This window comes from Diadema antillarum, unplaced genomic scaffold (assembly GCF_040938485.1).
Source record: "Diadema antillarum isolate AM-2024a unplaced genomic scaffold, OU_Dant_1.0 scf00000210, whole genome shotgun sequence".
NCBI classification, from domain to species: Eukaryota; Metazoa; Echinodermata; class Echinoidea; order Diadematoida; family Diadematidae; genus Diadema; species Diadema antillarum.
This window is the reverse complement of record NW_027271099.1, coordinates 890,999-1,035,177: the sequence shown is the minus strand read 5'-3', so window position 1 is coordinate 1,035,177 and position 144,179 is coordinate 890,999. Positions and strand designations below refer to the sequence as shown.

The following is a 144,179-nucleotide window of genomic DNA, read 5'->3' as shown; positions in this document are numbered from 1 at the left end:
CTGACCTCTTGATGTATGTGGAATGGAAAAGAGATAAATCCCGCAATGTCGTCAAACTGAGTGAGGTGAAATGTATCGGACTTCCTCTACCAGGGAATACAATAGAAATGAAATGTGGTAAAAGGAGGAAGGACATCTGGAAGGCGACAATTATAGACACTGAGGAAATTTATGATGATGACTGCAGTGATGATGAAGCCCCAAGTACCAGCTCCTACATCGAAAAAGAAGAGGAGTCTCCTCGTGCTAATTCAACCCAACAAGGTTTGTAATGATTTGTGCGAGATTGTATTGGGGCATCCCATATCAACCGATGTATTTCTTTAAAATGATAGGATAACGAAAACAAAGGATTCAATATTAATGGAACTAATCTCAGTCACCTTCGGTGTGTTGATGTGATTGTCATAATTTGAAATACAACTAGCTGAGACTGAGATGTTGTCACAGCTTGATAAGGAGAGTAAAGTGTGTATTACAATTAATATGTTCAAAACAAAAGTCATCGGCCAGTGTTAAGTAAAAATAAGATTTGAAATGGTAGAACAAGAAATTTAATAAGAATCCAAAAAAGTTGATTGTTAAAACCAGAATTGTATAGTTCGAACAATAACATGTGTAAGGACCGAGTGCAATAATTTCCTGAACAATTAGAACACGTATGGTCTGTGTACCTTGGTTAACGTTGTGCTACTCTGCCAATATTTATTTACACACTTCTCTTCTGATATACTCTTTCAGAAATGAACCACACAGCCCAGCCCAGACAACTTTTCGAAGGCCCACTTAAGGAACTTTCTACTACCGATGCCAAGAATGAATCAGTGCTTCATCGTGGTGACAAAGACGACAGCAGTGACGACAACGATGACTTGCCCCTAGCAGTATTGATCAAGCCAGGTATATACAGAAAAAAAACCCAGCTACGGTAAAGTGGTAGAGAGTAACGTGCTTGTAATTTCCCTCTTTAAAAAAAAAAAAAAAAAATCATTGACGGATATTCAATTCCATTTTTACAACTCTACATTATCAGGGACAAGTTCATTATACTATTTTGACTGCATATTCTGAAGTTCTTCCAGAGCATAATTATGATAAAGGACTAGAGCTTGGTCAAACCTATCGAACTGCTTGTGTTATGATTTGCTGGAAGAAAACATTCTAAAAATTGTCATTGTTTTCGAGTGATTTGTTGCATACTCTTTCAGGAAAGAACCACATAACCCAGCCCAGACAACATGGTAGTGACAAAGACGTCAGTGGTGACAGTGGTGTTCACCCTGGACCTGAAACTGACCTCTTGATGTATGTGGAATGGAAAAGAGATAAATCCCGCAATGTCGTCAAACTGAGTGAGGTGAAATGTATCGGACTTCCTCTACCAGGGAATACAATAGAAATGAAATGTGGTAAAAGGAGGAAGGACATCTGGAAGGCGACAATTATAGACACTGAGGAAATTTATGATGATGACTGCAGTGATGATGAAGCCCCAAGTACCAGCTCCTACATTGAAAAAGAAGAGGAGTCTCCTCGTGCTAATTCAACCCAACAAGGTTTGTAATGATTTGTGCGAGATTGTATTGGGGCATCCCATATCAACCAATGTATTTCTTTAAAATGATAGGATAACGAAAACAAAGGATTCAATATTAATGGAACTAATCTCAGTCACCTTCGGTGTGTTGATGTGATTGTAATAATTTGAAATACAACTAGCTGAGACTGAGATGTTGTCACAGCTTGATAAGGAGAGTAAAGTGAGTATTACAATTAATATGTTCAAAACAAAAGTCATCGGCCAGTGTTAAGTAAAGATAAGATTTGAAATGGTAGAACAAGAAATTTAATAAGAATCCAAAAAAGTTGATTGTTAAAACCAGAATTGTATAGTTCAAACAATAACATGTGTAAGGACCGAGTGCAATAATTTCCTGAACAATTAGAACACGTATGGTCTGTGTACCTTGGTTAACGTTGTGCTACTCTGCCAATATTTATTTACACACTTCTCTTCTGATATACTCTTTCAGAAATGAACCACACAGCCCAGCCCAGACAACTTTTCGAAGGCCCACTTAAGGAACTTTCTACTACCGATGCCAAGAATGAATCAGTGCTTCATCGTGGTGACAAAGACGACAGCAGTGACGACAACGATGACTTGCCCCTAGCAGTATTGATCAAGCCAGGTATATACAGAAAAAAAACCCAGCTACGGTAAAGTGGTAGAGAGTAACGTGCTTGTAATTTCCCTCTTTAAAAAAAAAAAAAAAATCATTGACAGATATTCAATTCCATTAACATCAGGGACAAGTTCATTATACTATTTTGACTGCATATTCTGAAGTTCTTCCAGAGCATAATTATGATAAAGGACTAGAGCTTGGTCAAACCTATCGAACTGCTTGTATTATGATTTGCTGGAAGAAAACATTCTAAAAATTGCCATTGTTTTCGAGTGATTTGTTGCATACTCTTTCAGGAAAGAACCACATAACCCAGCCCAGACAACATGGTAGTGACAAAGACGACAGTGGTGACGACGACGACGACTTGCCCCTAGCAGAATTGATTAAGCCAGGTATGGAAAGGAAAATTTGAAATAAAAATTAAAACACATTGCACTATACCAATTTGTAATTGCCTAGCTTAAATCTTCCATGGATGTTGATCACAACAAAGTGCAGGTCTGGATTTGAGTCATTCTGGTCAATGAAATATGATAAAAATGAACATAACCAACTACCGTAATGCTGACGAGCTGCCCTTGGCAGAATTGACTGAACAAAGTGTGTTTATATAAATATAAATTAGCACACACATAAATTTAAATGAACGTGAGAATTTATCTGCATTATTTAAAATACTTTTAGGGACAGGTTCATTATAGTATTCTACTGCGTATTCTAAAGTCTTCCTGAGCATAATTATGATAAAAGACTAGAGCTTGGTCAAACCTATCGAACTGCTTGTATTATGATTTGCTGGAAGAAAACATTCTAAAAATTGCCATTGTTTTCGAGTGATTTGTTGCATACTCTTTCAGGAAAGAACCACATAACCCAGCCCAGACAACATGGTAGTGACAAAGACGACAGTGGTGACGACGACGACGACTTGCCCCTAGCAGAATTGATTAAGCCAGGTATGGAAAGGAAAATTTGAAATAAAAATTAAAACACATTGCACTATACCAATTTGTAATTGCCTAGCTTAAATCTTCCATGGATGTTGATCACAACAAAGTGCAGGTCTGGATTTGAGTCATTCTGGTCAATGAAATATGATAAAAATGAACATAACCAACTACCGTAATGCTGACGAGCTGTCCTTGGCAGAATTGACTGAACAAAGTGTGTTTATATAGATATAAATTAGCACACACATAAATTTAAATGAGCGTGAGAATTTATCTGCATTATTTAAAATACTTTTAGGGACAGGTTCATTATAGTATTCTACTGCGTATTCTAAAGTCTTCCTGTGACATAATTATAATAGATAACAAATGACTAGCACTTGGTCAAACCTATCCAATTGCTTGTATTATAATATACTTAAGAGGAAACATGAACTAAATGCTAGAGTTTTCTGTAACATTTTTTTTAAAGGAATGGATGACATTAACCAGGCCACTGAGCCCATGCAACTTTCTGAAGACTCAATTGAGAAATCAGTGGGAACAGCCAATGACAAGGATGGTGGAGATAAGTCACCTCTACCAGAATTGACCCCAAAAGGTACTCAATTAAGATTAAGAAATGTTAACCAACATATAACTTGCGAATAGCCTGAATGAGAGATTAAGAGTGGATATACGATGTTCAGAAATTATTATTGACAGAAGCACAACCGTTTCACAAGCATATGCCAGAGTTCCGGGAATTAGATAAATGTAAATGGCTTGAATTCAACTTGTCATGCTGCTTGAATAGAAATTATATATCTATTTCATTTACAAATAGGCCTGTATGACAGTATATGTCTTGACAAGAAAATATAATTGACACAAGTTCGGGTAATTCATCTACAATTTTGTTAGATTCCATTTATGATGATCCATTCGATGTCAAATCTGCAAACCCTAGTGATATAAATGTGATTATTGTATGGAGTCTGGAAACTGAATTAAGGAGCAAGATAGCCAAGCAGACACGATAAAGAATTCATGTATACGTTCTTACAGTTGGAATAAATATCACATGGTTATGATATCACCAACAAAATATTGTTCACATTTTGAAAGACAATGAAAGGAAATAAGTGGCACATGTAATTTTTCGATGGCTACCCCTTTTGTCTGGGGAAAGGGGCTTTCACAATTGGTTGTGCGATCGCTATTGCCATTATTTCTTGATAGTATACTTTGTACAGGATCGCAAGCAATCGCAAGCGATCACATGACCGATTGCGAAAGCCCCTTAATTAGCAGCAGTGCGTATGATAACAAATTGCTAGCACTGTGAAACCTATCCAATTGCTTTTATCATAATTTGTTGAAAAGGAAACATGAACTAAATGCTAGAGTTTTCTGTAACATTTTTTTAAAGGAATGGACCACATTTACCAGGCCACTGAGCCCATGCAATTTTCTGGAGACTCTATTGAGGAAGCGGTGGGAACAGATACTAATGACGAGGATGGTGGAGATGAGTCATCTCTACCAGAATTGACCCCAAAAGGTACTCAATTAAGATTAAGAATTGTCAACCAACATATACTTTGCGAATAGCCTGAATGAAAGATCAATAGTGGATATATATGATAAGAAATTATTATTGGCAGAACGCACAGCCGTTTTATGGGCATGTGCCAGAGTTTATGGGAATTAGAGAAATGTAAATGGCTTGAATTTAACTGGTCAGGTTGCTTGAATAGAAATTATATATTATTGCATTTACAAATGGGACTGTATGACAGTATGTGTCTTAAAAGAAAACAAAATCGACACAAATTCGGGTAATTCATCTACAATTTTGTTAAATTCCATTTATGACCATCCATTCGATGTCAAGTCTGCAAACCCTAGTGAAATAAAATTATTATTGTATGCAGTCCGGAAACTGAATTAAGGAGCAGGATAGCAAAGCAGACACGATACAGAATTCATGTATACGTTCTTACAGTTAAATAAATATCACATGGTTATAATATCAACAACAAAATCTTATTAAAATTTTGGAAGTGAATTAATATGAATAAGTGGCATATGTCATTTTCCAGTGCTACCCCATTTTTCTTGGTAACGACGGTGGGGTATTATTTGTGTGAAATATAATTTTATGTATTACTTAAGCCATGAGTTGGTAACAGTTAGTTAAAACAATGTTGGCTGTCACATTCTACGTAATTACCTAATTCATGGTCATAAGGGAATATTGATTTGAAAGTGTAAGATAAAACAACATACAAGTCCTCTCTAACATATCGGGCGAAGAGGTTATAATTTCATTAGTGTGAAAACATGAAAATGAATCTGTTGTCGAAGACTTGAAGTAAGCCATCTCCAAAATGGAAATGAGCCACGCCCCCTTAAAACACAAGTGAGCAATAAGGCAACTGACATTTGATAATGTGTTTGGAATCATTCAAAGTAATTAGTTGTTTTACTAAAAAGAGGCATTTGATCAATTGAATGGAAATATAAATGAAAAGTTAAAGTGATTGGAATTCGGCAACGAGTGTTAACTTGTTTTCCATTTTAGGTACTTTCTTGGATATAAGTCAAGCATTTCCTGAGTCGTTGTATGAACTGCAACAGGGCCTACCTATGTTCTGTTGTAATAGAGGATGTACTCGTGAAGTTTACCAGGAATGTATGACATGTTGGAAGCTGATCTGCTATGAACATTTTGTCGCAAAGGATCCTTGCAGTTGTCACGATGGCAAAGCTTGGGAGGTAAGAGTTAGCACGTTAAGTCTAAGCTTTAATTTAAAAATATCAAAAAGAAACTAAATACTAACAGTTCACCAATAATTCCGCGTGAGGTTTCACATACTTGACATAGTAGACAGACCTTGACATACTATTGTTATTTTCATGAACTTCTCATAAAAAATATTGTCATGGTGACTTACAGTAAGCTTGGAGCTCGTTATTCAATATACACATGCATACATGAACTTGAATGTGATAAACATTGCCAGTCAATATTTATTCTAATTCTTCAGAGACTGTACCACAACATATGATTATTTCTAATGTTTCTATGTTGTAATCAAAATCAAACAAAAACTTAAGTCAATGGAAATGAACTAATATTTCTAATATTGATTTCTTCTTGCGAACAAACTAATGCAGATAGCATAAGAACTAAACAAGAAATCTTCAACACTTCGTTCACATGTAAACGGAAATAGTGTCGGAATTGAAACCAGATATGTTTTGATGCATTGTGTGTGACTCGTACTAATTATAGATAATTAAAATTGCGTTTAGTTCTTTATGAGAATTACATTTCTGTTTGATTCTGATATATATATATATATTATATATATATAATTATATATATGTAGGATGTTACAGACTTCGAGCGAGAGCGAAGCGACCGTGAGCAGCAAGATCCAGAGGTCTCACTTAACCATGCAGACTTCGAGCGAGAGCGAAGAGACCGTGAGCAGCAAGATCCGGAGGTCTCACTTAACCATGCAGACTTCGAGCGAGAGCGAAGCGACCGTGAGCAGCCAGACCCGGAGGTCTCACTTAACCTTGATGATGCTGAACAGCAGAAGGTAATACGGATTTTTTTCTTCTCTTTCAAATATAAATCAGTGTGACAACAAGCAATCACACAATTAAAGACATATCGTCCTTTTTGCAGATCAGCAGAAAACCATCCAAACATCTGTAAACCCTAGAGCATGGTGGGCAGGTTGTATATTCAAAATGTGAAATAGTTAAATCATGTAAAATTCAAATAATGCACGTAAACAGTGCATGAGAGATAGTCTTGCTCAGACACTTGGAAGTTTTGTTTCTTGAAATAACAGTTATCTGTGTGTAATTTAAATTACAAAACACATTATGAACATAATGTACATTATAGAAGACATTATTCAATATTTTGTAAAAAGTAATTAAAAAGGACTGTGTCAGAGACTAATATATTTTTTCGAGGTTCGAAAAAAATAAATTCAAATTATAACGGTAGTTTGTACTTCACAAATGAAGACCCTACAGGTCTAAAAACTACACAAAGGTTTTTGTAACAGTGTCTTCTTCATTATATACCTTATTGTTTTACACCAATTGTATACACAAATTCAATGCAAAAGAGACATAATGTCTTTAAGGCTCTCCTTATCAATAAGTCCTCTAAATCACAAACTTATTAAAACAATCATATCAATTGTGCTTGTGTACTAGCATTTTGCTTATTTCTCCTGATGGCATAACGGCAATTGACTAAGCTCCGAAATTTAGCCAGGCAGAACGATAGCAGCCTCTTCCCGTGTTTTGAATAAAAGCGATATTTTTTATTCTTAATTCATAGATTTGTGAATTTATAACATAGTTCCCTGAAGACAGCATGGGCTTTCAGTTAAAACTATTAACATGTCATCACAGGCACCTTCAAAGCTTTTGAAAGGCTAATGAAAACTTTGCTAAAAATTTAACCCCCTTTTTGTATTCTCTGTTTCTTTTTGTTTTACTGAGTCCAGTTAGATATTCAGATAATGCTCTTACGTTGGCTTCTTGTCTCCATATATCACTCGAAGGATGAAATATATGAGACGGAGCAAGATCAAGGTGACCGTGACTCCCTCGAGCATCAAGAGGGTCAGCATACCCAACATGAAGATAACATGCACGAGGTTCAAGACAGTCAGTCTGAGGTGATTATATGATATGAAAGGTGTCATGAATTATGATAATATGAGCAGTATTTCAACAACAAAAATCTCTGTCAAATCATTATCTACACTTAGTAACTGCTTATTTCGGAAAGTGTGATTGGCTCTTCATACACGGGTTATGTACTGTAGTTCAATTACAGACTTGCAATAGCTTACAATCAAGTCCATTGCAAACGCGCCAGAAATTTAGTTTCTAAATTCTAAATTCCAAAATTCGCTACAACTTGGGGCACACAAGGATCAGACTGGTTCCACTGTATGGAATAATCTCCTTTTAGTTAGATAAACTTTGCTCTTCATCAGAGTCCTTTAAAAGTAGTTTAAAACTCACTTCTTTAATGCTACCTTTTGATTACCCATGCCTTGTATTAATAATTTACTTTCTATCTTACTCTTCTATTTTCGCGTGGAGCATTCTACAGAGTGGATTTGCCGCATTACAAATCTCATCAATCATTATTATCATTATTACTTACTGTTGCAGAATTTTAGGGAAACTAATATGAGAACTGCCTCGTGCCGTTTTTTCGACCTCTAATTTACGTCTGTAAACTCGCTGTAAAACGCATACGTTTTTAGACGCTAAACGGTTCAGTGTAGGACAGTACCTTTGTATTCACGAAACATGGCCCATATCTAATATTGACTTTTCACTTGCATATTGACATGTTTCTGTGGATTATTTTTGAACCTTCAGTATATTCCCACTTTTTTACAATAAACTTATGAAACAAATTTCCTTTTTACATTCTGTGTGCTACTTGTAGCAAGGAGAAAGAAAGAGTTAATCATGTGTTATTTTCTATTTCAGAAACGTGGGAGGAAGAGAAAACGGAATCCAGAAGAATGGAAGAAAAGACAGCAGTCAAGAAAACGTAATCGGGGAGAGGAATATGTTGTACGTAATAAAACAATCCCTGCCAGAAAGATAGGAAAGAAGTGTAACACAAAATGTCCCCATAAGTGCTTCTCTAAGTTCTCTGATGAAGACAGGAAAACATTGTTCGAGGATTACTGGAAAACGGGCTCCTACACCCGTCAGCGAGATTTTATTCATCACCATATTTCTCGGTCCAAAGCAATACCTAGAAAAAAGAGAAAAAGTCAGAAGCGAGTGCGTCACATGTACAAATACCATCTCCCGCTCACATCACAAAGGGAACGAGTGTGCAAACATTTCTTTCTCAGTACTTTGGGAATTGGTTCCAAGCTTATTGAGTATACATTGAAGAAGTATGAAGGCCCGTTTGCACGAGAAGACAGGAGGGGAAAGTTACCGTCAGTGAACAAAACTTCAGAAGAAGATGTTAAAAAAGTATGTGAACACATTGATTCATTTCCTGTTGTTGAATCACATTACTGTCGTGCGTCTTCAAAAAGGAAATATCTGGACCCTTCTTTAAGCGTTTCCAAGATGTACGCAATGTACGAATCGTCTGTATCGAAACCAGTTTCCTTCGCAGTGTATAGAAACATTTTCAATTCCCAATATAATTTGGGATTTCATCATCCGAAGAAAGATGAATGTAACACATGTGCTTCATTCAATAATTCAACTCCGGAAGAAAGGGAAGTTAAAGAGCAGAACTACAAGAAACACATTGCTGAAAAGGAAAGTGCAAGAGAAGAGAAACAAAGAGACAAGGAACGAGCAAAGATCGATCCAATCTTTAGCTCCTTTACTTTTGATCTTCAACAGGTCTTGACTACACCCTATGGCCAGACATCTTCGTTCTATTACAAGCGGAAAATGTCTACGTATAATTTCACTGTATACAACCAGGCTACTGCATGTGGAAATTGCTTTGTCTGGCATGAGACTACAGCGAAGCGGGGAGCATGTGAGATTGGCTCATGCCTCTTAAAGTTCATGCAGTCACTTGATCCTGATACCACACACATAAGTTTCTTTTCTGACTGCTGTGGAGGCCAAAATCGGAACAGAATTATAGCTTGCACTTTGCTATATGCAGTTCTGCACACTAATGTTGCCATCATTGACCATAAATTCTTGATCAGCGGACATACTCAAATGGAATGTGACGCGATGCATTCCTGCATCGAAAGGAACAAAAGGGGAGTGACAATCCATCACCCCGACCAGTGGATACCAGTTATTCAAACAGCAAGGAACAGGAATCGGTATGAAGTTACCCACATGACGAAAGAGGACTTCCTTGATCTGCGTCAGTTGACAACACCCTGTGTGAAGTACATGAAGAAAGACAGGGCTGGCAATCCCGTCAACTGGTTGAAAATTCGTCAGATCCGCGTACAGAGGACAGACCCCTCTGTCATCAAAATAAAGTATGATTTCAACGAAGACTTCGTAGAAGTTCGCGTCTCGGGCTCAAGTCGAAGAAATGACATGCGTTTGCCTCTGTTGTACAAGCAACATCTCGCCCTCTCAAGGGAAAAGAAGCAAGATTTGCTTAGTTTGTGCAAGGACAACATTATCCCATCGATGTATCACAGCTACTATGAAAACCTCACGACAGAGGTACAACAGTCTCAGAGTGATGAATCCGAGGAGGAGGAAAATGATGGACACATGCATCAAACATCCGAACAGTGAATCATATTGTAGGCCTACTGTTGTGGCTTGAACACAGACGACAGTACAAATACATATACAGCTGTAGTACTCTTGTGCATCGTTTGAATTCTACACATCTTGCGACTTTGACATTTCACAGACATGATCCAAATACTAGTATCATTAGTTGTATAGAGTGTTTGGTGTATTTAGGGAAGTCTGCAAAAGGACTTTCTAACTTTAAGGCGGAGATACACATACAGTATATAACATGAGCCAACCTGATGTCTGCATTAGAGCCTATTAGCATATGGAATGGAACTTTAGATTTCATACTGCCTTACTTTGGTAAAAGGAATCAAGAGACATACCATCCAAATTTGAGTAATTGACGTTTTTATATTACACCTAATGTGCTCTTCTTCCAAGTCAAATTTAATGCACAAACACTCACCTTGCTCAGAGATATAATAGGTTATACATTGTGATATTCCATTGATGCCCTTGCAAATTTGAGACACATTTTGGTCATTACAAGGAGTATCACTTTTGTCGCTTACTTCGTTTTGCCCAACTAGGGCACCACATTGAAGGGAGAATGCAATGACTTGGACTTGGACATTACTTAGATTGAACACGTAGGCCTGTACTTAGAAAATACAGTAAGTATGTACACATTTTTGGATGAATTAAAATGTATTCTAGGAATTCTGTTTTTCCATTGGTAATTCGAAATATTCAAAATTAAGTGCAAATAAGGACACTAACAATAATTACAGAAATACCTGGTATAATGTGTGCTTGTGTGACAATTGTATCATAATAAATTACAAAACGAATTGAATCGAATCTGCAAATCCTCAAACCTTGGGAAATTTGAATACATGTCTTCTTGTATTTCAAAATATTCCGATGAACTTGATGAGATTTGGGGTTTTTCGCCCAAAGTGAAGAAAATTTATGCTTAATTTACACCATTATCTTTATTTTTTGAAATGTAAGTATTGGAAGAATGTGACATGCCCTGCAAAATTACAAATGTGTTGTTTGAAAATTGATTTCTAAGTTGCAATTTGAAATGCCACGATTTCACTTTCTTAGACTACTTTCACAACATAACTAATAATTGTGATTAGCATTTTGATATTCTGCGATGCAATGACAGCAAGGAGAGCATGAATTCATATTAATGTAAATAAAGGCAAGAACAGTAAAAAAATGTCAACAAGTTTTGAAAAAGTATCATAGTTAGAGACGCGAGTATATACCTGGCAGAATGTCATCACAAGTCCTGCATAGATGCAACACTGTGTATTATTCGAAATGTATTAATCTAATCGTCGATTTCACTTTCGTAACTATATCTGCACAGCATGAACAAGAAAGTGAATAATATTTTGATATTTAGCATTGTTTCATATTTATGCCTCCGCCAACGAAGTGGCCGCAGGCGTTATGTTTTCGGGTCGTCCATCCGTGCGTATGTCCGTCCCATTTTGTTTTTTTCAATATCTCAAGAACCGTGATGGTTTGACATCAAACTTAGTATGAGGGTATATGGGGGGGGGGGGGGAATAATACTTTGGTTCGATTTTGGGGTCATTGGGTTAAAGGTCAAAGGTCACAGAGGTCATTTTGTGGAAAAATGAGGTAACTTTGAGAAAATAAATAAAATGAATTTAATTGTATTAACTGCCTTAAAGATGGTTCGTTCCTTGAATAGCTATGCAACATCGTAAGTTGATTAAAATGTAATTTTAGACAATCTGAAGCTTTCACGTTTGGAATCTTGATGTATACACGCAAAACATTATGCCGTTAAATTTCAAACGACCTTTTTTCATACCTCGAAACAAATATTAGTCTGTATTACAGTCCCTATTTGTAATTATGTAATGATGTGTGAAGTCCTTATTTTTACCATATTATTACAATATTTTCCAAAATATCTTCTACAATAATGAATAATATGTTCAACATTTGTTTTTTTTTCAAATTATACACAGAAACCTATTATTTCAACAAATAAACATGTCAATTGTCTGAGCAAGAACTATCAATCATGTATTGTTTATGTGTATTATTTGAATTTCGCGTGACTTATCGACTTCAAATTTTGAATATATAGCTTAAAAGTGTCATGTCAGGTAGACCGATGCCGCAATTTAAATGTTAATTGGCTGTATATATATATATATATATATAATAAACTCATTTGAACATACATGGTGTTTGATTTGATTTCATTGTTGGTATTTCATTGGTCAGCTACATTAGACCATTAAAGCACAAAGATAGCTTTGATAAATCTGAAAACCTTTGAAAAATACTTCTCAAAAAAAATTGTAGTATTAATTTTGATCATGATCATTGTGCCAAGTCATTGAGCAGTAGTAATTGCTCTAAATTTCTTCATTAATTTCTAAATAATTTATGTGAGTTATTTAAGAATGGTCTCGAGGGCATTCGAATGAATACATGCACATTATCAGCTATAGTTTACAAGGTGTAACTATGAATAAATCGTTAGTCTAATATTTGTTCAAAGCGTGAAAATTATTTAGAAACACTTGCGAGAATGTCTTAAGATATAAAGAGCAAGTTCTATTTTATTTTCTGTTTTTCATTCCCAAAAGTATCTCTGTGCTTAGTACCAGACCACATTTAAAATTTTCTCGTACAATATACATGTATTATCTATGCGTAACTCTTGATTATTTTTTCTTTAAAAATTATGAATTATGTACCAAATGAAATAACCAATGCTGCAAAATATTGTCCCCTTTTGTCACGGGCAAAATATGTTGAAATAGCTTGCAGGAATTATCTAAAGGCAAAATAAGCTGCAAATCCTTAAATTGGCAACATAATTCTATACACTGTTGTAGGTGCAAATTGGCAACTTTTTCGATTGGAAAGGATTGCCACATGTTTTTATGCCATATTGTATACACAAAGCATACATTTTCATAGAATTGACTTAGAAATGAAGAAATTTATGTTGCTAATTTTAATACTAAAAAGCGATTGATGTCCTCTTAGGAATGTGGTCTGGTATGCATGGGGTTAATGCATTTCTCACAAATACAATATATTGAATCCTATAATTTAGAATTTTCCAGTAATAAAATGGGGATAAGGCCCCACTACAGTATATAAAAGACACGACTGATAAAGCCTAGCAGTTACGTTAAAATCACTATTGGGTACAGACAAACTTAATGCACACATGTTATGGAGTGACAGTACCCTTTCAACACCGTCAGTTCGTGCGATGTTAAATGGCAAGAAGGGGTTATCGACGCGCGCTTTAGCGTTAACCCCTTTTTGCCATTCAAAAGCACGCGAAGATATGGCTGTATTAAGGTTACTAATGGAAAAATTGTAATTACTCAAAGATTTAATGAGGATTATCGCTGAAAGTACGCTTGTAAAGTAATTAATCGTTAATCTACACTATATATAAGAAATGAAGGAATCAACCTTGATTAAACCCAATTTTGAAGCCAAAAAACCTTTAAAGTCGATTATCTCGAAAACTTTTTTCGCGCAGCCCCGCGTAGCTCGGATGCGTTAACCCCTTTTTCCATTGAGGCGACGCTTTGATCCTGTATACCGTTTTGTTTTTATGTTTAATATAAATAGAGCAAAATAATTTCAACTACAGTTTAGTTGGCTGATTTCTTTTTCTCAAAATGAAAGTTGTATCTTGTATCATGATGTTTGATTTTAATCGAAAGTTCTTAATTTCTGTCTTTTCTTTCAGATGACTGATGCCATGCAGTAGCGAAGAGCTGGACTGTTTCAGAGAAGAAGAAAAAAGTACAGCATCGTGCTGATCATCAAGGAATGTGAATACAATGGCTTAGGAAAGAAGACAATCTACAGATAGGATAGAAGGGAGAAATTGGGATGAAGGGCGACAACATAAGGACGGTATATCTACAGTGAAATGTGATTGTAAAGTGGAAACATGAAAGGAGATACTAAGATTGAAGGTGAAAACAATGCATTCCATTCTGTGATGTCGTAATTACAATTTTGCTACACTTTAATAACACTACAGAGAGACATTTATATCAAGGAAAGCTTCATGTGGATATGGAATGTTAGATTTTTTTAAGTGTTCATTGGTATGTATTTCATGATAATAAATCTTGAAGGTTTTGTGTGGTAATCATAACCTTGTGATAAATCTTGATAGATTTCTAAGTGCACATTGGCAATATTTAGATGATGCTGTAATCAGATTAAGTTCTATTCTCCTTTATTCTTTTATTTATTATTTTGTTGTCTTCAACCCACTTTGAATGTGTCACGTATGATTCTTATAAACATGGGAACATGAACTCCATGTAACTGATAGGACTTATAACAAATTGACATAATTATTCAACCATCACTAGACAGTTCTGTTATAAGATGTTCTTTATCTAACTAAAATTGTAAATTATGATACGTGTATGTTCCCATGCAAACTCACAACAAAATACAGAAATTTGATTTCTTTTAATAATAATTCATTATGTCTCTAAATTTACAATTAAAGAAAGTGATTGCAATAAGGATGTCAAACATTGTATATTAAAATAATAGATTATTCATTTGTCTCCATCCGTAGTAACGCACGCAACTGCAGTGTGCATTTTGTAGGCTGCTGTGAAAAAAAAAAAAAAAAATCACAGGCAGCCCAAGCAGGATTCGAACCCACGACCTCTGGATTACTAGACCAGCGTCATAACCACTAGACCACCGGAGTGCCCTGGCGCTACCTTTACACATGAATAATTAAGTATAGAAGGGCTTGGGCGTGCTTCGAAGTTTACTGCTCTTACTAGTATTAAATATGTACATGTCATTTGCAACTCAACTAAAGATGATTAAACACACTGAAATTCTTACTTTAAATGATATTCATAATCTGTTTTTTTTTTCTTTAATAGCTTGGGATGTACACTTTATACACTGTATCGGTCTACATTTCGCCTACAATATGGAATTCTTTACTTCGAGACGTTTGTTTTTAACAAACAAAAAATTAAGAGTCCTTTAAAGGTGCTGTAAAACAGTGGTGTTTGTTTGTTTGTTTGTTTTTTGGTGGGGGGGGGGAGGGGAGTCAACTTAGCCTTGGCCCCTCTCCGCCGTCTTTTTTTTTTCCTTTAGCTGCATTTTTTTTAGTCATATGAAAATTCGTCTGCATCCACCCCGTAGTTTTGCTGATGACCTTTCTTTTTAATTATTTTAGCCACACACAATTTTGGCTGAATTTCCCCACCCCTCTTGTGAATTTGCTAGTACATGTACTAAAACACATTCTCAGAATGTGTTTATAGTACTGGTGGATTAAGGATTCACAGGGAGGGGGGGGGGGGGGTCGGCCAAAATTTCTCTTTTCTCATATGTAACAAGCCTACGGGGCGAAAGGCTGATATTATGGGCTTTCTACACACATTTTTAGATGCTAATTATTGGTTAACGTGAGCATGATCATTTATGTTGTGATTAATTTGTTTCCTTATATATGTATGACTTCTATTAGAGACTTAATTGGCTTGGCACTCCTTACATCGACCTATTTTAGACACCCATTTCCTTCTCTCTCTCGTGCTTTTTCTCTACTGTCCTGTGAATAGTGTAACTACATGTACATGCAGTACCTCTTCTCTTTTGTATGATATACATCAAGTTTTTATCTGAGCATATGGGTGTTGCAGCACTCTCAAGCTTCATGCATATGCAGCAACATCTTTGGGTGTTCATATACATAGTTATGCTTGATATATTAATTTGAGAATGTTATTCTTTCTCTTGTATATGTTCCGTCCGCACTCTATAGATGTAAATGTACGATGTAAGATTTGGTGTGCATGTTCGAACTGTGTTCCTCTTTTTGTGAACACACAAGAACTGATATAATAATGAACTTGAATTACACATATTCTTGAATCTTGATTCCATCTCCATTTGCCATTAGATATGTATTGATTTATGGAGCTCTTCCACAATTGTTATCCTTCCCATTGTCATTACTCATCTCTGAATAATTCAAATTTGATATTTTATTGAGGACCTATGTTTCTTCGATTACATAATGTACCTCTTCAATATATTGCTGCAAAAGGCATAATAAAACATGACCATTATTATATATTTGAAATGAAGCTTGAAATTGTGATACTGTTGATATTTATGTATTTTTAGGAGTTTATCAGTTTCGAAGAGTGCATGCAGGATGAGTTTTATGTTTTTATATGATCAGGTGCAGCTATCATAGAATCTGTTGAGCAGGAAAGAGAAAGATGGAAAATGAGGAATTATGAGTGAATTCGCATGCGAGCCAAATGACAATAATGACACTGATAAAAATTGTGACAAAGTAAATGTCACAAATATGTGGAATAATAAGAAATAAAGAAATTAATATATTATTTCAGAGAAAGAAATAACAGAGTGCATGCATGAGTATGAAAGATGAGTAAATACAAGTAATTATTACTGACTGGCACGTCTTTTTCCCAAGATTTAGCGGTATCCTTCATCTTAGAACAAACATTCATAATCATTATGAAAGAAGTGAACTGAATTTGAATTAAAAATAAGTTAATAAAGTAAAAAAAACAGTAAAAAGTAAAAAATATGAAACACAGTATACCGAGTACGTGTATTACCAAATGATAGATGTCCAAATGCAAAAGTGTTAAATAATAATATATCCACAAAAAGGGGGGGGGGGCAAAGAAATCTTTGGAACGATCAACCACAGCTATAATAACAATACATGCGTGTACTAAATGAAGATGAAAACAATGACAACACTCTTTTTAGACCAATTAAGAGAAACTGGCTTGTATTATCATCTTAATTATCACTAAATGTATTGTAATCATCACAACAATCATTACATGACAATTAATTTCAATTAATAAGGTTATTGTTAATAAGCAGGTATAACCCTAATAGTATTTGTATGTAAACACATACGAAAATGAAATAGCGACGGTTCGTAAATACACGCGTATTGCACGTTACCTATTGTACAGGCCCTACAGCGCCGGTCTCACGAACCGGCGCACAGTGGGCCAGAATGAGCTCAAAGTGCGCCAAAATTATATCCCATGGTTTCTTTTTACCCAAATTTGGTGTCAAGGGGTAATTTGGGGCGTAGAATTGATTGAACATAATTTCAAACTCATATGACGTCACTGTGATGCTGATTTTTCATTGGCTACCAAAAATCGGTCTGTAAATGACGAATAAAGCAGTGCAAATCTTAGGCTGTTTTATTTTCTTTAAAGGTTGATTTGAAAAGGGGTTCATTTATCTTTTCACATTCACTGACACTGCTTATCTACTATTATTGCATACAAGATGCTTACATAATTGGCCACAGAAAGTGTATAAATATTCGGCGATCGAATTCATGCTGCGCTGGAAGTTCCATATTATACACACGTACTGCAAAATAATACTGTTGTCCGTGTAAATTAGAATAAGTTTATGATGTACGCTGTACTTTTGGGGAAATTTCTTCACTCTATTCTAGCAGGACATAAATGTGTGATATCAAATCAATCTCTCTACTTTATAACCTTAGGCCTATGCCATATCAATTTATACAAGCGCAACACTCGAAAAACCATTTTGTCTAATTTTACTGGAAAGATAACAAATTGTGAAGTCAGTAATCAGGAGAATGAAAGGTTATGACTTAACAACGATAAGAATGAGTCTTCCGTGTATGAAGGTTTACTTGAAAAAGCTATAATAAAAGATTTTTTTAATGAAAAATCTATCGGAATCACTATCATGTGAAATTATAAATTTCACATGATTTTAACATGTTTTAATATACTAATGATGCACAGGATAGAGTGTGTTAGTGAAGGTGCGGCGCGCTCGAGAGTATTGACAATGGTGCGACATGCACGAGGCGCAGCCGAGTGCATGTTTGCAACCGTTGTCAATACTCGAGAGTGAGCCGCACCTTCACTAACGCCACGAAATAATCCTGTGCATCATTAGTTTTATAAAATGGGTCGAAAACTAACAGCATTATTCACGTACCTTTGTGGGTCAATACCAGTCAGCTACATGTAGCACTCGCTCAAAAGTCAAGATGTCCGAAGATGTTCGTCCCAAACATTTACGCACGTCGCACTCGGAAATCCCGCACACTAAGTACTGTACGTACGTACGCCACGTACTGTTATGCACAAGAAAGGCCGCCGGCTGTTGTGGCAGCCCGCGGCCCGAACTAGAAGTTGTTTACAGGATTGACAGCGCGTATAGTAGCGCGTGACGCACTTGTAACAACTGATTGAGTGCGCACTGCTAGTGTAAAACATTGTGACGTACGTCAGGCCAGGGAGGTGGAAGAGAGACTCTTCTTAGTGCTTACCTGAAGAAAATAATGCACGCACACGTGACTCATTTCAGCGCTTCCAATTGGCTACATTCTTGAACCCATTTTATAACATGTTTTAACATGTTTTAACATGTTTATCACGCACTTGTAATCAAGACACGTGTGGACGGTCGATCGTAAAAATGATACAATCTCTCTACGCGCTCCCCGCGAAGAGGGGGATCGTCTGAACGCCGGGTGTGTCTATCCCCCGGTGAACGGGGGACAAATCACGGCTAGGCACCGTATGCGCGTAGAAAATGGCATTTTGAGCATGCGCACTTAGGAGAAAAACAGCTGCATGAGCTGCGCGCTCTGTCCCCCACGTCTGAACGCAGGGTCAGCCGACCCCCCTGCTCTCCCCCACCCTGGGCAACATGTTTATCACGCACTTGTAACAAACAGCGTGTTTCTACAGAACCCCAAATTCCGGGTCTATCGGATTGTATCCGATAGAGGGGGCTGTAGAAACACACCAGTAACGGTTTCTTTCCGATGCAGATTCCGATACCGATTCCGCTTAACTTAACCGTCTAATGAGGTAGTTCTTTCCGGGGCAGTTTCCAGTGTCAGCGCTGTAGAAACACGCCAGGTTCAATAATCCGATACTGACCCGGAAGACAATCACCAGTTTGACATACACGTGTACGGTAATGTGGCCATGACTTTTATGTTTTGCATGCATGCTGCAGCTATTTATCTAAACGTTAGTTGGGTGTCTCCAACACGGCCGAGTATCAGGTTCTAACGTTACTAGTCACAATTTGCCTCAGATTTGACAAACTTGTAAAGAAAATACTCTGAATTTTAGCATAAAGAAAAGACACACGAACAGGGGTAGGGGTGTTATTTTTACACAGTTGCGCTGTGATTTTAAAACCAAGGCAACTAACACTAGTAACAGTTAACGTTAGATTTGAGCTAGATCTACTAGAACTCAGTCTAGAACCTATCGCTAGTTCTACGACTTAGTAGGGTTGGGGGTACCACGTATCGACACCCTAAGGATCTGTAGCTTGTTTATTCTAAAAATATAATACAAATCCGCCTAATTCTTACCTCAAATATGCCATAAATACTGCAGTTTTGAATGTCGTGACCGTCTCGTTGATTATGAATCTCCGTTTTAAAATAGCGCAATTTTAGTGCGTGCGTTCCGTTTTCTTCGCGCAGCTAAAAAGGGAACCTTGCGATCGACACCCCCTCTCCTCCATAGGTATACACGTGAATTTCACAGCATAGGTATACACGTGAATTTCACAGGCCATAGGTAATACACGTGAATTTCACAGCCATGCGTCGTTACTGATCGGATGTGTAATTTTTAGCTTGGTTTGTTTGAGTTTGATTTTCGTTTCTTCGTTTTTATTGTTTTTATAGCTAATGACACTTAATCCCGCGCGTACTTTTTTGTTCTATACGCAAACAGCCATGATACGCAGGGTGTCGATGGGAAGGTGCCCTGTCGATAGGTGGTGCCCCAACCATACGAGTAGTGGCACTGATGTCCGAGTACGACTAACTTGTTACATTCTATTATTGACAATACTATCTACTACTACTAGCGCTAACAATGTCAATACGTGTGAGATGCACATTGGGGTCTAAATAGATATTCTAGGCCTAATTAGTAATACTTTTTAGTTCGGAAAAGACAAACTCTAATCAAGTCTAGCACTAGCAAAGTAGTGTTAGGGTTTGTTTTACGAACTTTTTGTCATTATTCTAGAGGTTCGTTACTAGGGTCTTTTATAGTTTCTTAATCCGACAAAGAATCAACTAGAATGGATCTTGGTAGGGCCTATAAAAATACGACGTTTCGTTAGTCCGAAAATGAAAGGAAATTAAAACATTGATTTATCGAAACATTTTAAGCACATTTTGTCAATCCAATAACGGAAAAAGTGAGTCCACTTGGGGTGTAACGTTAGATGTCTAGTTAACGTTAGATTTAGAGACAGGGTGCCTAACTAACAAACTTTAAAATCAACGCTATCTAACGACAACCGTTAACTGTTTTGTGAGGCATCCTAGCAACAGATAGGCCTACTTCTATTCTAAAATCTAACGTTGACTTGGAATATAACTAACGTTAACGTTACAGTTCTAGTGTAGTAAAAATGTTCCATAGACCCGAGTTTCTACCTGAATTAAATCCTACCTGCCCAAAGAAAGAGGTCTAAACGTACACAGTTAACAGTTAACGTTAGCCCTACTAAAAGGGGCCCTGAAATTCAAATGCATGTTGATTTGTGTTGATTTAAAATGCCCTCAAATTCTCAACATCACTTGGTGAAACGAATATTCTAACGTTATAAACATTCCATTTATTTTTAACGACTTTTTCTTTTTATTCTTCAGATTAGACTCTAGAGTTCTACTTGGCAACGCCCACAAAAAAAAAAAAAATCAAACTTACATGCTAGTTCTAACGGGCTAACAGCTAGATCTACTTTAAGACATTTCTAATCAATATTATTCTAGAGATGACCTCATCTGTCAGTCATTGGTAAAGACTAAAGTACTGAAATATTTAACAAAATACATTTGATTTGGAATAACAGTTACACCTTCCCTCGCCATGTTTTTTGTAATAGACCTAGGGCCTAGTCCCAATGATATTATATGATAGAAACATGCAACTTCTAATCTAACGTTAAGTTATGCTGAGTCGAAAGGAAGGTGCATTCCAAATGTCTTCTGTTAAACATTTCTCATTTTCTGTACTTCAGCAATGATTGACAGATGATGTCATCTCAAGAATATTTATATCAGAATAATACTTAGACTGGATCTAACTGTTAACGTTAACGTTAAAGCTATTGATTAACATGTTATTGTTAGTTTTGAAGGATTTTTTTTTGTGGGCGTTCCCAAGTAATCTCAAGAAAAATAGAAGAAAAAAATGTTAAAAAGTAGTAAGCTAATACTAGAGCCTATGGAATGTTTCTTAGAACCACCCTTGTAACAATAGAGATAGAAACCCTAGACACTCTATTTGTTTCACGGCAAAAGTGATGTTTTCAAATAAAATTGGATTTCAGGGCCCCTTTAACGTTAGTAATAGTAAAAGTACGTAGGCCTTACGTTAGAATCTAACGTTAGGCCTAATGACAAGTAATGTTATGTGGAAATCACTAACTAGTAGGCCTAGCATGAATAGAAAGACTCTAGTCTAACAAGTAGAAGTAACATCAACGTTAGAGCTAGCGTTAGATAGTATCCAGTCGCAGTAGGCCTATTTTAGTATTAACGACTCTAAGTTAGGCCCTATGGCCTATTCATGGGATCATCTAACAATTGTTACACAATGTTTATTCTTAACATTAGTTAGATATGTCTAACGTTACGCCTAAAACGTGTAACGTTAGGCCCTAATCTAAAATGATTTTTTATCTTAACTTGTTAACGTTAAATCATGTTAGACTAGAAATATGCCTAACGTAGGGCCTAGCCCAACAGTTGAGTAGAGGTTCTAGAAAACTACTTCTACTCTAGAACTAGTTAGAATCTAGATAGAACTTACAGAACTCAGACGCGACAGAAGCTGTGTCTCTGTGAACTGATGTTGTCTCGTCACATGTGATAATCCAGTTACAAAAATCCAATCTTAAGATCCGTGAAAAATTGACGAACCAAAGAATTGGTAGAAAACTAGTTTCTAATCCATATAAACGCTGGAGCTAACGTTAGAGTAGGAGCCCTAACGTTAAGTTAGATGAAAACAAATTCGTCCAGCAGCCGGTTGTAACTTGTATGTTGGGGTTTGTACCCACACTAGGCCGGCGCCGGGCCGGCGCCGGGCCGGCAGCTCAGGCCCTGTGCTCAGTTTCGTTCAATCGGTGATCGCATCCGCATCATCAGTAGATCCTTGACCCGGGCTAGGGCCCACAATGCACCAGCCAACTTTCCAGACATCCGGTCACACCTGCATTCAGGTGGAGAATCGGATTCAATCCGATTATGCGCTTTCTGTAGAAACAACCCGGTTCTGCGTTAGCGCACTGTTTGATTACGCGCTTGCAAATGCTAGGTCTATCGGATTCTCTAGTGAGGTTCACACCTAAGTCCCTTTACCTTAAGGTTTTCTAAACCTCGAGGTTTTGTAAACCACGAGGCACTAAACTACAAGTTAGCGTAGATGTAGACGCATGTAGTTTAGAAAACCACGACAAAACCTTAAGGCGAAGACACCACGACAACACCACAAGATTTCTTAGGGTGTTGTCGTGGTTTAAGCGCGTAGTTTAAGCGCGCTGTGGCAGCGCGCTTAAACTATGACAGATGTGAACGGAGTTTTGTTAACCACGACGCTCAGTTTTTTCCACAATAGTGCGCAACCCTATGGGCAAACTAGGCGCCCTTTATTTTCTATCGTAGTTATGTTTACCTCGAGGTTTTGCTAACTGCATGTAGGTGTGAACGGCATCGAAGTTTTGTCGTGGTTAGGGGAACGCATTTTTGCGCTCGTAGTTAGTATAACTACAAGTTTTTGGATAGGTGTAGACATGGCTATTAATGTAGAAACACGCTGTACGGTTGTAACAAACACTTGTAACAAAGGTTCGCGCACTGAGCAAGCATTCGCGCACTCAGTACGAGACGCTCATTGGCTAAAGCAGTTTTCATTCTGCGCGCGTGCTAATGTAGGGAGAGGGGTGGGGAGTGGGAAGGGGGGGGGGGTCGGCTGAGACACCCACTATGGCTGCGCCCAGTGCCAAAAATACACATAGCGCGTCACAGAATCGGTCAACAGGGAGCTTTAGATTTTGACGCGCGGACGTTTGAGCCGACGCTTGCGCTGGACGTTCTCCTCTCCCTGCGTCGTGTGGAAAAGTAGCTTTAGATTACGCTGGGACGCAACGTATAAAAAATAAAATCGCGCCCCCATATGATCAGTGCATGTAGAAGCTCTCTACGTCGCAAACTGAGCGGACGTGAAAATAGCCCAGTACGCGTAGTAAACAACTCAGGCGACGCAAGCTAAAAATAGATTGACTTTACGCGCGCTACTGCGCAAGCTCAGAACATGTTTTTTTTTTTTTCCTTTGAACGTCCGCGCGTCTAAAATCTAAAGCTCCCTATATAATAGGCTCGGCTGTAACGCAAGTATTTATGTGTGGAATATTTTGTCAATATGTTCGAGACCGTCAACTTTTCGCGATGTTTCATGCTTCTCCTTCTGTTATGTAGTGTAGCAGCGCGCGAAATTCCACTGTCACCTGACAAGTCCCTTGTGGTCAATCCTGACAACTTTCCCCGGGGCACTGGCCGTGGGGCTAGCTCTCAAGCCATCGCTGGTGAATCAATCTTCAGGGCGTTTTGGAACGTGCCCGATGTCTGCGGGGAGGAAGTTTGGGATCGAATACAACAGTAACGGGCAGCGACAAATTGGAGATGTAGTGAACATCCGTCCCCTTTACCTTGGTGCGATAAACCAAGAGAGGGCGCAAATTTTCTGATGGCGATAATCGAGAGACTGCGCGCGCAACTCGGGTATCGCAGTTCTCGGCGTATCGCAATCCTCGGGTGTCACGCCCTCATACGTCTTGTCGCGTACACTGAATCACCCCTACGAGTAAAAAGAGCCCAGAAGCTAGACTAGGTCACACTCAGATCGGGCTTTATCCATTTATCGATCCCGATACCCTGAAGTTTATAAATGGCGGTCTACCACAGGTAAGTGCAATGAGACATCAAGAAAATATTTTAAAGCAGGTCTGTCTTTGTATAAAGATGGCCGGGGGTGAAGAAAGAGTACATTTTCACAAACACAACACTGAGAATTTAATCATGATCGGATATTAAAGAATTAGGGAAGTTATGTGAAATGTGAAGTGTCGCAAATTTCAGTTGCCAAACAGTTCCTCAACAGTTGATGTAAATGATTAATTTGATGAAAATATGTGAGTTCATTACAATTTCTAAAGTGACATCTTCCATACGCAGAGCGCGTTTTGAAAAAGCACTCATCTGAGTGCATAGACAGGTATAGGGCTAATGCACGCAAAGTCTAGTTCATGAGCCCAAAGCTGCGCAGTAATATCTCGGGAAGTAAAAGTAACTCATCAAAATGGAAATGTAGGTCGTACACAAGGAGTAGATGCAGAAATTTTACATTTCTGTACACATTTTACATAGGTACCTTTTGAGTTGAAAATTAGCTGTTTTTCACCTTAGGATTCAGTACTCCGCATAAGGACACACATTTTCGCGCGTTATATGAACGGCGCGGTGCGCGCGAACAGGCAGGGAGAGGTCCCATCAGAATGACCTACTTCGAGACGTAAAAGAACCACTATTCCTGTCGCACAACCAAAAAGTAACTCCTTAAAATGAATAATCATATTCTAATGAATATTCATGTGAAATATCTAGCCAATTGGAAAAACTTTCCCATAGGTACCTCTGCAATATTCATATTCCTTAGCTGCTGACGGAATCTGCCTCTGATACACTGTATTTAACGCGTGCCGCACTTTAGGATACCGCATTCTGATTGGCTAATAGGTTTTCGGGCAATCGGTCACCGCGTGATCATTTCATTAATATTCATCACTACTCACGCCACTGGATCGCTGTGATTGGCTTCATGTAAATGAACCTCAGATTCAAAAATAATGATCTCGCTGCATCGCGATCGGATACAGTGTACTTTGTGACCTCCACACTCTGTACTGTTCATGGCCGCCTTACTACATCGACACTCTTTCCTGTCCACTCATTTACACCACACACTGCACTGGCGTGCTCTGCATCTCCTGCCTTCTATAATCCCTTCCATACACTTTTTTTTGGACGTACTACTACTACTACTACTACTACGACTCCTCCTCCTTCTCCTCCTCCTCCTCCTCCTACTACTACTACTACTACTACTACTCGTACTACTACTCGTACTAGTAGAGTATGACAAAATCAAAATACGGTATATATGCCCATTGAATATTAAAGACAGCTCGCACAGCTAGAAAAGTATTACATCAGTAATATTAAAAAAAAATATCAATTTGATCATTACAGAATTGACACTTAATCATTCGGATTAGATTTTTGTGTACGGCTATGAATAAACTTCGAACTATTAATCACTTTTCAATGTCGTTGTGTGGCTGAATTGCATAATGTACTTGTATGTCACTGCGCTCTGCACTGTCGTAATTACTTTTTGATTCCGTTGAGTTCGATCCCCCGCCACCCCCCCCCCCACTCTCTCTCTCTCTCTCTCTCTCTTACACACACACACACACACACGCACACACACACACACACACACACACACACACACAGGCACACCTCTACCCAGCAAAATCAACACAAGCACATGCTGTATACACATGTCATACACTGACAAAACCTTTTGGACATAAACACAAAACAGTGTATATATGAAGGTAGACCAACAGCCATTTGCTTTTATTCAATCTTTTTTTTTTTTTTAGTCATCTGCAAAATTACAATACGTGCAAATTCTCTAACAAGATACAGAACTGGTACAAATGCTCTAACAAGAGACAGAATTGGTACAAATCATCTATTGTCTTTATCAATTAAATATTTAGTCCTACAAGGTAGTAGATATCTGCAAAACTATGTGACGGTTTAGAAGAGAATCCAGCGCGTGTGAAATTGAATAACAAGTCATTGTGTCAACAATGTACGGATTAATTTCATGGCAGGATTGTACCTTTGCGCGTAAAACTTGTAACAAAAAAACAGGGGTATATTTTTGCTTATACGAATATAGTGTAATGTATGTACATAATACACTGAAGTTTGGAAAAGCGCTGAACTAGGGGAGCTGTGTGTATAATTGCATTGGCTTGAATGGTTTAGCTAATGAGACGTACAGGATGTTTCACCATAAGGCTCATCAGTGACTAACCATTTGTTTGTTTTGTTTTGCTTCTTTCATTTATGAGGGAAGAAGACGGCACGAAGGGTTGTATCGTCTTCTCTTTTGAATGCAAAAATACTGGTCAGTGCTGATGAGCTTTCGGGTGAAGCAGGCTGCATGACTCATAAGCTAAACTATTCCAGCCAATACAATTATATTTTTGATGACTTTATCTTTAGGATATTTCGATTATGAGAGAGTCAATTTATACATTTCACGGAGGTTTGGAAAGATTTAAAATGAATTACATTATAATTCACCACATTCCCTAAAAAAAAAAAATAACCTTATATAAATTTCATAATCTGCAACGATAACAAGGAACATCATGAAAATTTCAGTTGCTAATATAGTACAATGTATTACCTGTTTGTATCATCATTGTATCAGAGTGCATGTATTCAGAACTACCATTTAGGAATCCATATCCAAAACTCATTTCTATTTCAGAACAACTGGGCCATGTGTTCATTGCTTCTAAGTCGTTTAACTGATATACATGGATATGATTATGAACACTTTTTTAAGTGTGCACGACACAGCACTTTAGCATGTACTGTGAAGGAATACAATAGGTCATAACAATGATACTGCACTATCATTTGCAAAAATTCAGAACACCTTATAAAAAGTAGAATTTGACCCACAGCTGTACTCTATAAACGTGAGATATGTTTGAAAAAAATCAAATATAAACATTTTAAAAATTATTTCAAAATAAAGTTGAAGAAATACTAGTAGTTTGCATAGTTGCAAGCCGTTGTCATTATCATGATTATTGCGTAAAGACTTACGGCTCAATGAAGTGCACATAATGTTCAAGACATACCAGTAATTGAGACCTGCGATCATAGAAGCTAATGCATATTACATCAACGATTCTTTTACGGGCTTTTTAGATGGCATTGTATTCTTTAAATCATATACAATTGGTAGCATTTTGATTGATCATTGATCCACGGACGGACGGACAACCCGAAAACTTCTCGGACCTCTTCTGGCGGAAGCATAAAAAGTTTGCCATGTATACATCCATCATAGTAACATTATTAAACATGAAACGGTGACATTTGAAAATGGAACTTTATACCCTTATATTCTCAGGAAAGATACACAATTATGCAATGTTCTTCAAAGGGTAATTTTTAAGTTTCAAAAAGTTGACTTCCATCAGAACAGTACTGCTCTACTTTGGCAATTGGAAGCAAATGACATTTCATCCAATCTGAGTTAGTGATATTTTCATACTCTATCTAGTGCGCTCTTAGTAGTCAATTCTTGTGCATGGACACTCATCCTACCAAGTGATGTGCTGGGCAAGACATCATGACATTACATTGGCGTCAATAAAGAATGACAGAAACATTTATCTTTTTTTTTTTACAATAACTGTCAGTTTTGTCAATTGCTTCCTTTACCCAAAGTAGGGCAGAGTACCCCAAAGTTTAAACACCTGCGTTTTTCTCCTTTTTTTTTTTTTTTGGACATGCATACTATCTTGAACATCAACAACATCTCTGTACTATTATACAAAACGATGAACATAAAGATCCATATTAATTTTTCATTGCTTCTGTATGGTCTGGGTGACTGGATGTGCATGAACCATTTATGATTCATTGTGACATAATTCTACATTTGACAAGTAGCACTATTATGGCCAGCATATTTGCCACACTTTCCACACTTGTAGGATTTTCGTGGAAGTTTTATGCCTTTGTGTGCACGGTAGAGGCGTCTATTGCTCCTTCGCATGATCTGGACTAGTGACTCAACTCCTCTTCGATGATTAGTACCTCTAAAGTACTCCGTTGTTGTCATGTCATTTAATTTTTCTAGTCCCTGAGCATTGAATATGTGGATAGAACCTAGCCTTTCTATGATATCAGCGGCATGTACTACAAAGAGATGCATGTAGGGGGTTGCTATCTTCGAAGTGCAAGCATCTACCAGGTTGTCATACCACTCAACCAAGTCATTTCTCAACTTTGTCAATTTGGCAGGCCTGTCAGGAGACATGGCCTCAGCCTTCTTGAATGATCGAACATCGTCATACAGAACCCTAAACCTGCGCCATGCATTTACCACTACATGTCCGTGTGCATGAGAGTCAACAAGCTTTTCTATGTCATCCAAGACTTTCTCAACTTTTTGTTTTTCTGGTCCTCTCAGATCCCGGCATTTGACCATTTTGGCATCTTTGTCATAAGCCAGAGGAGCACCACGCACACCTGCTTTCTTCAAGATGTCTTCCATCTTAGCGCATCTTTTCATTTTTTCAGGAGCATAACACCTACTCACTGATCCAATTTCTTGCAAGTCAAGCTCGTTGATCATCTGAATAATCTTCTTCAGTAACCTGTCTGTGATTCTAAGATACATGTGCAACGTATCAAAAACTACGTTCTCCGTTCCGATCGACTTGAATATAGGATCTCGTACACAGGAATATCCCTTTTCACCGATTCTCCTGGGCTGTTTTGGAGCTGTAACATGCAAATGTTGACTATCAATCAGGCAGTAGATACACGGATATTTGGAATTGGCCGCTCCCATTCCACAGATGGTTAGAAGAAACTTGTAATCTCCTGATAAATGATATCGAATAGTGTACTCCAACTCGTCAATGACAACACTTGTGAAGGAAGCTACATCCTGCACTATATCCACCAAGTGTTCTTTCAACTGACTGTATTTCTCTTCATCGCAAAGTATCGCTATGGGATGATGTACACTTGCGGAAGTTGCATTGGCTTCATCGTTTAGAATTGTACATGTGACATTCACGTAATGCCAATGGCCTACCACTGTGCCATCTCCAGTTATCTTCACATCTACGTTCTGCTTACCTTTTCCAAGTATGCCCTTGTCTACAAGACATTCAATTTCTTTTTTCAAAAGTACCTTTATATCTCTTTGAACTCCTGGGTTAGACGACTTGGTTTTGGACAAAGGGATATCCATTTCGCATTCAGTGATTGTCATGTGGCTTTTTACTTTTTTGAGATTCGGGATATTGCTGATACACGCAAGTGCATTCCAAGACTCATCTGAGATGCCATGAGCATCCTTTACTAGCACGGCGAGATTTACCCTTTGTAAAATGTCCTCTTCATTACATCCTGTCATGCTACACAACTCTTCTGTATCTTCAATCAGAGAAATATCCTTCAGTTCTCCACTGTTTGTGTCTGTTACAGTGATATGTATGACACGAACTCCCCACGAATCAAGAAATTGCAACCTGGCCCGACACTCTTCTTTGAGATGCATTGAGAGTCTCCTGGCATGTCTCCTTGAGTAATGTTCTTTTCTCATCCATGCTGATCGCTTGCCTGATTGTCTATTTCTCAGTAACATAGAGAGATGCAGAGCACGTTTCTTGTACTTTTTCCTGATCAATTCAAGGCGTTCATTCTTTTTCAAAGCTTTTTCAAGCTTCTGTTTTATGTCTGTCAACTTCTCATTTTTTCTTTTCAGTTTCTTTATGGTATCAAGCAGACTTTTTTGCGGACATTCTGACTGCAAAATTTTAAGCTGCCATGTCTTTGTCTTTTTAAGCCACTTACTGAACAGAGCTCGCTGCTTCCCTCCACGTCGTGACTGCTTTATTCGAGAAAAAAAGTCCTTTAGGTCTGATTAGATACGATTTTATTGCATTCAGTAGACGAGGAGTTGAAGAAATATTCATAGAATAATGTTGACATATAGAAGAAAACACAATGTTTGAAACCTGTTGTGGACCCTTATGCATATGTAACTTTGTAACTTCAGTAACAAAAGCCAAATCTACATTTAAAAAAAAGTATGCCATAGTTCATGAATGAATCAAACTGCATAAAAAATATGGAAATGACGTGTGAGTGTAAAATGTCTAAATAACTTTGAAACTAAGAAACTGTAAAACTCTTAAACAACCCTGAAACAAAACGTTGTTGTGTCTTGACTTCATTTCTGTTGTTTCCACTCTTCTCGAGTTCCATACGACCTTATGAACCTCAACATCAGATAGTGCCCTCTCTCCAGGTGATGTTCTTGCAGGGTACCACTACGTTCCACAAATTCGGTAATTGGTCTCATTTTCCTGAGCTTTAGGTAAAGGCCCTTTTCTTTGACGTATGCGAAATCCCCTGCCATATTGGTTATTCTTACGTTCCAGTCGGGTCCGAGGATGGCATTCAGCTCATTCATTAGGTTACGGTCTTGAGTATTTTTACAAAGTGCAAATACTTCCTCGAACACCAGTGGATCTACAGGGACACGTGCCACGCACTCCGGATTCTGGTTTATGCTGATTGTAAGTTTTTCCTTTATGGCAAGCCTGAGCGCAGTCTTGACATCACTTGCTGTTCCGCAGCTGCCTGAAAAATCTTCTTTGGTGATGAGATCCGCCTGAAATTAAAAGTCAAGTTCATACAATCTCTCTGTAAATCAAAGATGATAATACTAAGCACCCATCATTTATTAGAGAAGTGGTAAGTATACACACGAAGGATAAGTAGGTAGAAAGGAATCATGTACAATGTATAACTGAATTATAACAATGGCTTTATCCCTTCGGCAGTTTAATGTTAAACATGGGTTACATGATTACGAATATACGTTTTCCTGTTCAATTTCGTATTAGTGCATGGAAGAGTGTAGAGAGTCATTCAATTTCGATATAGGGCAACAAAAAAAATTCATAATGGGCATTCAGTTTCACATTAGAGCAATCTACAGAGTAAAAACATTATTTAGATTCCATATACCATAGGGCATTCAAGTAAGCACGAAAAGACACGTGACTGAAGATTCCTGATAGATTATTTGAATTATGTTACACAATTAAGAACAAGCATCTCTACCAATTATACATGTTGATTCCTGGTGACGTGCAATACCGCATACATCTCATTTTATTGCGTTACTTGTTCATCTTCACATTGTATACAATGTATGACAAATTTTCTAACATTTTTGTCAATCATATCATTTCCTCAAATCTAAGCTTCACCCTAAAAACAAAAATATAAATATAAACAACCCTCCAGATCACACTCTATAAGGTGACATCATTTGTCAAACGCAAGTCAGCTAAACTAAATTCTACAATTGACAGTGGAATTTAACTTCCCAAGAGCTTTTGGAGCATAGGACTTTTTTAGGGACTTTGTACAACACATTCACAGTGCCTTCATTTTCCAAGAGATGGACAGCATTTCTGACATAGGAATTCTCTTCTATGCTGGTATTGTATATAATTATGAAGAAGTGATCAGCTCTGGGAAGACAACATTGCAGTATCTATTGTACGTTCCTGTTAGTTGAACTGATTTGTGTTTGGCAAATGATGTCCTCTCCAGACTGTGCTCTGGAGTATTTTTTATCTTTATTTGAGCTTAGGTTTGAGAAAATGACAAAAATGTTTGAAAATCTATTCAAGTACATGTGAAGATGAATAAGTAGCACAATAAAATGAGATGTATGCAGCATCCATGCACATCAGCAGGAGTCAACAGGCATTTGGCTTTCCATTGACCATAGTTTAAATTTTGGAAAATACATCTTACCTTTTCCAGCCACTGATCCCACTGATCCCCCCATCCGGTATAGTGAACTAAAACCCTGTGAGTGTGATCATCTTCCTCCAGAATCTTTCATGTAAAAATAAACAGAGCATCAATAATTAATTGTAAGAACTAGAGTTTCTATGATAAGTTATCAAATGAAATGATGAAAACGATTTTCTAGAATGAGATGAACAATCTAGACAATATACTTAATAAGCTATCACCTTGTGCTATAAGTATAGTATAATACTCACGGAAATAAGAAAAAAGCTACCCACGCACTACTGTCTCTAAACTGTTCGATATTATTTTTTTACTGGGACTTTTATTAAATACTGCTGTGCTTCAGTGCTTTAATATGGTTGACAGTTATTAAACACTAACGTCAGATTTACAGTCGATGAAAATGAAAATGAAATGATGAAAAAAAAAATTCATCCAATTTTTTCCATTTTTTCCCCCGGGTCGGGGGGAGGGGGGGGGGGGGAGACAGGAAGTAATCATGGTGTTACGATTACGTGGTCGAGGACGTGATGCGTTTCATGAAACGGTAAACTTTTTGTCAGTGATATACACTGACAACTGTTGAAAGCTACTGAAATCCTTGCGTCTGATTGGCTGATAGCAAATTTGTCGGTGAAAACCTCCGACGAACTTGTTGATGAAACGCCCCCCAGATGGGCGCTCATATCACCCGCCTTCCTGACAACATTACATGGTCCATGTTGGGGGACCTAATTTACACCCTAAGCCTGAGGCCTGCTCCCGAGACTGTAACTTGGCTAGAACAATTGAGGGACGTTATTTAACTGCCGCTGAATACGCAAGAAAAAGGCTCATTCGTGTTAATTACCGCTCACTGACCCTGGTGGACCGGGTTACGGTTGGTGCTGTTACTACTACTACTAGTACTAGTTACTATAGCTAGTACACTACAGACTAGAGTGTATACCTTACAGTAGATCTACACTGTTAGTGTTACTGACTGTTTTTACTAGTGACTGTTTGATGAATGCATAAATAGTTTTGACTTTTACTAGTTTAATCCCCTCTATAAATTACACTAGTTTGATTCGTTATATTCTACATCGGCGCTAACAGTTACATGAGACAATACTTAAACATGCTTCAAAATATTAGAATGATGTTTAGTAGAGTTTAACGTTAGGCCTACCTCGACATCAAATGCTGACTTTTTGTTCCACTGGCACTGCAGTTGTTTTCTCCTGGGTCTCCGCGGTAGGCCTAATTCTGGAAGTTCTTGAAGTTTTTTGAAATGTCCGATGCAATATGAAGCACATCTTCTCCTTGGTCTTTGGGTTGGGTGTTCATTCATTGGTTCCAGAATGAAGTAGTCTCGTACTTGTAGAATAGAGGTCTAGGGCCCTACTCGATGAAGTCCAAATATGAAATAAGTTCTAACACTTTCTTGTGTTGCATGCATACGTATACAACTACATCTAGTCACATTAGCTATATTACTAGTATAGCTAGCTAGCTAGCTATCCCCTCAGTGCATGCATAATACAGCTAGCTGCGCGCATCGCATGCTGGTATTTCGCGGAGCGCGACCACGCTAGCCAGCCGTCCAGCGCTAGCTCGTGATTGGCTAATATCTTTGACCTGTGTTTGTATGCAAATGAGGTCAACGCGTGATAAATTAATGAATATTCATTATACACTACCAGCAACGGGTTTCAATTGGTTGTATGTTAATGAAAATATGACATCATACCTCATTAAGAGTTTGTCCGCCGACGTGTGTAGACTTTTTGTAATGTAATATCGTCACAACTTGCATGCCCAGATATATAATGATGATGATGATAATGTTTATGATAATAATAATAATAGTAATAATAATAATAATGATGATAATAATAATAATTATTATTATTTTGTGTGTATGTATATATATATATATATATTTAAATATAAATATATATATATATATATTTAAATATAAGTATATATATATATATATATATTTAAATATATATATATATATATAATAACTAAAATAATAATAATAATTATTATTATTATTATTATTATTATATGTGTATATAAATATATTTAAATATATAAATATTTTACATCAATGAATGAGAGTACATGTATATACTCATGTACAAATTATATTAACGGCCCAAAGACCCTGAAAAGGATTTGCGTTGTGTGCCACATTTTAATCACCCAAGGAGTCCAGGAGGGTCCCAAATTACTGCGTATATTTCTTCGGATCTAGCTATATTAAAATACTACCAATTCACACGCGGAAGCTGCCGCGATACCGAAGTGATGATGTCTCCGTCAGGTTGGAGACAGGTGCGAGCCTAAACATTTCAGGTCACCTGATGAGGTTATTTTTAGAACCAGTTTCCTTGGCGATGAATGGCTATGACATCACACTTAAGTACTCTCTAAGCGTATTGGAAGCCACAAAAATGCAAATCGACGAAGTCTTTTGGTGAATAATACGGGCCTCGTGCTTTTAACAAATCCAAGACCAGGCTACTGCAGGAATAATGGAAACGATATAATAGTGGACCACGGAGCTGTATACGTATAGTAATACATGAGTGAGCACGCTACGATGTCTACTAAAGAAGGATGAAGAGAAACACACATGCAAAGTTGTATTTTAAAACAGAAGATATTGTATTGTAAAACGACATTGCTAACTTATGTTGGTAATCAATATTGGCAGGCGATTGCGATCTGATCATGACTGCTTGCCATTGTATTTTCTATGCCTATAGGCTACCACTGGCGTAGCCAGGGGGGGGGGGCGATGGGGGCGGTCGCCCCCCCCCCCCCCCTAAGATTTGGACCGGGGATTTGGGAGGCGGAAAAAAAGTGCGTGTATACTGTATGCATGCACATGAAGCGGGTCTCCTTTGCAACCTTTCATCAAATAAGATATTTTTTTGAATAGTTCACCCAAAGTGTGCACCAGTGGCCCGTTGCATAAAACTTACCATTGAATTTCAATGGTAACTACCGTCAAAATTAGGCGTCACAGCCAATCAGCATCAAGGATTATAAAATTTACCGCTAATTTGAAGACTTACCGCTAGAAAGGAGCGGTAAGTTCAGCGGTAAAGGTTTTATGCAACAGGGCCCAGATCGTTGAATTTCAGTTCAAAATATGCAAAATTTCTCGTGCTTGGGAGGGGGTATCCCCCTCCCAAACCCTCCCCCTCTGTGCCTCTTTCCCTAGCTAAGTACACTTTTTAGATTTACAAAAAATTCTGAATAATTCTGAGTCCACAAGACTTATATTCCAAAAACTGAAGGTTCCCTCATAAGGGGAATTTCCCCTTTTAATCGACCCTTTCCTCCCTCAGTCCCCCCCCCCCATCAGTTTTTTTTTTTTTTTTAGTGATTTTCCAAATGTTGATTCCATCAAATATGCGTATACGAGATATCTCAATTTCAACCTTAAAAAGATAAAAGCTCCATCGGAAGGGAAGGGTGGAGATAACACTCGCCCACGCCTTCTCCCTGCTCCCCCCCCCCCCCCCCCGCCATGCAAAGAAGTAGACTGTGGCTATACCCAGATCGCTTTATTTCAATTCTAAAAACGCAAAAGCTCCGCGAGCGGGAGGGGGAATCCCCCTTCCCCTAAGCTCTAGACTTTATACATACGCACAGATGGTGCACATTCGGAATAAGAGCTAAATTCACACTTTTAACACTTCGATGAAAAAGCATTGCACCAAAAATGTGCACCAGATCGCTGAATTTCAGGTCTGAAAACGCAAAATCACCTTCGTGTGGGAGGGGATATGCCCCTATCTACACCCTCGTGCTATTTCTGTTTTATTGCTGAACAGACAGTGTTCATGATATTCAGTGCAAGAATTAATACAAGAAGACTAGTGTATTTAAATGATACCATTTTATAGGCAAATTGTTCAATAATAATCTACACTAAAATATCCTGCTACCTTAAACAAGTGGGACTGTTTCACGTCGATAAAACGCGCAAAAACATGCATCAAATTGCACCATTTGCAACATCAAAATGCAAAAAGTTCTTACCGTGGGAGGGGGACACCCCCTCCCACACCCTCCCCAATGCCTCCCCCCTCGCTTGTTCCGCTCGCTCGGGTTCAGTCGCGTTCATGATATTCAGTGAACAGAATTAATACAAGAAGTGTGTTTAAATTATACAATTTTATAGGCAAATTGTTCAATAATAATCTACACTAAAATATACTGCTACCTTACACAAGTGGGACTGTTTCACGTCGATAAAACGCGCAAAAACATGCATCAAATTGCACCATTTGCAACATCAAAATGCAAAAAGTTCTTACTGTGGGAGGGGGACACCCCCTCCCACACCCTCCCCTCCCCCTCGCTTGTTCCGCTCGCTCGGGTTCAGTCGCGTTCATGATATTCAGTGAACAGAATTAATACAAGAAGTGTGTTTAAATTATACCATTTTATAGGCAAATTGTTCAATAATAATCTACACTAAAATATACTGCTACCTTAAACAAGTGGGACTGTTTCACGTCGATAAAACGCGCAAAAACATGCATCAAATTGCACCATTTGCAACATCAAAATGCAAAAAGTTCTTACCGTGGGAGGGGGACACCCCCTCCCACCCCCTCCCCTCGCCCCTCGCTCGCTTGCTCCGCTCGGGTTCAGTCGCGTCCATGATATTCAGTGAACAGAATTAATAAAAGAAGTGTATTTAAAATTATACCATTTTATAGGCAAATTGTTCAATAACAATTTAATCTACACTAAAATATACTGCTACCTTAAACAAGTGGGACTGTTTCACGTCGATAAAACGCGCAAAAACATGCATCAAATTGCACCATTTGCAACATCAAAATGCAGAAAGTTCTTACCGTGGGAGGGGGACACCCCCCTCCCACACCCTCCCCTCGCCCCTCGCTCGCTCCGCTCTCTCGGGTTCAGTCGCGTTCATGATATTCAGTGAACAGAATTAATACAAGAAGTGTATTTAAATTATACCATTTTATAGGCAAATTGTTCAATAATAATCTACACTAAAATATACTGCTACCTTAAACAAGTGGGACTGTTTCACGTCGATAAAACGCGCAAAAACATGCATCAAATTGCACCATTTGCAACATCAAAATGCAAAAAGTTCTTACTGTGGGAGGGGGACACCCCCTCCCACACCCTCCCCTACCCCCTCGCTCGCTCCACTCGCTCGGGTTCAGTCGCGTTCATGATATTCAGTGAACAGAATTAATACAAGAAGTGTATCTAAATTACACCATTTTATAAGCAAATTGTTCAATAATAATCTACATCAAAATAAACTGCTACCACAAACAAGTGGGACTGTTCGACGTCGATAAAACGCGCAAAAACATGCATCAAATTGCACCATTTACAACATCCAAATGCAAAAAGTTCTTACCGTGGGAGGGGGGACACCCCCTCCCACACCCTCCCCCCCTCGCTCGCTCCGCTCGCTCGGGCTCGGTCGCTTCGCTCCCTCGCAGACTAACCGCCCCCCCTAAGATGAAATCCTGGCTACGCCGTTGTAGGCTACCTATCGTATACCTGGGGGAGGGGGGGGGGGTAAATCCAGAGATCAGAAAATAGGCAAAGATCGGCTGTCGTGCGGACACTGTTTAAAAGTGATGCAATCAAACTGAAACGAGCACAACAACACCAACAACAAAGACACTCAGTCCTGACTCAAGCGAAAGTACATTTCCTGCAATGGGTCAGTGCCAAATGGTAGTCATGTGATATACTTGTATACATCGGAGACAAAAATGATGATGTCACATTCTTTTGTTTAGATAATGTGAGCTGACGTCAGGTGCGAGCATAATGAGCAATGTAACAGTAAAGTGATTCCAGAATTAGTGAATACGATATCCTGGCCAGGTTATACATAGGCTGTTTAGAACCAGTTTCCATTGCTATTACATCAGAATTTGTTACTCTTTTACCCCATAGTCTAAATTCTTGTATCCACCTCCCTGGTCCTATCGACAGTGCGACGCGCTCAACATTGTCAAGCGATGGTTGCGCACCCCCCCCCCCCCCACCCCACCCAGAATTTGCCTGATCATACATAGTCCATGGGCCAGGCCAGATATTGGTACCATCTGAGGAGGCAAAACCTCTTTGGTGTCATTTTGTTTGTCGGGCATGATATGCTATTCAAGCTATGATAGCATTTCCAAATGAGTAGCTTAGTCAAAATAAATGAATTTTTAACCAATTTGGTCTCGTTGTTATATCCCTATACTTCTGAATCGAGACTAACCGCTATACATAAGAAGGCAGTCAAGGCGGTCAAGGCGGTCGGACGTGCCTCTTCTGATGTCTCTTATTTTCTTATTTTCTGATTCTCTCCAAGCTTTGAAAATTCTTATTTGGACATTTTATTTAATTTATCTGATATATTACCTCAACCTGCCGCGGCATATGGGAGACGAAACCCTGAACTTTTCTCACAACTGTGTTATTTGGACATTTCGGGTAAGCAAACATTTTGGGCTTCTCTTCGCACAACTAACACCCATTTCGTTTTCCCCGCCAAATTGGCACCTACCAATGATGGCGGCCAGTGCTTCGCATACCCAACTAGATGGGGACTCTGCCCATTTTACTGATCAGGAGGGGGACTTTCAGACCGTTGGATCAGCTAGAAGACGGCCGAAAAAAAAACGCAAAACGCACGAAGGTAGTAGCCAGACTGTGGAAAACCTTTCTTTTAAGGGAGATTCGTCATCCGGATCTGAGAATGAATTCCAAGATGTCAGTACATTTTGTACCCCCGCCACTGATTCGAGAACCCCACATCTGAAAGTGTTTATTAACCCTATCAGCAAAGAAAAATCCCTGAGAAATGTCAGCCCACTTACAATCGCAAAGTCTGTCCAAACTTGTTGTGGATCACCCCCAGAATTTATCAAAACTACAAGGACCGGAATCCTAGTGAAATGTGCCAATGTCAAACAAGAAAAACGACTCCAAGAAATCCAAATGATAGGGAATATTCCTGTAGCAATTAATAAGCAGCAAAACTTACAGAGAGGTGTGATATCAGGAGTACCAACGGAAATGTCAGAAAAAGAAATAGAGAAGGAATTGAAAAGTCAAGGAGTAACAAGTGCTAAAAGAATTGTGAGGAAAGTAAAAAAGAACTCAGACACTTACACGGGAGATGACAAGGAAACACCAACACGCAGTGTAATTCTTTCCTTTGATGCAACTAAATCCCTCCCAGAGGAAATCTCGTTATGTTTATGTTTAAGGAAACGACATCAACACAGACAAAATGAAAACCCAAACCAGGGAGGTGGAAGAAAGATCTTTCTTCCACCTCCCTGCCCAAACCATTGTACAGGCACAAATTCACAGAAATCCAGAACCCAACCCATCAGCTGCCGAACACAACCCCGCCAAGTCTCGGCAACTCCCACAAATACTTATGTCCAAACAGCGAATTCCACCAAAAACCTCGCACAACGAAACAACAATGGAAGAAAAGGCTTCACCCCAACCCTGCTGAAAGAGAACTTCCTAACAACAGCCACCAACGAGCAATTGATTCTTTTCCTCGTCAAGATCCTGGTTATCTTCGTTAAAGACCGGTCAGAGGCAGAAATACTCTCTTTCATTACCACCGCCGCTGACCAGTTCTCACTGCTATCACACCAGGTACAAGCAAGTTAATGAACCTTATCGTACCCACTCTCTTCATACTACAATGGAATGCGCAGGGCATGCACATGCACTAGTCTAGTCTGGGCTCCGTCCACAGAACTCTTACGGCTCCGTCCCCTTTTCCTTGGTGTGATAAACCAAGAGAGGGCGCAAATTTTCTGATAGCGATAATCGAGAGACTGCGCGCCCAACGAACACCCTTTCTCGGGTATCGCAGTTCTCGGCGTACCGCAATCCTCGGGTGTCACGCCCTCATACGGCTTGCGATCGCGTACACTGAATCACCCCTACGAGTAAAAAGAGTCCAGAAGCTAGACTAGCACTAGTCTAGCTTCTGGACTCTTTTTACTCGTAGCCGTGATTGTACGTGACAAGCCGTATGAGGGCGTGACACCCGAGGATTGCGATACCCGAGACCTTTCGTTGGGCGCGCAGTCTCTCGATTATCGCAATAAGAAAATTTGCGCCCTCTCTTGGTCGCACCAAGGAAAAGGGGACGGAGCCCAGACTAGGCATGCACGGGCATGGGGATGAACTGGTAAAGTACTTAGATTCTAAAAGAGAAGAAGTTATTCATGTGATATGTATACAGGAAACGTGGTATACAGAAAATCAAATAACACATATCCCTAATTATACTTGTCTTTCAAAAATCAGGGACGCCCGTCTTGGAGGTGGATGCGCTATCTAATACGTACATAATTCTCTTAATTATGATTACCCGAGTTTGAAAATAGATTGTGAAATGCAGTTGATAAATATTTATTTAGATGATTGTATCATCTCGGTTATTAACTATTATAACGTGCAAATCTATCTTGAGTTTGACCCCAGTGACCCTTCCAGTGTTAAACTCACTCTGAATGCACTGTCCAGATGTGTGGGTAAAGTGCAGGAATGGGTGACTCTGAACAAGCTGAAACTCAATGAAGAGAAAACAGAGTTTCTTGTTCTCGCCTCCCAACGCCATCTTAAGCTTGTACAGGACATCAAACTTGCTCTTGGTACAATTCTCATCTCTCCATCTGATCATGACAAAGTGCGCAATCTTGGAGTTATCTTTTCCTCTGATGCAAAGATGAGCATGCAGGTTTCACAGATCTGTAAGTTAGCTAACTATTACATCAGAAATCTGTTGAGGATCAGAAAATTTATTGATGCTTCTACTTGTCACGCAGCAGTCCGTGCATTGGTCTTATCGCGACTTGACTTCTGTAATACTCTTTTTGGCGGAATAAGTCAGGCTGATGCGGATCGCTTACAGAGAGTTCAGAATGCTGCCTCTAGACTAGTGTACCATGTTCGTTCACGTTCTCATGCCACTCCTCTTATACGTCAACTCTACTGGCTGCCAATCAAAGCAAGAATATCCTTCAAGCCTCTCCTGCTGGTCTACAAAGTAGTCACCAAAAGAGCTCCAGAGTACATTGAGGAGTGTCTGGTACGACACTCTCACTCTAGGCGCACTCGTCTTTCATCATCCGTTATCTTTACACAACCACACACGAAAAAACTAACCGGAGATGTAGCTTTCTCTTCTTGTGCTCCTAGGTTGTGGAATAAGCTCCCTCCTCTTCTCAAATCTTCACCACACTCGATCATTTCAAACAAAACTTAAAGACTTATTTATTTTGATGTCCTCTATGTGCACTGGACTTATACTGTCACTGCCTGGTATTTTGTATATATTTTATCTCCTATGGCGACCAGGGGGGCGTTTCATCAACGAGTTCGTCGGAGTTTTCACCGACGAATTTGCTATCAGCCAATCAGACGCAAGGATTTATACTGACAACTGTCAAAAGCTAATGAAATCCTTGGTCTGATTGGCTGATAGCAAATTTGTCGGTGAAAACTCCGACGAACTCGTTGATGAAACGCCCCCCAGGAATGACATGTCATAGCGCTTTGCATCCAGTGGAAAAGGCGCTCTATAAATGTCTACTATTATTATAATCCATGTAATAAATTGAGAGAAGAAAATTTGAACGAATTGTTGAATTGTGTAAAAGATGTATCACATTTATTAATACTTGGAGACTTTAATTCCCATAATAAGTTATGGGGAAGTGTAAGAACAGATGGTAACGGTCGCATAATTGAAAACGTTCTTATGCAAAATGACTTGGTCATTCTTAACGATGGATCTGGGACTAGAATCGACCCGCATACCGGCAAGATATCTTGCCTTGATCTATCCATCACTTCACCGTTCCTAGCAAATAAATGTGAATGGCGAGTTTTATCTGATAGATTCGGAAGTGACCATTTTCCCATTAGAATAGATCTGTATCTCAGCAATAAACAATTTACATGTGATTCAAGTTATCATCCCACAAGGAAATGGTCCTTTAAGAGAATGAACTGGAATGAATTTGAGTGTATTAGTGACAAACATTTTCGAAAATTTAATTTCGAAACATATAACAGATTAGATGTAATGGAAATTTATGAATTATTTATGAAGTCCCTTACAGTTGTACTCGACGAGTGTGCGCCACAGTGTAAGAAATGTAAAAGGAATCCTGTCCCTTGGTGGACAAAAGATTGTTCGATAAAGATTAAAGAAAGAAACAGAGCAAAAAATAAGTTAAGAAAGTGTCTCTGTGAAGAAAATGTGAAACTTTACAGGCAAAAGAAAGCAGAAGCCCAAAGAACAATAAGACAAGCAAAACAAAAATACTGGCAGGCCTACTGTGCAAAATTAGATAGATTTACCCCAACCTCGCAAATTTGGCGTTTTGTAAAAAGACTAAACGGTTTATCAGTGAAAACACCTAATAAGCTTCCTGTTTTGATCATAAATGACAGATTCATAATCAAAGTTAAAGAAAAGGCAGATGAATTTTCAAAAAGTTTTATTTCCATGGGGAGAAATAATACTCATAATAGAACGGATAGAGAAATTGATGAAGAAATTAACAGCCTCCCTTTTAGGGAAACAGGTCATATGATGCTTTCAATCAATGAAAATTTCCAAATGAAGGAATTAGAGAAGGCCCTGCAGATGAAATCTTCTACAACACCTGGGGAAGATCAGATAGGATACCAGGTATACAAGAACCTTCCAAAATAGGCAAAGACATGATGCTTTCTATAATAAACAAAATATGGGTGACCGGTAAAATTCCAGCACCGTGTAAGCACTCAGTGCTGATTCCAATTTTGAAACAAAACAAAGACCCGACAAAAACACTTTCATACCGCCCTATTGCTTTAACATCGTGTTTTATGAAAACAACGGAAAGTATGGTAAAAAAGCGACTCCAGTTTTATTTAGAAAAGTATACTTTTTTTGCCTCCAATACAGAATGGATTCAGAAAGGGACGCTGTGTAGTAGATAACATTGTTCACCTGGAAAATGATATACAGAAGAATTTAGAAACAGGAATAAAGACAATAGCAGTATTCATAGATTTAGAGAAGGCTTTTGATTCCCTATGGGTCAAAGGACTTTTATTTAAACTGAGTAAACTTGGACTGAGGGGTAACATACTTCTTTACCTACGTAATTTATTGTTACATCGTACATTTCAGGTACGTGTAGGAGATCAGTTATCTCCCGCGAAGGAAATCAGTCATGGTCTTCCACAGGGTAGTCCACTCAGTCCAGTGTTGTTTAACGTAATGCTTCGTGATATCCCCACTTCACCCACTGTGCATAGTCGGTTATATGCAGACGACTGTGTAATTTGGAAACCTGGAAGTGATTTGAGAGAATCTAGCAAATATGTCCAAGAATATTTGAATACGCTGAATGATTGGTTTTCATCATGGGGTTTAAACATATCATATGAGAAAACTGTTCCAATGTTGTTTTCTCGCTCAAATAGAGAAGAGCACCTTGAGATAACGCTTGATGGAAACAAACTCATCCCTCAGAAAGAACAGAAATACTTAGGTGCCATATTTGATAGTAGACTAACTTGGAAACCGTATATAGATGATATAGCCCAGAGATGCAAGAAAAAAAAAATCAGCATCTTAAAATGTATAGCTTACTCTCATATTTGCACCCAGGTTCAAGAAATGTTACAGGTGTATAGAGCCATTATACGTTCCCTCATGGATCATGCTTGTGAGGCATACGACTCCGCACCAACAAACGTAAAGAATGTTTTGAATTCCATTCAGTATTAGTCTCTCTTAGTCTGTGCTAGGGCAAAAAAGGGAACCTCTCTCAGAACCTTACAGGTAGAGTTAGGGGAAATGCCTTTAGATTTACGTCGTGAAATGTTTAGTGTAAGATTAAAAAAACGTGTTGTTATTATCCCGAATCACCCAGAACAGTTGGAAGATTGCTGGCAATTCAATGTTCATAAAGGTAAAAACACACGAGAACTTTTCGCACAGAGAGTATTGAATTTGTCGGAAAATTTGAATTACAATGTAGAACAATTATTTATGACAACTCCAATGCCGTTGTGGCACTATGAAACGGCGGTAGTATCCACGGAGTTAACTGATTATATTTCATAGAGTGATAATATTTTGTATCAAAGACAGCGAAGTTTAGAACTGATTAATCAAAAATGGGCGAATTATCTTCATATATACAGGGACGGTTCCAAGTCTCCAGACAAAGGGAAAGTAGCTGCAGCTTTTTATGTCCCACATTATAATCACGTAGAATTTAAGAGACTCCAAGACAATACTTCTTCATACAGAGCTGAATTAATAGCTATTGTGCTCACTCTACACTGGCTAAACAAACTGCCATGTTTGCATACAGGAGCAGTGATATTCTCCGATTCTCTTAGTGCTATGCAAGCAATAAAAAATGATCGGGAAGAAGAGATCATCTACGAAATATTGATGTTGTATACAAATCTACACCATGAAGGAACTCGGGTATATTTTGAGTGGATCCCAGGTCACTGCGAGATCCATCCAAAATATGTGAGGTGGTAGATAGAGCGGCTAAACAAGCCTTAACACACAATCAAGTAGAAGTTCAAAACCAAATAAACAAGAGTGAGTCAAATAGTATTATTCGATTGTATTGTATGGAAAAATGGCAATAAAGATGGGAAGAAACAATCTCCCCCTAAAAACATACAAAATTATGTATCAGTGACATTCAATGTGTATTAAACCAAAAAAAAAAAAGTGAGACAATTTTGCACTGTTTAAGAGTGGATAACATTGGCTTAAATTATAATCTTTTTTTATTGCAGAAGCATGATACCGGGCTATGTGAAAGATGTGAAGTATTAGAAACCACGAAACATTTTCTAATCGAATGCCCTAGATTTATAATAGAAAGAACAATGTTGTAGCTGAAACAAATTGTAAGGAAGTAAAGAACATTTTGAGACTTCTAAATTCATCAGAATATTCAAACCAAAAAGCATTGGTGGCCTTCGTAAGAAGGATACAGAGATTCCCCTTTTTATAATTATTATGCAATAAATCGTTGAAGATAACATTATGTACGCATGTATTTTGTATGCAAGTGCACGTATGTGTATATGTAAAACAAAAATGTACGTAAGAAGTATATTATGATCATCTGCACCTCACCAGAAGCCCAGAATGTCTGCTTTGATTTTATGTTTTAATGGTTTCAAAATTATTATATTTTGTTTTTTGGTTTTCAGTAATTCAATCGGAAAAGGAGACATTCATATTAACAGACATCATCCCAGTCTTGGCCGGTATTTGAGGGGCCTAGGCTTGCACGCGCGCATGCGCAAGCTGAGAAGCCTGTTCACGACGAACCGGGCTGGCCAGAAAATACACGAAAACGGCCAATGATGGGTGGGTGACAGTCTGTTTATAAAATCTCTACAATTGCAGCAATAATGCAGCGGACAATTTTTGAATTTGTGTTGAATAATAATAATCACAAAGATATTTGTATACATTTTTAACAGGCATTAGGCGTAAATATTCATTAATGAATGATACACGCCAAAAAATCAAAATACCAACAACAACAACAGAACACCTGTGAACGTACAGAAGGCAGTGCTCTTCTTTGTATAGCGGTTGGTCTCGATTCAGAAGTATGGGGATATAACAACGAAACCGAATTGGTTTAAAATTCATTTATTATGACTAAGCTACTCATTTGGAAATGCTATCATAGCTGGATAAGCATATCTATGCCCGACAAACAAAATGACCCCAAAAAGGTATTGCCACCTCAGGTGGTACCAATATCTGGCCTGGCCCATGGACTAATAGGTATCAATCGAGAGTATAAGAGTTGTTGGGAGGGGATGAATGGAGTGGAAGTGAATAAAATGATGAGTGTTTGGCGTCAACGAAAGTAACAAACAGAAAGGCACATTTTATACCTCGAATTAAGGGAAGGTCACGTAATTTCTGTCCACCTTTTCTATAGGTCTAAGCCTTCTATACTGACTAAAAAGAGGGTCCATGCGTTCATGCATGGAGGCCAAGCACCTTTTATACCTGTAGCGTTTCTCTGATGATAGTCTCTTTTCGAGACACGCAATGTTTATGCTAAAGGATTGAGGAAGAATAAACTGCGGAGTATGCAAGTGCACGTATGTGTATATATGTATGTAAAACAAAAATGTATGTAAGAAGTATATATTATGATCATCTGCACCTCACCAGAAGCCCATAATGTCTGCTTTGATTTTATGTTATAATGTTTTCAAAATTATTATATTTTGTTTTTTGGTTTTCAGTAATTCAATCGGAAAAGGAGACATTCATATTAACAGACATCATCCCAGTCTTGGCCGGTATTGGAGGGGCCTAGGCTTGCACGCGCGCATGCGCAAGCTGAGAAGCCTGTTCACGACGAACCGGGCTGGCCAGAAAATACACGAAAACGGCCAATGATGGGTGGGTGACAGTCTGTTTATAAAATCTCCACAATTGCAGCAATAATGCAGCGGACAATTTTTGAATTTGTGTTGAATAATAATAATCACAAAGATATTTGTATACATTTTTAACAGGCATTAGGCGTAAATATTCATTAATGAATGATACACGCCAAAAAATCAAAATAACAACAACAACAACAGAACACCTGTGAACGTACAGAAGGCACTTGCTCTTCTTTGTATAGCGGTTGGTCTCGATTCAGAAGTATGGGGATATAACAACGAAACCGAATTGGTTTAAAATTCATTTATTATGACTAAGCTACTCATTTGGAAATGCTATCATAGCTGGATAAGCATATCTATGCCCGACAAACAAAATGACCCCAAAAAGGTATTGCCACCTCAGGTGGTACCAATATCTGGCCTGGCCCATGGACTAATAGGTATCAATCGAGAGTATAAGAGTTGTTGGGAGGGGATGAATGGAGTGGAAGTGAATAAAATGATGAGTGTTTGGCGTCAACGAAAGTAACAAACAAAAAGGCACATTTTATACCTCGAATTAAGGGAAGGTCACGTAATTTCTGTCCACCTTTTCTATAGGTCTAAGCCTTCTATACTGACTAAAAAGAGGGTCCATGCGTTCATGCATGGAGGCCAAGCACCTTTTATACCTGTAGCGTTTCTCTGATGATAGTCTCTTTTCGAGACACGCAATGTTTATGCTAAAGGATTGAGGAAGAATAAACTGCAGAGTATGCAAGTGCACGTATATGTATATATGTATGTAAAACAAAAATGTACGTAAGAAGTATATGGGTCAGAATTTTGAACGATGTACAATTGAGCCAAAACAAGGCAAAATTTAAAAAGTAGGAAATTCTCCAAATCATTCATCTTACCTGAAAGAGTATAACTCAAGCTTTAATATGAACCCAATTATACTAGGATTTTCCCAGAGGAACAAGTTTTTATTCACCGCTGAAGTTTACTATGTCCAGAGCAGCGAACGTCCGTGAAGAAAAGTACTGCACATACATTTGAATACCATTTAACATAGTTTCCAAAGATCTGATTCAGTTCAAAATCCTAACGAAATATCTTAAGGGACATGTGTACGTGATTGCAGAATATTAAGCTTGTACTCTTAACCTGTACGTAATGGTAGACAACTGATGATTTAACTAAATTCGTCATTTCTGTGGAAATATTGCTCTTCCGCTAAACATTTTCTTAACTTTACGCGCATTTTACAGAAACTCAATATTTTCACCTCTTATTTCACTATCCCATACTTTAATCCTCACTCCCAAATAATAATATACCTTTTTAAGATGTATCTCATCTGGGCAGTCTCTATAACCCAACAAACATAGCATAGTTTTCATCACGGAGGTTCGCATGTAGCCCACGGACGTTCGGAACAAACAAGATATTGAACAAAGCAGCTCTCTTGAGTTGGAAACGCATTCTACTCACAACAAACAGCAATTTCATATCGAGAACAAACTCCTCTGCAAAATCCTGAATAGATATTACCAATTCTCAATTATATAAGCTTGTTTATCTTCTCATACTGAGGAATCAAAGAAAACAATTTTTCCATCTCTCGTAAATGAACGTACAAACGTACGTGTAATCTCAGTGACGTAGTCCATCCTTGAGAACGAATATATTTATCAAAATTTCGTTATCATGAAGTAAATATTCAGGTCCTAAACTTGTTATATAAAGTCTACAATGCAAAATTTGCTTTTTGTATAACGAACATGGTCACAGCTAAAATTATGACAAAGGATTAATATAGAAAAACAGAAGAAATGTGCTCCGTTATAGAAATACGAAGTTTAGCTGGGGAGGGCAAACGAATAAGTTAGGAAGAAATCCCTCTGTGTTTGCTCCTTGTGTTACACACTGTTACCGAGGAGAATTTGTGTTATTATATTAGTCAGAAATGATAATAGGTTCGATACTGCGAAGTTTCGTCATAACATGACACAATAAGTCCATATAACTTGGATGGATGTTTGTGACTTCGATATTATACAATATGGTTTGTTATAACAAACCTTTTGTAGCGCGTCATTTCGGAGGCTCGTTATTCATACAGTTTGTCAATACAAAAATTGATAGAGTTCGTATAATTATGACGCTTTTTTTATTCGGTAAATGATAGGAATCTCCGAAGGTTAATCGAAGGGCTGTATTAATTGGAACATGAAAAATTATGTTCGCTTATCCAAAGGTGGAGAAACAGGTTAACAACTAAAATCCTCCAATTTCAAAACCTCATAATAACCGTTTTCACCTAAACGAATATCAGGCCCATTCCACTTTTAGAAGAACGGACCTAAAAATAATGATCCTTAATATCTATTTTTCGAAGAACATTTCTAATAACAAACCTCCTGAATTAACTACAATTTTTTTTTCATTTTGGAATAACAAACCTTTGGACATCGGAGTAACGAATCTTTGGAAGAGCGAACGTATCAAAGTGCAACCATAAACCTATTCTTAATCATTACTTTTTTTAACATGTGTTTTCAAAGTAAGCACAAAAACACAAACAAATTGACGATCTCTCTGTCTCTTAAATGTAAAATGAAAAAAAACATCTTGGAAAAAATTACAAATGAATATTGCTTTTCATTGATGAGTATAAAACAACACCATGTGATGATAAGCGGAGGATTTGTGTGTTTTCATCAGACAATACTTGTATACTGCATGATTTTTGTTCGCTTGTGACGGCATTTCGATGAATAAAAAACATAAACAAACAAACAAGAACTTCTCCAGAGGAATTTGGTATAACGGGAGTGCACTGGCAATTCTTTTCTCTGTGTGTTGGAGCTCGATCCCTTCTCTGTTTCTCAGTCATTTTCATTCAACTGCTTCCAGGTCCTTTTGAAACTTTTCCGTTTCTTATTCAACACATGCTCATTACAGACTTCTTCCGTCATTATCCTGGATGTGATTGCATAGCACTTTTCGGATTTGTTTTGGTTTGTTTTGTTTTGTTTTTGTTTTCTGTTTGGTCGCAGCATGTTCAGGCTATTGAGGGAATGAGAGAAAATCGTCATGAAGAGAAAAATAAGAATGAATTAAGGCATTTAATATCATGACAATTACAGCGAACGTCCGTTATGGAGACCAAAACTGGATGTGTTCTGTTTGAGACGGCAGCTACCATACTCAAAAGATAAACACTTAGAGCACCTGTGACTAAAAAGTGGCACTGATCTTCTTTCTCCTACTATGTAATCCATTGACTTATTCAACCAACGAACATCCGTGAAAAAAACATTTTCCGTTTGTTATTACAGGTAAATTGAGTGCTGAACGCTATTCACTTTCGGGTATGGGCGGCTCGGTGATTTGGTAATATTTTCAACTAACATTAATCTTATGTGCAGTGATATATTTGTAATTGTCAGAAATTTCCTTTCTCGGACAGAACGTCCGTGAGCGAAACTTTCAGAACCTGTAACAGTACAAATTGTCTCCAAAACCTCATTAGAAAGAAATTTAAACGCACAGAAGTGACAGATTACGCAAAATTCCATTTTCCTATAACTTTGTTTTAAGTGTTTAGCTGTTTTTGTATAATTAGAGGGAAAACAAGCGTAAAATTGTGAGTAAATTTTCAATTGTTTGTTCATCATGATCACATAACGCCTTAAAAATTCTGAAACTACTGCTCTAAACTCATTGTTTACTTTGTAAAACTTTATTTGTCGCTATTCGAGCCAAAAGTTTTAAAGAATACAGGACACTTTCGGGACAAGTTATCCCTATCGGAGGGATTGCATACGTCACGGACGTTCTCTGGAATTATCACGGACGTTCGTTCTACTACTAGGGTCATGTTCCAGGACGGATAACTAATCGGAAGAGAGTATCTAGCCTTCCTAACTCTTTCAAAATTTTGAAAAGGTATTGTCAATGCAAATTATAAGAAATTTGACATCCTTACAACATATGTATTGCTCAGAGGGGGATCAGGAGGTGAATTTTCACAGAAAATATCAATTATTTGCTTGGTTTTTGGTGAATTGCATGGTCCAAAAACTGCGGACGAACCTCAGTCCGCTCCAAAAATGGCATGCAGCTCCTCGGCTAGAGAGCCAAAGGTAAAATGCACCTTCGCCATCAAAGCAAGATGGTGTCCCACTCGAAAACGTTTTAATCATCACGGACGTTCTTTTTTTCTTGGAGGTTCGTCTAAAAATACAATTTCGGTTCCTATTTGACAAAGGATGGACAGAAACTCAAAACAAACATATTATCGTGTTGCTAGATCTTAGTTGATTACGACTCAGAACAATATCGCCAATAAAGTTTCATGGGCTACGATCTTTATTAGAAAATAGCGGAAGCACGTCCGTGACGAAAACTGAGTATAATTTTGCCTAAAAGAATATTACGTCCCATGTACAGCCAGCAGACGTACAATTTTTGCAGGATATGTTCATTAGGTGGAACACCAAATTTTCGTATACGTTACAGTTGGGACAACAAAGTAGAATTTGCAGCAGCGATAGAAATAAAAGCATCACGGACGTTCGTCTGTTTAGGACTTTGATATTTTGATTGTTCTCTGTAATTTTTTACGTGCTCATAAAGTTCTTATAATTTTGTGGTACATACCCATGATATGTCAGATCCAGAACATGGTCAGATATTAGATGCCACGTACCATTAAGAATGCACATCATTAGTTTGAAAAACAAAAATTATTGTGAAAATAGCGTTTTTACCGTGTTTTTACGCTTTAAGTCCTTGCGAAATGAAAAATATCAGGCAAAAGTCAACCAAACCATATATTTCCTGAAAGGGAATTTACCAATCTTTGAGATGACATGAAAAAATCTGGTTTCTTAGATCATCCTGGCGTGTTCTAAGGGAAAGAATGTCATAAGGTACGAAAATTGGCAATTGTACATCGTTCAAAATTCTCACCCATATATTATGATCATCTGCACCTCACCAGAAGCCCAGAATGTCTGCTTTGATTTTATGTTATAATGGTTTCAAAATTATTATATTTTGTTTTTTGGTTTTCAGTAATTCAATCGGAAAAGGAGACATTCATATTAACAGACATCATCCCAGTCTTGGTCGGTATTGGAGGGGCCTAGGCTTGCACGCGCGCATGCGCAAGCTGAGAAGCCTGTTCACGACGAACCGAGCTGGCCAGAAAATACACGAAAACGGCCAATGATGGGTGGGTGACAGTCTGTTTATAAAATCTCCACAATTGCAGCAATAATGCAGCGGACAATTTTTGAATTTGTGTTGAATAATAATAATCACAAAGATATTTGTATACATTTTTAACAGGCATTAGGCGTAAATATTCATTAATGAATGATACACGCCAAAAAATCAAAATAACAACAACAACAACAGAACACCTGTGAACGTACAGAAGGCAGTGCTCTTCTTTGTATAGCGGTTGGTCTCGATTCAGAAGTATGGGGATATAACAAAGAAACCGAATTGGTTTAAAATTCATTTATTATGACTAAGCTACTCATTTGGAAATGCTATCATAGCTGGATAAGCATATCTATGCCCGACAAACAAAATGACCCCAAAAAGGTATTGCCACCTCAGGTGGTACCAATATCTGGCTTGGCCCATGGACTAATAGGTATCAATCGAGAGTATAAGAGTTGTTGGGAGGGGATGAATGGAGTGGAAGTGAATAAAATGATGAGTGTTTGGCGTCAACGAAAGTAACAAACAAAAAGGCACATTTTATACCTCGAATTAAGGGAAGGTCACGTAATTTCTGTCCACCTTTTCTATAGGTCTAAGCCTTCTATACTGACTAAAAAGAGGGTCCATGCGTTCATGCATGGAGGCCAAGCACCTTTTATACCTGTAGCGTTTCTCTGATGATAGTCTCTTTTCGAGACACGCAATGTTTATGCTAAAGGATTGAGGAAGAATAAACTGCAGAGTATGCAAGTGCACGTATGTGTATATATGTATGTAAAACAAAAATGTATGTAAGAAGTATATATTATGATCATCTGCACCTCACCAGAAGCCCAGAATGTCTGCTTTGATTTTATGTTATAATGGTTTCAAAATTATTATATTTTGGTTTTTGGTTTTCAGTAATTCAATCGGAAAAGGAGACATTCATATTAACAGACATCATCCCAGTCTTGGCCGGTATTGGAGGGGCCTAGGCTTGCACGCGCGCATGCGCAAGCTGAGAAGCCTGTTCACGACGAACCGGGCTGGCCAGAAAATACACGAAAACGGCCAATGATGGGTGGGTGACAGTCTGTTTATAAAATCTCCACAATTGCAGCAATAATGCAGCGGACAATTTTTGAATTTGTGTTGAATAATAATAATCACAAAGATATTTGTATACATTTTTAACAGGTATTAGGCGTAAATATTCATTAATGAATGATACACGCCAAAAAATCAAAATAACAACAACAACAACAGAACACCTGTGAACGTACAGAAGGCAGTGCTCTTCTTTGTATAGCGGTTGGTCTCGATTCAGAAGTATGGGGATATAACAACGAAACCGAATTGGTTTAAAATTCATTTATTATGACTAAGCTACTCATTTGGAAATGCTATCATAGCTGGATAAGCATATCTATGCCCGACAAACAAAATGACCCCAAAAAGGTATTGCCACCTCAGGTGGTACCAATATCTGGCCTGGCCCATGGACTAATAGGTATCAATCGAGAGTATAAGAGTTGTTGGGAGGGGATGAATGGAGTGGAAGTGAATAAAATGATGAGTGTTTGGCGTCAACGAAAGTAACAAACAAAAAGGCACATTTTATACCTCGAATTAAGGGAAGGTCACGTAATTTCTGTCCACCTTTTCTATAGGTCTAAGCCTTCTATACTGACTAAAAAGAGGGTCCATGCGTTCATGCATGGAGGCCAAGCACCTTTTATACCTGTAGCGTTTCTCTGATGATAGTCTCTTTTCGAGACACGCAATGTTTATGCTAAAGGATTGAGGAAGAATAAACTGCAGAGTATGCAAGTGCACGTATGTGTATATATGTATGTAAAACAAAAATGTATGTAAGAAGTATATATTATGATCATCTGCACCTCACCAGAAGCCCAGAATGTCTGCTTTGATTTTATGTTATAATGGTTTCAAAATTATTATATTTTGTTTTTTGGTTTTCAGTAATTCAATCGGAAAAGGAGACATTCATATTAACAGACATCATCCCAGTCTTGGTCGGTATTGGAGGGGCCTAGGCTTGCACGCGCGCATGCGCAAGCTGAGAAGCCTGTTCACGACGAACCGAGCTGGCCAGAAAATACACGAAAACGGCCAATGATGGGTGGGTGACAGTCTGTTTATAAAATCTCCACAATTGCAGCAATAATGCAGCGGACAATTTTTGAATTTGTGTTGAATAATAATAATCACAAAGATATTTGTATACATTTTTAACAGGCATTAGGCGTAAATATTCATTAATGAATGATACACGCCAAAAAATCAAAATAACAACAACAACAACAGAACACCTGTGAACGTACAGAAGGCAGTGCTCTTCTTTGTATAGCGGTTGGTATCGATTCAGAAGTATGGGGATATAACAACGAAACCGAATTGGTTTAAAATTCATTTATTATGACTAAGCTACTCATTTGGAAATGCTATCATAGCTGGATAAGCATATCTATGCCCGACAAACAAAATGACCCCAAAAAGGTATTGCCACCTCAGGTGGTACCAATATCTGGCTTGGCCCATGGACTAATAGGTATCAATCGAGAGTATAAGAGTTGTTGGGAGGGGATGAATGGAGTGGAAGTGAATAAAATGATGAGTGTTTGGCGTCAACGAAAGTAACAAACAAAAAGGCACATTTTATACCTCGAATTAAGGGAAGGTCACGTAATTTCTGTCCACCTTTTCTATAGGTCTAAGCCTTCTATACTGACTAAAAAGAGGGTCCATGCGTTCATGCATGGAGGCCAAGCACCTTTTATACCTGTAGCGTTTCTCTGATGATAGTCTCTTTTCGAGACACGCAATGTTTATGCTAAAGGATTGAGGAAGAATAAACTGCAGAGTATGCAAGTGCACGTATGTGTATATATGTATGTAAAACAAAAATGTATGTAAGAAGTATATATTATGATCATCTGCACCTCACCAGAAGCCCAGAATGTCTGCTTTGATTTTATGTTATAATGGTTTCAAAATTATTATATTTTGTTTTTTGGTTTTCAGTAATTCAATCGGAAAAGGAGACATTCATATTAACAGACATCATCCCAGTCTTGGCCGGTATTGGAGGGGCCTAGGCTTGCACGCGCGCATGCGCAAGCTGAGAAGCCTGTTCACGACGAACCGGGCTGGCCAGAAAATACACGAAAACGGCCAATGATGGGTGGGTGACAGTCTGTTTATAAAATCTCCACAATTGCAGCAATAATGCAGCGGACAATTTTTGAATTTGTGTTGAATAATAATAATCACAAAGATATTTGTATACATTTTTAACAGGCATTAGGCGTAAATATTCATTAATGAATGATACACGCCAAAAAATCAAAATAACAACAACAACAACAGAACACCTGTGAACGTACAGAAGGCAGTGCTCTTCTTTGTATAGCGGTTGGTCTCGATTCAGAAGTATGGGGATATAACAACGAAACCGAATTGGTTTAAAATTCATTTATTATGACTAAGCTACTCATTTGGAAATGCTATCATAGCTGGATAAGCATATCTATGCCCGACAAACAAAATGACCCCAAAAAGGTATTGCCACCTCAGGTGGTACCAATATCTGGCCTGGCCCATGGACTAATAGGTATCAATCGAGAGTATAAGAGTTGTTGGGAGGGGATGAATGGAGTGGAAGTGAATAAAATGATGAGTGTTTGGCGTCAACGAAAGTAACAAACAAAAAGGCACATTTTATACCTCGAATTAAGGGAAGGTCACGTAATTTCTGTCCACCTTTTCTATAGGTCTAAGCCTTCTATACTGACTAAAAAGAGGGTCCATGCGTTCATGCATGGAGGCCAAGCACCTTTTATACCTGTAGCGTTTCTCTGATGATAGTCTCTTTTCGAGACACGCAATGTTTATGCTAAAGGATTGAGGAAGAATAAACTGCAGAGTATGCAAGTGCACGTATGTGTATATATGTATGTAAAACAAAAATGTACGTAAGAAGTATATATTATGATCATCTGCACCTCACCAGAAGCCCAGAATGTCTGCTTTGATTTTATGTTATAATGGTTTCAAAATTATTATATTTTGTTTTTTGGTTTTCAGTAATTCAATCGGAAAAGGAGACATTCATATTAACAGACATCATCCCAGTCTTGGCCGGTATTGGAGGGGCCTAGGCTTGCACGCGCGCATGCGCAAGCTGAGAAGCCTGTTCACGACGAACCGGGCTGGCCAGAAAATACACGAAAACGGCCAATGATGGGTGGGTGACAGTCTGTTTATAAAATCTCCACAATTGCAGCAATAATGCAGCGGACAATTTTTGAATTTGTGTTGAATAATAATAATCACAAAGATATTTGTATACATTTTTAACAGGCATTAGGCGTAAATATTCATTAATGAATGATACACGCCAAAAAATCAAAATAACAACAACAACAACAGAACACCTGTGAACGTACAGAAGGCAGTGCTCTTCTTTGTATAGCGGTTGGTCTCGATTCAGAAGTATGGGGATATAACAACGAAACCGAATTGGTTTAAAATTCATTTATTATGACTAAGCTACTCATTTGGAAATGCTATCATAGCTGGATAAGCATATCTATGCCCGACAAACAAAATGACCCCAAAAAGGTATTGCCACCTCAGGTGGTACCAATATCTGGCTTGGCCCATGGACTAATAGGTATCAATCGAGAGTATAAGAGTTGTTGGGAGGGGATGAATGGAGTGGAAGTGAATAAAATGATGAGTGTTTGGCGTCAACGAAAGTAACAAACAAAAAGGCACATTTTATACCTCGAATTAAGGGAAGGTCACGTAATTTCTGTCCACCTTTTCTATAGGTCTAAGCCTTCTATACTGACTAAAAAGAGGGTCCATGCGTTCATGCATGGAGGCCAAGCACCTTTTATACCTGTAGCGTTTCTCTGATGATAGTCTCTTTTCGAGACACGCAATGTTTATGCTAAAGGATTGAGGAAGAATAAACTGCAGAGTATGCAAGTGCACGTATGTGTATATATGTATGTAAAACAAAAATGTACGTAAGAAGTATATATTATGATCATCTGCACCTCACCAGAAGCCCAGAATGTCTGCTTTGATTTTATGTTATAATGGTTTCAAAATTATTATATTTTGTTTTTTGGTTTTCAGTAATTCAATCGGAAAAGGAGACATTCATATTAACAGACATCATCCCAGTCTTGGCCGGTATTGGAGGGGCCTAGGCTTGCACGCGCGCATGCGCAAGCTGAGAAGCCTGTTCACGACGAACCGGGCTGGCCAGAAAATACACGAAAACGGCCAATGATGGGTGGGTGACAGTCTGTTTATAAAATCTCCACAATTGCAGCAATAATGCAGCGGACAATTTTTGAATTTGTGTTGAATAATAATAATCACAAAGATATTTGTATACATTTTTAACAGGCATTAGGCGTAAATATTCATTAATGAATGATACACGCCAAAAAATCAAAATAACAACAACAACAACAGAACACCTGTGAACGTACAGAAGGCAGTGCTCTTCTTTGTATAGCGGTTGGTCTCGATTCAGAAGTATGGGGATATAACAACGAAACCGAATTGGTTTAAAATTCATTTATTATGACTAAGCTACTCATTTGGAAATGCTATCATAGCTGGATAAGCATATCTATGCCCGACAAACAAAATGACCCCAAAAAGGTATTGCCACCTCAGGTGGTACCAATATCTGGCCTGGCCCATGGACTAATAGGTATCAATCGAGAGTATAAGAGTTGTTGGGAGGGGATGAATGGAGTGGAAGTGAATAAAATGATGAGTGTTTGGCGTCAACGAAAGTAACAAACAAAAAGGCACATTTTATACCTCGAATTAAGGGAAGGTCACGTAATTTCTGTCCACCTTTTCTATAGGTCTAAGCCTTCTATACTGACTAAAAAGAGGGTCCATGCGTTCATGCATGGAGGCCAAGCACCTTTTATACCTGTAGCGTTTCTCTGATGATAGTCTCTTTTCGAGACACGCAATGTTTACGCTAAAGGATTGAGGAAGAATAAACTGCAGAGTATGCAAGTGCACGTATATGTATATATGTATGTAAAACAAAAATGTACGTAAGAAGTATATATTATGATCATCTGCACCTCACCAGAAGCCCAGAATGTCTGCTTTGATTTTATGTTATAATGGTTTCAAAATTATTATATTTTGTTTTTTGGTTTTCAGTAATTCAATCGGAAAAGGAGACATTCATATTAACAGACATCATCCCAGTCTTGGTCGGTATTGGAGGGGCCTAGGCTTGCACGCGCGCATGCGCAAGCTGAGAAGCCTGTTCACGACGAACCGAGCTGGCCAGAAAATACACGAAAACGGCCAATGATGGGTGGGTGACAGTCTGTTTATAAAATCTCCACAATTGCAGCAATAATGCAGCGGACAATTTTTGAATTTGTGTTGAATAATAATAATCACAAAGATATTTGTATACATTTTTAACAGGCATTAGGCGTAAATATTCATTAATGAATGATACACGCCAAAAAATCCAAAAAACAACAACAACAACAGAACACCTGTGAACGTACAGAAGGCAGTGCTCTTCTTTGTATAGCGGTTGGTCTCGATTCAGAAGTATGGGGATATAACAACGAAACCGAATTGGTTTAAAATTCATTTATTATGACTAAGCTACTCATTTGGAAATGCTATCATAGCTGGATAAGCATATCTATGCCCGACAAACAAAATGACCCCAAAAAGGTATTGCCACCTCAGGTGGTACCAATATCTGGCCTGGCCCATGGACTAATAGGTATCAATCGAGAGTATAAGAGTTGTTGGGAGGGGATGAATGGAGTGGAAGTGAATAAAATGATGAGTGTTTGGCGTCAACGAAAGTAACAAACAAAAAGGCACATTTTATACCTCGAATTAAGGGAAGGTCACGTAATTTCTGTCCACCTTTTCTATAGGTCTAAGCCTTCTATACTGACTAAAAAGAGGGTCCATGCGTTCATGCATGGAGGCCAAGCACCTTTTATACCTGTAGCGTTTCTCTGATGATAGTCTCTTTTCGAGACACGCAATGTTTATGCTAAAGGATTGAGGAAGAATAAACTGCATCAGAGTATGCAAGTGCACGTATGTGTATATATGTATGTAAAACAAAAATGTACGTAAGAAGTATATTATGATCATCTGCACCTCACCAGAAGCCCAGAATGTCTGATTTGATTTTATGTTATAATGGTTTCAAAATTATTATATTTTGTTTTTTGGTTTTCAGTAATTCAATCGGAAAAGGAGACATTCATATTAACAGACATCATCCCAGTCTTGGCCGGTATTGGAGGGGCCTAGGCTTGCACGCGCGCATGCGCAAGCTGAGAAGCCTGTTCACGACGAACCGGGCTGGCCAGAAAATACACGAAAACGGCCAATGATGGGTGGGTGACAGTCTGTTTATAAAATCTCCACAATTGCAGCAATAATGCAGCGGACAATTTTTGAATTTGTGTTGAATAATAATAATCACAAAGATATTTGTATACATTTTTAACAGGCATTAGGCGTAAATATTCATTAATGAATGATACACGCCAAAAAATCAAAATAACAACAACAACAACAGAACACCTGTGAACGTACAGAAGGCAGTGCTCTTCTTTGTATAGCGGTTGGTCTCGATTCAGAAGTATGGGGATATAACAACGAAACCGAATTGGTTTAAAATTCATTTATTATGACTAAGCTACTCATTTGGAAATGCTATCATAGCTGGATAAGCATATCTATGCCCGACAAACAAAATGACCCCAAAAAGGTATTGCCACCTCAGGTGGTACCAATATCTGGCCTGGCCCATGGACTAATAGGTATCAATCGAGAGTATAAGAGTTGTTGGGAGGGGATGAATGGAGTGGAAGTGAATAAAATGATGAGTGTTTGGCGTCAACGAAAGTAACAAACAAAAAGGCACATTTTATACCTCGAATTAAGGGAAGGTCACGTAATTTCTGTCCACCTTTTCTATAGGTCTAAGCCTTCTATACTGACTAAAAAGAGGGTCCATGCGTTCATGCATGGAGGCCAAGCACCTTTTATACCTGTAGCGTTTCTCTGATGATAGTCTCTTTTCGAGACACGCAATGTTTATGCTAAAGGATTGAGGAAGAATAAACTGCAGAGTATGCAAGTGCACGTATGTGTATATATGTATGTAAAACAAAAATGTACGTAAGAAGTATATTATGATCATCTGCACCTCACCAGAAGCCCAGAATGTCTGCTTTGATTTTATGTTATAATGGTTTCAAAATTATTATATTTTGTTTTTTGGTTTTCAGTAATTCAATCGGAAAAGGAGACATTCATATTAACAGACATCATCCCAGTCTTGGCCGGTATTGGAGGGGCCTAGGCTTGCACGCGCGCATGCGCAAGCTGAGAAGCCTGTTCACGACGAACCGGGCTGGCCAGAAAATACACGAAAACGGCCAATGATGGGTGGGTGACAGTCTGTTTATAAAATCTCCACAATTGCAGCAATAATGCAGCGGACAATTTTTGAATTTGTGTTGAATAATAATAATCACAAAGATATTTGTATACATTTTTAACAGGCATTAGGCGTAAATATTCATTAATGAATGATACACGCCAAAAAATCAAAATAACAACAACAACAACAGAACACCTGTGAACGTACAGAAGGCAGTGCTCTTCTTTGTATAGCGGTTGGTCTCGATTCAGAAGTATGGGGATATAACAACGAAACCGAATTGGTTTAAAATTCATTTATTATGACTAAGCTACTCATTTGGAAATGCTATCATAGCTGGATAAGCATATCTATGCCCGACAAACAAAATGACCCCAAAAAGGTATTGCCACCTCAGGTGGTACCAATATCTGGCCTGGCCCATGGACTAATAGGTATCAATCGAGAGTATAAGAGTTGTTGGGAGGGGATGAATGGAATGGAAGTGAATAAAATGATGAGTGTTTGGCGTCAACGAAAGTAACAAACAAAAAGGCACATTTTATACCTCGAATTAAGGGAAGGTCACGTAATTTCTGTCCACCTTTTCTATAGGTCTAAGCCTTCTATACTGACTAAAAAGAGGGTCCATGCGTTCATGCATGGAGGCCAAGCACCTTTTATACCTGTAGCGTTTCTCTGATGATAGTCTCTTTTCGAGACACGCAATGTTTATGCTAAAGGATTGAGGAAGAATAAACTGCAGAGTATGCAAGTGCACGTATGTGTATATATGTATGTAAAACAAAAATGTACGTAAGAAGTATATTATGATCATCTGCACCTCACCAGAAGCCCAGAATGTCTGATTTGATTTTATGTTATAATGGTTTCAAAATTATTATATTTTGTTTTTTGGTTTTCAGTAATTCAATCGGAAAAGGAGACATTCATATTAACAGACATCATCCCAGTCTTGGCCTGTATTGGAGGGGCCTAGGCTTGCACGCGCGCATGCGCAAGCTGAGAAGCCTGTTCACGACGAACCGGGCTGGCCAGAAAATACACGAAAACGGCCAATGATGGGTGGGTGACAGTCTGTTTATAAAATCTCCACAATTGCAGCAATAATGCAGCGGACAATTTTTGAATTTGTGTTGAATAATAATAATCACAAAGATATTTGTATACATTTTTAACAGGCATTAGGCGTAAATATTCATTAATGAATGATACACGCCAAAAAATCAAAATAACAACAACAACAACAGAACACCTGTGAACGTACAGAAGGCAGTGCTCTTCTTTGTATAGCGGTTGGTCTCGATTCAGAAGTATGGGGATATAACAACGAAACCGAATTGGTTTAAAATTCATTTATTATGACTAAGCTACTCATTTGGAAATGCTATCATAGCTGGATAAGCATATCTATGCCCGACAAACAAAATGACCCCAAAAAGGTATTGCCACCTCAGGTGGTACCAATATCTGGCCTGGCCCATGGACTAATAGGTATCAATCGAGAGTATAAGAGTTGTTGGGAGGGGATGAATGGAGTGGAAGTGAATAAAATGATGAGTGTTTGGCGTCAACGAAAGTAACAAACAAAAAGGCACATTTTATACCTCGAATCAAGGGAAGGTCACGTAATTTCTGTCCACCTTTTCTATAGGTCTAAGCCTTCTATACTGACTAAAAAGAGGGTCCATGCGTTCATGCATGGAGGCCAAGCACCTTTTATACCTGTAGCGTTTCTCTGATGATAGTCTCTTTTCGAGACACGCAATGTTTATGCTAAAGGATTGAGGAAGAATAAACTGCGGAGTATGCAAGTGCACGTATGTGTATATATGTATGTAAAACAAAAATGTACGTAAGAAGTATATATTATGATCATCTGCACCTCACCAGAAGCCCAGAATGTCTGATTTGATTTTATGTTATAATGGTTTCAAAATTATTATATTTTGTTTTTTGGTTTTCAGTAATTCAATCGGAAAAGGAGACATTCATATTAACAGACATCATCCCAGTCTTGGCCGGTATTGGAGGGGCCTAGGCTTGCACGCGCGCATGCGCAAGCTGAGAAGCCTGTTCACGACGAACCGGGCTGGCCAGAAAATACACGAAAACGGCCAATGATGGGTGGGTGACAGTCTGTTTATAAAATCTCCACAATTGCAGCAATAATGCAGCGGACAATTTTTGAATTTGTGTTGAATAATAATAATCACAAAGATATTTGTATACATTTTTAACAGGCATTAGGCGTAAATATTTATTAATGAATGATACACGCCAAAAAATCAAAAAAAAAAAATACCTCGAATCAAGGGAAGGTCACGTAATTTCTGTCCACCTTTTCTATAGGTCTAAGCTTCTATACTGACTAAAAAGAGGGTCCATGCGTTCATGCATGGAGGCCAAGCACCTTTTATACCTGTAGCGTTTCTCTGATGATAGTCTCTTTTCGAGACACGCAATGTTTATGCTAAAGGATTGAGGAAGAATAAACTGCGGAGTAGTGCAAGTGCACGTATGTGTATATATGTATGTAAAACAAAAATGTACGTAAGAAGTATATATTATGATCATCTGCACCTCACCAGAAGCCCAGAATGTCTGATTTGATTTATGTTATAATGGTTTCAAAATTATTATATTTTGTTTTTTGGTTTTCAGTAATTCAATCGGAAAGGAGACATTCATATTAACAGACATCATCCCAGTCTTGGCCGGTATTGGAGGGGCCTAGGCTTGCACGCGCGCATGCGCAAGCTGAGAAGCCTGTTCACGACGAACCGGGCTGGCCAGAAAATACACGAAAACGGCCAATGATGGGTGGGTGACAGTCTGTTTATAAAATCTCCACAATTGCAGCAATAATGCAGCGGACAATTTTTGAATTTGTGTTGAATAATAATAATCACAAAGATATTTGTATACATTTTTAACAGGCATTAGGCGTAAATATTTATTAATGAATGATACACGCCAAAAAATCAAAAAAAAAAAACAACAACAGAACACCTGTGAACGTACAGAAGGCAGTGCTCTTCTTTGTATAGCGTTTGGTCTCGATTCAGAAGTATGGGGATATAACAACGAAACCGAATTGGTTTAAAATTCATTTATTATGACTAAGCTACTCATTTGGAAATGCTATCATAGCTGGATAAGCATATCTATGAACGACAAACAAAATGACCCCAAAAAGGTATTGCCACCTCAGGTGGTACCAATATCTGGCTTGGCCCATGGACTAATAGGTATCAATCGAGAGTATAAGAGTTGTTGGGAGGGGATGAATGGAGTGGAAGTGAATAAAATGATGAGTGTTTGGCGTCAACGAAAGTAACAAACAAAAAGGCACATTTTATACCTCGAATTAAGGGAAGGTCACGTAATTTCTGTCCACCTTTTCTATAGGTCTAAGCCTTCTATACTGACTAAAAAGAGGGTCCATGCGTTCATGCATGGAGGCCAAGCACCTTTTATACCTGTAGCGTTTCTCTGATGATAGTCTCTTTTCGAGACACGCAATGTTTATGCTAAAGGATTGAGGAAGAATAAACTGCAGAGTATGCAAGTGCACGTATGTGTATATATGTATGTAAAACAAAAATGTACGTAAGAAGTATATATTATGATCATCTGCACCTCACCAGAAGCCCAGAATGTCTGCTTTGAATTTATGTTATAATGGTTTCAAAATTATTATATTTTGTTTTTTGGTTTTCAGTAATTCAATCGGAAAAGGAGACATTCATATTAACAGACATCATCCCAGTCTTGGCCGGTATTGGAGGGGCCTAGGCTTGCACGCGCGCATGCGGAAGCTGAGAAGCCTGTTCACGACGAACCGGGCTGGCCAGAAAATACACGAAAACGGCCAATGATGGGTGGTTGACAGTCTGTTTATAAAATCTCCACAATTGCAGCAATAATGCAGCGGACAATTTTTGAATTTGTGTTGAATAATAATAATCACAAAGATATTTGTATACATTTTTAACAGGCATTAGGCGTAAATATTCATTAATGAATGATACACGCCAAAAAATCAAAATAACAACAACAACAACAGAACACCTGTGAACGTACAGAAGGCAGTGCTCTTCTTTGTATAGCGGTTGGTCTCGATTCAGAAGTATGGGGATATAACAACGAAACCGAATTGGTTTAAAATTCATTTATTATGACTAAGCTACTCATTTGGAAATGCTATCATAGCTGGATAAGCATATCTATGCCCGACAAACAAAATGACCCCAAAAAGGTATTGCCACCTCAGGTGGTACCAATATCTGGCCTGGCCCATGGACTAATAGGTATCAATCGAGAGTATAAGAGTTGTTGGGAGGGGATGAATGGAGTGGAAGTGAATAAAATGATGAGTGTTTGGCGTCAACGAAAGTAACAAACAAAAAGGCACATTTTATACCTCGAATTAAGGGAAGGTCACGTAATTTCTGTCCACCTTTTCTATAGGTCTAAGCCTTCTATACTGACTAAAAAGAGGGTCCATGCGTTCATGCATGGAGGCCAAGCACCTTTTATACCTGTAGCGTTTCTCTGATGATAGTCTCTTTTCGAGACACGCAATGTTTACGCTAAAGGATTGAGGAAGAATAAACTGCAGAGTATGCAAGTGCACGTATATGTATATATGTATGTAAAACAAAAATGTACGTAAGAAGTATATATTATGATCATCTGCACCTAACCAGAAGCCCAGAATGTCTGCTTTGATTTTATGTTATAATGGTTTCAAAATTATTATATTTTGTTTTTTGGTTTTCAGTAATTCAATCGGAAAAGGAGACATTCATATTAACAGACATCATCCCAGTCTTGGTCGGTATTGGAGGGGCCTAGGCTTGCACGCGCGCATGCGCAAGCTGAGAAGCCTGTTCACGACGAACCGAGCTGGCCAGAAAATACACGAAAACGGCCAATGATGGGTGGGTGACAGTCTGTTTATAAAATCTCCACAATTGCAGCAATAATGCAGCGGACAATTTTTGAATTTGTGTTGAATAATAATAATCACAAAGATATTTGTATACATTTTTAACAGGCATTAGGCGTAAATATTCATTAATGAATGATACACGCCAAAAAATCCAAAAAAAAACAACAACAACAGAACACCTGTGAACGTACAGAAGGCAGTGCTCTTCTTTGTATAGCGGTTGGTCTCGATTCAGAAGTATGGGGATATAACAACGAAACCGAATTGGTTTAAAATTCATTTATTATGACTAAGCTACTCATTTGGAAATGCTATCATAGCTGGATAAGCATATCTATGCCCGACAAACAAAATGACCCCAAAAAGGTATTGCCACCTCAGGTGGTACCAATATCTGGCCTGGCCCATGGACTAATAGGTATCAATCGAGGGTATAAGAGTTGTTGGGAGGGGATGAATGGAGTGGAAGTGAATAAAATGATGAGTGTTTGGCGTCAACGAAAGTAACAAACAAAAAGGCACATTTTATACCTCGAATCAAGGGAAGGTCACGTAATTTCTGTCCACCTTTTCTATAGGTCTAAGCCTTCTATACTGACTAAAAAGAGGGTCCATGCGTTCATGCATGGAGGCCAAGCACCTTTTATACCTGTAGCGTTTCTCTGATGATAGTCTCTTTTCGAGACACGCAATGTTTATGCTAAAGGATTGAGGAAGAATAAACTGCGGAGTATGCAAGTGCACGTATGTGTATATATGTATGTAAAACAAAAATGTACGTAAGAAGTATATATTATGATCATCTGCACCTCACCAGAAGCCCAGAATGTCTGATTTGATTTTATGTTATAATGGTTTCAAAATTATTATATTTTGTTTTTTGGTTTTCAGTAATTCAATCGGAAAAGGAGACATTCATATTAACAGACATCATCCCAGTCTTGGCCGGTATTGGAGGGCCCTAGGCTTGCACGCGCGCATGCGCAAGCTGAGAAGCCTGTTCACGACGAACCGGGCTGGCCAGAAAATACACGAAAACGGCCAATGATGGGTGGGTGACAGTCTGTTTATAAAATCTCCACAATTGCAGCAATAATGCAGCGGACAATTTTTGAATTTGTGTTGAATAATAATAATCACAAAGATATTTGTATACATTTTTAACAGGCATTAGGCGTAAATATTTATTAATGAATGATACACGCCAAAAAATCAAAAAAAAAACAACAACAACAGAACACCTGTGAACGTACAGAAGGCAGTGCTCTTCTTTGTATAGCGGTTGGTCTCGATTCAGAAGTATGGGGATATAACAACGAAACCGAATTGGTTTAAAATTCATTTATTATGACTAAGCTACTCATTTGGAAATGCTATCATAGCTGGATAAGCATATCTATGCCCGACAAACAAAATGACCCCAAAAAGGTATTGCCACCTCAGGTGGTACCAATATCTGGCCTGGCCCATGGACTAATAGGTATCAATCGAGAGTATAAGAGTTGTTGGGAGGGGATGAATGGAGTGGAAGTGAATAAAATGATGACTGTTTGGCGTCGACGAAAGTAACAAACAAAAAGGCACATTTTATACCTCGAATTAAGGGAAGGTCACGTAATTTCTGTCCACCTTTTCTATAGGTCTAAGCCTTCTATACTGACTAAAAAGAGGGTCCATGCGTTCATGCATGGAGGCCAAGCACCTTTTATACCTGTAGCGTTTCTCTGATGATAGTCTCTTTTCGAGACACGCAATGTTTATGCTAAAGGATTGAGGAAGAATAAACTGCAGAGTATGCAAGTGCACGTATGTGTATATATGTATGTAAAACAAAAATGTACGTAAGAAGTATATATTATGATCATCTGCACCTCACCAGAAGCCCAGAATGTCTGCTTTGATTTTATGTTATAATGGTTTCAAAATTATTATATTTTGTTTTTTGGTTTTCAGTAATTCAATCGGAAAAGGAGACATTCATATTAACAGACATCATCCCAGTCTTGGCCGGTATTGGAGGGGCCTAGGCTTGCACGCGCGCATGCGCAAGCTGAGAAGCCTGTTCACGACGAACCGGGCTGGCCAGAAAATACACGAAAACGGCCAATGATGGGTGGGTGACAGTCTGTTTATAAAATCTCCACAATTGCAGCAATAATGCAGCGGACAATTTTTGAATTTGTGTTGAATAATAATAATCACAAAGATATTTGTATACATTTTTAACAGGCATTAGGCGTAAATATTCATTAATGAATGATACACGCCAAAAAATCAAAATAACAACAACAACAACAGAACACCTGTGAACGTACAGAAGGCAGTGCTCTTCTTTGTATAGCGGTTGGTCTCGATTCAGAAGTATGGGGATATAACAACGAAACCGAATTGGTTTAAAATTCATTTATTATGACTAAGCTACTCATTTGGAAATGCTATCATAGCTGGATAAGCATATCTATGCCCGACAAACAAAATGACCCCAAAAAGGTATTGCCACCTCAGGTGGTACCAATATCTGGCCTGGCCCATGGACTAATAGGTATCAATCGAGAGTATAAGAGTTGTTGGGAGGGGATGAATGGAGTGGAAGTGAATAAAATGATGAGTGTTTGGCGTCAACGAAAGTAACAAACAAAAAGGCACATTTTATACCTCGAATTAAGGGAAGGTCACGTAATTTCTGTCCACCTTTTCTATAGGTCTAAGCCTTCTATACTGACTAAAAAGAGGGTCCATGCGTTCATGCATGGAGGCCAAGCACCTTTTATACCTGTAGCGTTTCTCTGATGATAGTCTCTTTTCGAGACACGCAATGTTTATGCTAAAGGATTGAGGAAGAATAAACTGCAGAGTATGCAAGTGCACGTATATGTATATATGTATGTAAAACAAAAATGTACGTAAGAAGTATATATTATGATCATCTGCACCTCACCAGAAGCCCAGAATGTCTGCTTTGATTTTATGTTATAATGGTTTCAAAATTATTATATTTTGTTTTTTGGTTTTCAGTAATTCAATCGGAAAAGGAGACATTCATATTAACAGACATCATCCCAGTCTTGGTCGGTATTGGAGGGGCCTAGGCTTGCACGCGTGCATGCGCAAGCTGAGAAGCCTGTTCACGACGAACCGAGCTGGCCAGAAAATACACGAAAACGGCCAATGATGGGTGGGTGACAGTCTGTTTATAAAATCTCCACAATTGCAGCAATAATGCAGCGGACAATTTTTGAATTTGTGTTGAATAATAATAATCACAAAGATATTTGTATACATTTTTAACAGGCATTAGGCGTAAATATTCATTAATGAATGATACACGCCAAAAAATCCAAAAAACAACAAATACAACAGAACACCTGTGAACGTACAGAAGGCAGTGCTCTTCTTTGTATAGCGGTTGGTCTCGATTCAGAAGTATGGGGATATAACAACGAAACCGAATTGGTTTAAAATTCATTTATTATGACTAAGCTACTCATTTGGAAATGCTATCATAGCTGGATAAGCATATCTATGCCCGACAAACAAAATGACCCCGAAAAGGTATTGCCACCTCAGGTGGTACCAATATCTGGCCTGGCCCATGGACTAATAGGTATCAATCGAGAGTATAAGAGTTGTTGGGAGGGGATGAATGGAGTGGAAGTGAATAAAATGATGAGTGTTTGGCGTCAACGAAAGTAACAAACAAAAAGGCACATTTTATACCTCGAATCAAGGGAAGGTCACGTAATTTCTGTCCACCTTTTCTATAGGTCTAAGCCTTCTATACTGACTAAAAAGAGGGTCCATGCGTTCATGCATGGAGGCCAAGCACCTTTTATACCTGTAGCGTTTCTCTGATGATAGTCTCTTTTCGAGACACGCAATGTTTATGCTAAAGGATTGAGGAAGAATAAACTGCAGAGTATGGAAGTGCACGTATGTGTATATATGTATGTAAAACAAAAATGTATGTAAGAAGTATATATTATGATCATCTGCACCTCACCAGAAGCCCAGAATGTCTGCTTTGATTTTATGTTATAATGGTTTCAAAATTATTATATTTTGTTTTTTGGTTTTCAGTAATTCAATCGGAAAAGGAGACATTCATATTAACAGACATCATCCCAGTCTTGGCCGGTATTGGAGGGGCCTAGGCTTGCACGCGCGCATGCGCAAGCTGAGAAGCCTGTTCACGACGAACCGGGCTGGCCAGAAAATACACGAAAACGGCCAATGATGGGTGGGTGACAGTCTGTTTATAAAATCTCCACAATTGCAGCAATAATGCAGCGGACAATTTTTGAATTTGTGTTGAATAATAATAATCACAAAGATATTTGTATACATTTTTAACAGGTATTAGGCGTAAATATTCATTAATGAATGATACACGCCAAAAAATCAAAATAACAACAACAACAACAGAACACCTGTGAACGTACAGAAGGCAGTGCTCTTCTTTGTATAGCGGTTGGTCTCGATTCAGAAGTATGGGGATATAACAACGAAACCGAATTGGTTTAAAATTCATTTATTATGACTAAGCTACTCATTTGGAAATGCTATCATAGCTGGATAAGCATATCTATGCCCGACAAACAAAATGACCCCAAAAAGGTATTGCCACCTCAGGTGGTACCAATATCTGGCCTGGCCCATGGACTAATAGGTATCAATCGAGAGTATAAGAGTTGTTGGGAGGGGATGAATGGAGTGGAAGTGAATAAAATGATGAGTGTTTGGCGTCAACGAAAGTAACAAACAAAAAGGCACATTTTATACCTCGAATTAAGGGAAGGTCACGTAATTTCTGTCCACCTTTTCTATAGGTCTAAGCCTTCTATACTGACTAAAAAGAGGGTCCATGCGTTCATGCATGGAGGCCAAGCACCTTTTATACCTGTAGCGTTTCTCTGATGATAGTCTCTTTTCGAGACACGCAATGTTTATGCTAAAGGATTGAGGAAGAATAAACTGCAGAGTATGCAAGTGCACGTATGTGTATATATGTATGTAAAACAAAAATGTATGTAAGAAGTATATATTATGATCATCTGCACCTAACCAGAAGCCCAGAATGTCTGCTTTGATTTTATGTTATAATGGTTTCAAAATTATTATATTTTGTTTTTTGGTTTTCAGTAATTCAATCGGAAAAGGAGACATTCATATTAACAGACATCATCCCAGTCTTGGCCGGTATTGGAGGGGCCTAGGCTTGCACGCGCGCATGCGCAAGCTGAGAAGCCTGTTCACGACGAACCGGGCTGGCCAGAAAATACACGAAAACGGCCAATGATGGGTGGGTGACAGTCTGGGGCCGTATTCTGAGAGCTTATTAAGTGTCTGATTAGCACTTAATTACCGAATTGGTATTCTGAGAGCATGATTAAGTAGGGGTTATATTAACTACCATAGCAACAAGCGTTTTGGCGGGAAGGACCTACGCGTTTGCGCGTATCAATGCGCGCGCACCTCTGAGAGGACTTAATCACAGAGTTAATTACGAATCGGTATTCTGAGGGTGTAATTAAGTATGAAAGTTAATGAAAAACTTAATGATACCAAAGAGTGTCATTAACTACTCCGATATCAAGCATTACATCGCGTTTTCTCTGCCACAACGATGCTTACCGTCTTCGGTAACCGAGGAGCGGTTGAATCTTGTTATCATGGTATCCATAGAATTCAGAGAAAAAAAGAAATAAAGCCGATCTTCGAGGAATTTTGTCATTTTATGTGAGCAAAGAGGTTGAGATCTTCGCGTGCGTAGGTGAGGGGTTGTAATCAAATACCGGAGTGTGCGCACGGAGCTCTTGGGTTGTAATTACAGGGGGCGTGGAGGAGCGCGCATTGAGGGCATATTTGCGCGTGTAATCATCATTTTGGCTTCTAACAACGCGTCTGATTGGATGGAATAACAATTAGATGGGAGGGACCTAAGATAATTACAGGGGACTTAATCATACCTTAATTACGTCCTCAGAATACCGATTTTGCCCATGATTAAGGGCCTATTAACTTCACGACTTAATCACGAAGTTAATTACAGACTTAATTACGACCTCAGAATACCACCCCAGTTTATAAAATCTCCACAATTGCAGCAATAATGCAGCGGACAATTTTTGAATTTGTGTTGAATAATAATAATCACAAAGATATTTGTATACATTTTTAACAGGCATTAGGCGTAAATATTCATTAATGAATGATACACGCCAAAAAATCAAAATAACAACAACAACAACAGAACACCTGTGAACGTACAGAAGGCAGTGCTCTTCTTTGTATAGCGGTTGGTCTCGATTCAGAAGTATGGGGATATAACAACGAAACCGAATTGGTTTAAAATTCATTTATTATGACTAAGCTACTCATTTGGAAATGCTATCATAGCTGGATAAGCATATCCATGCCCGACAAACAAAATGACCCCAAAAAGGTATTGCCACCTCAGGTGGTACCAATATCTGGCTTGGCCCATGGACTAATAGGTATCAATCGAGAGTATAAGAGTTGTTGGGAGGGGATGAATGGAGTGGAAGTGAATAAAATGATGAGTGTTTGGCGTCAACGAAAGTAACAAACAAAAAGGCACATTTTATACCTCGAATTAAGGGAAGGTCACGTAATTTCTGTCCACCTTTTCTATAGGTCTAAGCCTTCTATACTGACTAAAAAGAGGGTCCATGCGTTCATGCATGGAGGCCAAGCACCTTTTATACCTGTAGCGTTTCTCTGATGATAGTCTCTTTTCGAGACACGCAATGTTTACGCTAAAGGATTGAGGAAGAATAAACTGCAGAGTATGCAAGTGCACGTATATGTATATATGTATGTAAAACAAAAATGTACGTAAGAAGTATATATTATGATCATCTGCACCTAACCAGAAGCCCAGAATGTCTGCTTTGATTTTATGTTATAATGGTTTCAAAATTATTATATTTTGTTTTTTGGTTTTCAGTAATTCAATCGGAAAAGGAGACATTCATATTAACAGACATCATCCCAGTCTTGGCCGGTATTGGAGGGGCCTAGGCTTGCACGCGCGCATGCGCAAGCTGAGAAGCCTGTTCACGACGAACCGGGCTGGCCAGAAAATACACGAAAACGGCCAATGATGGGTGGGTGACAGTCTGTTTATAAAATCTCCACAATTGCAGCAATAATGCAGCGGACAATTTTTGAATTTGTGTTGAATAATAATAATCACAAAGATATTTGTATACATTTTTAACAGGCATTAGGCGTAAATATTCATTAATGAATGATACACGCCAAAAAATCCAAAAAACAACAAATACAACAGAACACCTGTGAACGTACAGAAGGCAGTGCTCTTCTTTGTATAGCGGTTGGTCTCGATTCAGAAGTATGGGGATATAACAACGAAACCGAATTGGTTTAAAATTCATTTATTATGACTAAGCTACTCATTTGGAAATGCTATCATAGCTGGATAAGCATATCTATGCCCGACAAACAAAATGACCCCAAAAAGGTATTGCCACCTCAGGTGGTACCAATATCTGGCCTGGCCCATGGACTAATAGGTATCAATCGAGAGTATAAGAGTTGTTGGGAGGGGATGAATGGAGTGGAAGTGAATAAAATGATGAGTGTTTGGCGTCAACGAAAGTAACAAACAAAAAGGCACATTTTATACCTCGAATCAAGGGAAGGTCACGTAATTTCTGTCCACCTTTTCTATAGGTCTAAGCCTTCTATACTGACTAAAAAGAGGGTCCATGCGTTCATGCATGGAGGCCAAGCACCTTTTATACCTGTAGCGTTTCTCTGATGATAGTCTCTTTTCGAGACACGCAATGTTTATGCTAAAGGATTGAGGAAGAATAAACTGCAGAGTATGCAAGTGCACGTATGTGTATATATGTATGTAAAACAAAAATGTATGTAAGAAGTATATATTATGATCATCTGCACCTCACCAGAAGCCCAGAATGTCTGCTTTGATTTTATCTTATAATGGTTTCAAAATTATTATATTTTGTTTTTTGGTTTTCAGTAATTCAATCGGAAAAGGAGACATTCATATTAACAGACATCATCCCAGTCTTGGCCGGTATTGGAGGGGCCTAGGCTTGCACGCGCGCATGCGCAAGCTGAGAAGCCTGTTCACGACGAACCGGGCTGGCCAGAAAATACACGAAAACGGCCAATGATGGGTGGGTGACAGTCTGTTTATAAAATCTCCACAATTGCAGCAATAATGCAGCGGACAATTTTTGAATTTGTGTTGAATAATAATAATCACAAAGATATTTGTATACATTTTTAACAGGTATTAGGCGTAAATATTCATTAATGAATGATACACGCCAAAAAATCAAAATAACAACAACAACAACAGAACACCTGTGAACGTACAGAAGGCAGTGCTCTTCTTTGTATAGCGGTTGGTCTCGATTCAGAAGTATGGGGATATAACAACGAAACCGAATTGGTTTAAAATTCATTTATTATGACTAAGCTACTCATTTGGAAATGCTATCATAGCTGGATAAGCATATCTATGCCCGACAAACAAAATGACCCCAAAAAGGTATTGCCACCTCAGGTGGTACCAATATCTGGCCTGGCCCATGGACTAATAGGTATCAATCGAGAGTATAAGAGTTGTTGGGAGGGGATGAATGGAGTGGAAGTGAATAAAATGATGAGTGTTTGGCGTCAACGAAAGTAACAAACAAAAAGGCACATTTTATACCTCGAATTAAGGGAAGGTCACGTAATTTCTGTCCACCTTTTCTATAGGTCTAAGCCTTCTATACTGACTAAAAAGAGGGTCCATGCGTTCATGCATGGAGGCCAAGCACCTTTTATACCTGTAGCGTTTCTCTGATGATAGTCTCTTTTCGAGACACGCAATGTTTATGCTAAAGGATTGAGGAAGAATAAACTGCAGAGTATGCAAGTGCACGTATGTGTATATATGTATGTAAAACAAAAATGTATGTAAGAAGTATATATTATGATCATCTGCACCTAACCAGAAGCCCAGAATGTCTGCTTTGATTTTATGTTATAATGGTTTCAAAATTATTATATTTTGTTTTTTGGTTTTCAGTAATTCAATCGGAAAAGGAGACATTCATATTAACAGACATCATCCCAGTCTTGGCCGGTATTGGAGGGGCCTAGGCTTGCACGCGCGCATGCGCAAGCTGAGAAGCCTGTTCACGACGAACCGGGCTGGCCAGAAAATACACGAAAACGGCCAATGATGGGTGGGTGACAGTCTGTTTATAAAATCTCCACAATTGCAGCAATAATGCAGCGGACAATTTTTGAATTTGTGTTGAATAATAATAATCACAAAGATATTTGTATACATTTTTAACAGGCATTAGGCGTAAATATTTATTAATGAATGATACACGCCAAAAAATCAAAAAAAACAACAACAACAGAACACCTGTGAACGTACAGAAGGCAGTGCTCTTCTTTGTATAGCGGTTGGTCTCGATTCAGAAGTATGGGGATATAACAACGAAACCGAATTGGTTTAAAATTCATTTATTATGACTAAGCTACTCATTTGGAAATGCTATCATAGCTGGATAAGCATATCCATGCCCGACAAACAAAATGACCCCAAAAAGGTATTGCCACCTCAGGTGGTACCAATATCTGGCTTGGCCCATGGACTAATAGGTATCAATCGAGAGTATAAGAGTTGTTGGGAGGGGATGAATGGAGTGGAAGTGAATAAAATGATGAGTGTTTGGCGTCAACGAAAGTAACAAACAAAAAGGCACATTTTATACCTCGAATTAAGGGAAGGTCACGTAATTTCTGTCCACCTTTTCTATAGGTCTAAGCCTTCTATACTGACTAAAAAGAGGGTCCATGCGTTCATGCATGGAGGCCAAGCTCCTTTTATACCTGTAGCGTTTCTCTGATGATAGTCTCTTTTCGAGACACGCAATGTTTACGCTAAAGGATTGAGGAAGAATAAACTGCAGAGTATGCAAGTGCACGTATATGTATATATGTATGTAAAACAAAAATGTACGTAAGAAGTATATATTATGATCATCTGCACCTCACCAGAAGCCCAGAATGTCTGCTTTGATTTTATGTTATAATGGTTTCAAAATTATTATATTTTGTTTTTTGGTTTTCAGTAATTCAATCGGAAAAGGAGACATTCATATTAACAGACATCATCCCAGTCTTGGTCGGTATTGGAGGGGCCTAGGCTTGCACGCGCGCATGCGCAAGCTGAGAAGCCTGTTCACGACGAACCGAGCTGGCCAGAAAATACACGAAAACGGCCAATGATGGGTGGGTGACAGTCTGTTTATAAAATCTCCACAATTGCAGCAATAATGCAGCGGACAATTTTTGAATTTGTGTTGAATAATAATAATCACAAAGATATTTGTATACATTTTTAACAGGCATTAGGCGTAAATATTCATTAATGAATGATACACGCCAAAAAATCCAAAAAACAACAACAACAACAGAACACCTGTGAACGTACAGAAGGCAGTGCTCTTCTTTGTATAGCGGTTGGTCTCGATTCAGAAGTATGGGGATATAACAACGAAACCGAATTGGTTTAAAATTCATTTATTATGACTAAGCTACTCATTTGGAAATGCTATCATAGCTGGATAAGCATATCTATGCCCGACAAACAAAATGACCCCAAAAAGGTATTGCCACCTCAGGTGGTACCAATATCTGGCCTGGCCCATGGACTAATAGGTATCAATCGAGAGTATAAGAGTTGTTGGGAGGGGATGAATGGAGTGGAAGTGAATAAAATGATGAGTGTTTGGCGTCAACGAAAGTAACAAACAAAAAGGCACATTTTATACCTCGAATTAAGGGAAGGTCACGTAATTTCTGTCCACCTTTTCTATAGGTCTAAGCCTTCTATACTGACTAAAAAGAGGGTCCATGCGTTCATGCATGGAGGCCAAGCACCTTTTATACCTGTAGCGTTTCTCTGATGATAGTCTCTTTTCGAGACACGCAATGTTTACGCTAAAGGATTGAGGAAGAATAAACTGCAGAGTATGCAAGTGCACGTATATGTATATATGTATGTAAAACAAAAATGTACGTAAGAAGTATATATTATGATCATCTGCACCTCACCAGAAGCCCAGAATGTCTGCTTTGATTTTATGTTATAATGGTTTCAAAATTATTATATTTTGTTTTTTGGTTTTCAGTAATTCAATCGGAAAAGGAGACATTCATATTAACAGACATCATCCCAGTCTTGGTCGGTATTGGAGGGGCCTAGGCTTGCACGCGCGCATGCGCAAGCTGAGAAGCCTGTTCACGACGAACCGAGCTGGCCAGAAAATACACGAAAACGGCCAATGATGGGTGGGTGACAGTCTGTTTATAAAATCTCCACAATTGCAGCAATAATGCAGCGGACAATTTTTGAATTTGTGTTGAATAATAATAATCACAAAGATATTTGTATACATTTTTAACAGGCATTAGGCGTAAATATTCATTAATGAATGATACACGCCAAAAAATCCAAAAAACAACAACAACAACAGAACACCTGTGAACGTACAGAAGGCAGTGCTCTTCTTTGTATAGCGGTTGGTCTCGATTCAGAAGTATGGGGATATAACAACGAAACCGAATTGGTTTAAAATTCATTTATTATGACTAAGCTACTCATTTGGAAATGCTATCATAGCTGGATAAGCATATCTATGCCCGACAAACAAAATGACCCCAAAAAGGTATTGCCACCTCAGGTGGTACCAATATCTGGCCTGGCCCATGGACTAATAGGTATCAATCGAGAGTATAAGAGTTGTTGGGAGGGGATGAATGGAGTGGAAGTGAATAAAATGATGAGTGTTTGGCGTCAACGAAAGTAACAAACAAAAAGGCACATTTTATACCTCGAATTAAGGGAAGGTCACGTAATTTCTGTCCACCTTTTCTATAGGTCTAAGCCTTCTATACTGACTAAAAAGAGGGTCCATGCGTTCATGCATGGAGGCCAAGCACCTTTTATACCTGTAGCGTTTCTCTGATGATAGTCTCTTTTCGAGACACGCAATGTTTATGCTAAAGGATTGAGGAAGAATAAACTGCATCAGAGTATGCAAGTGCACGTATGTGTATATATGTATGTAAAACAAAAATGTACGTAAGAAGTATATTATGATCATCTGCACCTCACCAGAAGCCCAGAATGTCTGATATGATTTTATGTTATAATGGTTTCAAAATTATTATATTTTGTTTTTTGGTTTTCAGTAATTCAATCGGAAAAGGAGACATTCATATTAACAGACATCATCCCAGTCTTGGCCTGTATTGGAGGGGCCTAGGCTTGCACGCGCGCATGCGCAAGCTGAGAAGCCTGTTCACGACGAACCGGGCTGGCCAGAAAATACACGAAAACGGCCAATGATGGGTGGGTGACAGTCTGTTTATAAAATCTCCACAATTGCAGCAATAATGCAGCGGACAATTTTTGAATTTGTGTTGAATAATAATAATCACAAAGATATTTGTATACATTTTTAACAGGCATTAGGCGTAAATATTCATTAATGAATGATACACGCCAAAAAATCAAAATAACAACAACAACAACAGAACACCTGTGAACGTACAGAAGGCAGTGCTCTTCTTTGTATAGCGGTTGGTCTCGATTCAGAAGTATGGGGATATAACAACGAAACCGAATTGGTTTAAAATTCATTTATTATGACTAAGCTACTCATTTGGAAATGCTATCATAGCTGGATAAGCATATCTATGCCCGACAAACAAAATGACCCCAAAAAGGTATTGCCACCTCAGGTGGTACCAATATCTGGCCTGGCCCATGGACTAATAGGTATCAATCGAGAGTATAAGAGTTGTTGGGAGGGGATGAATGGAGTGGAAGTGAATAAAATGATGAGTGTTTGGCGTCAACGAAAGTAACAAACAAAAAGGCACATTTTATACCTCGAATTAAGGGAAGGTCACGTAATTTCTGTCCACCTTTTCTATAGGTCTAAGCCTTCTATACTGACTAAAAAGAGGGTCCATGCGTTCATGCATGGAGGCCAAGCACCTTTTATACCTGTAGCGTTTCTCTGATGATAGTCTCTTTTCGAGACACGCAATGTTTATGCTAAAGGATTGAGGAAGAATAAACTGCAGAGTATGCAAGTGCACGTATGTGTATATATGTATGTAAAACAAAAATGTACGTAAGAAGTATATTATGATCATCTGCACCTCACCAGAAGCCCAGAATGTCTGATTTGATTTTATGTTATAATGGTTTCAAAATTATTATATTTTGTTTTTTGGTTTTCAGTAATTCAATCGGAAAAGGAGACATTCATATTAACAGACATCATCCCAGTCTTGGCCTGTATTGGAGGGGCCTAGGCTTGCACGCGCGCATGCGCAAGCTGAGAAGCCTGTTCACGACGAACCGGGCTGGCCAGAAAATACACGAAAACGGCCAATGATGGGTGGGTGACAGTCTGTTTATAAAATCTCCACAATTGCAGCAATAATGCAGCGGACAATTTTTGAATTTGTGTTGAATAATAATAATCACAAAGATATTTGTATACATTTTTAACAGGCATTAGGCGTAAATATTCATTAATGAATGATACACGCCAAAAAATCAAAATAACAACAACAACAACAGAACACCTGTGAACGTACAGAAGGCAGTGCTCTTCTTTGTATAGCGGTTGGTCTCGATTCAGAAGTATGGGGATATAACAACGAAACCGAATTGGTTGAAAATTCATTTATTATGACTAAGCTACTCATTTGGAAATGCTATCATAGCTGGATAAGCATATCTATGCCCGACAAACAAAATGACCCCAAAAAGGTATTGCCACCTCAGGTGGTACCAATATCTGGCCTGGCCCATGGACTAATAGGTATCAATCGAGAGTATAAGAGTTGTTGGGAGGGGATGAATGGAATGGAAGTGAATAAAATGATGAGTGTTTGGCGTCAACGAAAGTAACAAACAAAAAGGCACATTTTATACCTCGAATTAAGGGAAGGTCACGTAATTTCTGTCCACCTTTTCTATAGGTCTAAGCCTTCTATACTGACTAAAAAGAGGGTCCATGCGTTCATGCATGGAGGCCAAGCACCTTTTATACCTGTAGCGTTTCTCTGATGATAGTCTCTTTTCGAGACACGCAATGTTTATGCTAAAGGATTGAGGAAGAATAAACTGCAGAGTATGCAAGTGCACGTATGTGTATATATGTATGTAAAACAAAAATGTACGTAAGAAGTATATTATGATCATCTGCACCTCACCAGAAGCCCAGAATGTCTGATTTGATTTTATGTTATAATGGTTTCAAAATTATTATATTTTGTTTTTTGGTTTTCAGTAATTCAATCGGAAAAGGAGACATTCATATTAACAGACATCATCCCAGTCTTGGCCTGTATTGGAGGGGCCTAGGCTTGCACGCGCGCATGCGCAAGCTGAGAAGCCTGTTCACGACGAACCGGGCTGGCCAGAAAATACACGAAAACGGCCAATGATGGGTGGGTGACAGTCTGTTTATAAAATCTCCACAATTGCAGCAATAATGCAGCGGACAATTTTTGAATTTGTGTTGAATAATAATAATCACAAAGATATTTGTATACATTTTTAACAGGCATTAGGCGTAAATATTCATTAATGAATGATACACGCCAAAAAATCAAAATAACAACAACAACAACAGAACACCTGTGAACGTACAGAAGGCAGTGCTCTTCTTTGTATAGCGGTTGGTCTCGATTCAGAAGTATGGGGATATAACAACGAAACCGAATTGGTTGAAAATTCATTTATTATGACTAAGCTACTCATTTGGAAATGCTATCATAGCTGGATAAGCATATCTATGCCCGACAAACAAAATGACCCCAAAAAGGTATTGCCACCTCAGGTGGTACCAATATCTGGCCTGGCCCATGGACTAATAGGTATCAATCGAGAGTATAAGAGTTGTTGGGAGGGGATGAATGGAATGGAAGTGAATAAAATGATGAGTGTTTGGCGTCAACGAAAGTAACAAACAAAAAGGCACATTTTATACCTCGAATTAAGGGAAGGTCACGTAATTTCTGTCCACCTTTTCTATAGGTCTAAGCCTTCTATACTGACTAAAAAGAGGGTCCATGCGTTCATGCATGGAGGCCAAGCACCTTTTATACCTGTAGCGTTTCTCTGATGATAGTCTCTTTTCGAGACACGCAATGTTTATGCTAAAGGATTGAGGAAGAATAAACTGCAGAGTATGCAAGTGCACGTATGTGTATATATGTATGTAAAACAAAAATGTACGTAAGAAGTATATTATGATCATCTGCACCTCACCAGAAGCCCAGAATGTCTGCTTTGATTTTATGTTATAATGGTTTCAAAATTATTATATTTTGTTTTTTGGTTTTCAGTAATTCAATCGGAAAAGGAGACATTCATATTAACAGACATCATCCCAGTCTTGGCCGGTATTGGAGGGGCCTAGGCTTGCACGCGCGCATGCGCAAGCTGAGAAGCCTGTTCACGACGAACCGGGCTGGCCAGAAAATACACGAAAACGGCCAATGATGGGTGGGTGACAGTCTGTTTATAAAATCTCCACAATTGCAGCAATAATGCAGCGGACAATTTTTGAATTTGTGTTGAATAATAATAATCACAAAGATATTTGTATACATTTTTAACAGGCATTAGGCGTAAATATTTATTAATGAATGATACACGCCAAAAAATCAAAAAAAAAAACAACAACAACAGAACACCTGTGAACGTACAGAAGGCAGTGCTCTTCTTTGTATAGCGGTTGGTCTCGATTCAGAAGTATGGGGATATAACAACGAAACCGAATTGGTTTAAAATTCATTTATTATGACTAAGCTACTCATTTGGAAATGCTATCATAGCTGGATAAGCATATCTATGCCCGACAAACAAAATGACCCCAAAAAGGTATTGCCACCTCAGGTGGTACCAATATCTGGCCTGGCCCATGGACTAATAGGTATCAATCGAGAGTATAAGAGTTGTTGGGAGGGGATGAATGGAGTGGAAGTGAATAAAATGATGACTGTTTGGCGTCGACGAAAGTAACAAACAAAAAGGCACATTTTATACCTCGAATTAAGGGAAGGTCACGTAATTTCTGTCCACCTTTTCTATAGGTCTAAGCCTTCTATACTGACTAAAAAGAGGGTCCATGCGTTCATGCATGGAGGCCAAGCACCTTTTATACCTGTAGCGTTTCTCTGATGATAGTCTCTTTTCGAGACACGCAATGTTTATGCTAAAGGATTGAGGAAGAATAAACTGCAGAGTATGCAAGTGCACGTATGTGTATATATGTATGTAAAACAAAAATGTACGTAAGAAGTATATTATGATCATCTGCACCTCACCAGAAGCCCAGAATGTCTGCTTTGATTTTATGTTATAATGGTTTCAAAATTATTATATTTTGTTTTTTGGTTTTCAGTAATTCAATCGGAAAAGGAGACATTCATATTAACAGACATCATCCCAGTCTTGGCCGGTATTGGAGGGGCCTAGGCTTGCACGCGCGCATGCGCAAGCTGAGAAGCCTGTTCACGACGAACCGGGCTGGCCAGAAAATACACGAAAACGGCCAATGATGGGTGGGTGACAGTCTGTTTATAAAATCTCCACAATTGCAGCAATAATGCAGCGGACAATTTTTGAATTTGTGTTGAATAATAATAATCACAAAGATATTTGTATACATTTTTAACAGGCATTAGGCGTAAATATTCATTAATGAATGATACACGCCAAAAAATCAAAAAAAAAACAACAACAACAGAACACCTGTGAACGTACAGAAGGCAGTGCTCTTCTTTGTATAGCGGTTGGTCTCGATTCAGAAGTATGGGGATATAACAACGAAACCGAATTGGTTTAAAATTCATTTATTATGACTAAGCTACTCATTTGGAAATGCTATCATAGCTGGATAAGCATATCTATGCCCGACAAACAAAATGACCCCAAAAAGGTATTGCCACCTCAGGCCCATGGACTAATAGGTATCAATCGAGAGTATAAGAGTTGTTGGGAGGGGATGAATGGATTGGAAGTGAATAAAATGATGAGTGTTTGGCGTCAACGAAAGTAACAAACAAAAAGGCACATTTTATACCTCGAATTAAGGGAAGGTCACGTAATTTCTGTCCACCTTTTCTATAGGTCTAAGCCTTCTACTGACTAAAAAGAGGGTCCATGCGTTCATGCATGGAGGCCAAGCACCTTTTATACCCGTAGCGTTTCTCTGATGATAGTCTCTTTTCGAGACACGCAATGTTTATGCTAAAGGATTGAGGAAGAATAAACTGCAGAGCGTGGCGCCAATCTTTGATTTGATTTGATTTCATTTCATTCTTCTCCTTTTTCCAACAGAACATAACACAGTATAGATTAGGAAACATATCACAATCGTACACATATAACTTGCAAATGATATCAAATGATACAATAATAAAGTTACCTGTATATATGCATGTATCTTTACTTGCTTTCGCGGACATAATTGAGGGGGTCGGTGCACTATAGTGCTAACCCACACTTTTGTCTAAATTAAGTTACATAATCCTTATCCTTCACTCTAACCTCCGTGAAAATATCAGATTTCAATTCAACCAATAAGATGGTAAAAAATGCATGCATTCATGTTTTATTACTGTATACAATGTATGGACATTCAAAACATTCAACAGCGATTATCTCAAAATGACTATTGTGTGGGTTAGCGCCATAATATTATTGCACCGACCCCCTATTGTAAGTCGGATATGTCGGACCAGAAAAGCTAGAAGACAAACTTCATCTTGCCTTTAATTTCGCCTTTTTGGACCCGCGAAGTTGAGAACACGAGATGTCACAACGTCCTACCTTTCTCACCTTCTGCGATACGAAAAAAAAAAACTCAAAACAAGGAAGGAAACAAGAGCGCAGACATTTTCTTTGCACCATCTTGGACTCCCAAAGGTCGCAGAAGATGAGATCTAGGATCTATAGGATCTGCCTTCTTTCCTCGTCTGACCAGAGATGTCGACAAGTCGAGGAATTATAATTACCTCTGTATACCGGGTGGCCCAAAAAAAGCGGAACGGTGGATTTTCAGTACCTTGCGGTCTAAAAGTTGTATATCTTTTGACATCATTAGAAAGAGCATTTTTGGCAAAAGACTATGATACCAAAATCATTGAATTTGGTTCAGTAGTTTTTATTCTACGCCAATTTCTGAAAATGCAGTCATTGTCAAATTTCGCCGGATTTTTGCGACTTATGAGATGATAATTTGAGTGCGACACGCGATCCATACGGTGAATATTGTGTAAGCTCGGTGATCCATGTCAACAAAAGATACAACTTTCACATTGGGCACGGGCCAGGAAAAAAACAGTGTGTGTGTGTGTGTGTGTGTGAGTGCGCGCTCCCAATATGAAAGCGTTATCTTTTGCTGACATGGATCAACGAGCTTACACAATTTACCGTTTGGAACGCGTGTCGCACCCAAATTATTATCACATAAGTCGCAAAAAATTGAAAATGACTGCATTTACAGAAATTGGCGTAGAATAAAAAGTACTGAACCAAATTTAATGATTTTGGTATCATGGTCTTCTGCGGAAGATGCTCTTTCTAATGATGTCAAAAATATATATCACTTTTAGAAAGCAAGGTACTGAAAATCTACCGTTCCGCTTTTTTTGGGACACCCGGTATAGGAGCGGGTCACCACATGCTTTGTTCTTTACTTCGGAGAGAGAGAGAGAAAAAAAAAAACCCAAACAATCAAGGATCGAGGTACAGTGTGTACTAAAGAATTTCGCACTGTGCGGAATATAAACCTATCAAACCATAAGGTCCGAAAAAAGGGAAGTAGGTGCTGAGGTTGCTTTAGTCTAGCTTCTGGACTCTTTTTACTCGTAGCCGTGATTGTACGCGACAAGCCGTATGAGGGCGTGACACCCGAGGATTGCGATACCCGAGAAAAAAAGCCTTTTTCGTTGGGCGCGCAGTCTCTCGATTATCGCAATAAGAAAATTTGCGCCCTCTCTTGGTCGCACCAAGGAAAAGGGGACGGAGCCCAGACTAAGGTTGCTTGGGACGTGATACGTTTGTTTCGCTAGATATCTTCGGAGCTCACAACAGCGCGAGTGGATGAGCGTGAGAAAATATCTGATTGCAAAGCTAACGAGTTCCAAGTTTTGGGAATACTTGTATACCAAGATGTTCAAGACTGCAAACTTCATCCATTGTTTCATGCTTCACGTTCTGCTGACATTTAGTGTCGCAGAGAGCGGAAGTTTGCTGTCACCGGACAAGTTCCCTCGGGGTACTTTTTACAATTTTCCCCGCGAAGCTGCCCGTGAGGACAGTACTCACTTCTCTGATGACAACTCGATTTTCAGGGCTTTTTGGAACGTCCCAAACTTCTGCGAACAACATGACGTTAAACTCCCGTTACAGAAATTCAAGATTGAGTGCAACAGCAACGGAAATCGATCACATGGAGACAAAATAACCGTGTTTGGACACAACAGGGTCGGATTATACCCGTTTATTGATAGCGATACCCTGGAGTTTATAAATGGCGGTTTACCACAGGTAAGTTATACAGGTGAGGCATTAATGTTTTTAAGGGGATAAAGCTTGTTTGCCGTAAAGAGATAATTTCTCCTACAGTAAAGAAAGGAAATCTAAGGCTGTATATCTGTGAATTTAGGGGATATCCAGCGGATTTCTCCAGTTTTCGTTCGTTTATTATTGTTTATCGTTAATTTCAATGCTTCATTATATAGTGCGTTATCATTATTATTGTCTGTTAATCCCACGACGGAATGCGTAGGATTACATTCATAATATAAAAGAGTGGAGGATATAATGTTATTATTTGTCGAAATTCAGATAGATTTTAAGTATCTACAAAACAAAGTACAGTGTATAAGTGCTGATGATTAATAGTACAGATTGTACATTATATGGCGATCGACACGTGTACAGCGACATGCAGGGCTGTGCATGGTTAGTCCAGCTTGGAGGTTAACCCTATTTTAAAGGTATTTTTTGTATTTATTTATTTACCACTTGTGGGATGGATAGCCCTTTCAGCAAATTGCTGTTTTTCGAAGGGGTCCAACCAAGGTAAAAACAACATAACAATACACAAAACATTCAATAGGGGAGAGTAGTAAAAAACAACAACAAATGAAAAAAATGACTGTACAAGAAATACACAAATTTAGCTGAAACAGTAAACAAATATAAGTATACGCGAGGTACATATAAGGAAAAAAAAACCTCAAACAATAAGGAGCAAAAAAAAAAATCAGAGGTAGGAGGGGGGAAAAAAGAAGAGAGAGAGAGAAAAAAAGAGCTAAACAAAAATAATATCTCATACATTATACCAAATCAAAATGCCATAAACTCAATAATATAAAGTATTCAATGCAATTGGAATAGTCTTTAAATAACGTTTAAAACTCTCAACTGAAACAAATTTACCATATATTATATCTAGGTCATTCCATAATTTTGCGCCACGATAGATGAAAGATCGTATACCATAATTAGTTTTGGGTTGGGGGAGTTTGAGTTTATGTTTGCCAGATCTCGTTACATATGGGGTTTCACGCACATGAAACATACTGCTTAAATATGATGGACAAAAATTATGGGTTATTTGGTACATAACGCATGCTGAGTGTTTTCTCCAACGCACACTAAGTCTTTCTAGTTTAAGTACATCATACAAATTTTGCGAAGGAAATAAATAATCCACATTCAGTACAATCCGAAGTGCCCGATTTTGTAATACTTGTAATTCATTAAGATAGGACTTGTATGTGTTTGCCCAAACTACATCGCAGTAGTCAAAATTAGGCTGAATAATTGATTTGTAAAACAATAATGCCGTGCGTCTATCAATATACAATCTTATTCTACGAAATAGATATAACAACTTTAACACTTTTTTCTTCACATAATCAGCATGTTGTTTCCAACATAAATTCTGATCAATAATAACACCTAAGTATTTACAACATTCATTTCTCTTTATTTCATTATCATCTATATAAATATGACAACTGTTAAGTACTGTTTGGCACTTTTTCAATCGCTGATGTGTACCGAGAAACATTACTTCACATTTCTTTGCATTCACGGTGAGTTTATTTTGTTTAAACCAGCTGGATAACCTAAGCAAATCAATATTCAATTTCCTGGTAATATCAGTTGGCTCTTTCGATGCAGTAAACAAGCAGGTATCGTCTGCGTACAAAGATAGCTCGCAATGATTTACATTGTATGGCATATCATTAACAAAAATAGAAAATAATAAAGGGCCTAGAAGTGAGCCCTGGGGTACACCACATTTCAAATCAGATTCAGTAGATATATAACCATTCACAGACGTATATTGTTTTCTATCTTCAAAATAATTTCTGAACCACCTCAGTGCATGTTGGCCAAATCCATACATTTCTAACTTCTGCAATAATATACAATGGTCGACTGTATCGAACGCTTTCTTGAGGTCGATTGTTACAAGACCAACAATATTACCTTTATCAATCGCATCCAACCATTTTTCTGTTACGTTTAATAATGCAGTTTGCGTTGAGTGCATTGGTCTAAAACCTGATTGACATTCTGTTAATATCTTATTTTCATTCAAAAAATTATTAACTTGATTATATACAACCTTTTCCATTACTTTGCCCAAAATCGAAATAACAGATATAGGGCGATAATTTTCAATGTCTGATTTGTCGCCGCCTTTGTGAATTGGAGTGATGCGTGCGCACTTCCACTGACTAGGTATAATACCAAGTTGCAGTGACTGGTTAAGAATGTGTGTCAGTGGCGGTGCAATAATGGAGGCTATTGGTTTCAGGAGCTTTGCGGGGAAATTGTCTGGTCCAGTAGATTTATTCAATGGGAGGTTCCGTAGTACTTCCTCAGTGTCTTTGGGCAATACCTTGTCAAAAAGGAACTTATTGGTAAACAGTTGGGGTGTTTGGGGATACCTTATTTCCTTCTCCGCAGAGTCAGATGCACTGTGTAGATTAGTACCTATGGTACAAAAATAATCGTTAAATGCATCTGATAATTCTTGTCCAGTTAAATGCTTATCATTATGAACAACAAAAATGGTTTGACTTTCCTTCTTTTTTTCAGGTGCTAAATATCGTAGGGTTTTCCATACATTTTTCACATTAGAAGCAGCCGTTTCAATCTTAGTCGAAATAAAATTGCATTTTGCTTGACGAATTTTGCTTGTAACCAAGTTTCTGTTCTTCTTATAATTATCCCAGTCATGATCGCAGAAGAGAAAATAGAACAGGCCTTTTCCGGATCGTTCGACTGAAATACACATTCAAAATCAATATTATTAACATCATTAAAGAAAAGTTCTTCATCAAAATGTTTAAAACTTCTTCCGGTTTTATATTTATGCTGCCCAATAGTACGACATTTGGACCTTCCAACAACACAGTATATCATATAATGATCACTAATAGACGTTTCAATTACTCCACTGTCACATATTTTGTCGTCACTATTACTAAATATAAGGTCAACTGTTGTCGTAGTACTTTGAGTTACTCTTGTGGGCTCATGAATGAACTGTGTAGCATTAAAGGACTCCATGATGTCCACAAGTTTTCTCGTGTGCTAGGGTATACATATACTCTTCACGTCACAATTCAAATCTCCCAATAAATAATAGGACATTTTCAAATCATCAACTTTCATCATTACTTTTTCAAATTCCACAAACAAATCATTACTCGAATTGGGAGGTCTATACCAACACATTACATAAAACGATTTTTGCAACTCAAGTTTTACTTCTATTACAATCAATTCCAACTTATCGTATATATCAAATTCATCCTTACGTACAAAAATTATATTGTCTTTTATGAATACAGCAACGCCACCGCCTTGTCTATTTCTATCACGCCGTAATAATGTGTAACCAGGTATACTAATTTCACCATCATCAACCACAGGAGATAAGTGAGTTTCACTGAGAGTTATTATATCCATATCAGATGCAAGAGCAAAATTTCTAACTTCATCGATATGTTTCATCAACGATGCACAATTCAAATGAACAATCTTTAGGCCCTTTTGAGATTGTAAATTACTAATCTTACTCTTTACTTTATCTAATTCTTCAGTTGTCACTGCAATTGGCTCAGCGACCGTGTTTGTGGATTCTACTTCAATACAAGAGCTAAGAGAGTCACCAAACGGCAACATTTTCCAGAGACATACATTGCATGCCCAATCATCATTTGACTCAAAAAAAGATCGTGATTCGCTAGAACATTCAAAGTGACCCCAACAATTGCAAAGAGTACACAACATAGCATTTTGGTTATTTTTCACTGATTTTTTACAGAAAATACAAGGATATCTAGGAGGCATAGCAAAAAAAGAAAAAAAGAAAAAAAAACTCACATTACAAATAAATCAGGGTAAAATAAAAACAGTGCAGAACATCCCAATTTCAAGTATATGGGTATTATATGAATTGGAATATATGAAAAAGCAAACAATAGATCGGCTTTTAGCTTCACACGATAGGGTTACAGGGCATTCAAGTCACTCTGAGTTCGAATGACTCTGTTCATTGTCTTTCCGTTTGTTGCCTTCATTTTCACAATGACACGACCATCACTTGACCACACAGAGAGGACACTTTGTTTCCTTCTTGCGCTGTTGAGCAACTGCAAGTTCGCTTTAGTTAACTGTTCTTGTACCACGATGTTTGAACCTTTCAGTAGACGACGATGTGAGATGACCGCGTGACGTTGTCTGTATGTGGTAAATTTCACAACAATAGGACGTGGCCTGTTCGCTGGTTTGCCATCCTTGGGTTTTGAAGGGCGCTTCGCTTGATCACCCACACGATGTGAGCGGTCAATGTCTTCCTTAGAGATCTTCACCCCAAGATGGTCTTTCGCGATGTTACAGATGAGGTCGTCCGTTGATTCATTGTCTTCTTCTTCAACACCAAAGAACACCAAACAATTCCTCCGCGAGTATTGCTCCAGATCCGCAGCTGTCAAACGAAGATTGTTCATTGTGGTGCGCTGATCCTCAACAACGGCAGAAAGGCGAGCAATTTCGTCAACCAGCGTTTTGTTTCGAATCTCCAACTCCATCATTCGGCCCTCCTGCTCATCCAAGCGATCAAGAAGTTTGGAAAACTCCTTTTGAACGGCTTCTTGGATTGTTACATGGATGGACTTGAGTAGATTTTTGTTTTCGTTCTGAAAGCGCGAAAACATGTCATTCACGAGCCTGGTTGTTGCGTCATCGACCTCCGAAGTCGGAGGCGCCATATTGGATGGAATGTATTGTAGGAATGATGGAAATTCAAAGTTACACCGTATCACTGTAGACAGTAATTCGACTGACCATTGACGACTTTATACTCACAAAATATGCTCCGAGTATAATATGTTCATAAATCATGCAGTAATGTTCAACAGGAGGTCAGGGTGCAACGACCAACAAATTTGAGTAGTTAGAGTATATAGGCAATTGTCAGAGTATGCCTATGGATCATGGAGGATATGAGAGTTCGGGTAGATCATGAAGTACACCTAGGCCTACTATTAAGCAGGTTGAATATCAGTTCAGGCAAATATAAAAAACAAAGTGTGATTCAATGCAATATGATTGTCTTGGCGGTCCTTGAAATCACTTACATGATGCAGTCGGTACTTCCGATTGGTCACCGGTGACTGGACATTAGTTGGCCGACACTGGAAGAGCACGTATGGGACTGGCCATTTGTCGGTGTCTCCGTGGTGCATAAGAGGACATGGTGTTCCCTTTTCAGAAATCGACACTAAAGTTCATAATTCACATAACCACCGGTTAAGTCCATGATTGACTTGTATTAGGCAAATAGGAGTTCATATTCCATAACCCTCGAGCCAAGAAACCGATGAATTGCCGCTGGAAATCACGGCAGATTAGAGCAGTATATCCATACCCAGTGATGACAGCATGCGGTATCATGCCAACGTACTCAGAAGCCCACATTTGTAAACCTGCAGCAATTGGTCTCATAGTTAGCATGGAGTTTGTGTATGATTGCAGTAACACCTGTGCAAAATTTCGTTCCAATTAGTCCATTACTTTCATAAAAATAAATGAAAATGCACCGTATGCATGCGTATAACGCTCGCTAGCTCCGGTCCACGTACGTACTACATGCATGCGATACAATCATGTGTAAGTTACATGTACGTAGCTAGCCCGCGCTCGTAATTCGATTTTGGGTCGGGTTGACCCGGTTTGAAATTGATTTTAAAACGATGATTTTCTCTCTTTTATCGAATGGTATAGACAAAGAGCAACAGGTGAGGTATATGTTACTGTTATAACTTGTACTTGAAGTCATATTGGACCTGTTTTATGCAGTTTTGATTTTCGTGGGTTTGCAAATGTGGGCTAATACCTTTAACTGGGCTATTTGGGACCAAGTTTTTACGGGGGGGGGGGTCAATTTGATCCCCCCCCCCCTTCAGATCTCGGCCTCCGATAGCGCGATTGCCGCAAAATTTTGCCTGAACATAGAGCCGGATGTCAACTACAAGATTACATGGTCATACAAAAGAAAAATTTTGATTTTCTATTTTTAGTAAATCCATTATGCAAATTTAGACATGGAATCATATTTTCACCTATAACTCCATTCAAAAGACTGAATTATTGCTAAATTTTTGTGTAAGAGTACCTCAAGACACATTGAACAATTTTCTTGTAAAAAAAAGTAGCACAATCAAAATCAGTTTCTTTTGTTTTTTATTGTTTTGTTAATTTCTTATGTATTTCATTGTTTTTGGCCAAAATTTGTTGCAGGCACTTTTTCAAGCTTATCTACATTAAAATTGATTAATTTCAATAGTTAAAAGTTGAAATAATCTAATTTATATCAATTAAACCAAAAAACACAATTTCCATTGGATTTGCACACGATATCATGAATTTGAGCCGTTTTCGGGTTGACATGCATATGCAAAACATTACGTAACTTCAGAACAGCGTGCCCGGACATCGCAAATTTGGTCTCAAAATATGCGGGAGACTTTAAAGAAAAAAAGTCATGAAACAACGCGGCAAAGTCTTTGCGCGTTGCGGGATCGCGCCGCGAAATATCGAGGGGGTCAAATTGACCCCTCCCCCCCCCCCCCAGTTAGAATAGGGTTAAGGCAACTCTTTGTAATTTATGCAAACGCATGTTTTCATGGGTTCAAGGCGTTACAATGGGATGTCTAGCATTCCTCTACACTTTGAAGTCATGCTCGGCACTGCTCTATAGTTGCAAGACGAAGTTCGGAGACGAAGAACGCATTTCACCTTTCGTTGAATTACAAGCTTTATTTCACCGTAAAATTTTAAATGAATACTCGAATTGATTTAGAGTATAGTTAAGGAAAAAATGAATATTATACACATGTATTTTTAGTTTCTTCGTAATGCGCAAATCGAAATTAAATCCCCCAACTCCTATCAAGCATCATTTAAACTATTTGCAAGCATATAGATTGTGTGCACGGGGATTGCTACGATTTTCAAGCTTTAAGCTTATGTTGCAATTCCTTTGCGTGTTCGTTACCTTGAATAATGTAGCTCTCTTAGTGGAGCTGTATATTATCCTGTAACTGCTTCTTATCAATGTATACTTATTGTATATATTCTGCCTTGGCTATAAAATTATGAGATGTACTTGCTTACATTTGTATGCATTCCTATTTTGTGAACACGCATGAAATCTTGAATAAATAAGATAAAAAAATAAAAAAAATGAAAATTAGGTCATCTTAAAAACCTAATATTTTTCTATAATGCGCACATTCGTGACATTTCCGCATGTAAGTTTTTTTATCTTTTAATCTGGGTTATTTTGATCTTTCAAATTAAGTACTCCACTGAGCGTGTTCCAGCGTGCTTTTAAACTATTTGCTGTTACAATTGTCAGTTTTACACTGCATTTTGATTCGCTGCTCCAATGCAAGGTACACAAATCAATTAATTGTTGCTATCACATTGAAAGAGAGAGCAAATTGCAGAAGGGCAAGTATTTCTAGATGTGAGAGCGCTAGTCCCGATTATTGAAAGCCCGGTCACACAGCGCTTTACGGCTTAAGCACGGCCAAAACACGTCAAAAAGTGGTCTCCCTTGAAGCAGACGAAGTTATTCGCGTTGATGTCTGGATGGATGTTGGATGTTATCACGAAGAACTTTGCAGTGCCGCTTTGCTCCTCCGGCCTTTCCTAGTCCTTTGCCTCCTTTACCGCGTCCAGACATGATGGTGCGAGTTGATTGTGGTGTAGCTGATGAGCAATCCAAAAGCCGAATGAGTTTAAACAGTCGATTTATAGACGCTGGAAAAATCGGAACGGCGTCAGACGCGGTAAAAAGTTTTGAACTACTCAAAATTTTATTCCGCGGACAACCACGGGCGGCACGCGTGGTAAAGACGTGCAACACACGTGAAACACACGTGATAACCGTGTTCCGGCAGTGATTAAAACTTCGGTAGACGCGGTAAGACGTGGGTAAGACGCGAGAGTTTAGCGGTCTGTTACGGGCAGAGCATGCACGGTCATCGCATTCTGACGCGTGTTACGCGTTGGTATCACGGGAAATAGCGTGTGTTTAGCGGCTTATCACTGACAAAATACTATGGATTTTTCCGCGTACATACACGTGGCTGGACGTGGTTAGCCGTGCTTAGGCAGTGCTTCAGCAGTGGAACAGCCGCCAAAGGCCATACCCCGTACAAAGCACGGCCAAACCAAAATTGACCCCCCCCCCAAAAAAAAAAAAAAAAAAAAAAATACCACTTCCAACGACCGCGTCCACCAGATTTTCATAACTTTTTGTACGTGATTTAGACGTGGAATGCTGTGTGACCGGGGCTTGACGCTCTCTTTTGTCGAAGCACATGGGTAACACCTGTATAGTTAAACGGCTAACTTCTCGGCGGTGCCGCGCATGACTTCAAAGGAGAGCAGCAGTTGTCTCTTCTTCTCTAGCACCTCCTGGGCCCCGTTTTATCAAAAGATAAAATCGATTTTAAATTTCCTTGCCACACAGGCTGCCATAGACTTACAGTTGAAATCAACTATATAATCAGTTTTAACTCTTCATAAAACAGGGCCCTGGTTAGTTGTATACATTAGAAGTAGCACGAATAGTAATGCTGGGACTGTATAATTGCATTATAGCATTTCGTACTATCCCTGATACAGTAGTGTTCTTATAACTGCAGCTGTATCACAAAGAACATTGTTCATGATAATTCAGGGCCGTTGCAAGCTTTTTTCAAGGGGTGCGTTTTGACACTGCAAATGTGACCCTGCATGACAAAACCGACAATAAGTCGCCAGACATGGATTTTTAGTGAAGGGCATGATTCTGAGGAATGAGACTCTAAGCTCTAAAATAACGCAATTCAAATGGACTCTCCTAACCTATCTGAACATTGAAAAGAAAACATATAATTTAGAAAAAGTGTTTACTGGAAGAAGAGGCTGTAAAGAATAGGGTCTATTTAAGCGCTTAATCTTACCAACCCGTGCTACCTGTGCAATCAATAGAACAAAACAGGCTGTAAACCTCCGGAGCAACAACAATGAAAGAATCGTAATATCAATGAATATTAAGCTGGAATTCCTCGTGCTCTTTTAGCACATTCTTTATGTGACTAATACCAACTTTCAAAACAGTATCGCTTTAACCTTCTAAAAGTTGTTAGAGTTGAAAGGGAAGAATGTGTAAAGAGTTTTATATGAAATCCAGAATTGCCTCTTAGACATACCTGATCAAACCAATCTACAAACAAAAATATTTGGATTTTCCTCCCATCAAAAAAGTTAGAAAAAGAAGTATTCACGCAGATAACAATGACGAAATCGCGGTATCTCAGCTCTTGTTACGCGTGTGCTACGGTCTTCATCACTGTGTATAGGTCTAGAGCAATTAGTCATACAGCCCCCACGATTCATACAGCCTACAAGTTATACATCTCACTATACAACCCACTATTATACAAGCCACGAGTTCGACGCTGTAATAGTTAGCAAAGCTCAGGAATTCGACACCAAGTAAAATAGGCCCCCATATGAGTTCGACACTCTTTATAGGCAAATAAAGTCCAAGTGTTCGACACTACGCAAAGAAGGCTCACGAGACTGACACTAGATGAAAAAAAAGGCCTGCGACACCGACAGGATGAATAGCGTCATCGTATTCAAACCAATAAAAATAATATAATTATCATTTATATAGGACGTTTTAGCGGCACATTAAAAACGCGTATTGTATTCCGCTCAATTTTTTACCGTTCAATATCAGAGCATATTGAACGAATCGCATAGACCAACGTATTAATTCACCATAGGCTACCGTTGTTACTTGCCGTTCAAGATTATACAAATGATGCACAGGATAGAGTGTGTTAGTGTAGGCGTGGTGCACTCGAGAGTATTTACAATTGTGAAACATGCACGAGGCGAAGCCGAGTGCATGTTGCACTATACATTGTAAATACCCGAGAGTGAGCTACGCCTCCACTAACGCCACGAAATAATCCTGTGCATCATTTGTTTTATAAAATGGGTCGAAAATTCGAAAACTAACATCATTTTTCAGCGTTTTTCACGTACCTTTGTGGGTCAAGACGTCCGAAGATGTTCGTCCCAAACATTTACGCACGTCGCACTCGCGGAAGTCCCGCACATACAGTATAAGTATAATGGGGGGTTGGGTTTCCGGACACTTAAGTTCCCGCATGAAAACTTACTTATTTTACATAGAATATGCACCCTTTACCTTAAAGACTTGATATAGACTCCTCATATAGGCCTACTAGACAACATACTCTGAAAACGGCGTGAGAATTAACCTGCTAAATCGTTGGATTTGCTCTTCAAAGTGACTCCATGTACGCGTCCGGTCCCATAACGCTTTGTCTACTGTACTGTACAAAGTGTACGTATAGTATACAAATATCGACTGCTGCAGAGGGAGATGGTAAAACTATTTGCACCGAGGTGATTTCTCAACAGTGCTATGTCCCGAGACGAAGTCGAGGGACATGGCACTGTTGAGACATCACCGAGGTCAAATAGTTTTACCATGGCCCGAAAGAAAGCAGTCGATATTTGTTTTATATCCCTCTCGAGCATTTTGCTAGAGTGATGATGGTTTCCTTTTGGAAAAATGTGCTGGTTTCCTGACGTTAAATCTAACGTTAATAGGCCGTAGCAATGCAGCAGCAGTGCGTGCAGCGCGTAGCGAACGACACCGTTGGTTCCTACACTACAGCGTGCAAAACTCCGAAAGATCGAGGAGGTCCAGGACTACGTTAGAAGTAGGTCTAAAGCGGCTTGGTTACCCACATCATCTTCAAAATCGCTTTTAGTTTATTCCTAATTCGTACCTGATCTGATATGGTGTCCTTCTGCTGCAATCATTCCTCCGTTACTTGAAGCACAGTCACTTTGTCAATAATGAGCTGAACTGCATTGATCACACTAACGAATACACATACACGCCATCGCACCACAGATTTCTGTAATGCCGTCGCGCAATTCCAAAGCGCTGCTCTAGCGCCAGCTACAAGCCACGCACAGGACAGTCGCTCAAAAGTATCGCTACTACGCGCACTGCGTACATTCTTAAGTGAGAGATGTCGATATCGATCACACGATCACGATTGGGTGCAGATCGTGGATTCACAAAAGTACTATATCCCGCTGGCTAGTAACCAATTGCACCGCATCCAGCTGCTCGTAGCTAGCTAGTAAAACTACACCATTGGTTCGTGCTCTGTACAATCCTATGGCAAGAAGCTTTACATGAGGGATATAATAGAGTATACGTACGTACGCCACACATGTTATGCACAAGGGAAGACAGGCCGGCCGGCCGGCAGGCGTGTTTTTTTTAGACGGCGCAGATTTGGGAAACTAAAAATTCATCGGGGACCCTATCCCTAAACCTAACCCTAATTCTAATCCTAACCCTAACCATCAAACCCTAACCCTAACCCTAACCCTAACCCCAACCCTAACCCTAACCCTATCCCTAACCATATAACCAAAAACCCTAACCCAACGTTTTTCCCATAGGTTTAACACGCGCCATGCCCCAATCTGTGCCGTCTTTAAAAAAAACGCGGCCGGCAGCCCGAACTAGAAGTTGTTTACAGGATTGACAGCGCGTATGCATGCAATTCATCAAAGGAGCCGCCGCGCGCACAGACGATCGGCAATCTACAATAGGATTACAGGCAGTGCAATTGTACTGAAGTAAAGGAAGGAGGTGTGTCTCATTTCAGCGCTTCCTATTGGCTACATTCTTGAACCCATTTTATAACACACGATATTCAACTCGTTTATCGCGTGAGCGCTTGCTGAATGCGCAAACGCTTGCTACTAGTGCGCGTCATTTTGATACATTTTTTCACAAGCGCGCAAACATCTTGCTAGTTGTTTGTTTCATACGCAGTTTTAGGGGCTTCCCCTTTTCAGCGCTGGGATGGGACAGTGCTGCCGAGTCAACTTCAAAGACGAGTAGAAGCTGGGTAATTTTGTGCAGTTCATGGTTGCTCTACTTGATTGTATAGATGATTATAATTATATTGGATGGCCTTGATTCATGGAATACCGGGGAATATTGCACTCGTTAGAGTCAATATTGCACTCATCTTCGATTCGTGCAATATTGGCCCTAACTCGTGCAATATTCCCTGGTATCCCATTCATAGCCATCCAATATAATATAAATACTGTATAGGGTGTCCCGGTTGTGGCAAAATTCGTAACAGTTAACAGTTCTCTATGAAAAGATGTTGTTTAATAAAAATTGAAAGATTAAAAAAAAAGTACCATTCCCGTCTATTGTTGTTGTTCTTGCTATTATCATTGTTCTTCTTCGTCTTATTATCATCATCATCATTATTATTGTTATTATCATTATTGTTGTTATCATTATTATCGTCCTTACTATTACTACTACTAATCTTATTTAAAGAAGAGGTAGAAAGGAGGTATTCATCCCCTAGAGCTGTTCTTGCTGACCATATACACTCACTCAGACAGAAAAAAAAGCTTTCTGTAATATGTGCGTATTCAGGTCAGCATACGAGAAAACTTCCAGTTGTGAGGTGAAGTGAATTTACAAGGAAATATTTCACAAAATGATCAATGTCCCAGCGCACACCTGCTTTACATGATCTGGAGGGGGCGTATAGTCATCAGCGAAGGTGCGGATTTAGTATGAATTCACACACATACACACACACACAAAAAAAAACACCCAATGTTATCGTCTAACAAGGTATTTTGTTCTTGTTCAGGAAAGGAAGATGCAGCCATGAAAACAGTTATTTATTACATTAAAAAATGTATCACTTTGAGAAGAACTAATTATATTACAAACAAAAATCGAGGATGTATCGCTGCGATATAAAGTTTTCATCGATTGAATTGCATACATTTACAGGAGTCGGGTAGATAGGCCTACTTAACTAGCTCCTGGAGCGGTGAAGAAAAGGGAAAAATCTTACACTCTGTCTATGTATCGTCTAAGAAATGGGGAAAACTTATAATATTAGCATGACGTCATTATAAAAGACCTGAACTTGACGCCATACGTAGTTCTTGTTAATTGTTTTCCCCTTATGCTACATACTATATACGAATAGTTGACATGTTATATAGATGACGCTGCTCATCCTGTCGGTCTCATGGGTCTTCTTTGCCTAAAGCTGGTATCTCACTGAGCGGCGAACGTTTGCGCACATAGCGAATTTGAGATTCGCCAACTTTTCTGACGAATGTTTGCGAAAAATCAAAGTTCGCTTCTGCCATTAGCGACAGTTAGCGACTTTTAGCGATGATTAGCGACAATTAGCAACACTTTAGCGAATGTTTGCGAAAGTGTTTGCGAACACAGGTGGCGACTATTAGCGAATGTTAGCAAATGTTAGCGACAATTTTGCAAATGTTACCGACAATTTTGCAAATATTAGCAACTGTTTGCAAATCCTTTGCGACAATTATGCGAATGTTCTTGGACCTAGAAAAGTACCAGGCGATTGTGTATAGTAAGACCCATAGAACGACATAAAACCTTCCACTGAATTCAAATCTCTTGTGACAACCGTTCAAGATGGATTTCCAGTATATGGAAATAAATTTCTGCCAAGAAAAGGCTCAAGGTGTTGCTATCCTTGAAGAGCTGCTTTGTCAGGCTGCTGCTACAGCTATTGTACAGCATAAGAGAAATAAAATAAAGAAAAACAAGAAAGGAGGAAGAAAAGAAAGAGAGTCAGAGAGTGCTTGTTGCAGAGGATAGACTTTGGTCAATATGAAAAGCTTTTGCAGCAATTACAATCATGATGGAGATGTCAAGAGCTTCAAGAGCTTTCTTAGAGTGGAACCTTGTCTGTTTCAGATGTAGGAACCATGTGGTTACTATCTTGTTCGCTAGCAGTAGCGAATCATATAAAAATGTTAGCGACACCGTATTACGACCGTTTGCGAATTCTTACGAGTGTTTTGAGAATGTTTGCGAATGTTTGCAACTGTTAGCGAAAATACAAATTCGCAAAGGTTCGCAAAGAAATTTTGAACATGTTCAAAATTTCTTTGCGACAAGAAAAATTGTTTGCGACAATAAAAACCGTTTGCGAACTTTCTTGCGAATGTTAACGAACCTTTTGCAACCGTTTACGAACCCTGGCGAATTCCCAAATTCGCTACGTTCGCAAACGTTCGCCGCTCAGTGAGATACCCCCTTTAAAGTGTCGGTCTCGTGAGCCTCTTGTAAAGGCCCCGTCACACTACAGCGAATGCCCAAGGAATGCCCAACGTATGTCCAATAAATTTGAAAATTTGAAGATATGTTAACATCCATTGGTAATACTAGAATAGTTCGTAACATGCTTGGCGGTCTTTGTATTCATTAGCTATTCGTCGGGATTCGCAGGGATACGCTGGAGCCGATTTTATTTTTTAAACATGTCCAAAATCTCCAGCGTATCTCTGCGAATCCCTATAAATAGCTAATGAATTCAAAAGACGTCAGACATGCAAACTGTCTTCACATTTTCGAATTCGTTGGGCTTTCGCTGGGCATTCGTTGGGCATTCGCCTTAGTGTGACGGGGCCTTAAGTATAGTATCGTTTTCGTGAGCCTCTTTTGATATAGTGTCGGTATTGTGGGCTTTGTTTGCGTAGTGTCGCTCGCTCAAGCCTTCTTCGCGTAGTGTCGGTTTAGTGAACCTTGTGTGTGTGTGTGTGTGTGTGTGTGCGGGTGTGTGTGCGTGTGTGTGTGTGTGTGTGTGTGTGTAGTGTCGAACTCATGGGCTTTATTTGCTTAGTGTCGAACTCATGGGATGCATTACTTATGGGCGTAACTCGATGGCTGGGCTGTATGACTCATGGACCTACATGTATTTTCGATGTCGGTCTCGTGGGATGACCATGAAGACCAGCCAGGGTGGACTAAATACCCATACCCGTCTGGTCACATGAATATGAAAAAAAAAGAACAAAAACAAATACATCGCTCTTGAGTCTTAGCCATCTATATGTGCGGAGGGGAAAAAAGCACACGTTCGAGTTACATAACACACACACACACACAAACACACACAAACACACACAAACACACACGCACACGCACACACACGTTAAAAGCATTCCAAAGAAAGATGATTATATAATGATAAGCTTGTTAATAATCGAAAATCCATTTTCCTCTTTTCCTCTCATATCAGCTCGCAAATATCACGGCCCATCTCGAGAAAGCAACGGTCGATATTCTCAACTACATACCGGATCCTAATTTTGATGGAATTGGAATGATAGACTGGGAAAAATGGTTGCCACACATGATTTTGAATGGTACAAATAAATACCGCGAATTTTCAATCGCCCACGTCCGCAATCTCCATCCAGACTGGGATGATGCGACCATCACCAGCGTCGCGACTCTGGAGTGGATGCAGGGGACCAGACTCTTCTTGGAGAGCACTGTCAAATTGGCAATGCAGCTCCGCCCAAAAGCCTTGTGGGGTTTCTATCACTACCCTTACTGTCCTGTCATAAGGATGGACAACCGGACCTTCTGCGATGAGCGGATGGTCGAATTCAACGATAAGTTGATGTGGATGTTTAACGAGACTACAGCCATGTACCCAAGTATCTACATTAAACCTTCGAAGTTACATGGCATAGATACCGTTATCCCCACTCTGAGAGAGGCCTTCAGAATGAGAGAACTCTCGAGTGATCCAAAGGGTGTGGTCCTGAGCTACACAAGGTTTAACTATACCGGTACCAGCTATTACTTCACTTTGGTAAGTTATATGTGTATATACACTTTGTTCTGCTCCCTTTTGATGTCTGGTTTCATCGTTGGTTTGCAATATTGGGTGGCCTACCAGCGGGTAATAGCCTAAGGATAATTATATCGATGTATAAGGGCATGTGCGTATATGGTGACCAGGGAGGTGTTAGAAAAGGAGAGACAACTCTTCGTAATTCATGCAAACACATGCTTTGGTTCAAAGCGTTACAATGGGATGCCTAGCATTCCACTATACGCTTTGAAGTCATGCTCTGCACCGCTCTAGTTGCAAGGCGAGGTTCGGAGACGAAGAACGCATTTCACCTTTCGTTGAATTACAAGCTTTATTTCCCCGTAAAATTTTAAATGAAATACTCGAATTGATGAAGAGTAGGTTAGGAAAGAATTGAATATTATAAACATGTATTTCTACTTTCTTCGTAATGCGCAAATTGAAATGAAAATTAGGCCATCTTAAAAACCTAATATTTTTCTATAATTCGCACATTTCCGCATGTTAGTTTTCTATCCTTTTATCTGGGATATTTTGATCTTTCAAATAAAGTACTTCGCTAAAGCGTGCACCAGCGCGCTTTTAAACTATTTGCTGATAAAATTGTCAGTTTTACACAGCATTTTGATTCGCTGCTCCAATTCAAGGTACACAAATTCATTGTTGCCATCACATTCAAAGAGAGAGAGAGCGAAATGCAGTAGGGGCAAGTATTTCTAGATGTGAGAGCGCTAGTCCCGATTATTGATGCTCTCTTTTGTCAAAGCACCTGATTTCCAACTGTAGTTGAGCGCATTTATTAACTTCTCGGCGGTGCCGCGCATGACTTCAAAGGAGAGCAGGAGTTGTCTCTCCTTTTATAACACCTCCCTGATATGACTCATGAATGCAGCGAAAATATCGAGTGCGCATCGTACAATATAGTAAACGTCCTGGGACAATAGCTTTACTCCCAAACATTAATGTCTTTTTGGTAAAATGGGTAACTGGAATGCTGATAGGGCAATATTGTCTTCGAGGAAAAAAAAACAAGCAGAGCTAAACTTAGGAGATTACGCCGAAGGTATTATGTAGATAAGATTCTTCTTTTTCTTTGGATCTTCTTTTTCTTCTTTTTATTATTATCATTATTATCATTTTTAATATTACTACTACTACAACTCATTATTATTATCATTATTATCATAGTTATTCTCATTATCATTACACTTATTGATTGCTATTATTATTATTATTTTCATCATCATCATCACAAGAAACTTGTGCCCTCAAAAAGCACGATCTCGTGTGCTGGGTTGTGTTTGTTTGTTGGCTTGTTTGTTTGTTTGTTTGTTTTTAGTGTAAATGTTTGTCTTCGGATTCGATCGGTCCGTGGTTGATTTGCTTGTCTTGTTTCCGTTATAAATTATTCATACACAGATGAATACAATATACATGAAGGTAAACGAAAAAAAAAGTGTTTAAACGAATATTCTATTGTATCCTCTATCAACGAGATGAATTCCCTTGTATATCACGGTGTGAGTATGGTGATAAAGTGTATCTGAGTTAAATGAAGGTGATCAGATGAAAGAAAAGGCCACCTGTGAATAGGCAGTGATCATCAGTTCGGAGTGTGTTTGTGTGTGTGTGGGGGGGGGGGGCAATAAAAAAAACCCAGGATATCAATAAAACATCTCGTGTAAATATAAATTGTAAAATCATATACATTATGTAAACAGCAAAGAATAATCTTATAGCACAAACACATTATGCGTTACATTTGATTGAGCACTGAACGTATAGACATGATTTATGCAGTGAAGTGTCTTTCTAAGGCTGTTTAACATGATCTTTGCAACTTTTTATTGCGTGTTAATGGGTATGTGAAAAAAAGGTTTGGTAAAACTGTTACTGCTGTATTCGGGCCGTAGGAATATCATTCCGAACAATGAATCTCAGGAATAACGAACCCCCAGAATGAAGGGCCGTCGAATAAAAAGAGCTGTAACAGTATTACTGATAAGTTTGCATGAGGTATTTTAAATTGTAAAATTCCATAATTTTTGGGTTTTATGCTGGTCGGCTGACTTGGATTCCACTCGAACAATACATTTAATTGTATTTTGATTTATGATAGTGGTCTGCTGAACAAGAAATAGAAGGGAGTATACTATTCTTGGCTAATGATTTTATATTCATATTGGGCTTAGAACAGAAACATTCGATATCATGCGAAACGCTATGCAAACATAACGCAACAATTGCCGGTGTGACGCACGCCCACACACACACGCACACACACACACACACACACAACCACCACCACCACCACACACGTTCAAGATTTGAAATACAGTCAGACCATTAAGTTATGTTACTCCCGCACGCGTTTTTTTTAAGACGGCACAGATTGGGGCATGGCGCGTGTTAAACCTATGGGAAAAACGTTGGGTTAGGGTTTTTGGTTATGGTTATGGTTAGGGTTAGGGTTGGGGTTAGGGTTAGGGTTAGGGTTAGGGTTAGGGTTTGATGGTTAGGGTTAGGATTAGGATTAGGGTTAGGTTTAGGGATAGGGTCCCCGATAGATTTTTAGTTTCCCCAATCTGTGCCGTCTAAAAAAAAACACGCCTCCCGCACGCACTGCGCACGGGGCTGCTTCGTGCGGCTGCGTGCGGTTTCGCACGGGTGCGTGCGGCTCCGTGCCATTTCGTACGGCCTCGTGCGGGTGCGTGCGCTTCTGTACGCCCCCGTGCGACCCCGTGCGACCTCGTGCGCCTCCGTGCGGCTGCGTGCCACCGTCGAGTGCGTACCATCTGGCACGCTACCGTGCGAGGTGTTGGCACGGTACCGTGCGTGGTGTTGGCACCCTACCGTGCGAGTCCGTGCGAATCCAGCATCCTGCTAGTCCCGATACGGGACTCATTATCTTTTTTCTCACTCTCTCATACGCCCTCATTGTCGGTAGCGCAAAGTCTTCTCGATCGCGACAGTCCACGCATCGCGCGAGTCCACTAATTGCTGCCCCCGGAAAAAAAAAAAAGATCTACACTTGGTCTTTCCTTATACACACCCTCAACGACGGTATTTCCGTGTGCGATATTGCTAATACCATACACACCATAATAGTACACACCGTATACGAAGGCAGTCCAGGCAGTGGACTAGCATGCATGAATCCATTGGAGGCCGTGCGTGCATGCATTGTAAATGATAATATCCCCTTTGTAAGTGTGTGCTCATGACTATGTGTGCGCCTGCGTGTCCATGTCTGTGGATCCGTGCCCATGCCTGTGTGCCTGCAAGCGATCGCGAGAAGACGATACGATGTACACACTGTACAATGTTCAATGAAAGCCCTTACAAGTGTGTGCAACTGCGTATTACATGTAAACACTCATGCCTGTCCAAAAATGGACGATTTTCTACATTGCAGAGATCACTGCTAATCTTTCTAAAAATATGGAGTACCATCACCGTGGGGACTGTGTACATGTATCTCTCCTTGAAAAGAAATTGGAAAAATTGTGTGGCTGTATGTGTGTCTTTATCACTCGATAACTTGAACAGCGTAGAAATAATCTTGGTAATAATGACAATTAACAACAACAACAACAACAACAACAGAGAAAAGCTACTGTACAATTACATTACGGGAACCATTATTGTTGATGATGATGATGATGTTGATGATGACTCAAAAAGTAATAATAAATGTACATTGTAGATGTTCCATATTGTTACATTATCAGTATGGTGTATTAGTTTTACTATTTTTGCCTCTCTTAGAAAAAAAAAAACACACACACAATCTTTGTCCTTTCTGATATTCCCCAAAGCCTTGATATAATATGTAGAGCTTACACATTGTCGTAAGCCGGAGATTAAAAAAAAAAAACATCGTCGCTGCAGGATAGGTCGGTATATCAACAGTTTCCGTCTCGATAGGTTTGTAATCTTGGCAAAATACTGACAACTACTAGATTGCTAGAAGAAAGCGAAGTCATATGTGGATTTAAAACTTTTTTTTTGTGATGGCTTATGCACCAACATGCCCCTTTGATAATGATCGATTAACCCGCGAGTATCGTAAAAACAAACAAACAAATACCTCGGGAAAATCCGATTTGTGACTGGTTACTTCACCATAACATTCGCGTGCATGTGTAATTGCCTAATTGTTGGATGTTGACTGGATGTTGGTAAGCTGGCTTAGTGCATTGTGGGAATGTGGGTAAATAAACATCCATCATGGCGGTTGGAACGATTTGCCGATCGATGAATAGCGTTATGTATGGTGTGGTTTTGTTTTCAGCCTAGTTTGGCACTGTCTGATGATGAAGCACAATCATGTCATATTTATGCTTCTTTGTCATACAACTTGTACCTCGCATCCGGTGTATCGGATTATCATTAACCATGCATTGTTCCATTGCGCTGACGGGGGAACTAACCCGTAAAGAACAACCTCGGGAGATTGTTACGATAATCAAAACTGTTTCGGGCTATCGGCATCTGAAAAACATTATTCTAGCTCTTGACTTGACTCCGCCACTAATTGATATGACGTAACCCTCACTAACAGGGTAAACTGGCACCTCGTCTACAACCACACTGTCCACTGTTCACCTAGTCTAATGCCATCTCGTCTAAACTCGCTTTGTCTACTACCAACTCGTCTACCAACCATTTTTTTTTTCATTCAGTATTTATTGGTAAAAAGCACATGCCATTTACAGCAAAGAATAAAAAAAAAAACAATCGAATTACAGAATCACATAATAAAAAAGTGCAGCAAAACAAAGTGGATACTTAAAATATCACATAACAAATATGACAAAAATACCTTGTAGAAAAAATATACAGTGCAAATTAAATGTCAAACCTCCATTTTTGAAAATGAATACCAAGTTTGCCTTTCTTTTTAGAAATTCTATATTCTATTTCTTTATTATTATTTAAGTAAACCTGGAAAGATTCAAAAGTAGGGGTTTTATTCTGGAATTTACAGACATATATGAAATACTTTACAGATAAAAAAATATATGATATATAAGAGTCTCCATAGAGACCGAACATTTTCTCAAAGTTAGAAAATATATAATTTTTCTTTTCCTTGTGATTTATAATATCTATTATCTTTTGCCATAAAAGTAGTATATGGGGGCATAAAATAAACAAATGTAAAAAAGTTTCAGGCGATTTATTACAAAAGAAACATAATGATGAATCTTTTCTCTTGATTTTAAATAAAAATTCATTTAATGCTATTGCCCTATAAAACAGTTTTACAAAAAAAGATCGTAATCGAGTATCAATAGTGCTTGTCAAATTTCTCATAAGGATTTTTTCCCATATGGGAGAATTTAGGTTAAATGAGTCATTCCAAAAAGAAAAATGATTAACTGGGATGACCTTTTCCAACATTACATCATATACATACTTGAAAACCTTACGAGTTTGCATAAGTTTACCTACAGTCGTTTCAAAAATAAGATCTTTATTTATTTCTGAATGTGTGAGCCATTCTTGTGGAATATTCTTCATTAGAAAATTATATTTCCTCCTATCAGATTTATCTATATCATAATCAAGCACCAGCTCTTCAAATAATTTACTCCCAGGGTGAACAGGATCCAATAAGTCATTAATATAAATCAAACCCTTCTGTAACCAATTATCATATTCAAAGTATTGTTTTGATCTGGATCGAATATTCTTATTAAACCATAAAGACTGGCATGCACCTATTTCAGAATAAACTGATCCAAATTCAGTTTTAATCAATTTTTCTCTGAATGAATACCAGGACCTTAAAGAATCGGCTAACTGAACAGATGGCAATTTATTTAAAATAGATTCTGGAGCATTAGTTTTCCACAAAATATCCGTTACCGGAGAGAAATTCTCTAGAACTGAAAGCTCCATACGTTTCCAGAAACTGTCAAAACTTTCATCATGTAACATTTTAACCCAATTCAATTTCTGAGAAAGAGCAAAAATCGAGGGGTCGATCATTCGTAAACCACCCTGGGAGTAATCATTACATAAATACTGCCTTTTAATCCTATCATTGCCCCCATTCCAAATGAACTTATACAATATAGTATTCAAAGATTTGAAAAACTTACTAGGAATCTTTATACACAAGACTGAAAATTGATAAAGGAGTTGGGGCAATAATAGGGTTTTTACAACACAAATCTTCCCAATTAAAGAGAGATTCCTAGCTCGCCAACAATTAAGTACACTTTTAATTGATTCTAATTTGGGCAAAAAATTCAAATTAAATAACTGATTTACATTCAAAGAAAATGTTATACCAAGGGTTTTAAATTGATTTTGCGTCCATTTAAGGCCTTTTTCAGAGAAAGGAAAGTCAAGGGAGCCTTTTCTAGAACCAATCCATACAGCCTCAGATTTTGAAATATTTAGTTTACAACCAGAACAAACAGCAAAAGTGTCCAACAAATTAAACAAAGTATTGAAAGAATTTATAGATCCATCTACAAAGCATGTGGAATCATCGGCTAATAAGGATATCTTTAACTCCTTTCCCTCCACAGGGATACCTTTAATATTATCATTTTGTCTTACAGCTTGAGCCATAGTTTCAATAACTAACAAAAACAAATATGGGGAGATAGGGCAACCCTGAAAGATTCCCCTTTCCATGTCAATGGGTTTTGTTAAAAAACCGTTATTTAAAACATAGCTCTTTCTTCCAAAATAAATTGACCTAATCCAACCAATAAATTTATCTCCAAAATCAAATTTTTTTAGGACTTTCAATAAATAATTATGGTTTACACTGTCAAAAGCTTTTTGAATATCTAACAGAAGAATTGCTCCAGGTATTTCATGAAAATCAGTATACTGAATTGTATCAATTAATAATCGAATATTATTCCCAATATGTCTCCCTTTCATAAACCCAGACTGATCAGTATGAATTAATTGATCTAGTATTTTCTTAAGACGGTTTGCCAATGTTTTGGCAAGAATTTTGTAATCAACGGTTAATAAAGATATCGGTCTAAAATTCTTTAAAAACAAAGGGTCCTTATCTTTTTTTGGAATCAGAGTGATTATACCATTCCGCTGGGAAGAAGACATAAAGCCATTTTCCATGGAAAAATTTAGGGAATTTAAAAGTAAATCAGAGATATCTTGCCAAAAAACTACATAAAATTCTGCGGGGAGCCCATCAAATCCCGGAGATTTATTGTGTTTCATTGATAAAAGCGTATCATATAATTCTTTTTTAGAAAGTGGTTTTTCCAAGAAATATTTATCATTCTCGTTTAAAGTAGGTATATCAATGGATTCCAAAAAATCATCCACAACTTCTTCATTATCCTCAATATGATTTTTATATAAAGTCTGAAAAAAGGTATAAATTTCATTCTCTACTTTAGTTTGATCTGAGATAACAACACCAATTTCGTTTTTAATTCTATATATACTTTTCTTTTCACCCATCCTTTTTTCAAGATTACAAAAATATTTCGAACTCTTTTCTCCTTCTTCTATCCAACGAACTTTCGAACGAATGATTAAGCCTTGGGTTTCATAATCAAAAATTTTATTTAATTGAGAGTTCAAATTTTCCAGTTCTTCAATGTAGTGTTTATTACTTGTATCTCTGCTTAATTTCATCTGAACTTCCTCAATATTCTTAAACAATTTTTCTTTTTTGGAATTTCTTTCCTTCTTTTTCCGAGAACTATACTCTATACAGGTCGCTGTAATTGAGCATTTCAAAGAATCCCATATAATATTAGGATTGCATTCAGAATAACGATGTACAATTTTAAATTCTTCAATTTTCACTTTTACGGTGTTAATGAAATCTGAATCATTATGTAAATAATTACAATTAAGTTTCCAAAACCCTGGCCCCCTTTTTACTTGCGAGTCCTTAAAATTTAAAACAACTATTGAGTGATCAGACTGAATCCCAGGAAGAATCTTTGAACTAACACAATTATTAACAAAATTTTCTGAGACTAATATAAAATCTAATCTAGAAAGAGCTATAGGATTCTTTTGGTGTCTTGTATACTGTTTTAGGTTCGGGTGAAAGTCTCGCCAAATATCATGTAAATTGAATTCTTCCATTAAAACTGAAATCATATCCCTAGATTTAACATTTGCATGAGTTTGCTTACCACCTTTATAGTCCAAGGGTGTCAAAACAGCATTAAAATCTCCAGCACATATCAGGGGGGTATAAGTGAATTGTTCAATCTTAGCAAATATTTGGAGAAAAAAATCAGGGTCATCATTATTGGGACCATAAACATTCACTAAAGTTAAAGGTACATTATTAATTACCACTGATAAAATCAAATATCTTCCATTAGGATCAGCAAATAAAGAATTAAGAGTAAATGAAATATGATTACGAATTAAAATAGCGACACCCCTACTATTAGATGTATAGCTTGAAAAAAAGGCCCTTTCACCCCATTGCTGTTTCCAATAAGATTCATCACAAGGAGAAGAGTGGGTTTCCTGTAAAAAAAATTATATCACTGTCAATTGACCGTAAGTAATGGAACACTTTTCGCCTTTTTATATGATCTTGTATACCCCGGCAATTGAAAGTTGATAATCTAACATCCATAATGTAAATATTTAACACACAATGAATTAGTACACATCTGTATAAATAGAGATAACAAAAATATGTAATCCATAAAATCAGATTGGGTATTATGAATTTAAGCACTGAAAGCATTCCACAAGAAAAAAAAAGCTGCATAAACAAAAAACTTATTCAAAGTGATTGACACCAACATCATCAAATGAAAACAGATTTAGGACAACTAATGAAGAAAAAAGAGTTGCACTAGGTTACAAGGTAAAGGGCCTCAAATAAAAAAAACAGCCCAAACCAAAAGTGCAAGGCATGTGGCGATTCGAGCAGAACTGTAACTGAAAGATGACTAGAGTGCCTTCAAACAGAAGATGCAAAATACAGTACATGCATAAGTTTTGAAATTTAAACTCTAAAATAACAAACAAAAACAATTTAATGGTCTTATGACCCCTGTCTCCACCATATAAAATTTATACACACTAAAAAAATACAAAAGTATTTTCAGCCCCAGATTATATCTTAAATCATAAGATATCACTACTCACCTTATCCTGACACTTTAGGGGTGACTGTATACAACTGTATCTCATCATTTAATAAACACACAGAATTCCTCAAAGGTCAACCATGTTTGTCATCTTAAACAAGTCAAATAATTCCGGAAAAAATAGTGATAGTTACTTTTGTACAATGGAAACAAATCGTGATTTTTTTTTTATCATATTTGAATTGTGTCCAAATATGATGTGTGATAAATACCTTTTGTGTTTATCAAAAAACAAAAAACAAAAATATCCTTCAAGAAGGTGCTCACTGGTCAAACTAGTGTAAGTGCTACTATTTTTTAATACAAATATGGTACAGGTAATGATCATTTTCTAAAATGATGAAAGCACATATCTTTCCTGGTCACGACTATCTTAATGATAACATAGCAAGGTATATGAACCAATAAAAAACAATCAACATGGGTGGCGATGTGATAACCGACTTTCCAGAAAATATACCATAGTGTTAAAGATTATGCTGTGGTGATCTTTCCGTCTGGATTTCTAAAGCACAGCTTGTCAGGAAAAATAAAAAAGGGGCGCTTGCCCTCCTCCTTGAGCCGCTTGAATGCACCAGCCTTGGATTTTCGAAGTTGAAGAACATGTTGTGAGAGATCCTCTGCAACGAATGCTTTGTGATCCAGGTACAGCGATCTTGTAGCCTTCAGCTTGTTGATACAAGCCTTGCGTGCCCTCTCCTTTGCAGTAAAGGAACCAAAACCTATGTGGATCCTTCTTGGATGATGTGGAGCATTCTCCTATCCCTGAGGTCGAAATGACGGTGTTCGATGACATCGCTGGATATCATTGATGTCTTCTTCGGGGACATCTGCGAAGCGCAGGAAATCTTGAATGAGTTTCTTGCAGTCCTCCTTGTTGTTGGACTCCTGAATCCCAAAGACAACAAGATTATTACGTCGTGAACGATTTTCAAGATCGTCCAGTTTCCTCTCCAGCTTTCCATTGTCAGTCTGAAGCGCCTGTACAGTATCTCTCAGGTTAGCGATATCAAAAGAGAGGCTCTTGATCTTCTCATCGTGTTCTGTGACTATAGATGTGAGGTCGCCAAATTTTTTGTCAAGCAGTGACTCAATGCGAACATCCAGTCTATTCTCAAATTCAGTGAAAAACTGTACAAACCATTGTGGAGGTTGTGAGCTCGATAGGCCGGCGGCTGTTACAGCAGCGTAGCACGGCTTGTCCGTAGCAGATAGAAGCTCTCGTCTAGCAGAGGGGTCACGCGCTAGAACGTCGCCGGCGGCTCCGGGAGACTCACGAGGAGGAACCGCAGTGTCCGCATGATCATTGATCAACTTTGGTTTCTTTGCGTACGGTGAATTTTTCTCCATGATTGTGACCACAGTTGCATACGAAATCCACACTGAGTTTCACAAAAGTTACAGAAAAGTAAGAGGAAGAAAATTTACCACTTAAAAGTCACTCTTGGTCATATTCGTCACCGATAAAAGAATTCTGCTCTCACCGTGAAGTACTCACGTCCACATGCGAAGGGCGGCCATTTTTTCCTCCGTCTACCAACCATTTTGTCTAAATGCCAATTAGTCTTGTAGTGGCTCGATTAGCCGCTCATTACTTTGTGTGTAGTAGCCCTGTGTAATGGCTAGTTTAATTTTGTCACTGTTTCAGTATTGAATGTCGGTAAGATTTCCCCAGCCTTACATAGTGCGTGTTTATACAGGAGCCTCTCGCATCGGCGCGCATGAGCCGGTATTTTACCTCCCGCATGAGCGCTTATTTCTCGTGTTTATACAGAAGTCAAAATACCGGCTCATGCGAGCCGATGCGAGCCGATGCGAGCGGACCTCAGCTGAACCGGACCTCTCGAATTTTGGGGTCAAGCATAGGTCACGTTCGCAGTGCAGTTTATTGCATGATGGGAAAAAAAAATGAAAAAAATCAATATGGCACCGGCAAAGTCATCAGGACCACCAAGCTTGAAGGTCATTCTTGTAACGTTCCTCTTGACAACCACCCGGCCAAATGATCAATTGAAATCCAGTTTTTCAGTAAGAAGGAGAAGACGTGGTTCGATCATGACAGATATTAAAATACGCGCTTTCCGGTTACCTCTCGAATTTCGGTCGTCTGTATAAACACACAGCAAAATACGCGAGGCTCCTCTCGCATCGGCCACCTCAAAAGGTGGCGGACGGAACCTCTCGCATGAGCCTGCATTTGGCGGCGTATGCCGGCATACGCCGTGTTTATACAGAGCAAAATTCGAGAGGTCCTCTCGTATGAGCCGGCATAAGCCGGCATGAGCCGGCATGAGCGCGTATTTTACTTCTCTGTATAAACACGCCCATAGCTAGTGGAAATTTCCATGTATAGTTGGTTGACCTTCCAATCTGGTTCAGACCGGTTCACAGTCATGTCGTGTCGCAATAATGTAGCACACGTTACGTAGATTTTATTATTCATGATATAGTGTTAATCCAATCACTGTAGATTTTTAGTGCGTATTAAGTGCGTAATCAGTATCATTAACGCTACTTTTGACCAATCGCGATCGTTATTCGCGCGTCACCCATCGCACTTGTGAGATGTCGCACGATCCTTCGCATCATCGAAACACTCCCGCTTCAACCCCCGTTGAGGAATGACCTCCGGATCTGTCCTGCGGTAGAGTCACCTTCCACCTTCTGTGTTTTTATGGGCCCTCTGGCTGTTTAAAGTTTCTACCCGGCCGCTGTCCTCTCTGCGCACCGTACCAGAGATCCGGGGATGGAGCTTCGCAGTTTTGTTGCCTCCGACACAGAATTTTCATTTATATTTGTCCTCCGACACGCCCCGTTTCATTGACATTGTTGTCGAGTGACCGCATCCATCCATCGCTCCCGCCATGGACGACCCGCTGTCCGGCTGAGCATCTAGATCTACATCTACATCGTTCCAGGCGACTCACCGTCCTGTCGAACTCTGTTTTCTTCAGCCTCCTGCCGACGCCCGACTCACCGCGCTGGTAGAGAGCTGCATTCCATCTCAACCTCCGTTTGGCTCTTCAGCCCCGTACGACGGAGTGTCGCATCAAATCTCCGAACGATCCCCGCATCGAGCTCTTCATCGCATCGCGTCCGCTCAGCTCCGCAGGATCCCGTTCGTCGAGCCCCTTTTTCTGTAACCGTTCCAGTTCATCATTTTGGTCTTCTGCTACAGCGATTCGCTCACCTTAACCAGTCGGCACGCTTAAATCGCTTAGTTAAATGGACCGTGGACTGTGGACTCTAATTCGCCATACACTTGCTTTTATCTGGACTTCATGTACGCTGACTTTCATTTAGTTGGTATGTCCTCATTTTTTTATATTGATTGTATATTGTACTCTGTAGCGCTGCATTCTACATGTCGTACGTGTGAACTCCCACATTTCTTGAGTGTTTCACGATGTCAAATTACGCTCTCCTGACTTGTGCAATATTTTGATTTGAACATACCTACCAGAGTTATATTTTGTAATAAAAACAGAAAAGGGAATATTTGACTCCTTTCAATCATTTGTGTGAACTTCTCTCCAGGTGGATCATAAAGTTAAAAAAGGGAGATTGATTGAGCACGCCTTTTGATTTGTTTGTGTGATTGAAGCTGTAATGTTATGTTAACCTTCTGACCTTCATTACTACACTACAACACACACATCCATTACATAAAACCCTTTATCTTTTAATCAATTTTCCCACAGTCTAATTGCCATTTCGTCTACTAACCATTTAATCTAATCTCTAATTTGTCTAAGTCACATTTCGTCTAATACCCATTATGTCTATTGACCATTTCGTCTATTAATCATTAGGTCTATGAATGAAATAGTCTAGAGCTCAGTTTGTCTAATAGCCAATTGGTCTTCATCCACCTTGTCTAATACTCAATTAGTCTAATAACCAGTTAGTCTACTCCCAACTGATCTACTCCCAACTCGTCTACTCCCAACTGGTCTACTCCCAACTGGTCTACACCCAACTGGTCTACACCCAACTGGTCTACACCCAACTAGTCTACACCCAATTGGTCTACTCCCAACTGGTCCACTCCCAATTCGTCTACACCCAACTGGTCCACTCCCAACTGGTATAGGTTTTTTTTTTTTTTTTTTTTTTGCCTAGATACTCCAAACTCCTTACTTAAGTCTACTTCACCCAGTTTCTTTTTCCATTGAAATAGGTTGAACACTCTTGTTGCCCCATTTGGTTTAATTTTTTTTTGTTCTAATTATGACAATTTTATTACTTTTTATTAAAAAAAAATAATGTCACAGTGTGAAAAACGTGGTGTGTCATATTTGTGATGGATGTGTGATTTATATCAGAAGCAATCATGCAGCATTTATATGTCCAAACTTCAACTCTCCATCCATTCAACTTTGATACATAAGCATGATAAAAATACGGCCAGGATGTTGACTGGATAGTCGTGTCTCACCATTAATATGTCTTTATATTCAGCATGTGCGGAATAATTAACAACTTTAAAGAATAGACTATTATTGATTTTTGTACCATGGCAGGGTTTAATGAATAGTTCGTGACAGTGAGACGGACTGGGCACTAGACAAAGTGGTATATTCATTATTAGCATGACCAGATAGGAATGATAAGTTTGGGTAAATTGTTGAGAATATACCAGTTGGGAGTAGACCAATATTGGATATAGACTAGTTGGGAGTAGACGAGTTGGGAGTAGACGAGTTGGGAGTAGACCAGATGGGAGTAGACCAGTTGGGAGTAGACCAGTTAGGTGTAGACTAGTTGGGAGTAGACCGATTGGGTATAGACCAGTTGGGTGTAGACCAGTTGGGAGTAGACCAATTGGGTATAGACCAGTTGGGTGTAGACCAGTTGGGAGTAGACCAGTTGGGTATAGACGAACTAAGGGTTGGACGATATGATAACTAGACAAAGTGAATGTAGACGAGGTGGGAGTAGACAAAGTGGCAGTAGGCGAAATGGATATTAGACGACATGACAAATAGACATTGTGAGTATAGACGACTTGGCTGTTAGATCAATTGCTCAGTAGACAAAATGCTCCTTAGACGAGTTGAGTATTAGACAGTACAGGTAGTGGGCAAAATGACTATTAGACAATATGTGTACTATAGACAAAACAAGTTGTAGACCAGATGGGTATTAGACGAATCGGTTATAGACGATTTGCCGGTAGACCAATTGGAAAATAGACAGAGTGGCTCTAGACGAGGTCACTATAAACCACTAAAAGAACGCATTGTGCCACACATGAAAGGCGAATTACACCTCTGAAAGCCATCATCCGCGACCAGGCTTCTAGAAATGTCTGTTGTATCGATACAGTACTGAGGTCATACTCCAGCCAAATGTTTTGATAAAATCATTAGTCTAGTCTACCTGAAATGAGAATCAAGGAACGAACTGACCCCCCCCCCCCCCTTTTTTGTTGTTGTTGTTGTTGAGTGAACGCCCCCTGCATCCCCTTACCCACAAGAAGGCTACGACTATTCACATAGGAGCAAGTGCGCTGTTAGCTGTCGTGCTTGAAACAAAACACGGGCATTATATATATATATATATATATATATATATATATATATATATTGATTGAATCGTTTCTTTATTCAAGAAAATGTTTTACGTTACACCACCGGTCTAGTTATCCCAAGGTTTCTTTGAAAATGCTGCAAGCATCAAAATACCCAACATCGTAATTTTTATATACAATTTCCCGTGAATGCTAAGCGTATGATAGAAAGAGATAGAAAAGGAAAAAAAAAACTTCTGCCATATGTCTTGTTTCTCACTTTATTGCAGCGTATGTCATTGTCGAAGTATAAATGCTATGATAAATGTTGGTAACAACCACATGAGAACTTCCACATTCGATTCCCAACAACCATTAAATCATTGGGGTCCGTAAAAAGAGGTTACATAATACATACGAAGCACCTCATTATAATGTATTCGATGGACCGGTGCAGAAAAAAAAACTGGCTGTCTGTAATCGGCCTTTGAACATCTCTATTATGCTCATAATCTCCAACTTTTCAGATGGCGTCTACGAGCGCGTCCAGGGATGTTTTTGTATCAACATTCTGACTATTCATGGAGGTACAATGTAACCTGATACTCTGGCTACGGAAGCTTTAAAGTGCCATTCGACTTGAAGACTTGGCGAGATAATTTATCTTGTCAAGTCAACGTAATAGCTCTATCATGTCGACTTATCAACTTTATAAGTTGACATGGAGACAAAAATTATCCTGTCAAGTCGACATCTAAAAAGTTACATGTCGTCATGGTGAGATAAGGTATCTTGCCAAGTCAACATCGAAAAAAAGTTACATGTCGTCATAGTGACATAATGTATCTTGCCAAGTCGACATCTAAAAAGTTACATGTCATCATGGTGCATAAGGTATCTTGCCAAGTCGACATCTGAAAAAGTTACATGTCGTCATGCCTACATAAGGTAACTTGCCAGGTCGACATCTGAAAAGTTACATGTCATCATGGCGACATAAGTTATCTATCCAAGCTGATATCTAAAAAGTTACATGTCGTCATGATGACATAAGGTATCTTGCCAAGTCGACATCTAAAACGTTACATTTCGTCATGGTGACGTAAGGTATCTTGCCAAGTTGACTTACAAAAAAATTACATGTCGTCATGGTGCATGGGTCATCAAGTCTCCATTGCATTCTCCGTACATAAGAATTTCCCATTTTCTAAATTTTGTTGAAAGCTACATTTGTTCTACCCTATACTCTAAGTAGTTGTTTGACAAAGAGTGACAATTATTCTAAATACTATACTCAGAGTTTAAGATGTGAAAATACATACTCTGGAAAATGAGAAATTTTGTGTAAAATGTGAATGGAGAACTACTCCTAAAAATACTGTGATTTCATCATCATTGCCATTTTGCATAACTGACAATGAAGTACTAGATAATGTTAATGATTGTAGTTTCCTTATTCACTCATGATTGGATCAATTATTTTTTTTTAATTCATCGTCTTCCATACAGTGTGTTCCTAAAAAGGAAAGGCAAGTTCAAAAGTCAACTGAACAATACATGGGTTTTTTTTTTCTTGTAATTTGTAAAATGGTTTAAAAAGTAGCTCTCCAGCTTTAATTTGATACCTTGCTTGCGTCAACGTTGACATGAGTTAGAGAGTTAGGGTTCTTTGAAACTTGGAAAAAGTAGATGTATCATTTTCCTTCAAAGAAACCTTACTCGATCTGTAACAAAACCCATGGCAATGTTGACGTAAGCAAGGTGTCAAATTTAACTTTATGTGCTACTTTCTAATCCAGCACACAAATTACAAAAAAAAACTATACATTTGTGATATAATTTACCTTTGAGGTTTGGTTTCCCTTTTTTTAGGAACACACTGCAGAAACATTGGACTGACTTGGGTGGAATTCCCCTTTTATCGAGGACGGCCACATAGGCATGAACTGGGAGATCATTATGCATTAATGCACCCCTTTCAGACACAAAGTAAGGGTCTAAGGTAGCTAGTAATACAAACTGCGAACAGACTGTATTTTCTGCTTGCAAAATGGGCAATCACTTCCTTCATTCTCTTCAAAGAATGTGCTGCATGGAAGGCAGAGTGTGTGCCCACATGGAATGAAAAAGCTGTCTTTCTTTCTATCACAGCATATCTCACATAATCCTTGTGATTCTTGCTTGATCAGGACCTATAAAAAGGGTGAGAGAAGATGAGGAGGAAGATGATCAAATTTAATACCATGGTGTATATTTTACCAAAAAATGAAATCAAAACCATCAAATATAACAAGTGAATGCGTGTGTGTGGGTGTCCGTCCATGCGTCCGTGCGTCTGTCCGTGTGTGCTCAAATGTTAGAAAATGCTACTTCTCCGTCATTTCATGGCCGATTTTAAGTTTGATTGCTTTATCTGATAGGGCTTGGTGAGGGCTTCAAACTTCTACACGAAATAGTGAAATTCATTAATTATGCAAATTCTTGCAAATTTATTCAGCTTGGATAGATAACTTATATCCACATGATGACATGTAACTTTTCAGATGTCGACTTGGCAAGATACGTTATGTAGGCATGACGACATGTAACTTTTTCAGATGTCGACTTGGAAAGATACCTTATGCACCATGATGACATGTAACTTTTTAGATGTCGACTTTACAAGATACATTATGTCGCCATGACGACATGTAACTTTCTTTTCGATGTTGACTTGGCAAGATACCTTATCTCACCATGACGACATGTAACTTTTTAGATGTCGACTTGGCAAGATACATTATGTCACCATGATGACATGTAACTTTTTAGATGTCGACTTGGCAAGATACCTTATCACACCATGACGACATGTAACTTTTTAGATGTCGACTTGGCAAGATACCTTATCTCACCATGACGACATGTAACTTTTTAGATGTGACTTGGCAAGATATATTATGTTGCCATGACGACATTTAAATTTTTAGAAATCGACTTGACATGATAATTTTTGTCTCCATGTCAACTTATTAAGTTGATAAGTCGACATGATAGAGCTATTATGTTGACTTGACAAGATAATTTATCTCGCCAAGTCTCCAAGTCCAATGGCACTTTAAAGCTTCCGTATCTGGCCACCTGGTATATTCAAAGTATTCTTGTGTAATACACGTGCGTAATTATATTAGGCTGTGTTTCACCATGATGAATATAGGACCCCATAGTAGCAATATCTGCTCTTGCGTTGTATGAATGCTATACAGGGATCCTCCATTTGGTTCGTTGGCCAAGTAGATTCTTTTAACGATCTTATAAGCAGGCCGTCATTCATAAGTATGACAGAAAAAAACAACAACAACTTCAAGCAACATCGAAGTTGAGTTTCGCGAACTAATCTTCCAGTTGAGTTGGTTTCTCGGTTTTGTTTCAACAATTTTTATTATGTTGACAAAAACCTGATGGGATGTTCAATATTCAAATAAATCATTGCACCTTTCTCGCAATCTTTGACAACTAATGATGACTAAACCTGTGAAATCCATGATTTATTTATTTATTTATTTATTTATTTATTTATTTATTTATTTTGTATAGAGACGTTTTCTTTTTGAATTTATCCATCATGACTGCCTCCAGATTTCGACCATAATTACACCGTATATGACTTAGGTTTCCATGGGATCAATAAAGGAGATCAACGAGCGCATTTGTAGGTTTCCTGTCGGGTTTAATGTTGCAAATTTTATGTGCAATCACGATTCACTTACAACCCTATACCGTAATGTCGGGTTGATCACTACACATCAAGTGAGATTAAATCTTACACAGTGGTATGATATATATGATAAAAGTCATCAGCAAACGGGATAGATTATTGTTTTGTCTATATATATATATATATATATATATATATATGTGTGTGTGTGTGTGTGTGTGTGTGTGTCAGAGAGAGAGAGAGAGACATGAGAAAGGGTGGAGAATATTATACACTTACAACTATATAATTTTATAAAACACATGTTCAAGTCAGTTGACGGAACATTTATAAGCTCTTCCGGTCTGCGTATGAAACATCGGAGTCTATGCGATAAGAAGAAAGATTGAGAGCTGGAGAGAGAAAGATAAAATAGGCTGGTCTTCTAAATTTTGTTCGATGGATGGTAATCTGAACACACTTTTGCAAACGAAATGAAATATTATACACGGCTAGGTTTGCCTATAATCTGTGTTATGGTGATATCTTATTAGATTATACATAATAATACGGGCAAGGTATCTTGGATAAGTGATCGCCACCATCAATGAGGATATTCAATCTAGACGACTAATTGAAGATGATAATGAAGAAGACATAGTGGATAGCTGGAAAGGAAAGTAATGTGATGCAATGAGATGAAAAGAAGGAGCACGAATCGAGGCAAATGCATTACAAAGGAAGAGAAAATGGCATATTCGAATGTTTAAAATGGTTTAACATTATGCGAAGGTTTCATAGTCATTTTTTTTTCTGTGTGTGTGTGTGTGTGTGTACGTTTGTTTTCTAATTTTACAGTTAGGTAATTCAAACTCGTCGACAAAATAAAAGAAAAAAAAGATAGCGCCATGAATATGTTCATAATTTAATCTCAGTTTCCTCTCACTATATCCTATCACTTCAAAAAACGTATTCAAATTAGAATGCCCATAGACAATTCAAATTCGTCTCCATGTGAGAGAGCGTCTTTTCAAACAGGGTCGCAGGTGACCATTCCCGAATTCGACGCAGAAGTTAATTAAATTTAGCAACAAAAAAGGCTGGCCATCGCGTATACTCCAGCAGCTGTGAAGAAGCCGACATGATCATAGAAGTATGACAAGCACAAGCCACACTAGTAGAGCAGATAAGCCGAAGAATTGTGCAAAATTTGACTAAAGCATGAAACTTTCACCATTGTTAATACATGCTATAAGATTAATTTTAAGATCGGGAGGTAAGTCTGAATTGACCTCTGATGACCTCTAGAGGTCAATGACCTCAAAATCTAGGAAAATTGATATTTTGCGTCATTGGTTAATGATAAACACAGTAATGATGTACTAAAACTTAATTTTTGTCACAGTGAAATTGTCTTTATGTTCCACAGAGCCCTGACAGGTTTCTACCTTTGACCTCTGATGACCTCCAGAGGTCAATGACCTCAAAATGTCAGAAAATTGATATTTTGCATCATTGGTTAATGATAAAACACAGTAATGATGTACTAAAACTTAATTTTTGTCACAGTGAAATTGTCTTTATATTCCACAGAGCCCTGACAGGTTTCTATCTTTGACCTCTGATGACCTCCAGAGGTCAATGACCTCAAAATGTCAGAAAATTGATATTTTAATGCGTCACTCATAACTGAAACACGATAATTACGTACTAAAAACTAATTTTTGTAAGAGGAATTGCCTCAATGTTCCACTGAGCCTATCGAGTCAGATTTCTACCTTTGACCTCTGATGACCTCAGATGACCTATGATGAGGCCAATGACCTCAAAATGTCAGAACATTGATATTTGGTGCAATTGGTTGATGACAAACATGATTTAGATGTTATATTCATTTGTATTACAATTGAATGGTTTTCCTATTCCACAGAGCAAGAGAAATTACTCAAGTGTCTCTACCTTTGACCTCTGAGGAAGGTGACAGGTTAATGACCTCAAAATATCAGAATATTGATATTCTGTGTATAGTCAATGGTCAACTTTGTAATACCCGATGTACAATCATTTATGCTATAATAGAAGAATCTTGTCATCCATGGAACAATGGTCATTAGCCTGTGCATTATATCCAACTTTGACCTCTCAGGACAATGAGAGGTCACTGAGGTCACATGTGTAGGCTTACCTGCATTGATGTTTGGCTTCATTGGTGTAATCGTAAATGCTTAATCATGTACAAATCACGCATTTACGTTTTGATCAAAGTATGTATGCATATTCCACAGAGCATTGGTTTATAGTAACAGGTTTCTGAAATGTGAGAGGTCAATTACTTCAGAAATAAAGCTTAAGTTTCTTGAGTGATGGCAGTGACTTCAAATATAACTGTTATGTTTGGGTTAGTTATGTAGACTAGCAAATATAGGCAAATATGGCCATTATCTCGACACTCGAGGAAAACAAGGCCCACGAGACTGATATACAGAGTGTTTAATCTATTCAGTGTAAGTCTCATAGATCTTTTCCCCCATTTGTCGGACTCATTACGGGACTGGTTTGCCTAAGTGTCAAGCTCATGGGCAATATTTGCATAGTTTCCAGCTGGTGGGCTTGTATTGGCCAGTGTAAAGCTGGTGGGTTGTTACAGTATGACTGCGATGAATGACTCATGGTCCTGGAGTATACGGTCCACAGCTGCGACATCATGGACCATCTTGAAAACTTCGACATACTGTGAGGCCCAACATGCATTCCACATGAAGCAATCCTGTGTATTGCAACTAACTATTGCCATCCGAGACCTACCCAGGGAATAGATAAGCATTCATGGCAAACCATGGAGAAAGCGGATTGTGCAAAATATTTTGGAGTTCCAATAGGAGGCTCAGCTGCAATTAAATCGCCACAGCAGCTTTAAAAGGTTATACTTCAACCAAAGACTCTCTCTAGACGAAGATACGAGTATCATAAAGTTCAGGTGTTTTGCTACTCCATGCCGCTCAGGACTGTCCTGGAATATGCATGCATCATCTGGGATCCATTCACCCAGGTGAAACATCATGAAGTTTGGAATGATCCAGAGAAGATATGCACTCTTTAGCTGCAATGACCATCATATGCAAAACAAGCAGTGTTACAGCCACACTTGAAAAACAAAACAAAGCAAAACAAAACAAAACAACAGTGGCAATCCCTGTAAGAAAGTACAGCACAGGCAAATTCAGCGTTGATGTTCTGCATCAAGAACCCCACAATATCCACTCCGCAGGAAGTTGTGGCTCTATTGCTGCATTCTTCAAAAAGGGCCAATGACCAAAAATGTCAGGCATCATTTGCAAGAACACAAAGTAGGCCTACTCCCAAAAAAGGTGGCGGCTACTCTCGGCCACTGTCTCTTGTATCTCTTTGAAACACTTCAGGAGAGAGATACTCAATATTCAGCTCTGTTATTAAAGATACATTTGTCTCTCTTTTTGTTTTTGCATTTGTTTGTTGTTTTTTGCTTCATATAGCTCGTTGGATACCTTCTTTAACCAATTAAGAAAAGGCTCCGTGGCAGATTACAAGATTACACAGTATAATGAAGAAGAAGAAGAAGGAGAATAGGAAACGAGATCTGCTGTCAATGATGCAGAGCCAATACTAATCAGTTCCATGGCAGATCTTAGTCGGCACTGCAAAGGTTTGGATGTCTCTCTCTGTTGACAAAGGATATTCTAAAGCTCCAAGTAAGTCCATGGGGTAGTTTACATTGTCTGGGCATAGAGGGTTGGGTTGGGTATATGAGGATGATGCTTTGTTATAACAATTAGGTCTGAGATATCTGTTTTTTATGTTTGTTTTGACCATCCCGCATGGATCTCCAACGAAAAGGAATGATAATGTGTTAGACCCAGCCGCCACCGTGTTTTTCAATAGATTTTGATATTATAGTGTAGTTGAGAAAAAAGTAACCGCTCATTGTCCTAGATGGAAGTCAAAATTGAACTGTGTGTGGAATACTCTGCATACAATTTTGGACACACACACACACACACACACAAAATGCATTTTTTTAATACAATTATTATTTCATAAGCAGCTGGCCATTACAAACCAATGAGACCAGACATAAATATTCTTACATTTTGATGCATATCTTTCAATATCCTCCAGAGGTCAGAGGATCATCGCTAATGTTCATGTGAAATGAGTACACGCCTTTTGAATTGCTCACTTTTATTGCTATAGAAATACACAATATGTGCATCATGTCAATCATTAAATATTGTATCAGTTTCATTTTCAGTCTTGGATTGTTTTTTCTATGTACAAATAAAATCGTGGCAAAGTAAACAATTTTCACATCAAAATATAAACGAGAATACTAAAAAAGAAATAGATGTAATAACGTGCAAGGCAAATACCAGGCCTACATCATCTTAAGGTATACAGGTGAAGGAAATCACCTTATTGATAAACAATTTACTTGACTGGGATAGCGACCACTGAACAATATTGTTTCTTAAAACTCTCTCTTCTTTTCAACAAGTGGAATAAAACACATGCACATACCGGGGCATCAGTTTGGAGGAGGGGTGGGGTGGTGGCAGGGATAGTTGACCCCCACCCCATTAAATTCTGAGATGTGGACTATGTTTTGTTGTTGTTAGTTTTTGTTTTTGTTTTTTGTTTTTTGCTTTTTAGACAGAAAACTGCCCAAGTCTTTCACTTTAAATGTGCATCGGATTGTTAAAATTTAATTCTGAAATGCAAAATCTCCCTTCTGTGAGAGGGGATATCTCCTTTCAATAGACTCCTTCCCCCTGTTTGGTTCCTTCCACAGATATAACATACTTTGGGGAATGATAATTTCCCTTATTCTATGAAAAATGTTTTTAAGAGATATTTTTATTTGAATTCCAAAGATGAAAAGGCTTTCCTATATATGCACGATTGTTCATTTTGGAGGGCAAGAGGTATTTGCCCCGCCTCCCGAGAAAATATGGGAGAATGGTGGGGACATAGAACTTTGCTTCCAAGTATTTCCTGAGATGGAGATTTTTTTCTTCACTTTTTTGACAGAAAATGAATTGTCACTGAACATTTCAGCTATAGTATGCACCAGATTAAAAGGCAGAATCTCCTTTGCATACCCCCTCCCCCACACTATCTTTCGTTATGTCCCCTTCCATATACGCTCAGTGCTTTTGTGCCATTTTTGTTCTATATCATTACAAAGTATGTACTAGATCTTTAATTTCAGTTCCGACATATTAAAGAAAATCCCTCTTGTTGGAGGGGGTAGTGTATCTTTCAATTAACAATCCCTCCTCGGTTTCTACCCTTAGATTTGGTACACTCCTTTTACTGATAATTTCAAATATTCCATCATAAATGTGTATACTAGATTTTTTTTTTTACATTTCTATTCTTACTGCAAAGGCTCCCTCGCATGGGAAGGATTGGGGGACAGCCCCTTTCATACCCTCCTCTCGCTGTATCAACCTCTCCTCCACGCATTGATTATGGCTACACATTTGGGTATGGACTTTTTTTTTCAAAATGGTAGTTCAACCAAGAGTGGCACGAGATCATTGAATTGCAAACAAAAGAATGCAAAAGCTCCATAATGTGGGAGGGGGATACCTCACCCACATCCTTCTGTCGATTGGTCTCCCTCCATAGATGGCTGACTTACTACACCTTTTTGATACAAATTTCGAGGTATTCCTTCAAAAGTGCCTGTGTGCCAGGTTGTTGAATCTCATTTCTCAAAATACAAGAGCTCTCTCGAATGGGAGTGGAATACCCTACCCTCGCCAACGCTGCGCTTGCTGGGTTCCCATCCATATAGACTTGGTACACCTTGGTGATCCATAATTTTCCAAATATTCCCCAAAACGTATGCATCAGATTCTAAAAAAAACAAAAAAACAAACAAACTTTGTCTTTGAGAGGAGGGTAGGTGAGATGCGCCCACACCCCATCAACTTCCGTATAAGTGATGACGCACACATTAAACAAGAGCTACACTGAATCACTGATTTCAGGTCTAAACCTGCAAAAATCCAATCCCCCACCCACATCCTCCCCCTCCCCTCCGCTTCATTCCTTTGCACCATGAACTTATGCTTTTACATATTTTCCAAGTCCCCCCCCCCACGTGAAAACAGATCGACACCCCTTGCTCTGTGCACATACCCGACTTAGATAATTACCTGAAAAGTTATGAGGAATGAGTAGCCACTTTTTTGGTAACAGAAATGCATGGTTTGTAAGCCTTACATTATAAACAATTATTAACTATTAACTATCGCAATATCAATATTAACATCCTCACATTTCATTCGAGGTATTTGACCTTGTGTGATTTTCATAGGTGAACGGTAATGGCTCGTTAATAAGCAGGGCCTACGAGTGCTCTCTAGAACATCATCATGTTTACCATTGATGATGCCAAACTATTCTGATACTTTGAGGTCATTGACCTCTCGAGATCATCAGAGGTCAAAGGCAGAAACTCGTCTGTGTGCCTTGGAATATGAAGACGATGTCATTGTACACAGATATGCTTGTTTTGTACATCTTTACCATGTTTGACCTTTCACCAATGATGTCATACTTCAATATTCTGATATTCTGAGGTCATTGACCTCTCAAGGTCATCAGAGGTCAAAGGTAGAAACCTGTCTGCTCTTTAGAAAATGAAGACAATTTCATTGTAAGACAGATATGCTTGTTTTGTACATCTTAACAATGGTTACCATTAACCAATGACATCACAGATCAATATAATGTTTTGAGGTCATTGACCTCCAAAGGTCATCAGAGGTCAAAGGTTAAAACCTGTCAATGCTCTGTGGAATCAGAAAATGGTTTCCCTGAAGTATAGATGCATGTTTAGTGAATCATAACCACATATATCATTCACAAATGTCTAAAAACATCGATATTTTGATATTTAAAGTTCATTGACCTCTGGAGGTCATCAGAGGTCAAAGGTAATAACCTGTCAGTGCTCTGTTGAATCTGGAAATGATTTCTCTGTGGTATAAATGCATGTTTAGTGCAACATAACCACATATATCATTCGCAAATGTCTAAAAACATTGATTTTCTGATATCTAAAGTACATTGACCTCTGGAGGTCATTAGAGGTCAAATCAGACTTACCTCCCGATCTTAAAATAAATCTTATGGTATGTACTAACACTGGTGAAAGTTTCATGCTTTAGTCAAATTTTGCACAATTCACGTGATTTTGAGGGCTTATCTGCTCTACTAACAGACTTAAAGGCCTAAAATTATTACATCACTTGAGAAATTAAGGAAAAGACAATATTTTTGTTGAAATAAACAACATTTCTCCTGGCATTCTTCAATCTCTCATAACAGACGGCTAATTTTGCTGAAAAGTTCTTCTCTTATGTCATGAGTGTAACTCAATATTTGTTTTATTGTTTATACATGTTGTACCAGTCATCCCCCGATAAAAGACAAGAAAGAAATGAAGAACTAATCTCATTCAATAATCATAATGTATAAAGGAAATGAGCATTTGCTGCAATCGTTTATGAATATGAAAATGCTGCAATGTGCATGAGTTCACGAAGTCTAATGGAATGAAAAAATGTAGTCCTACCTAAAAGCAGCTATATGCTTATATATATATGAAGAGTTTGTTCGCAAAAACCGATAAGTCCATTTTTGAAGATTTTAAAGTACGGTGTCTGTCATAAAGTACTAAATAACACCTTTTAAATGATATATTGGTCACTACGAAGTAAAGGTACATTATTGAAGTTATGGTCAAAAGAAGCAAAAATGTTCTTATTATTCTCTTTATTTTTCTTGACCTTTAATCGCAAATATCTCCATTTGGCAAATATGGACGTATCGGTTTTTGCGAACAAACTCTTCTTTTCATATATATATATATATATATATATATATATACACTCAGCAAAAAAGTAAGTTCCCCCCTAGCATTTGTGGATATATCTCAAAAAGTATTCAACCGATTTTCATAATTCAAACGGAAATGGATAAAGAACTTTATTACTCATAACATGAGTGGAAAATCATTGCCACCAGATATCATTATTGGTGTGAAAAAATGCATTTTTTTTTAATGTCAAAATGCATGGAAACAAAAGTTGCACTTTAGTGATTTGCAATGACTTTTACACAAATAATCAAACAATCACTCATGATTCTGAACATTTAAGCATGGGTTATTGCATATTTCTCTATCTCTTTCTTTTCATGAGCATAAAGTATTTGATAATTGATATGTCCACCACCCGCAATGACCAGCCGCCATCTCCTCCTCAAACTGTTAACTAAAGTTTGTACTTGGCGCCGCTCAATGTTGGTCTATGCTCTCTGCAAGATGCGCTGAAATTCTTGCAGTGAAGTGTCATCTTTCAACTTCTTGCTCGCTTTCCACTTAATGATATCCCAAAGATTCTCTACTGGATTACAGTCAGGGGATCTTGCAGGCCACTCCATACGTTCGATGCCATTTCCCTCAGCAAACTGATCTACAACTTGAGGGCATGATGCAAAATGCCCACAGGCACATTAATGTGATCAACCTGAATTGGAATTACAAATCACATGGCTTCTACCAATATTTTCATATTGAGAAGGCCTAGTGTTCAAAAAGTATGCATAACATCTGTTTAATAGAGAAGCACATTGTACCTGAAGAAATTCCTGAGAATTACACAATTTAAAAAGATCATTTGATAAATTACATAGGAAATGTATACAATATGCTCTCTATGGCCTAAAGTGCAACTTTTTTCCCATGCATTTTGACATAAAATGCGATTTTTTACACCAATAATGATATCTGGTGGCAATGATATGCCATTCATGTTATGAGTAATGAAATTCCCTATCCATTCCCGTTCGAATTATGAACATCCGTAAAATACTTTTTGAGATATATCCAAAAATGTTAGGGGGGAACTTACTTTTTTTGCTGAGTGTATATATATATGTTTCACCGGCACGATAAGTGAATAAACCACTTCAATAGCAGCATGAAAACATTTGATTATATCGATACACATGAGATAAGACAAGAACACTTCATGCTTTCAATTGAAGCGATGGGTTATCACAGGTCCATCTCTCGCAAAAATTGAATGTCTTTGTATCAACATCCTGTCTATTCAATGAGGTACAATGTAACCTGATACTCTGGCCACCTGGTCTATTCAAAATATTCTTGCGTAAAACATATGTTAGGCTGTGTTTCACCATGATGAATATATAGGACCCCATAAAGGCAATAACCATCGGCTCTTGCGTTGCATGAATGTTATAGACTATAGAATATCCTCTATTTGATTCGTTGGCCAAGTAGATTATTTGAACGATCTTTAAATGACGTAATCAGACTGTCATTCATAAGTATGAGAGAAAGGAAAAAAAAAAACTTCAAGCAACATCGAAGTTGAGTTTCGCAGACCAATCTTTCATTTCAGTTTGTTTCTCGGTTTTGTTTCAGCAATTATCCCTTTCATAATGTTGACAAGAGCCTGATGGGATGTTCAATATTCAAATAAATCATTGCATCTTTCTTGCTTTCTTTGACAACTTATGATAACTAAATCTGAAAAATCCATGCTATTGCGGTACCTGCCATCCACACAGAAGTTTCTTCTTCTTTTTTGTATAAGAAGTTTGCCCACTGGAATTATCCATTATGTCTGCCTACAGATATGACTTTAGGTTTCCATGGGATAAATAAAAGAGATCAACGAGCACATTTGTGATTTAACAGTAGGGGGTTAAATGCTGCCGATTTTATGTACAATGTTATGATTGACTTAAAACTCTACTGCCAAGAAGTATTGCTCATTACGAATCATATGAAATAAGATTTCACATAGTGATAAGACAGAAGTTATTTGTTACAATATAATTATGATGAAAACTCATCAATAACCGGAAAGACTATTGTTTTGTGGAACTTGTATATTTGATAGAACATTTATGAGGTCTTCCGGTCTTCAGGCGAAACACTGGAATCTATGCGATGAGAAGAAAGATTGAAAGGGAGAGGAAGAGAGAGGGAGAAAAATAGAAATAGGCTGGTCTTCTAAATTTTGTTTGATGAGTGTAATATATATATATGTATATATATATATATCATATATATATGTATATGTTATATATATATAATATATATTATATATATATAATACTGGCAAAGCATCATCGAGAAGTGATCTTCACTAATGATACTATTCAATCAAAGAATTGGATAACTGGAAAGAGAGGGAGATAGATCAAAGAGGGTGGGGGGAGAAATATGATGGTCTTCTAAATTTTGTTTGATGGATGGTAATCCGATCACACTTTAGCAATCGAAATGTAATGTTACACCCGGTCAGGTTTGCCTATCTATGTTTTATGGCAATATCTTTTTAGATTGTATGTACGGGCAAAATATCTGTATACGTTTGTATAGGCGGGAATGAAGTGGATAGCTGGAAAGGAAAGTGATGAAATGTAATGGGAAAGAATAAAGGAGCGCTAATCGAAGGAAATGTATCATAAAAGAAAAATAATTGAAACTTGATTATAAATAATGGCAGTCGTTTTTCTGTATGTTTTTCTTTCAATTTCATAGTTAAGTAATTCATAATTGCCAACAAAAAATAGCTTTCTGAAGATGGCCATTCAGGTTTGTTTTCCCTTGGCTATATATGCTATCCCTTAATGTAGCATGAACACACTTCAATTTATAGTCCATGGGCCAAGACCCGAAAAATGGGTTGTTGGTACCACCTGAGGTGGCAAAACCTTTTTGGTGTCAGTTTGTTTGTCGGGCAGAGATATGCTTATCAAGCTATGATAGCATTTCCAAATGAGTAGCTTCGTCATAATAAATGATTTTTTAACCAATTTGGTCTCGTTTTTATATCCCTATACTTCTGAATCGAAACTAACCGCTATACAAAGAAGAGCACTGTCTTCCGTATGTCCACAGGTGTTCTGTGGTAAACGCGATGCGCTTAGTCTTTATTCAAGGCAGCGAAGGGAATATCCAAAGGGTTATGATGTCCGCAGCTGTCACGCGGTGCGCTTAGTCTTTATCTAGACCAATGTACCGTTATCATATCTAAAGTTCCTCATAAAAGGGATTATCTATACTGTTTTTATACTACCCTCTAAACAAATAAATCAGTTTTAAACAAAAATCACTCTGTTTATTTACAGTATTATTTATTATAATGTATTGTAGTGTACCGGTACATTCTTTTTGCATTGTCTTTTTTTGTTGGATGAAAATAAAGCGACATCGGCGTGGTGTTAGCGTTTTCACACTAGCGTTTTTGCCGGAAAATTATAAATAATTGAAAAATACGGTAAAATTCAAGAGGAATCGTTTTTGTTGTTGTTGTTGTTGTTGTTGTTGTTGTTGTTGTTTTTTTTAGATAAAAGGATGTACACTGTATCATAAGCTTTGGATATTCCCTGCCCTTTTAGATTGCGTCAAAGAGAGGGTCTATCTAGGAATGTTTTTGTATCTGCATCCAGTCTATTCATAAAGATACAATGTAACCCGATACTCAAATTGCCAGCAGGTCTATTCAAAATATTTTCGCCCAAAACAAGTGCACATGTGACGCTGTGTTTACGCCATGATGAATACGACTTCGATGAAGTAGCACAATCGACTGCGTTGTTTGTATGCCATACATCCTGTACTAGGTTTGTTCCGGGCCAAGTTGTTGTTGTTTTTTACGATTTTACAACATAATCAGAATATTATTCATGACGGTAAAACCCTTCAAACAACTATAAGTAACATTGCTGTCATGATAACACACACACACACACACACAAAAACATCAACACAACATGCAAGGACACGCTAAAGATTTTACTTTTGACTTTATTCAATTTGCCGAGTTTTGGTAAATCCCAGGACTCAGCAGAAGAAGGCCAACATTTCATGCCAGTATGGTAAGCAGGTCGCCGTGCTGAGATGGCTTTCACAGAAAATCCGTAACATTACTAATATATACGACGTAGTATGCCACAATTCTTTATCATGTAAATGTGTGCTAATAAGGTCAAGAGCATTGTGTGCTCGCACGCACGCTTTTCACTCGAGCGTGGCAATTTGCATAACGATGCAAATGAGATCGCCAGAGCGTGCGGATGGTTGCTCGTCATTGGTCAGTTTCCCAACCGTTGCGAAGGTCTGAATGTCGTGAAAATTTCACTCATGTTTGCCGATATTTTGCTTGTTTATAGACATGATATATGACCAATCATCACAAAATGTACACAGATGGCAACTTTGCTGTATGTAGTCCCACAAAATATAATTCATTTTTAACATAGGCATCGAATTGTTGGTGAAATTCTATGTTTAAAAATGCGTTTTCATTTCACTCGCTCAGCCCGAGTATACTCGGGTCTAGTCCACAGCCTGGAAAACGTCAGCCCGAGTATACTCGGGACACCAACGGGTTAAGAAAGAATGATGGGTTGTTGTTGTTGTTGTTTTAGGTTTAATGGCAATCAGTCATAATTTTTACTATTTTTGCCAGACTATATGATATATATATTTCCCTATGATTCAATTATTAATATTCATTAAAAAAAATTAAATTCTATCATGATATCCATATTTCTTTTATTTCCAACCATATATATGTATATATATTTTTTTTTTTATTACAAAAATTTATTGTCATCCTCGCTCAGTCAAAATGATGGGAACTACGCTGTTGTGGTATATACAGCTAGGGTGCCACTTTTCTTAACTGCGACCGGCAGCCCCATACGCACAGCGTATAGATGCGTATGGGGCAGCGTAGATGCGTATGAGCCTTTTACCATCAATACTGCACCGTTTTAGCTCGGAATTTCGATATGAAATTGAACTATTTAAAAGGCCAATAATAATATGCCTTGAACAAATTCCTATTTGAATGCGCTCCTGTTCAATTTTAAGCGATTTCCGTCACACCGTCGCTGGCATCAGATTTCGACGCCCAGCATCATTTTTTGACACAATCATGCAGCACGCATCACACATAAAACGCATGGCGCATACGGTACGCGTACACTGCATTGTGAACGCAAACCAGCAATCACACCAGCGCAAGAACTTGTTTTCTCTATTATCGTGTCTTAATACGGGAATGTCGAAATCTGGTGCCACATTCACAAAGCCAACGCCTTCTACAAGTTTGCTCATTAATCACGAATTTCAGCCATGAAATTACTTAAGGCGATTACATGCAGAAATCAAACATCAGGATATAGTAAACAAATTAATACTAAAGTAAAATAATGGTCATGGGTGAATTTCATTTTACGGCGATGTCATACAAAATGCATCATATTGTTTTGAACCCCTAAAAATTGCTGATCTCAACATTATTTTCTGCTGACACTGTGTTGCTTTTCCCCTAAATATTCCACCATCGGATTAGGATGACAAGTGACAAACGGGGTTTATAAAAAAACTAGAAATGTGATTGATAACTTTGTTGATTGTTGAAGTCAGACGTTTGTATAGTATTAAATTTAACGAGAATTATCTGCTGGGTGTCAAAACCCGGGTCCTACCTGTAGACGTCGCAAAGTGGTGCACTAACGGTATTTGGTATATATAGACATAATTTTCAGGAAATCATCAAGTGCTGTCCCTGTTTTCCAATGGACGCATAGCGACTGAGAACTGGGTGGGCTTTTTGAATTTTTCAAGTTTTATTTTTAAAGCACCCGTTATATTTGCAGTAAATCATAGAGCTGTAGAGTCTTCCACACAACAATTAGGTTTACGAGAGTGTAGTCTGAATTATTCTGGTAGATGTTTTAATTACAAGGAGTGTGAGCTAAGTTATCAATTATTACATTTGTTTGTTTGTTTGTTTGATCTTTTGCTGTCAATGACACTGAGATAAAAAAATATAATGTTATAATTGATAACTCAGATCACACTCCTTGTAGGTAAATGTGTGTATGTACGTGTACATGTTTAGTACAACGTATGTCTGTAGTTTCCTCTGCTTGAATTGGGGTTTACTCCAACATAATGTTTGGGACATGTTATTATGAATAATGGTTTAGAATATCATCAAGTTTTATGATTAATTTTGAGTAATGGTTGGAAAAATTGTCATGCATTTTCTAATTCCTTCTCTATTTGTGTCGCATTGTACACTTGCATGTAGGTATCCCCAGTATACCCCGGCGCGGGGCGCCTTAACCAGTAGTGTTGGGGTCGCTGCTGTGGTTACCACAGTACAGTACCTGATCGTGCATATGATTCTCTTCTATGTGGCCTCCAGGATAATCTGCATGACATAAACGAGAAGATCTACTTATCATTTGCACTCTGCTATATTTTGTTTTCCTTGATGCACACCATTCAATCTCTGGCAGATTTTATCAAGTAGAGCACTGTTGTTGCAAGCGCTTAATGACTTTCTAACAAGAATAGAAACATCGATGAGTAGACTTTGTAAGTTCATTGAAAAACCTAGAACAGCATGGCCGGCACAGCATTTTCAAAAGTGTGGGGGGCCCACTTCCGGGTTTCATGAGCTAACAAGCATAAAACAAAAAAAAAAATCAAAAACAAAACAAAAAACCAACAACAAGATAACAAAAAACACAACATCTTTTCTCCCCGTCCACTTCCACTTCCGGGTTTCTTCGGCTGACAAGTAAAAATTAAAAAAAAAGGGGGGGGGGGGGGTCCTCAGCTCATCTTCACCCGTCCACTTCCAGGTGTTTTCACCTGACAAGCAAGAAGAAGCTATTCAGAGAAAAAAACATAACCTTACCACAGTGGCGGATCCAGAGGGGGCGCAACCGGCGCACGCACCCCCTTTAATTTTCGTAAATAAACAAAAGAAATAAAAAGAAAAACAACGAAATGAAACCCGGAAGTGGCACTGTAGAAATATTAGTCACACCCCCCCCCCCCCCCTTTACAGAATTCCTGGGTCCGCCCCTGTTACCACCACACTAGTGCCACTTACCTATTTTCGGGTTGAAAAAAGTGTGGGGCCCAAAGTACTGACACCTTCTGTATGGCAGTGGCGGATCCAGAGGGGGGCGCAACCGGCGCACGCCCCCCCCCCCCCCTTTATTTTTCGTAAAAAACAATAGAAATAAAAAGAAAAACAATGAAATGAAACCCGGAAGTGGCACCAGAAATATTAGTCACGCCCCCCTCCCCCCCCCCCCCTTTACAGAATTCCTGGATCCGCCCCTGCATGGTGCACAAAAATTGAGCCCCCACAGCCCCCACGGCTGCACCGACCATGAACAGTATGTGATCGTGATAATCTACCTCACAAAGGTGCTAAGCGTGGTAGTCATTTATACCACAAGAAGAATGAAATTGATAAAACATATTATGTTGTATCAACTTTATTCTTCATTCATCTTTACAGGCACATTTATTTTACTTTTTTGTGAAGTTTTAGTAAGGACGATGGTACAGTTATATCCTTTGAAAAGCAAAAGGGTGTTGTAGTAAATGTGAAGTTCGACCATTACAGATAGTCAATGCATGAAACTATGATATTTTTGATAAATGTTATGGAAGCGAGTACATTATATGAAGTATAGTAGCTGGACTTCCAGCCAATACTCAACAGGGGGTATGTCTTAATTGCCGCTGAAGGTATGTTTGTACATCACCAATGAAGCAGTATAAGAGGTTTAGCCAGTGCTCATCTTGTATTGTTGATATCTGGGTTCTGACCCATTTCAGAAGAGGTTTCAAAGATGTAAGAATTCTGTTTTTATCAGGTAAATACACAAGGTCTGTCACCAAAAGGAATTGAACGGTCAAGAAGGGATAAGGAAAATGAAGATTCTGACACAGCAGTTAGACAGATGATGATACATTACATGTACAAATGTGTACTTCCATCGAATCTGCCAAAATTTTTACATGTTCGCATGAACGAACTTGCTCTTATCAGTCATGTAGGCCAATACTCCACAGTTCGAGTGTTGTTACTGGTAACGGGGTCGAGTATCATTCACTTATTCATAACCATGAAAAAGTGACACATGTACATTGTACATGTATATACATGTATTTTAAATGTACCTGATACTGCTTGTTCACATACTGATACTGTAAAAGTGGATATATGTTTTCTCGCGACAAGTTGTTCGCGTTTGGCCGGATAAGAAGAGCTTTGCGCGTTTTTAAATAATATATGTAGAATCAAGACATCAGGCACAGGAACGTAATATGGCAAGCAAACATATTTGCGTGTTTTTATTTTCGCGCTAATTTCTGGTTGGGCGAAATGCGTGTATATTTCACACCGCAAAATTTCCACTTTTACAGTACATGTGTATTCAGTTGACAGAAATGTTTGGACGATTAGTTTGCCTTTGGACATTTCAGATAAGATTGCATACAGTATGATAGTAAAGTTGGGATGAAAGATCTCTTCACATAAATATTTTGCCAGGTGCTACACGTATAAGGGTCAATTGTAGTGAAATTTTTCTCCATTGATTTCTAGTAATTATTGATGTTTTGAAGTGCATTCAAAGTTATATCTGTTTTGTTTCCAATAAGCATATTTCATATCATGTAGATGTATGCACACTTTTTAATTGTTCATGCAGTTGCCAGTTAATGTGTGTAGAACATTGGCAGTGTGACCAATAGATGCTTGCCTTCAAAGTATTCGTGATGCGCTCCGTCGGAATGAGTCAAAAGTCGCAAAAAACGAAATCGTAGTTATGCCTATATGTGAATTCTACAGACTCTAAGCTTTACACTGATATGTAATACAACTCATTTGGACGTCCCTATGGATCATAGAAACGAATATTAACTACGCTTATGATGTCAGTCCATTTTCAAAATAACGGAGAAAATCGCTCTCAAAGTTCGGGCTATGTTCAAGCTCACAACCTGTTTCTTTCACGGGACGAAGCAGTAGAACAGTCCTGCTTAGCAACGGCGTTTATACGCTCCATCGCACGCACTACCGTATACGGCGATAGCTTGGGTGTGTACCCAATCGCAGGACAGGTCTATGCTATTCTGACCGATACGGCAGCCCGAATGCAAACTGAAGTGCGTTTGTGTCCGTGCCGCTGCCGCCGCATGAATGAGTCGGTAAGCGTTGTGTGTCGGCTGCAGTGACTTAGTTTGCCGCAAGTTTTTAACTCACAAACAATAGGAAACAGTAGAAAGAAAGAAAGGCACGCAATGCGTATTACAACAAGCGTCTGTTAGCGAGGGCCTTGATCGCTTCCATTCTCCTCCCATGTTGTTGTTAATGGAAACTAAAGGAGATGCGTTTAGCAAGTACCAATACCTAGAGTGAATAGAACCTGAGAACCCATTGTAGGCGGGGATTCAAAAGACAGCATCAGTAGAGAAAGTTGATGAAGTTAATTAACGATAGTCGTCTTTTCAGATCGTGTTCTTTGCGTGTACTAAAACCCCTCTAATAATGCACATGGTCGTAATGTTGCAGAGCATCAACGACTGCTTTCGTGCCTGCTCTGCTGCAGCTGCGGCTGTAATTTCATTCGTTCTGAAGCGATCGACAAATTGGATCAAAAGAGGACGCCAACGGTTTCGAACATGGAGGGGGGGGGGGGGGCGCAAAATAAACCCGAATCAAACAAAATAATAACAAAACGTATAATGATGACGCGGAAATATATAAATTTCGGCTCACTCGCTCGTTCTAATTTAGAGTATATTTTCAAGTCCTCAGTTTGTTGTATAAATCGTTATCTATAAGGCCGTCACTATATCTTGATTAGAATTGTAAGATTTAATAAGCAAAAAATGACAAGAGTTTCATGATTTGTAAGCTGAAATACAAAAATTTTCGGCACGCTCGCTGCCCTCGCTAGCCAAAATTTGTATAAAAAATAGAAAAGAAGATAAGAACAAAACGTGACGATGACGCGGACAAATTAATGATAATGTCTATTGTGTTCACTCATGTCAGTTTATATTTAGGAGGAAAAATGTTACACGGAGCAGCGACTGCAATTTCATTCGGTCTGAAGGGATCGCCGATTGGATCAAAAATGGATGCCAACGGTTTCGAACATACGGGGGAGGGGGACGCAAAAAAATGAAAAAAGATAACAAAAAAACGTATTGATGACGCAGAAATATACAAATTTCGGCTCACTCGCTCGTACTAATTTAGAGTATTTTTTCAAGTCCTCAGTTTGTTGGTATAAATCGTTTTCTATAAGGTCGTCACTATGATTGTGAGATTTAATAAGCAAAAAATGACAAGAATTCCATGTTTTGTAACCTGAAATACAAAAATTTACTGCTCGCTCGCTGCGCTCGCTCGCCAAAATTTATATAACAAAAGATAAGAACAATACGTGATGATGACGAGGACATATACAAATTTCAGCTTACTCGCGCGCATTAATTTGGAGTATTTTTTAAAGTCCTCAGTTTTTTGGTATAAATTGTTATCTATAAGGCCGTCACTATATCTTGATTAGAATTGTAAGATTTGGTAAGCAAAAAATGACAAGAATTCCATGTTTTGTAAGCTGAAATACAAAAATTTTCGGCTCGCTCGCTGCGCTCGCTAGCTAAAATATATTAAAATTCATTACATTTAAATCACCCTCAAAAAAGATCCCTTTTAAGTGCTTGAAAAAGCATCATGTGGACTTTGTTGAAAGTCCCTACCGGAATGGGGTTGGGGTTGAACACTTTTTCACAAATTAGGGGCGCAATTTTCGTGCTTGACCCGGGCGCCGTTTTCCCTAGATACGCCACTGGCTGCAAGAAAATCGAACAAGCTCGATTCCCACTTTGCTATACTATTCGCAGGTATTCTGTAGTTTCGAATAATGCCCTCCTATGTGAACCGGTGTGAGGAAATCCTATCGTTCGATTCAAGCTATTCGCGTGCCCTCGAAAACGAGCCCCGAATACCCGAATAATATACTTCTATGTGAACGCAGCCTTAGGGCCTCTTACTGGCGTTCTGCGTGGACCTCTCCGGGCATTCCAGCGACTCACCCGGAAAAAGTTTTGGTCATGCTCAAAACTTGGCTGCGGTTAAATCGGACTTGCGTGAGCACCTCCGGGCAACTACAGGCGAGATACGCGTTAGATACTGTCAGGTGCGGACCAACTGCGGAGAGCTCCGGGGAGTAAATTTGTTTCCCCGCAAGTCATCATGGTCATGCCGCAAAACTTCCCCAGACACGGTATGACAAGGCATGAATGAAAATTGCAAACATTCTTGTTCGCCCGCTGAAAATCTTCTACGTGCTCAAAACTACCTCCTCGCCACAAGCCCGTGTAGCTTGCCCGGAACGGTGTGACACGGCCTTAAAGTTTCGTTTTGGAGGAACGTATACTACATGAACGGTCTAGTTGCGGAACAAGTCGAACATGTCAAACGTACTTGGGGCGATTGTGTACAGGACAGTAGAACGTGCGTAAAGGCATGAGAAACGAATATGAACCGCATGCCCACAAGACAAAAAAAAAAAATGCTCGAGGAACAAAAAAGAGTGACGTATACGTACATCGAACGTCAGAGGACGACGTTTTTGTATGTCATTGCAGGAGTCAGTTGCAGAAAGGCCGGTGTGGTTAATCTTTTGACATCAGCTTCATGTCCTGTTCATCGAACGACAGGAAAACTGTCATGTTTCCGGCTTTGCTGCTCCCTTTCATCAGTGTTTATTCAAAGGCAGTTGAGTCTGAAAAGGCACTCCGGCAAAATAAGGCCACAATGAGGGAAATGGTTCTTTTGTCAGTGACGATGCACGATTGCACAATCGTCATTATCCAAGCACCTGAATGTACTCGTTAAGATGCACATATAGTCAGGGTGGCGGCGGTGATGATAGGATCAAAGAAAGACGTTCGTTACTAGTCCATGTGTAGTAGGTCCATGCTTTCACCAGAAATAGAGTAACAACAGTCTCATTCCCTTTGATGCCATGTCTCATGCCGCCACTCAGAAATATTTGAAGTATGTGCTAAACTGGAGCTGCCTCACAGATAGGAAGACAATTGATTCATGTGGCATTGTATCATGACTCGTCACTCTCAAAGGAAGATATGTCTCTATGATGGTAATTGCTTTTCGCCGTCCCTTCTTAGAAAACAAGCGGCACATTAATAGTACAGGCAGTCAGGGCTTTGGAAAGGGCTCTCGAAAGGGCTATGGAAAGGGCTATCAAAAGGGCTATCGAAAGTTGATAAACGCAGCCGACGAAAACAAGCGGCACATTAATAGTACAGAGAGTGGACAGGGCTTTCGAAAGGGCTATGGAAAGGGCTATCGAAAGGGCTATCGAAAGGGCTTTCGAAAGTCATTTAAACTGGGGAAAGTTGATAAACATAGCCTGTGTTTATCAACTCCTTTTCTCGGCAGAAACAGCTAATCCAAACAGCTTTCAAGGAATTTTTACGAGTTGATAAACGCAAAGCTGTTTGGAAAGCCCTTTAGGAAAGCCTTTTACGAAAGGGTGCGTTTATCAACTCTCCTTTCTCGGCAGAAACAGGTTATCCAAACAGCTTTCAAGGAATTTTCACGAGTTGATAAACGCAAAGCTGTTTTGAAAGCCCTTTAGGAAAGCCTTTTCGAAAGCCCGAAATTTGTGACGATCCAAACAGGTTTCCTAAACAGGTTATCAGAAACCTGTTTGTAAAAGCCTTTCGAAGTTGATAAACGCAAAGCTGTTTTGAAAGCCCTTTAGGTCGCCCTACTGCGGTTACGCAACCATGCGTTTCCGGTTTCTGAAAAGACGCGCGCCACGTAAAGTGCACACGAGTACGTGTACACAGGTGTATACAGGTTTGTACATACAGCTGTGTGTAATGCACGCATATGCTTGGAACAAGGAGGTGTTTCTTTCACCAACAAGGTTTAAGAAATAGAGTAACAACAGTCTCATTCCTTTTGATCCCATGTCTCATGCCGCCACTCAGAAATATTTGAAGTATGTGCTAAACTGGAGCTGCCTCACAGATAGGAAGACGATTGATTCATGTGGCATTGTATCATGACTCGTCACTCTCAAAGGAAGATATGTCTTTCTGATGGTAATTGCTTTTCGCCGTTCCTTCTCAGTAAACAAGCGGCACATTAATAGTACAGGCAGTCAGGGCTTTGGAAAGGGCTCTCGAAAGGGCTATAGCAAGGGCTTTCGAAAGGGCTATCCCGAAAGAGCTATCGAAAGCCGTTTAAACAGGGGAAAGTCGATAAACGCAGCCGACGGAAACAAGCAGCACATTATAATAGTACAGGGAGTGGACAGGGCTTTCGAAAGGGCTATGGAAAGGGCTTTCGAAAGGGCGATGGAAAGGGCTATCGAAAAGGCTATCGAAAGGGCTTTCGAAAGTCGTTTAAACAGGGGAAAGTTGATAAACGCAGCCAAATCAACTTCGAAAGGCTTTTACAAACAGGTTTCTGATAACCTGTTTAGGAAACCTGTTTGGATCGTCACAAATTTCGGGCTTTCGAAAAGGCTTTCCCAAAGGGCTTTCAAAACAGCTTTGCGTTATCAACTCGTGAAAATTCCTTGAAAGCTGTTTGAATAACCTGTTTCTGTCGAGAAAGGAGAGTTGATAAACGCACCCTTTCGTAAAAGGCTTTCCTAAAGGGCTTTCAAAACAGCTTTGCGATTATCAACTCGTAAAAATTCCTTGAAAGCTGTTTGGATAACCTGTTTCTGCCGAGAAAAGGAGTTGATAAACGCAGCCTATCTCTAATAGCCATTTCGTCTCAACCAACATGATCTAAAGCCCGTGTCACACCTTTCCGGGCAAGCGAGGAGGGTTTTCCAGCACGGAGGAGAATTTTCCACGTGCAGACAAGAATGTTCGCGAGTTTCGCACTTGTGTCTTACCTGCTAGACTCGTGTTACTTACATTCTACTTGCGTGTATTCCGTGTGACCTGCGTGAGAGCCTTGAAACCGATCCGTTTTCTGTTACGAGCGACGTACGGGTACTGAGAAGTACCTACATTGAAGTTGCCTGCGATGTGCTGCCGGTAAAGGTGTCCTACTGGTGTTAACTTATGTTTGTACCTCCACGACTCACTCGGAACAAGTTTAGAGCATACTCAAAGCATTGTCATACTGTATCTGGGGAAGTTTTGCGGCTTGACTTGCGGGGAAACAACTTTGCTACCGGGAGCTCTCCGCAGTTGGTCCGCACCTGATGTTACCTAGCTAGTATCTCGAATGTAGTTGCCCGGAGGTGCCCACGCAAGTCCCATTTAACCGTAGCCAAATTTTGAGCATGACCCAAACTTTTTCCGGGTGAGTCGCGGGGATGCCAGGAGAGGTCCACGCGCAACGCCAGTAGGAGGTTCGTAGCGGCAGCACCTCGCAGGCAACTTCCACGCAGGTACCTCGCAGTCCCCGTATGCGGCCAAGATAATGACATTCTGTGGGATTTCTACCATTCCTTCAGAGGAATTCCTTCACTGAGTTGTCAGCACCCACGCGACTGGTACACAGGTCTCACAGTATACCCGTAAGAAGAATTTAAGTAGAACGCGTCCAGCAAGTAAGACACATGCACTGACTCGCCCAAATCTTTATGCGTCCTCAGAAATTGTCCGGTATCCTCGAAAATCCCCACACACTATAAGCCCGGGTATAGCATGTCCGGAAAGGTGTGACAGGGCCTAAACATGGTTGCGGGTAAAAAGACTTGCGTGCGCAACTCCGGGCGACTACGAGTGAGATACGTGCTAGGTACTGTCATGCGCGGGTCATAAGCGGGGACCTCCGGGTAGTAAAAATAAGTTATTGTTCTTCACTAGTCGCACGCAAGGCTTACCCGGAAAGGTGTGACACGGCCTTAATAAGCCACTTCGGAGATAGCTCATGTGCACATATTTATGGGAACAAAATGACCTTTCATTTTTCTCAGTTGGTTAGCACTTCACTCTATTCAAAGCGACATAATGCAGCAGCTTGCCCAATATAGCAATTTATGGAACTCGTATTCTAACAAAGAATGAACCTGTGTAGATGAAGGGACCAGAATGGTTCGTCAATCAACACTTTATGGGAAGCATGTATTTCATTGTGCTGTTTTGAATACATTAACAAACTTTCTCTTTTAACAATGCCAAATACCAGGCTTGCTGTCAGGTGGATGTACTGGCAGGCACCATTATGAGGATTTCTGAATTATCATAGCATTACAGATGCTTATCTCAGTGAAATAAAAAAGCAACCTGTCTCTCGGTATATACAAATGACATTTTTCTGCTCATGCTCAAACTGGAACCCCGAACTGGCTTATTTTGTTTCGTCTACAACCACTTCGTCTAATGAACATTTAGTCCAATTGCCACTTATCCTCATTAGGCCTGCTTAATTTGCACTAGTTGGTCTTCTTTCAAAATGAGTCATGTGGGTTATGCTCATTTCATCTAATACCCTCTTTTTAAAATGTGGAAATAAATCCAAAGAGACAAAATTAGACCATCGGTGGTCATTAGACGAAACGGTATATAGCTAGTGACTGTATATATTGATAGTAGACCAAATTAGTTTAACCATGCTGGTGTTAGACGATCTTGGAAGTAGACCATCTGATATCAGACCAAGTTAGTGGCGATAAGCCATTCTGTGTACCTGCTCCCATACTTTGCTCTTGTATTCATTCATTTTTCCCCATTTTATTTTTTACAGGAGGACCTAAATGCGACCATTTTGACTTCAGCCGAGTTTGGAACCCACGGTGTCGTGTTCTGGGGTAGTGTCCAGGATGACGGTAATCGCCAAACGTGCCTCGAGTTGCGTGATTACATCGAGACAGCTCTCGGCCCGACGCTGCTGATGGCGAGAGATGGGGCTGAGGCGTGCAGTAGCCGAGTTTGCTCCGGGCATGGCCGATGCGTCGGCAAAATTCTGTCGTGCGCGGGAACTTCTCGTCTTAACAGAAAACAGCCAGAGTTAAATCCTGGACAGAAGAATTGGTCACATTCCAAAGGACATGAAGAAACTTTTTGTTCCTGTAGATGTTTTCATGGATGGCAAGGGGACGATTGTAGCCGTCCAGAATAATGTATAGTCCAATGGCTGTTAAAAGCGAGCTTATTGTGCATTTTGGATGGGTAGTGAGGCACAGTCAATTAAGCTCTATATTCTATCAGAACTTCAACAATACAATAAAAAAAGAATAAAATAAAATAGAACAAAAACGAGATAATAAACAGCAAAGTTATCAACACAAACAAACCATGCATACTATAGACGTGATTCGTATTATAATCCCAAGGAATCATAGGTTATTAGCACACTAATACGTTCAACAAACTAACAAAGTTCAGCAAATTCGTAAGGTGAAGTAAACCATCATTTATCCTTATCTTTCATTTTGTCAAATTCAACACAAATATTAAAGGTGATTTTGACAGATGAAGCAATATGTTTCCAACCCTTGACCGTCTTTTTCACTGTTTTCGTTTTTGTTTTTTGTTTTTCGTTTTTTTTTGACATGAGGTCAGCATCAAGATAGAGAGAAGGAATCCTCTAAAGCGTGGTTAACCTGTGTGTGTGTGTGTTTTATAATCTTTGCAATGATTTATTTACACAGGAGAAAAGTGTGTAACACGATGTCGTCATTTGCTGTAAAAGTGGAAATTTTCGCGGTGTTGAGATTTTCGCGTATTTCACGCAACGCGAAACTAGCGCGAAAATAAAAGCACTCGAATATTTTTGCTTGCAAGAATGTTCCAGTATGATATCTTGATTCCGCAGAATTAAAAACACGCGAAACTCTTCTTACCCCTACGAGCGTGAAAACTTAGTCGCGCGAAAATATCCACTTTTACAGAGTAGTTCAAAGTATTGCAACAATAAAAATATGCTCTCACAGCTGCAATATATCAATACTATAGGAAGAAATCGACTCTGGCTTTTCAAGTTTGAAATGCCCCAATGAATATCATGAAATATTTAAAATATG

At 38.7% G+C, this 144,179-nt stretch overlaps 4 protein-coding genes across 4 annotated transcripts in view; 3 read left to right on the top strand and 1 right to left on the bottom strand.

Moving 5' to 3' along the window:
• Positions 1-932, top strand: part of LOC139724263 (uncharacterized) — a 3,464-nt gene extending 2,532 nt beyond the window's left edge. The window contains exons 3-4 of the mRNA XM_071635405.1: positions 1-264; positions 742-932. The exon at positions 1-264 is cut by the window's left edge and continues 84 nt beyond it. Coding sequence (XP_071491506.1) covers positions 1-264; positions 742-932 — 455 coding nt within the window. The remainder of the gene's footprint in view (positions 265-741) is intronic.
• Positions 933-2,977: 2,045 nt separating this feature from the next.
• On the top strand, positions 2,978-7,032 carry LOC139724292 (uncharacterized). The gene is made up of 5 exons (XM_071635437.1): positions 2,978-3,148; positions 3,615-3,743; positions 4,554-4,685; positions 5,709-5,902; positions 6,520-7,032. The coding sequence occupies exons 2-5, from the start codon at positions 3,617-3,619 to the stop codon at positions 6,778-6,780; spliced, it is 714 nt and encodes a 237-aa protein (XP_071491538.1). The 5' UTR covers positions 2,978-3,148; positions 3,615-3,616; the 3' UTR covers positions 6,781-7,032.
• Positions 7,033-84,716: 77,684 nt separating this feature from the next.
• LOC139724262 (hyaluronidase-like) lies at positions 84,717-143,758 on the top strand. The gene is made up of 4 exons (XM_071635404.1): positions 84,717-85,094; positions 100,316-100,897; positions 142,901-143,187; positions 143,719-143,758. Exons 1-4 carry the CDS (start codon positions 84,717-84,719, stop codon positions 143,756-143,758), a joined length of 1,287 nt encoding a protein of 428 aa, XP_071491505.1.
• LOC139724282 (uncharacterized) lies at positions 105,752-107,554 on the bottom strand. Its single transcript, XM_071635424.1, has one exon. It carries the CDS (start codon positions 107,552-107,554, stop codon positions 105,752-105,754), a length of 1,803 nt encoding a protein of 600 aa, XP_071491525.1.
• Positions 143,759-144,179: the final 421 nt, after the last annotated feature.

What these genes read in the sequence shown, in the direction of transcription:
- LOC139724292 (XM_071635437.1), top strand. Translation starts at nt 3,617, where the DNA reads ATGGATGACATTAACCAGGCCACTGAGCCCATGCAACTTTCTGAAGAC. An exon ending in ACCAGAATTGACCCCAAAAG is followed by an intron (nt 4,686 to 5,708) that starts GTACTCAATTAA and finishes TTTCCATTTTAG; the next exon opens with GTACTTTCTTGGATATAAGT. An exon ending in ACGATGGCAAAGCTTGGGAG is followed by an intron (nt 5,903 to 6,519) that starts GTAAGAGTTAGC and finishes ATATATATGTAG; the next exon opens with GATGTTACAGACTTCGAGCG.
- LOC139724262 (XM_071635404.1), top strand. Translation starts at nt 84,717, where the DNA reads ATGTTCAAGACTGCAAACTTCATCCATTGTTTCATGCTTCACGTTCTG. An exon ending in TAAATGGCGGTTTACCACAG is followed by an intron (nt 85,095 to 100,315) that starts GTAAGTTATACA and finishes CTCTCATATCAG; the next exon opens with CTCGCAAATATCACGGCCCA. An exon ending in CCAGCTATTACTTCACTTTG is followed by an intron (nt 100,898 to 142,900) that starts GTAAGTTATATG and finishes TATTTTTTACAG; the next exon opens with GAGGACCTAAATGCGACCAT.
- LOC139724282 (XM_071635424.1), bottom strand. Translation starts at nt 107,554, where the DNA reads ATGGAAAGGGGAATCTTTCAGGGTTGCCCTATCTCCCCATATTTGTTT.